The sequence below is a fragment of the Plecotus auritus genome (genome assembly GCF_963455305.1).
Source record: "Plecotus auritus genome assembly, chromosome: 3".
Lineage (NCBI taxonomy): Eukaryota > Metazoa > Chordata > Mammalia > Chiroptera > Vespertilionidae > Plecotus > Plecotus auritus.
Genome location: NC_137772.1, coordinates 104,431,760 through 104,575,938, shown reverse-complemented (window position 1 = coordinate 104,575,938; position 144,179 = coordinate 104,431,760).

The following is a 144,179-nucleotide window of genomic DNA, read 5'->3' as shown; positions in this document are numbered from 1 at the left end:
TTTTGTGCACCGGGCCACTAGTAATAAATAATATTTGACTACTAAGTTATTTACTGTGTGCAACTCACTGTGCTTATTAGCTTCACTTTTCTGGATGAACCCGACTCGAAAAAGTTAAATAAGTTGTTCATAATAACATAAGATTCAGAATGATATAGCGGAAAGTGTATGGGCTTTGGTGTAAAAAATAGTCCACAAAATGAATTTCACTTCAGAAACATATAAGGTTAGTAAGTAATTTAGAGATTTAAATTACTCACTAACCTTATATAAATCTCTAAATTACTTACTAACCTTAATTTACAGTTTCCTCATCTGTAAAGGAGAAATTGCAATGTCTACCTCCAAAGCTGTTATCAGGACTAATGGAAATAATGTAGAAAATATTATGGGAACAAAGAAGGCAACATACATGAGCCTATAATAGTTAAAGTATTGCAACTTTGGGTGGTATAAAACTCAATTTATTTTCTTGCTCTAAATTACTAAGTACCTATGATGTGGTTTTAATAAGATCAGGGTCTGATTCTATTTCTTAAAAGTAATTGAAGGCAGCATAGATCTCTCTTTTTTTTTTATTTTCCACCCAGATTGTGCTTATTCTAAAGAGCTACTTAGAATATATTAGAGCAAAGTGACCAATTTAAATAATTTACAGTCTGCTTAAGTTACTTTCTTACACCCAGAATGGAAAGTGATACATATTCTTTCCCTGGATAATCTGAGGCTAAGGGTATTTGGTTTGAATAATTTAAGAAGAAAAAAAAAACAGTCTCCATAAATTTTCAATGGAGAAGTGTATTTAATAGTATCTATTATTAATTTCTACTTGCAACTGGAGTCAAGTCCACTGCACAGGTTTTTTGTATATGTTGGCCTGAACTACTAAGTTAACAACACAAAGCAATTACATTGAGTTACATTAAATTATCATATTGTAGACATGTTTCACCATTAACTGGCCCCTCCTCCTGCATCTCATCACTCTTAAGAAAAGAAAATTTTAAAAATAGAGTAGCTTACTTTCAACAGTATGAATATTCCTTAAAAAATTATAATTGAATCAGGAAGTCACGGTTCCATTCCTGGTCAGGGCACATGCCTGGCTTGCAGGCTCAATCCCTGGTAGGGTGAGTGCAGTAGGCAGCTGATCAACGATTCTCTCTCATCATTGATGTTTCTATCTCTTTCTCCCTCTCCCTTACTCTCTGAAATCAATTAAAAATATATAATTGGAATTACCATACTCAGAAATTCCACTTCAGGGTATTTATATGAAAAAATCCAAAACACTAATGCAAAAACACATATGTACCCCTACCTTCATAGCAGTAGTACTAGAATTAGCCAAGATGGGGAAGCTTCCTAAATATTAATTGATATATAATCAAATGGATAAAAATGATAAGATACACACACACACACACACACACACACACACACACACACACGCAGACACCAAAATATTACTCTGCAATAAAAAGGAACAAAACAGAACCATACCCATGGATAAAAAGAATCAGCTGATGGTTGCCAAAGGGGTGGATGGCAGGGGATGTGTGAAATAAAAATAAATTAATTAAAAACAAAACAACTCACAATGGTTTATTTTTATTTTATAATATTTCTTAATTTATCTTTATTATTTAAATATTACAGATGTCTCCTTCCGCCCCCCCCCCCCTTGACTTTGTCCATTCAGCTCCAACCCTCTTCCCAGGTCTTCCCAACACTATTGTCTGTCCAGAGACCATGCAAATATGCATACCAGTTCATGGGTTAATCTCTTTCAACCCCTACCATGTCCCTCTGAAATATGTCATGTCCCTGGATCATTTTTGTTCATCAGTTTATTTTGTTCATTAGATTCCACATATAAGTGATACCATACCATACTTGTCTTTTTCTGACTGGCTTATTTTACTTAGCATAATACTCTCCAGGGCACTCCATGCTGCCTCAAAAGGTAAGAAATCCCTTTTTAAATAGCTGCATAGTATTCCACTGTGTAAGTGTACCACAGTTTTTTAATCCATTAATGGACTAATGGACACTTGGACTGTTCCCAGATCTTAGCTATTGTAAATAACAGTTATGAGCATAGGGGCGCATATATTCTTACTGATTGGTGTTTCTGGCTTTTTAGGATACATTTCTAGCAGTGGGATCACTGGGTCAAATGGCAGCTACATTTTTAATTTTTTGAGGAAACTCCACATTATTTCCATAATAGCTATACCAGTCTGCATTCTCATCAGCAGTGCAGTAGGGATCCTTTTTCTCTACATGCTCACCAGCACTTGTTTATTGATTTGTTAATGGTAGCAATTCTGGCAGGTGTGAAGTGGTACCTCATTGTCATTTTAGTTTAAATCTCTCTGATAATTAGTGAGGTTGAACATTTTTTCATGTCTCTTGGCAATCTGTATGTCTTCTTTGGAAAAGTGTATATTTAGGTCCCTTGCCCATTTTTAAATTTATTTTCTTGCCATCCATTTGCTGAGTTGTATGAGTACTTTATATCCTATCTAATAAAGAGGAAATATGCTAATTGACTGTCACACCCTCACAAAGATGGTGGTGCCCACAGCCAATAAGGAGGGAATATGCTAATTGACTGCCATGCCCTCAAAGATGGTGGGGCCCACAGCCAAAAGATGGCAGCACCCAGTCCCCTCAAGCCCTGCTGGGGTGGCAGGTGCACGGCACAGCCAGGCCTGACCCCAGGCAGGTCTGGCCGCTCTGTGCACCTGCCTTCGGAGTCCCCCAGTCCCCTCAGCCCCCCAGCCACCCAGAGCCAGCCAGAGGCACAGGCAAGCCTCGCATGTCAGCTGCCCAGCTGTTCAGGGCTGGCCTGAGGCTCAGGTAACCAGGGCCAACTGAGGCTTGAGCTGCTGGCAGTGGTAGCAGCAGAGGTGTGATGGGAGTATCACCTTCCCCTGATCGCCAGGTCACCTCCTGACCCTGAGGGCTCCTGGACTGTGAGAGGAGGCAGGCTGGGCTGAGGGACGCCCCCCTCCAGTGCATGAATTTTTATGCAGCAGGCCTCTAGTATTTTACAAAGGAAATTAACACCTTATCAGGTGTATCTTTGGCAAATATGTTGTCCCATGCAGTGGGTGTCCATTTAATGTTGATGCTGATTTCCTTTGCTGTGCAGCAGCTTTTATTATGATGTAGTCCCATTTTTTAAATTTTTTCCTTTGTTTCTCTTCCCCTAGGTGTTGTAGCAGTGAAAATTCTGCTCTGTGAGTGTCTGATAATTTGCAGTCTAAGTTTTCCTCTAGGATTTTTATGGTTTCATCACTTACGTTTAAGTTTTTTACCTATTCTGATTTTATTCTTGTGTATGGTGTAAATTGGTGGTGTGATTTCAGTTTTTTGCATGTACCTGTCCAATTATCCCAGCATCATTTATTGAAGAGACTCTCTTGACTCCATTTATGCTGTTTCTTCCTTTGTCAAATATTAATTGAGCATAAAGTATAGGTCAATTTCTAGTTCTTTGTTATGTTCCATTGATCTATATGCCTGTTCTTGTGCGAGTACCAGTCAGTTTTCATTATAGTGGTTTTATAGTACAGTTTAATATCCAATATTGTGATCCCTCCAATTTTGTTCTTGGTTCTCAAGATTCCTGCAGCTATTCACAGTTTTTTGTTTGTTTGTTTGTTTTTTGTTTTTGGTTTCATATAAATTTTTTTAAGTATTTGTTCCAGATCTGTGAAGTATGCCATTGGTATTTTAATAGGGATTGCATTGAATCTATAGATTGCTTTGGGTAGTATAGACATTTTAATATTAATTTGACTAATCCATGAACACAGTATGTACTTCCACTTGTTTATATCCTCAAATATCTTTTTTCAACGTTCTATAGTTTTCTGAGTACAGATATTTTTACCTCCTTAGGTAAGATTATTCCTAAGTATCTTAATTTTTGTTGCAGTGGTAAATGGGATTTTTGTTTGTTTCTCTTTCTGGGAGTTCATTATTGGTGTATAAAAATTCCATCAATTTCTGGGTGCCAATTTTCTACTTGATAACCTTGCTGGATTCATTTATTAAATCTAGTACTTTTGGTGGAGTTTTTAGGATTTTCTACCTACGATATCATGTCATCTTCAAATAATAACAGTTTTACATCCTCCTTTCCAATTGAGATGCATTTTTTTTTCTTGTCTGATCACTGTGGCTAGGACTTCAGTATTATGTGCAGTAAAAGTGGTGAAAGTGGACAATCCTATTTTCTTCCTGTTCTTAAGAAAAATGGTTTTTGCCCATTGAGTATGATGTTGACTGTAGGTTTGTCATATATAGCATTTACTAGTTGTACCAGTTAACAATACGGATTTTTTTCAATAGATGGAGTTACACATATGTTGATATATATGTGATTTGGTATGTATGCTATTTTGTTGTATTAACAGCAAGCTTCAAAACTTCATATGTCAAATTTGCTGAAGGTGTTAACATCATAGATATTTTTACACTTAAAAATGTCAAATTTCATGCCAAAAAAAGAGCATTTTCGGGAAGTTTTAATTCATTACTTTATTTTCAAGAAAAGGTTATCATATATTTTGGGAAGCTTATGGTGAACATGCTCCATCTCAAGATATTTGTGAATGCTGGTTTAAACACTTTAAAAGTGATGATTTCGATGTGAAAGACAAAGAACGTCCAGGTCAACCGAAAAAGTTTGAAGACAAACAATTACAAGCATTACTGAATGAAGATGCGTGTCAAACTCAAAAGCAACGTGCAGAAAGATTAAACGTTGCTCAGCAAACAATTTCCAATCATTTACAAGGAATGGAAATATTTTAAAGGAAGGAAAATGGGTGCCACATCAACTGAAAAAAAGACAAATGGAAAACCAAAAAGTCATCAGTAAAATGTTGCTTCAATAGCACGAAAGAAAGTATTTTTTTTGCATCGAATTGTGACTGGCGATGAAATGTGGATTTCTTTTGAGAATCCCAAATGCACAAAATCATGGGTTGATGCAGGTCAACCATCAACATCCACTGCAAGGCCACATCGCTTCAGAAAGAAGACAATGTTCTGCGTTTGGTGGGATCAGCAAGGTGTGGTGTAATATGAGCTTCTAAGACCAGGTGAAACCGTTAATACTGATCACTACCAACAACAAGTAATCAATATGAACCACGCTTTGATCGTAAAACTACCAGAATGTGCCAGAAGACACGGCAAAGTAATTTTGCTTCATAACACACCATCACACACTTCAAAACCAGTTAAAGACATGCTAAAAGATCTTGCCTGGGAAGTATTAACCCACCTGCTGTATTCACCTGACCTTGCTCCTTCAGATTACCACTTGTTACAATTGATGGCACATGCACATTCTGAGAAGCACTTCAAAACATATGAAGAAGTGGAAAATTGGGTATCTGAATGGTTTGCCTCAAAACAAGAAAAGTTATATTGGGACAGTATCCACAAATTACCTGAAAGATGGGGGAAATGTGTAGCTAGCGATGGACATTACTTTGTGGTGTTTTTTTGTGTTTTTGTTTTTTTTAATTTCTTTACTAGAGGCCCAGTGCACGAAATTCATGCACAGGGGGAGAAGGGGTTCCCTCAGCCCAGCCTGCACCCTCTCCAATCCAGGACCCCTCGGGGGATGTCCAACTGCTGGTTTAGGCAGGGATAGTGCCTAAACTGGTAGTCGGACATCCCTCTCACAATCCTGGACTGCTGGCTCCTAATCGCTCACCTGCCTGCCTGCCTGATCGCCACTTACGGCCCCCACTGCCGGCCTGGTAGCCCCCAACAGTCCCCCTCTACCAGTCTGGTCACCCCTAACTGCCCCCCCTGCTTGCCTGGTCGCCCCCAACTGCCCTCCCTCACTGGTCTAGTCACCCCTCACTGCCCCCCCTACCAGCCTAATTGCCCCCAACTGCCCCCCCTGCCGGCCTGGTAGCCCCCAACAGTCCCCCTCTGCTGGCCTGGTCGCCCCCAACTGCACCCCCCCCGCCAGCCTGGTTGCCCCTAACTGCCACCCCCCCCCCGCTGGCCTGGTCACCTCTTACTGCCCCCCCTGCTGGCCTGGTTGTCCCCAACTGCCCCCTCTTCTGGCCTGGTTGCCCCTAACTGCCCCCCCTGCTGGCCTGGTCACCCCTCATGCCCCCCCCCCCATTGGCCTGGTCACCCCACATAGCCTGCTTGTACAGTCATTTGGTCTTCCTTCACTAACCCCCCTGCTGGCCTGGTCATACACAGCCATCTTGTGAGGGTGTGAGGGTTAATTTGTATATTACCTCTTTATTATATATAGATCATTGTTAGGGACCCAATCAGCACTCAAGCAGTTTCTGCTGTAGGCTCATTTCAAAAGCGTTGATGAAATGATAGATTTAAAAAAATGGAAACAGAGGACCTAATTCTGGCTATCGTCAGTACTGGGAAGCTTTTATCATTGCTTCTTGTATCCAGTTGACTATATAGTGAGCACCACTGTCCACCTTGTATCCCTGAGGCTCATAGTACCAAGTGGCTTGCTGTGAATGGCAGAATTCTAAGATGTCCCCCATGATTTCCTGCTCCCCAGAGTACACACTCTTTCTACTTTGTATTCAATTGAACACTAATCTAGGTACTGTTATGAAGGGATTTTGCAGATGTAATTAAGATTCCAAATTAGTGAACCTTAAAATAGGGTGATTATCCCACTTCCAGGTGGGAGCCTTTCATTACCAGTTTCACTCACACACACCCTCCCATTCCTCAAGTTCCCCTTTCCTCTAGCATGGCACCTGGCAACATTAAGATGGTGGCCCCTCCTACTCCATCAGTCTGGGTCCCTGAGTGAGTATGATGAGCAGACTTCACTGACCACCTACAATAGGCATGTACAGTGAAGGAAAACTAAGCCTTTATTTAAACTGGTGAAGATTTGGGGGTTGTTACAAGAGTATAACCTAGCCCAGTGGTTGGCAAACCACGGCTCGTGAGCCACATGCAGCTCTTTGGCCCCTTGAGTTTATAGCAAAGGCCAGCATAGGAGTACCCTAATTAAGTTAATAACAATGAACCTACCTATATAGTTTAAGTTTAAAAAATTTGGCTCTCAAAATAAATTTCAATCGTTGTACTGTTGATATTTGGCTCTGTTGACTAATGAGTTTGCTGACCACTGACCTAGCCCATTCTGATTGACATAATGATGATTGAGGACCATTCTCAGAAACCTTCTCAATATAACATTCAACTATACAAATCGATTGAACTGTTGATGTGAGAAGCAAGGAATTTGTCATTTTCTCTGTGTTTGAATTGAATTCTGCCTTCCAGAGTCTTCCCTCCTGTGTGCAGTCACAGTCTTTAGAGCTACAAGACAGTGTTTCAGAGATTGAAGTTAGCTACCCCAACACTTGAGCCTTTTGGTCTTTAGGTTAAAATCCCTATTTCTTCAGCTATTTTACTGGCAATTCAGGGAATAATTCAAAGTCCTTTGAAAAATATTCTGGTTTACTCTGTCCAGATATCTTTTAGTGTCTCTGGATAATCATTATCCAAGACAATTCTCAGGGTACCCTTAGATTTCTAGCAACTTTAGCATCCAGATCTTTAAGATCTCATAACCTGCTTTGGGTGTGTCATGCTTTAAAGTGAGAAGGGCAAGGGATAGTAAAAAAGTGTTTGAATATCCCAAGAGGGTCAAAGAATTGCTGGCATCAAAATGCTAAAGGAATGAGTTCTAAAGATAGGAAATTGTGTTTAGAGTGAGATATTTAAAATTTAGATTTTGAGGAGTTGCATCTAATGGTAATGACAAGTTCAAGGTTTGAACATTGGAGTGAGTAACTGAGAAAGTATGAAGCACAAGCTCATTGGAGGAGAGCAGGTTTGAGAATTTGTAATTCTCAAAGGAGTTATCAGAATAAGAGGTACGCCCTGGCTGCTGTGGCTTAGTTGGTTGAGAGTCATCCCGTCCACCCACCGAAATTTCATCGGTTCGATTCCATCAGGGCACATATTCAGGTGTCGATTTTGATCCCTGGTCGATTACCTCTCTCTTCCTGTCTCTCTAAAATCAATGAAAACATATTTAAAGAAAAGCATTAGAGGTAAACATTTATTTTTATCTGTGTTTCAGGTGATTTATTTTAACTTTTAGATTACCTTCATAAGTCATGCCATTGATTATTAAATTATCTCTAACGTTTTAGGACATTTATCCTAGTACTAGAGGCCCGGTGCACGAAATTCGTGCACGGGGGTTGGGGGTTGGGGGTGTCCCTCAGCCCAGCCTACACCCTCTCCAATCTGGGACCCCTCAAGGGATGTCCGACTGCCTGTTTAAGCCTGATCCCAGTGGGATCAGGCCTAAATGGGCAGTCAGACATCCCTCTCACAATCCAGAACTGCTGGCTCCCAACTGCTCGCCTGTCTGCCTTCCTGATTGCCCCTAACTGCTTCTGCCTGCCAGCCTGATCACCCCCTAACCACTCCCCTGCCAGCCTGATTGATGCCTAACTGCTCCCCTGCCAGCCTGTTTTCCCCTAACTGCCCTCCCCTGCAGGCCTGGTCATCCCTAACTGCCCTCCCCTGCAGGCCTTGTCCCCCCCAACTGCTCTCCCCGGCAGGCCTGGTCACCCCTAACTGCCCTCCCCTGCAGGCCTGGTCTCCCGAACTGCTCTCCCCTGCAGGCCTGGTCCCCCCCAACTGCCTTTCCCTGCAGGCCTGGTCACCCCCAACTTCGCTCCTCTGTCAGCTTTGTCACCCCTAACTGCCCTCCCTTGCAGGCTTGATCGCCCCCAACTACCCTCCCTTGGAGGCATGGTCCCTCCCAACTGCCCTTCCCTGCTGGCCTGATCGCCCACAACTGCCCTCCTTGCAGGCCTGGTTCCTCCCAACTGCCCTCCCTTGCTGGCCATCTTGTGGTGGCCATCTTGTGTCCACATGGGGGCAGGATCTTTGACCACATGGGGGCAGCCATCTTGTGTGTTGGAGTGATGGTCAATCTGCATATTACTCTTTTATTAGATAGGATAGAGGCCTGGTGCAGGGGTGGGGGCCAGTGGTTTGCCCTGAAGGGTGTCCAGATCAGGGTGGGGGTTCCCTTGGGATGTGGGGCAGCCTGGGCAAGGGGCCTGTGGTGGTTTGCAGGCTGGCCACGCCCCCTGGCGACCCAAACAGAGGCCCTGGTATCTGGGGTTTATTTATCTTCTACAATTGAAACTTTGTAGCCTGGAGCTGAGCCAAGCCTTCAGCTTGCTCCGTGGTGACAGCCATTTCTGTTGGGATTTATGTACCTTCTATAATTGAAACTTTGTAGCCTTAAGCAGAGGCCTGGGCCAGCCAGGGTGTGTGGAAAGCTTGGCTTCCTCCATTGTCGGGGGAAACCCTAGCCTCCTGCTCTTTCCAGGTCCGTGGCTGCTGCCATTTCTGTTTGGATTTATGTATCTTCTATCATTGAAACTTTGTAGCCTTGAATGGAGGCCTAGGCCGGCAAGGGCAGGCGGAAAGCTTGGCTTCCTCCATTGCCAGGGAAACCCAAGCCTCCTTCCTGCTCTCTGTGACCATAGCCATCTTGGTTGGTTTTATTTGCATATTCACTCCTGATTGGCTGGTGGCCATGGCTTGTGGGTGTAGCAGAGTGATGGTTAATTTGCATACTGTACTTTTATTAGATAGGTTGGATTATGGTGTTACATATGTGTCCTTATTCTCCCATTACGCCCCCACTCATGCCCTCATCCCCTCTATGGCTATGTTCATTGGTTAGGCTTATATGCATGCATACTAGTCCTTTGGTTGATCTCTCCCCCTTATCCCCACCCTCCCCTACCTTCCCTCTGAGGTTTGATGGGCTGATCAATGTTTCTCTGTCTCTGGATCTATTTTTGTTCATCAGTTTATGTTGTTCATTATATTCCATAAATGAGTGAGATCATGTGATATTTATCTTTCTCTGACTGGCTTATTTCACTTAGCATAATGCTCTCCAGTTCGATCCATGCTGTTTCAAATGGTAAGAACTCCTTTTTTACCACAGCATAGTATTCCATTGTGTAGATGTACCACAGCTTTCTAATCCACTCATCTGCTGATGGGCACTTGGGCTGTTTCCAAAGCTTAGCTATTGTAAATTGTGCTGCTATGAACATAGGGGTGCATATATCCTTTGTAATTGGTGTTTCTAGTTTCTTAGGATATATTCCTAGAAGTGGGATCACTGGGTAAAATGGGTGTTCCATTTATAGTTTTTTGAGGAATCTCCATACTGTTCTCCACAGTGGCTGCACCAGTCTGCATTTCCACCAGCAGTGCATGAGGGTTCCTTTTTCTCTGCATCATTGCCAGCACTTGTCCTTTGTTGATTCATTGATAATAGCCATTCTGACAGGTGTGAGAAGATACCTCATTGTCGTTTTGATTTGCATCTCTCAGATGATTAGTGACTGAGCATGTTTTCATATGCCTATTGGCCTTCCTTCTGTCTTCTTTCAAAAAGTATCTATTTAGGTTCATTGCCCATTTTTTGGTTGGGTTGTTTATCTTCCTTTTGTTAAGTTGTATGAGTTCCCTGTAAATGTTAGAAATTAAAGCCCTTATCAGTGATAACATTGGCAAATATGTTCTCCCATGCAGTGGGATTTCTTGTTGTTTTGTTGATGGTTTCTTTTGTCATTCAAAAGCTTTTTATTTTGATGTAGTCCCATTTGTTTATTTTCTCTTTAGTTTCCATTGCCCTAGGAGCAGTACCAGTGAAGAAATTACTTCAGCATATGTCTGAGATTTTGCTGCCTGTGGATTCCTCTAGTATTTTTATGGTTTCCCATCTTATGTTTAAGTCCTTTATCCATTTTGAGTTTATTTTGTGTATGGTGTAGGTTGGTGATCTAGTTTCATTTTTTTGCATGTATCTGTCCAATTTTCCCAACACCATTTATTGAAGAGACTGTCTTAACTCCATTGTATGTTCTTGCCTCCTTTGTCAAATATTAATTGGGCATAGTGGTTTGGGTCAATTTCTGGGTTCTCTATTCTATTCCATTGATCCATATGTCTGTTTTTGTGCCAGTACCAGGCAGTTTTGAGAACAGTGGCTTTGTAATACAGCTTGAAATCTGGTATTGATATCTCCCCTACTTTGTTCTTCGTACTCAGGATTGCTGCAGCTATTCAGGGTCTTTTTTTATTCCAGATGAATTTTTGGAGAGTTCGTTCTAGGTCTGTGAAATATGTCGTTGGTATTTTAATGGGGAGTGCATTGAATCTATAAATTGCTTTGGATAGTATAGACATTTTAATGATGTTGATTCTACCAATCCATGAACATGATATGTTCTTCCATCTGTTTATGTCTTCCTCTATCTCTGTTTTCAGTGTCCTGTAGTTTTCTTAGTACAGGTCTTTGACCTCCTTAGTTAAGTTTATTTTTAGGTATCTTGATTTTTTTGGTGCGATGGTAAATGGGATTGATTTATTAGTCTCTCTTTCTGTAACTTCACTATTGGTGTACAGCAATGTCATAGATTTCTTGGTGTTAATTTTGTATTCTGCTATATTGCCGAATTCATGTATTAAGTCTAATAATTTTTTATGGAGTCTTTAGGGTTTTCTATGTACAATATCATGTCATCTGTGAATAAGGACAGTTTTACTTCTTCTTTTCCAGTTTGGATGCCTTTTATTTCTTCTTCTTTTCTGATTGCAATGGCTAGTACATTCCGTTCTATGTCAAACAGGAATGGTGAGAGTGGGCATCCCTGACTTGTTCCTGTTCTTAGGGGAAATGGTTTTAGTTTTTGCCCATTGACTATGATGTTATCTGTGAGTTTGTCATATATGGCTTATTATGTTGAAGTATGATCCTTCTATTCCCACCTTGCTGAGAGTTTTTACCAAGAAAGGGTGCTGGTAGCAGTTCTTCCATTATAGACACAGCGGGTCCTCACAGCCAATTGGCCTGAAGGTCAATTCCTCCCAGTGTACCAACAGCAATCAAAGCTCAACTACAACAAAACTTTGCACTCAGCCCACAAAGGCGTGCACCAAGAGTGTCCACCTCAGTTGATAGGCAAAGCTGAACCACTGGGCCCTATAGGTCACCTATCACAGAAAACCACCCCATCAACACAGGGAAGCAGCCAAAATGTGGAGACAAAGAAACATGTCACAAATGAAAGAAATGGAGGAAAGCAAACTACTAGACATAGAGTTCAAAACCACATTTATAAGGTTACTCAAGAATCTTTGAAAAACCTCTGAGGAACTTAGTGAGATCTTTAAGGATCTTAATGAGAATGCCAAAAAAAAAAAATGGAAAAGGACCAGTCAGAAATTAAGCATACACTGTCTGAAATAAAGAATATACAGAAATTCAACAGTAGACCAAAGGACCTCAAGAATAAAACCAAAGATTTGAAATATGAGGAAACAAAAAACACCCAACCAGGAAAACAAAAAGAAAAAAAGAATCCAAAAATATGAAGATAGTGAAAGGAGACTCTGGGACAACTTTAAGGGAACCAATATCTGAATTATTGGGGTGCCAGAAGAAGAGAGAGAGCAAAGTATTGAAAACCTATTAGATGAAATAATGACAGAAAACATTCCCTACCTGGTGAAAGAAATAAACTTACAAGTCCAGGAAGTGCAGAGAACCCCAAAAAAGAGGAATCCAAAGAGGACCACACCAAGACACATCATAATTAAAATGCCAAGGGCAAAAGACAAAGAGAGAATCTTGAAAGCAGCAAGAGAAAAACAGTTAGTTACCTACAAGGGAGTACCCATACAACTGTCAGCTGATTTCCCAACAGAAACTTTTCAGGCCAGAAGGGAGTGGCAAGAAATATTCAAAGTGATGAACAGCAAGAACCTACAACCAAGATTACTCTACCCAGCAAAGCTATCATCTAGAATTGAAGGTCAGATAAAGAGCTTCACAGACAAGAAAAAGCTAAAGGAGTTCATCACCACCAAACCAGAATTATATGAAATGCTGAAATGTATTCTTTAAGAAGAGGAAGAAGAAGAAAAAGGTAAAGATAAAAATTATGAACAACAAAATGACAACAAATACATGCCTATCAACAAGTGAATCTAAAAATCAAGTGAATAAAAAACCTGATGAACAGAATAAACTGATGAGTATAATAGAATCAGGAGCATAGAAAGGGAATGGACTGACAATTCTCAGGGGGAAGGGGATGTGATGGGTGTGGGAAGAGATTGGACAAAAATCTTACACCTATAGATGAAGACAGTGGCTGGGGGTAAGAGCATGGGGTGGGGTGGGGAATCAGGTGGAGGGGAGCCATGGGAGGAAAAAGAGGAACATCTGTAATAATCTGAACAATAAAGATTTATTTTTTTAAAAAAAAAAAGAGAAAGGGTGCTGGATTTTGTCAAATGCTTTTGCTGCATCAATTGATATGACTATGTGATTTTTATTTCTCATTTTGTTTATGTGTTTTATCACTTTTATTGATTTGAAGATATTGTACCATCCTTGCATTCCTGAGATAAATCCTACTTGGTCATGGTGTATGATCTTTGTGATGTAGTGCTGGATCCTATTTGCTAGAATTCTGTTGAGGATTTGGCATCTATGTTCATGAGGGATATTGGTCTATAATTCTCTTTCATTGTGTTGTCTTTATCTGGTTTTGGTATTAGTATAATGCTGGCTTCATAGAATGAGCTTGCAAGTGTTCCATCCTCTTGAATTTTTTGGAATTGTTAAGGAGGAGGGGTTTTATTTCTTCCTTGAATGTTTGCTAAAACTCCCCTGTGAAGCCATCTGCTCCCGGGCTTTTGTTTTTTGGAAGCTTTTTGATGACTGCTTCAATTTCTTCCATAGTTATCAGCCTATTGAGATTTTTAGGTTCTTCCTGATTGAGTTTTGGAAGGTTGTATTTTTCTATGAATATGTCCAATTCCTCCAGGTTGTCTATTTTGTTGGAATAGAGTTGTTCATAGAATTTTTAAACAACCCTTTGTATTTCTGTGGAGTCTGTTGTTATTTCACCTCTTTCATTTCTGATTTTGTTTTTTTGGTTCCTCTCACTTTGCTTCTTGGTGAGCCTGGCTAGAGGTTCATGAATCTTGTTTATCCTTTCAAAGAGTCAGCTCTTGGTTTCATTGATCTTTTATATTGTTTTGTTTTGTTTTGTTTTGTTTTGTTTTGTTTTGGTCTCTATGGCACTTATTTCTGTTCTGATCTTTATTATCTCCTTCCTTCTGCTCACTCTTGGGCTTTTCTTGTTGCTCTCTTTCTAATTCTTTGAGTTATATTGTTAGATGATTTACATTTTTTCTTGTCTTTTGAAGTAGGCCAGTAGAGCTTTAAACTTCCTTCTCAGAACTACTTTAATTGTGTCTTATAGATTTTGGATTGTTGTGTTTTCCTTGTTATTTGTTTCCAGGAGGTTTGTAATTTCTTCTTTGATCTCTTTGGTAACCCTATCATTGTTTAATAGCATGCTATTCAGTTTTCAAGTGTTTGAATTTTTTAATGGTTTTTATTGTAGTTTATTTCTAACATTATGCCATTGTCGTCTGAGAAGATGCTTGATATGATTTCAATCTTCTTGAATTTGGAGAGACTTTGCTTGTGACCCAATATGTGTTCTATATTTGAAAATGTCCCATGTGCACTTGAGAAGTACATATATTCCGTGACTTTGGGGTGAAATGTTCTTAAGATATCAGTTAAGTCCATCTGATCTAGTGAGTCATTTGGGATTGTTGTTTCTTTGTTGATTTTTTGTAGAGAGGATTTATCCTGTGATGTCAATGGTATATTAAAGTCCCCTACTATGATTGTATTGTTGTGGATCTTTCGCTTTATATCTTCCAGGAGTTTTTATATGTATTTGGGTGCTCCTGGATTGGGTGCATATATGTTTATCAGGGTTATGTCCTCTTGTTATTTCAATCCCTTTAGAATTATGAAGTGGCCTTCCTTATCTCTTGTTATGCCTTTGCTTTGAAGTCTATTTTGTCAGATATAAGTATTGCTACCCCAGCTTTTTTTTCATTTCCATTTGCTGAAAGATATTTTTCCATCTCTTCACTTTCAGTCTGTGTGTAGCCGTGGGCAAACTACGGCCCGCGGGCCGGATCCAACCCATTCAGCTATTCTATCCGGCCCATGGAGCTGAAAGAGCGGAGGGTTCTCTTGCTCTCCCCTCCGCTCCTTTACTTTGAATTTATATTAGTTCACACAAACACTCCATCCATGCTTTTGTTCTGGCCCTCCGGTCCAGTTTAAGAACCCATTGTGGCCCTTGACTCAAAAAGTTTGCCCACCCCTGGTCTGTGTGAGTCCCTTGTTCTGAGGTGGGTCTCTTGTAGACAGCATATATATGGGTCATGTTTTTTTTAAATATATTTCTTTATTGATTTCAGAGAGTAAGGAAGAGGTAGAGAGAGATAGAAACATCAATGATAAGAGAGGATCATTGATTGGCTGCCTCCTGCATGCCCCCTATTTGGGATTGAGCTTGCAACCCAGGCATGTGCCCTTGGCCAGAATTGAACCTGGGACCCTTCAGTCTGCAGGCCGATGCTCCATCCACTGAGACAAACTGGCTAGGACATGGGTCGTGTTTTTTTTTTTTTTATCCATTTAGCCACTCGATGTCTTTTGATTGGAGCATTTAGTTCATTTATGTTTGAAGTTATTATTGACTAGAGGCCCGATGCACAAAGATTCTTGCAAGAATGGGCCTTCCTTCTTCTGGCTGCCAGAACCACCTTTGCTCTGGTTGGAGCCACCTTTGCGCTGAGGCCCGGAGCTGCCTTTCCACCTTCCCATGCTGTCCAGAGGCTCAGAGTGGCTGGGGCGGTGTGGAACACCCGCAGCTGCTTGGTGCCTGCGTATTCAAATTATCCCGCCATCTTTGTTGGGTTAATTTGCATAGTCGCTCCTCATTGGCTGGTGGGCATTGCGAAGGTATGGTCAATTTGCATCTTACTCTTTTATTAGTATAAATAGGTACTTCTTTGTAGCCATTTTTATATTTTGTGCCTGTGTTCCTTCTTTCCTTTTTATTTCTTCTTTTTATACCAGTCCCTTTAGCATTTCTTGCATTGCTGGCTTGGTAGTGATAAACTCACTTAGCCTTTTTTTTTCTGTGAAGCTCCTTATATCTCCTTCAATTTTGAATGATAGCCTTGCTGAATAGAGTATTCTTGGATTCAGTCCCTTGCTTTGAATCACTTTGTAAATTACTTTCCATTCTTTTCTGGCCTGGTGTGTTTCTGTTGAGAAATCATTTGATAATCTAATGGGAATCCTTCACATGTAACTTTCTGTCTCTCTCTTGCAGCCTTTAATATTCTCTCTTTGTCCTGAACATTTGCCATCATAATTATGATGTGTCTTGGTGTGGATCTTTTGGGGTTCATCTTATTTTGGACTCTCTGGGCTTGTATGACTTTTTTTCTTCCCCACATCAGGGAAGTTTTTGACATTATTTCTTTAACTAGGTTTTCTAACCCTTGTTTCTCTTCCTGTCATTCTGGCACCCCTATCATTCGTATGTTGCTTTATTTCATGTTGTCTCACAGCTCCCTTAGGCTCTCCTCCTGTCTTTTAATTTTTTTTCTCCAATTGCAGTTCAGTTTGTGTGTGTTTTGCTTCCCTGTCTTCTAATTCGCACCTCTGCTTCTCCTAGTCTATTGTTGAAACTTTCCATGGTGATTTTTATTGTAGCTATATCACTCTTTATTTCTTCTTGATTCTTACATAAGTTGTTGATTTTTTTCATCCATCTGGTTCATGAACTGTATGACCCTTATTTTGAATTCTTTTTCTGACATATTGCATGCCTCCAATTCACTTAGCTGCTTTTCTGGTGATTCCTCCTTTTCCTTTCTTTGGGGGTTTCTTTGTCTACCCATTTTTGTTCTCACCTAAGGATCTAGATGTCAAGTTGTGCAGGGTCTGCTCCTTGGGTGGCAGTGGCTCCTCGGGCAGCGGTTGCTCCTCAGGCAGTCATGGCAGTGGCTGCTCCTCAAATGGCAACGGCTCCTCTGGTGGGTGCTGTTCACAGCAGTGGTGGCTCCTGTGGCTGGTCGGGGGAGGCTGCTCATACAGCTGCTGCTCCTCGTACATGGGTGGGTTACTCACAAGGCTGCTGCTCCTTGGATGGGGGCAGGCTGCATGTAGCTGCTGCTCCTCAGATGGGGGCGGGCTGTGTGGGGCTCTGTTCCTCGGATGTGGGTAGGCTGCTTGTGTGGCTGCTGCTCCTCGGATGGAGGTGGGCTGCTCATGCAGCTGCTGCTCCACAGACAGGGATGGGCTGCTTACAGGGATACTGCTCCTTGGATGGGGGCAGGCTGCTCACACAGCTGCTGCTCCTGGGACAGGGGAAGGCTGCTTGCGAGCTGCTGCTACTCGGATGGGGGCAAGCTGCTCATGGGACTGCTGCTCCTTGGATGGGGGCAAGCTACTTATGTGGCTGCTGCTCCTCAGATGGGGGTGGGCTGCTCACATAGCTGCTGCTCTTCGGATGCGGGTGGGCCACTTGTGCAGCTGCTGCTCCTTGGACCAGAGAGAGGCAGGTTGCTCACGTGGCTACTGCTCTTCAAACATGAGCGAGCTGCAAGTGCAGCTGCTGCTCCTCAGACAGGGGCAGGCCATTCGCCTGGCTGCTCTTCGTTGGACGGGTGCGGGCTTCATGCGGCTGCTTCTCCTCAGACAGAGGAGGGCTGCGCAGGGCTGTTGCTCCTCAGACATGGGCAGTCTGCTCATTTGGCTGCTGCTCCTCAGACTGGGGAGGGCTGCTTGCACATCTGCTGCCCCTTGGACGGGGGCGAGCTGCTCATGTGGCTGCTGTTCCTTGGACAGGTGCAGGGTGCAGGCTGCATGCAGCTGCTGCTCCTTGGATGGGGGTGGGCTGCACGGTACTGCTGCTCCTCAGTCATGGGTGGGCTTCTCGTGAAGCTGCTGCTCCTCGGGCAGGGGTGTGCAGCTCCTTGTACTAGGGTGGGCACCTCATGCAGCTGCTTCTCCTCAGACCAGGGGCAGGCTGCTTGCACAGCTGCTACTCCTTGGATGGGGGTGGGCTGCTCCCAGGGCTGCTGCTCCTCAGACAGGAGTGGGCTGTTCACGTGTCTGCTGTTCACGTGGTCTCAGTGCCCTGGGCTAAAGTGTTAGGCCAGTCAGAGGAAAGCGTGCTTCAGAATTCACAGGAGCATATGCCCAGTGTGGCTGGAGTCTTGGTGACCATGGGACCACAGACGAGGTAGCAGGTCCTTATCAGGGGTGGCTGTAGAGTCCCAGTTGTTATCTGAGGGCACCCTGGGTGGAGGTGAGGCTGGGCTCCCAGTCACAGCAGCTCTCCCCTTCAAAAAGGCAAGGCCTCTGAGGAAAAGCCAGCTGCTCCAGGACTGTTTGAAATGGTACCAGAGGCTGCCTAGTAAGGTGAGCCCGGTTAGCCTGCCCCAAAAGGTCCTGCTGGACCCCACACAACCACACACTCCTCTTTTGCTCCCTCACTCATTCACACTCTTTCCCTCACTGTTACCTTCTTCCTGCCTCTGTAGTTGGGTCTGGAGTGTTATTGACCTGTTCATGGATGAAGTGTCCTCTCTGGTTGTCTGGTCATGTGGCTGCTCTCTAGCACATTGGCCAAACAGTATAAAATTCACCTTGGCAAGACACGACACAAAAGGAACAAAACACGAATGTACTCATGACACTGATAACCCCAGTATAAGTGACCACCAGAGAAAAGAGAATTAGGGGAGATAAAAGAGAGCACAAATGATATCAAAGAGGGGAAAAAATAGTATGAGAGAAAAGAAGAAGAAGAAAAAGGAAGAAAAAGGGGAAAAAAGAATATATATATTCTTTTGTAGTTGATTTCTAATTTAATATATATAAATAAAACACCAGAGAACAAACAGGTAAACCAAAACATACAAACACAAAATTCCCAGTAAAGAAGGTGATGGCAGAATCTTATACACAGAAAGTAAGGTTAAGAATTGGATAAATATGGGGAGGACCTCAGTTAAGTATAGAGGAAGTAGAAAGAAGATGAATGAATAAGAGGAAAGAGAAAGAGAAGAAAATAATAATAATAGTAAAATAATAATAATAATTTTTTTAAAAAATTAGGATAAAAAGAAAATAAATTGGAATGATGGGAAATGATGCAAAAAGAAATAGAAAATAAAGAAATAAATGAAAATAAAGAAAAAAGAGACAATAAAATAATAATAAAATAAAAATAAAAAAGTTAAGTGTTATTCCTTTGGCTGGTTTAAGATCCCACTCTTCTATACTGTCTATGGCTTCTCAGTTTCCTGTTGCTGGGACTGAAGGCCTCTCTTTAGACCAGTTCCTGTGGACTCTCAGGGACTATTTTTTTGTATCCTTTGTACCACTCAGGGTGTAGTCTGGGTGTGGCTGTATTGGTTGCCTGGAGACTGCAGGGAGGGGCTATCTCTTCAGGAGAAAATGGCTACCTAGGTCCCACGTGTCAGGTATGACTCAGCACCAGACTCGTGGCCACTTTTCCTCACCCCAGCCTCTCCCCAGACTCCACAAGTCCGCACCTTCTCCTGCACCTCATCGATGGGTGAGTGTTCATATCTGAAAGGTCCTATGAACTAGGTTCAGCAAAGAAAAGCAAAGGCCACAAAGAGGGGAAAGAGCTGCACCTCTGCGAGCCCCTCTCTTGCCAGCACTACACGGTCTGGGAAGCCCTCCAGACTGCCCCCTGTGAGCTCAGTCTTTCATGACTGTGGACCCAGATCTAGAATCCCCTGCCACCAGCAGTCCTGCGGACCTCCTTTCATACGCTATGCCTGTCCCAAGGGATGCAGCTCGGTGCTGTGCAGTTTCCCTGTGACCCTCTGGACTTGGAGTTCTTGCAATTCTCTCCATCCCAGATCCTTGATTTTACCTTTCTCCAGGTGTCCTCTGCCAATTGTCTCACCAGCTCTGTCTCCTTCACCAATTCAGAGTGGATGTTATTCGATTCAGCTGCTCATTCTATCTGCTCCGGGACAAGGCTTAAGACACATCCGTCTATTCCGCCACCATATTGTCCTCCTCATCATCAATCTTGTTATCCTTTCAAAGAATCAGTTCTTGCCTTTATTGATCTTTGATATATATATATATATATATATATATATATATATATATATATATATATTTGTCTCTATGTCATTTATTTCCACTCTGATATTTAGTATTGCCTTGCTTATACTTACTCTGGGCCTTTCTTATTGCTCTCTCTTTAATTCTTTAAGTTGTAGGGTTAGATAACTCACTACAAGGTTTTCTTGTTTTTTGAGGTTGGCCTGTAGTGCTATGAACTTTCCTCCTGTTAGCGAGTGGGAATTTCTGAGCATGCTTACTACTACCATTCCAGAGAGGCCATGGACTATGCCCCAGATGGAGTTGTCAGTGCTGACACCAGGCTAGGCTTTGAGATATGGTCTCACAGCCCCTTCCCGGCATGTAGGCCTTCTTTCATAGAACACTGTCAGCTTTCTGAAGAACAGGATGACCCTGTGAATAACATGGTCGTCAATGGCATGATCCTGACGTTGCTTAGGAAAAACTGTTTTGTCTTGGGTTACTTGTTCTGCAAAAACAGGATGTGGTTAATGTGCATAAAAGTGATCCTGCACAAAGGGTCAGGGCTGCTCTCTGGACTCCCTGTGTGGAGAAAGGCAGAGCAGTAGCCAGCCGGCTGGCCGGCCAGCTGGCCGGCTAATAAAGACTCCCTAAATTTTAATTTGGTCTGGGCTCCAGTGGTCATTCACTCGTGCTCACTCCACAACATTTGGAGGCCCCAGAGAGATAACCAGCCTTTGACTGGTCCTGTGATTAGAGCCCACCGGGGTCCCTGGACTCTCCGACCTAGGGGGAGATCTCTGAGAGACATTCCTCAGCCCCAGGACTGGTAGAAGTCGGAGACCCCGCCTACTAAATTTCCTGATTGACTCTGTTTGGAGCCACCTGGATCTGGTTCTTACCGGTAAGAAACTTATTTCTGGTTCTGGTTTTGTTCTGTGGGCACCCATCTGGGGTCTCTGGAAGGCTGGACGCAGCGCTACTTCCGAGACCAGATCCCGGCACGACGGTGCCCGGTGATCCTCAGTCGGTTGTCTTTGTCTTTTGTTATTCTGTGTTATTGTGGTCTAATTGTCTCTATCATTAGAATGGGTCAGTCTGCTTCATGTTCTTCTGTCTGTACTCCCCTGCAATGTTTTTTGAAAATTTTCAGAAATTCAAGCGGCGAGTGGATGATTACGGAGCCTCCGTTAACGCTTTTGATTTATAGAAATTTTGTGAACGTGATGGGAACAGGGAAGTGCTGGTGCAGGAGCGCCGCCGCGTAAGTCAAAAACTCAGACTGTCTGATGTATAAATGTAAGTGTGAGGGTCTGTGTGAAGTGAAAGATACTTTGTGCCATCTGGCTGTACACATGAGAGTATTTGTTATCTCTTTCTGTTGTTTAATTTGTTTAAAGACAGTGCACCTCCCTGCTTTAGAGGGAAGACAGTAGAGAACTTTTAATTGCTTTTCCTTGATTTGTAATTTGCTGTGTTAGTTTAAAATTTTGGAATTCTAGGGTTAATTTGTGAAGGTTGCCAATCCAGAGAAGTTTAAACAAAGGCTTGTGGGGTTAAGATTAGTCATAATTAACTGCTTTGTAGGCTGCCTTTTTCAGCCCTCCTAGCAAACAGAATCATGTGGTCCCGAGAACTGGGACCTGCCTGCCCTTCCTGATAGATTTACAGTGGGTCTCTCTCTGGGGGAGGAAAAGAGCCAAAAACTGCTCCAGAGCAGGTGTGAGAAAGGGTAGAGGCGGTGGAATTCACTCTCAGCCTGCTGAGATAGAGAAGCTCTAGGCTGGGGGACAGGAGGATGGTTGGAGATATCAGAAGTGGTGAAGGTTGAGATCCTCTGGGGCCTTGGAGTAAAGAAGGAAAATCTGGGAGGGAGAGCAGCTGTTCCTTAAGTGTAAAAAGCCTGGTTATACAGGATCTCAGACCGCTTGCCTTATTTCCCCTGCTAAGGACAGAGTAAATGGTTAATGCAGAAAAGGGGGGGGGGGGGGGGGGTGTGCCTCAGTGGGGAGAGCAGGGAGAGATAGGTTTTTGTTGATTTTACTGGGTACAACCCGCTCTGCTGGCGTCCTTGGTTTCTTACTTATCTGAACTATGCTGGCAGAACACAGTGGATCTTCCTCTGCCCGGTATTCTTCTCTTTAACCCTTCCAATACACATAAAGAAAATCTCATTGCCCGAGCCTGGCAGGGAGAGGTTACTGGTTACTTCTTGGGTGGTGGTGGAATATTCAGCAAAGGAACTTTAAGATATAATATCTTTAATGTTACAACTAGTTTAAGTTTTAAAAATCTCTGTCTCTCAAAAAGAAATATTTTTGAACTAAATTAGATCAATACAATATGTAGGTATATTCTCTTGAAAAAGTACATTTAAAGTGTGTCCATCAATGTTAATCTAAGAAATTCTGGCTGTTTATTTTTAGGAGTCATTAAAGGATTAAGGTTTCAAAGAATAAGGAATACTGAGTAGAAGGTCTGAGGCATGGTTATGCATTTTTAAAGGACATAGAAAGAAGGTTTAAAGGCTAATTTAGAAGTGTAAAATTGATAAGGGTTGTGTATGTAATAAGAAAGAGAAGAGAAATGTTGTAAAGAAATTGATTAAATAATACAGGCCAGTAAGCCAGGAAGAGTAAATAATTTCAAGGAAAATCCTATCTTAAATCAGGTCAGTATATTTTTCTTCTTATACAATTCCTCTGAAATTTGGCAATACTTAATAGATAAATTATGGCAATACATTTCTTTGCATAAATTCAATAAGACTGGTTTCCAATAGTAGTTTTATTAACCAGAAACTTTGACTGGAGTATCATGTTTTAAAGAGCCCTACCTGAACTCTGAAGACTTGAAGCCAATAAGAGTGCCACGGAGAAAGTCTGGTATCCTGCTTGGTAGCCCTGAAAATACCTGGTGCTGGAGCATCAGGCCCATGCCCTACCATCACTGGCGGTTGGTCAGAGTAGAAGGGGAGCAATAAGGGCGCCTCTGCGTCCCTGCAGGACCCCCACGCACTCTGAGCCGTGACTAGTAGGAGGGCTGAGATGGGCCTTGAAGCCTAGGGCATGGGCCCTGGTAGAGCCACTACAGGTGAAGATTCACCTAACTCAGCAGATACTACAGGCAGGCCTGATGGCAGCTGGATGGCTTGCCTTCCTGGCCCTACGGGGCACATTAAGATTCAATCATGAAATTCCGGCAAAGGTAGTCAGTTACTATTCTTGTTATGTTTATGCAAACAATCAGGCCAAATTAAATACCATAGATAAATTAGTCTTAATTTGGCTCTTTTGATAAACATGGGGTAATTTTGAGGTGAAAAATTCTATTTCAATAGAATTTATTAAAACTGAAAGTTTTCTTTCCCTTCCACCAGACCATTTGTTACAGTTTGTCTCTGCCAGGTCACAAGCCCACCTCCTTCTGTGCCCAGGCCTCATCGTCCCTCTGAAAGACAGCAAGGATCTCTTGGCTCTGAGAGAAACTTCTGACCCTCCTCAGCAGGAAGTAGCTAGAAGAGCCCACCGACGTCCATTTTCCCTAAAAGAATTCAGAGCCAGTATCCTTGAGGTAATATATTAGGCAGTTAGACAGATATGAACAGAGCAAGGACGATGGGCCAACTAGCACTACCAGATGTAATTAAATCTTTCCATCTCTACCTATGTGAGACAAGGGGTCTCCCCATAAGCAAGAGGGAACGAGGCTGCAGATGAAGCAGCCAGGGAGGCTGCCCTAAAACCAGTGGGGCCTCTACAGATTCTAATGACCTGACCTACCCACCTCACCAACTTACATGAAAACCCAATCTAGAAAAGCTGAAATCCATAACCAATCTTTACTCAAGTTCTTACAGGCTTTACAGTCCATCCAGAAAGCAGTCCAGAAGCATGTCTGATCCGGTCCATCCTTCCACCCTGGTGACTCTGTTTGGGTAAAGAAATTTGCCACGCAAGGACTGACTCCTACCTGGAAAGGACCACCTCCACAGCAGTCAAGGTCGACGGGATCCCAACGTGGCTTCATCACACCTGGCTTAAGACAGCCTGGCAAGATAGAGAGTCCAGGACTCTTCGGACCCTCTAAAGATTAGTCCTGGCCCTCATTCTTGGCCCTTATATTATATACAGGCCCACTGACTTTATTCAGCAGAGAATTAATTCTATCAAGCTTATAGTCCTCAAAGGTCGATATAACTCCCTTGCCAACAATAACCCAAAAGAGTCAATGATTTGACTCATGTACATAAAACCAGTGGGGAATGTTAGCGAGTGGGAATTTCTGAGCATGCTTACTACTACCATTCCAGAGAGGCCATGGACTATGCCCCAGATGGAGTTGTCAATGCTGACACTAGGCTAGGCCTTGAGATATGGTCTCACGGCCCCTTCCCGGCATGTAGGCCTTCTTTCATAGAACACTGTCAGTTTTCTGAAGAACAGGATGACCCTGTGAATAACATGGTCGTCAATGGCATGATCCTGACATTGCTTAGGAAAAACTGTTTTGTCTTGGGTTACTTGTTCTGCAAAAACAGGATGTGGTTAATGTGCATAAAAGTGGTCCTGCACAAAGGGCTGCTCTCTGGACTCCCTGTGTGGAGAAAGGCAGAGCAGTAGCCAGCCGGCTCCCTAAATTTTAATTTGGTCTGGGCTCCAGTGGTCATTCACTCGCGCTCGCTCCACAACACCTCCTAGGATTGATTTCACTGTGTCCCATAGATTTTGGAATTTTTTGGTGTGAATTTTCATTTTTTTCTATGATGTTTTATATTTCTTCTTTGATCTCTTTGGTAACCCATTCATGGTTTAATAGCATGCTATTTAGCCTCCATGTGTTTGATTGTTTTTGAGTGTTTTTATTGTAGTTGATTTCTAATTTAATGCCATTAGGATCTGAGAAGATGCTTGATATGATTTCGATCTTCTTGAATTTGTAGAGACTTAACCTGTGTCCTAAAATGTGGTCTATCTTTGAAAATGTCCCATTGGTACTTGAGAAGAATGTATATTCTGTAGCTTTGGGGTGAAATGTTATGAAGATGTCAAATAGATCGATCTGTTCTAGTGTGTGGTTTAAGACTGCTGTTTCCTTGTTGTTTTTTTGTCCAGAAGATTTATCCAGTGATGTCAGTGGGGTATTACAGTCCCCACTACTATAATTTTATTGTTGTCTATCTCTCCCTTGATATCCTCCTGAGTTGTTTTGTTTTGTTTCATATATTTGGATGCTCCTGTATTGGATGTATATATGTTTTCTAGAGTTATATCCTGTTGTTGTATCGATCCTTTGAGTATTATGAAGTAGCCTTCGTTATTGCTTGGTATTGCCTTCACTTAGAGCTCTATTTTGTCAGGTAGAAGTATTGCTGCCCCAGCTTTTTTTCATTTCTAATTGCCTGAAAAAAAAATTTGTTTCATCCTTTTGTTTTCAGTCTGTGTGAGTCCTTTGTTCTGAGGTGGGTCTCTTGTAGACAGTACATTTATGGGTCCTGTTTTCTTATCTATTCAGCTACCCTTTGTCTTTTGATTGGAACATTTAATCCATTTGCATTTAAGGTTACTATTGATAGGTACTTGTTTGCTGCCATTTTTATTCTTTATGCTTGTGTTCCTTCCTCTTTTTCTATTTCTTCTTTTTACAACACTCCATTTAGCATTGCTTGTATTGCTGGTTTGGTAGTAATAAACTCCTTTATCCTTTTCGTGTCTGTGAAGCTCCTGATTTCACCTTTAATTTTGAATGATAGACTTGCTAGATAGAGTATTCTTGGATTCAGTCCATTGCTTTTAATTACTTTGTATATTTCATGCCACCCCCTTCTTGCCTGATGTGTTTCTATTTAGAAATAAGTTGCTGGTCTAATGGGAGATTCCTTGTAGGTAAATTTCTCTCTCTCTTGCATTCTTTAAGATTTTTTTCTTTGACTTTATTGTTTGCCATTTTATTTATTATGTGTCTTGGTGTGGGTCTTTTGGGGTTTAATCCGGTTTTGGACTCTGTGTGCTTCCTGGACTTGTGTGACTTTTTCTGCCCCAAGTCAGGGTAGTTTTCTGTCATTTCTTCAAACAGGTTTTCTATTCCTTTCTCAGCTTCTTCTCCTTCTGGCACTTCTGTAATGCAGCTGTTGTTTCATTTCATGTTATCCCAAGTCTCCCTTAAACTCTCCCCCTGCTTTTCATTTTTTTTTTCTAATTGCTACCCTGATTGTGTGTTTTTATTCTACCTGTCTTCTAACTCACTAATTCTGTCCTTAGCTTCTCATAGTCTACTGTTGAAACATTCCAGGGTGTTCTTTATTACAGGTATGTCATTCTTCATCTCCTCTTTATTCTTATCCATGTTGGTGTATTTCTCATTCAGCTGCTTATAATTCTTATTCAGTTGCTTGCAATTCCTGCCAGATGTTTTAGCATCCTTATATCATTACTTAAAATTCTTTATCTGACAAATTATTTGCCTTCATTTCATTTAGTTTATTTTTTGGTGATCCCTCCTTTTCTTCCCTTTGGGGATTGTTTCTTTGTGTCCACATTTTTGCTGTCCATTTGTATTTGTTTCTACACATTAGATAAAACTACTATGCCACCCAGATTTTTTGGGTGGTTGTCTTATGTAGTAGGTGTTTTGTGGAACCCAGTGATGTTGTCTTTCAGATCTCCTGAGCTGGGTGTTCTAGGAAAGCCCCCTACTTGAGTTATTTGGGTTCTCCTGTTGTAGTTGGGTCTTGAATGTTATTGTCCCATTTGTGGATTGAGTCTCCTTCCAGGTTGTCTGCCTATGTGGGTAACCCCTGACCTTGTCATGTAAGCTGCTGTGGAAGTGAACAAACAGGACAAAATACAAGACAAAACATGACACAGGACAAACAAAACAAGAACTCTATAGCAACAAAAAACCCACCACCAGAGAAGTGAGAATCAGTAAAGAGAAAAGAGGAAGAATGAGAAAGAAAGAAAGAGAGAGAGAGAGAGAAAGAAAGAAAGAAAGAAAGAAAGAAAGAAAGAAAGATAGATAGATAGATAGATATAGGGAGAAAATGCAACAAAACAAATGAACAAATTTTAAAAAGCACTAACTAAAAACATTAAGAAAAGGGGTACAGAATATGTAGATGCAGAGCTTAAATAAAGAAAATAAGAATAAAGAATTAGAGGAATAGGGGAAAGAAAACAGTTTAGAATAAAGAAGGGAGAAACAACATTAAAAGACAAGAAAAATTTTTGAAAAGGAAAATAGAGGAGAAAGCAGATAGACTTAAATTAAGGAAAAGAAAAAGGATATAAGAAATCAGGAGAAAAAGAAAAAAGAAAGAAAAGAGAGAGTGAAGAAATGGGTAGTGAAAAAAAAGAAAAGAGAAAAAGAAAATTGAGAAGAAGGGAAGAGGATAATTAGATATATTAATGAAATAATAGAGAGTAGAATAATAACTAACCAATAAAGCAGGTAGACAAAGAACATAAATTTAAAATGGGAAAGAAGAAAGGAAAGATAAAATCTAAAAAGGATAAAAGAGAAGAAAAGTGGGAGCAAAAAAGAGGAGAGAGAAAAAAAAAGTGAAGTGGCATTTGTTTCAGCTGAGTTTAAGACCCCTTGGGAGCTCACTTAGGATCCCACTCTTCAGTTCTGTCTGCTAATTCTGAGCTTCCTGTTAGGTACTTAGGTGCTGGCCAGTGTCCAGCACTGTCTTTTGTCCTACTTGAAGCTCTAGATGGCCCACTGATCCACTGCTTGTGTCTGTCTCCACAGACCTGGGCTGCAAGCAGGAAGGGATCAATCTTCCTTCTAAAGGATGTTTGTTAGTTGCATGGGGCCCAGGGCTGGTTCAGCAAAGTTCCCTCCTTTCCTGGGCTTTACTTCTGCCTGCCTTTGCCTGTTGGCCAGCTGTCAATCTTAATCACTCAAAAGTCTGTTTCTGAGAGGGCTTTAGGTGGGATAAGTGCTGTTTCACTTTCAGAGAATATGGTGGGGCCTTTTCCTGTCCCAGAGCTACTCCTCTGCCAGTGACCCAAAATATACTCTGCCCTTAGCTGGACAGAGATTCTTGTATGGATACCATGGGGTCAAGCCGGGACCCTGGAGTTTTTATCAGTCTGCTTCCCAGAATAGTGGGGCAGATGGTCTCTCCTCCAATCCAGTCACTGAGGGCTCCTTGAGACTCTTCAGACCCCTAAGCTTGGCCTCTCCCTTTGTTTACTCTGTAAAACTCAAAATGCAGGGTGTGGCAGGCTGTATCACCTAGGGCAGGGGTTTTTTTTTCTTTGCCTGCCATCAGCTAGCTACTCTCAGGAAAAATGGTCATTTCCTTTTGGCAGCATATAAATGACCCAATGCAGGACTCCTGGCTATTGCTTTTCCAAGACTCTCTTCTGTGCTTCCCTCCCCAGTCTCTCCTCAGGCACCTCAAGTCCAAACCTCCCTCCCTGCACCAAATCCTAGGGTGAGTAGTTGTAGATGAAAACTCCCATAGTCCAGGTTTAGAGCAAAAAGAAAAAAAAAAAAAAAAGCAACAACGAAACAAGGACAGCTGCTGTGCCACCTTTCGTAGCTGGGGTCTCAGCTCTAGACTCCCCGACAGCCAGCAACCACACTGCCTTTCCCTTTCACAGTTGGATGTTACAGCCATGGGTTGTGTCTCTGGTGCTTGGGGCTTTGGAGACCAGCCTGGGCTCTGGGCCTCTATTTCCTGAGGGAACAGACTCTCCTGTAGCACAGCTCTCCCTCCCTTCTCTGGGCTTCCCCTGCAACCCTGGAAGCTGGGTCCACTCCTCTCATAACCTCGCCCTTCCTACTGGTTTCCAGATTTTTTCTGTGCTTCCTTGATATAAGTCACCTCCTCAGCTGGATCTCAGTTGGTCATTCTGGGTGATTGTTCTCCAGTTTAGTTGTACTATTTCCAGTCTGGCCCTGGTACAAGATGCATGACAAGTATGCTTATTAGGCTGCCGTTTTTCATCCTCTAGAGAATAATTTAAAATGCAAGAAAGCAGAGGTGATTCTGAAAGACAACAATATCAGTGAAAAGTACTTGCTAATCAGATTTTTATGTACAGTGTTAAAAGTAAAAATCTTGAATTGCCTCTAGGTCTCATAACTAACCATAGAAATCTAGACATGGCAGTGAATCATTATTTTTGGTCTCAGATAAAAATTATAATTCTCTAGGTTAAAGCATAAAGTTAGAAAGCAGAAAAATGTAGACATTGTTGGAAAATACTAGCAAATGCACTAAATAATTCTTAGTTTATATCAATTCCACATCCTCCATAACAAAGAAAATTACTAAACATACTCTTTGCTTTTGTTATACATAATTAATATGCAAATATTGCTTCCCTTGGGCCTTTGGGGAAGGCCATCAAAGAGGGCTGTTGCAAAACAGCAGTAAGAAAGTTAAGGAAAAGGACTTTAGGGCTTTGAGCATCCACATACATATAGGCACACACTGACATACAGGGATATCATTGTTCCTCTGAGCCTCCCAAGTCCATCCTACATGGCCCTATATTCATTTTAGAGCCATTTGGCTTTTTTTTTTTTCTGGAGTCTAAAGTGTTGCTTTTCCATCCATAATCATTAATTTAGCAATGAGACTTCAGCAGATTCTATGGCCCACTCAGCTTCTATTCTGGATGTATGTTGAATAGTATTTTAAGAAATGCTACAGTACATTGACCTATGAACCAGGACATCACCATTCGTTTCCTGGTCAGGGCATATGCCCAGGTTGTGGGCTCAATTCCCAGTGTGGGGTGTGTAGGAAGCAACCAAACGATGATTCTCTCTCATCATTCATGCTTCTCTCTCTCTCCCTTCCTCTCTGAAGTCAATATATGTATACAGTATTTTTTTCCATTTTCCATTTGAAAAACCTTATGTAGTACTCATCCCATTAGTTAAAGGGTCAAAAAGCTATGTTTGAATATGAACTACAAATTTTGTGTCTTAGAGCATTTCTGCACTTATAAACCCTCTGCCTTTCTCTTGCCTCCTCCCACATGTGAGATACATGCTACTACATTCTATGCATGGAGACTCTAGAAGACACTGAACACATGATCTCTGTTGTCTAGGAGTGTGAAACTGATTTTCTAGAGTAAAGGAGACATAATCATAAACACAATAAAAATAACATAACACTTTATTATTAAATGTCTTTTCATTGTAAGAACAGAAAAAACAACACTATGTCTTGTGCACACAGCATACCAGAGTGTCTTATGGATATAAAGAATAAATTGTTGAAGGTTGATTACATTTTAATCAGAAAACTAATTTGCTAGTTCTATAACCAGTGATTTTAGATTTCAAACAACAACAGCCCTAGCTGGTTTGGCTCAGTGGATAGAGCGTCAGCCTGTGGGGTCCCAGGTTTGATTTTGGTCAAGGGCACATGCCTGGGTTGTGGACTCAATCCCAAGAAGAGGTCATGCAGGAGGCAGCCAATCAATGATTCTCTCTCATCATTGATGTTTCTCTCTTTCTCTTCCTCTTCCTTCCTCTCTGAAATCAATAAAAATATATTTAAACATAAATAAATAAATAAATAAATAAATAAATAAATAAATAAATAAATAAAACAAAAACCTCATGCCTACATAGCTTGGCAGTGTGATATTTATTTGTGTGTGTGTGTGATCTACATTTCTCTTATTGCATATTGGATGATGAGTAAAACACTCATTAAATTGTATTTCATTTTCCCTTCCACCTTCATTGATAAAACAATGAAATCAAAGGTGGAATTACCAAGGTTCGAGAAAGGTCTATGGTGAGTGTAGGAAAATGTGGATAGCTAACAGCTATTTAATCAAAGTGTTACCAAGATCAATCTGTAGCTTTAAGAGAGATTTTCTTTCAAGTTTTTCTGTATTGAAATGCAGTACAAAACTCTGCATTAAACCTCAAATTCTTCAAACTCAATAAAAGAAAATATAAAAAGATATTTCCTTCAAATGCCTCCAGCTGGCCACCTGCCATAATCACACAGGCCTCCAAATGGTTTTCTTCTAACAATAAGAGTATCTATAAGGAGTATTAATGTGGAGTGATCTGAGAGCACAGGACCACAGTGACCCTCTCCTCAGCTGCGCTAAGTGCACCTTGGTGGGAATTCAGAAATCAGGCAAAGGCCCAGTGTAGGTGTGGGGCCAATATCATACTGCTATGGAAGGCTGCTCAAATCTGTCAGAGGGGTAGAGAACAGATGATTAGCTGCTGACCTCTGCCCTCAGAGGGCAACCACAGCACATAGAAGGCACTGTGATTATTGTAATAATTCCAAAAAGCACTCTGAGTCCTTGGACTTGACTATGCCATCCAAGTGACCATGTGCAGCGCCTGTGGAAGGTGAGCAATGGGTTCAGCCAAAGCTTCAGGAAAACAGGCCACAGGGGGTTCCCAATCAGTCAGACCGTGTGTCTAGACTCCTGCCTTGCTAAGGAAACTGCTCCGGAGCAGGCCAGCCCCCTTGCACTTTTTAGATTGATCAAACCCATGAGCAGTAGCTATGGATTAGTAGATACTTACCACTACAGGAGGCAACTTGGTAAGGTGGGGAGAACACAGATGCTGGAAAGAAAAGTTGTAGGGTTCTTTTTACAAATATTCATTGGACATTTTTCATGTGCCACCAAGAAGTTGGCTGCATCTCTGAAAATCAATTTTTCCATTAATTAATTCATCTAATAATTCATCCAGTTCAAACAGTTCACTAAGTTCAAAATTATTGATAACTAGAGGCCTGGTGCATGAAATTCGTGCATGGGGGGGGGTGTCCCCTCAGCCCAGCCTGCACCTTCTTCAATCCGGGACCCCTCAGGAGATGTCTGACTGCCGGTTTAGGCCCAATCCTCGCTCCTAACTGCTCACCTGCCTGCCTGCCTGATCACCCCTAACTGCCTTCCCTGCTGGCCTGGTTGCCCCCAATTGACCCCCCCCCACCAGCCTGGTTACCACTCAGTGCCCCACACTGCTGGCTTGGTCACCCCCAACTAGCCCCCTGCTGTCCTGGTCACACCATGCAGCCTGCTGTTCAGTCATTTGGTCGCCCCTCACTGCCCCCCTGCTGACCTGATCGCCCCACACAGCCCTCTGCTCAGTCATTTGTTTGGCCCTCACTAACCCCCCTGCCAGCCTAGTTGCCCCACGCAGCCCGCTGCTCAGTCATTTGGTCATCCCTCACTAACCCCCCTGCCGGCCTGGTTGCCCCACACAGCCCAGCCCGCTGCTCAGTCATTTGGTCGTCCCTCACTAACCCCCCTGCCGTCCTGGTCACCCCACATAGCCTGTTCAGTCATCCATTCAGTTGTTTAGGTTGTGACAGTCGCTTAGGCTTTTTAGATATAGATATAGATATAGATATAGATAGATAGATAGATAGATAGATAGATAGATAGATAGATAGATATAGATATAGATATAGATATAGATATAGATATAGATATAGATATAGATATAGATATAGATATAGATACAGATATAGATATAGATGATATAGATATAGATAATGCTTTGATTGGTTGAATGGATGACTGGACCACCAGACACTAAGCATATTAGGCTTTTATTATATAAGATTGTTTCCTAACAGCTCTTTTTTTAAAAATAAATCTTTATTGTTTTTTCCCCTATTGTTCTCTCCAACCCCTCTTCCTCCCCAAGCCCTAACCACCCTACTGTCTGTGTCCATGGGCTATGCACATATGCACATGACCTCCCCCCACCCCTTGCATTCCCTCTGAGGTTTGATAGACTGATCAATGTATCCATGTCTCTGGGTCTATTTTTGTTCATTAGATTCCACATATAAGTGAGATCATGTGATACTTATCTTTCTCTGACTGGCTTACTGCGCTTAGCATAAGGCTCTCTAGTTCCATCCATGCTGTTTTAAAATTTTCAAAAACTTGGTTAGCAGTGCAATTTACAATAGCTCAGATTTGGAAACAGCCTAAGTGCTCATCAGCAGATGAATGGATTAAAAAACTGTGGTACATCTATACAATGGAGTACTATGCAGCTATAAAAAGGGGGGGGAGAAAGTTGTAGGTGCTTAACAAAGATCTGCCTCTTACCCCTCACTTTCCTCCAGGGATGCTAAGTAAATCACCTCCTTGAGCCCCAGTTCCTTCACCTTTAAAGGCCGAATTACAACATATACCATACAGAATTGCCTTGTAGAGTGACCGAGATGTCTTTGAAAGAGCTTTGAAAACAGCCAAGTGTTATAAATATTGTTGAGTGACATTAAAGAATACAAAAGAAATTCCTCACAGAGATCCTGACATCAGGGCCTTATTTCTTTAGGGAGAATTGCCATTCATAAAGCAATTTGAAGAAAATGAGTAAGCAGGCAAAAAGTGCACAATTACATGGTAAGGACATGAATGCTTCCCAATTACCTAAGCACATATACACACTTAAAGTTCTCAAAAAGGATTCCTTTCTTTCACTCTCACAGCAGTAGAATATAGCAAGGTTAGACCCCAGTTGTATGGATTCAGCACATTTATTGTGCCATTCCCTGCTCGGTATGCTTTATGTGTTGTGAGGATCATGACATTCATAATACAAATAAACAATGAGGAAGGTATTAGTATCATTTTTATTTTAGAAACAGAGAAACTGAGGCACAGAGAAGCTAAGAAACATGCCCAAGGTCAGACAGAAGTTAGTGCTTAGAGGCAAGTTAAGAACCCCAAGAAACAGCACCCACCAAAAGGACATTGTAAGGTGACTCAGAAAGCAAATGAGCAAGGGAAGATTCAATAAAAAAAAAAAAAAGGATGAGGCTTTTGATGTCTAGTCCAATAATCAGAGATCAAATGTTGGAGTAAAAAGGCTTAATCAACAAATGACAAGTGTTGGCGATGATGCAGAGAAAAAAGAACCCTTGGACACTGCTGGTGGGAATGCAGACTGGTGCAGCCACTGTGGAGAAGAGTACGGAGTTTCCTCAAAAAATTAAAAATGGAACTCCCATTTGACCCAGTGATCCCACTTCTAGGAATATATCCCAAGAAACTGGAAACACCAATCAGAAAGGATATATGCACCCTTATGTTCATAGCAGCACAGTTTACCATAGCTAAGATTTGGGAATAGGCTAAATGCCCATCAGCAGATGAGTGGATTAAAAAAACTGTGGTACATCTACACAATGGAATACTACCCTGCTGTAAAAAAGGAAGGAACTCCTACCATCTGCAACAGCATGGATGGACCTGGAGAGCATTATGCTAAGCGAAAAAAGTCAGACAGAGAAAGATAAATATCACATGATCTCACTCATTTGTAGAATATAATGAACGACATAAACTGATGAACAAAAACAGATTCAGAGAGGCAGCAATCAGACCATCAAACCTCAGAGGGAATGTAGGGGAGGTTGGGGGTAAGGGGGAGAGATCAACCAAAGGACTTGTATGCATGCATATAAGCATAACCAATGTACACAGACACCAGAGGGTGAGGGCATGAGCGGGGGGGGGGGGGGGAGCAAAGGGAGAGATAAGGACACATATGTAATAGCTTATTCAATAAAGAAAATAAAAAAAATAAAAAATAAAAAAGGCTTAATCAATGACCTCTATTTCCACTTCAATTGTACGTTTTATTTTATTATTTTATTTTATTGTTTAAAGTATTACAAATCGTAGTACATACAGTATGTCTACTTTTTTTCCCCATTGAACTTCCCCCAACTTCCTCTACCCTCCAGCACATGCCCTCACCCCACCCATCCAGTGTCTTGTGTCCATTGGTTATGCTTATATGCATGCATACAAGTCCTTCGGTAGAATGTAGAAATTCCTCACAGAGATCCTGACATCAGGGCCTTATTTCTTTAGGGAGAATTGCCATTCATAAAGAAATTTGAAGAAAATCCTCCCCCAACACTTCCCAGCCTTCTTGCTGTAATTTGACAATCTGTTCAATGCTTCTCTGCCTCTGTATCTATATTTTGTTCATCGGATTATAATGTTCTTTATTATCCGTAAATAAGTGAGATCATGTGGTATTTTTCTTTCACTGACTGGCTTATTTCACTTAGAAAATATTACTGGCTTATTTCACTTAGCATAATGCTCCCCAGTTCCATCCATGCTGTTGCAAATGGTAAGAATTCCTTCTTTTTTATAGCAGCGTAGTTTCCATTGTGTAGATGTACCATAGATTTCTAATCCACTCATATGCTGATGGGCATTTAGGCTGTTTCCAAAGCTTAGCTATTGTAAATTGTGCTGCCATGAACATAGGGGTGCATATATCCTTTCTGATGGGTGTTTCTAGTTTCTTGGGGTATATTCCTAGAAGTGGGATTACTAGGTCAAATGGCAGTTCCATACTTAAATTTTTGAGGAAACGCCATACTGTTTTCCACAATGGCTGCACCAGTCTGCATTCCCACCAGCAGTGCACGAGGGTTCCTTTTTCTCTGCATCCTTTCCAGCACTTGTCATTTGTTGATTTGTTGAGGATAGCCATTCTGACAGTTGTGAGGTGGTACCTCATTGTTGTTTTGATTTGAATCTCTCAGATGATTAGTGACTTTGAGCATGTTTTTTATGTGTTCTTGGCTTTCTGAATGTCCTCTTTCAAAAAGTGTCTATTTAGGTCCTTTGCCCATTTTTTGATTGGGTTGTTTATCTTCCTTTTGTTAAACTCTATGAGTTCCCTGTAAATGTTGGAGATTAAACCCTTATCAGAGATAACATTGGCAAATATGTTCTCCCATGCAGTGGGCTTTCTTGTTGTTTTGTTGGTGGTTTCTTTTGCTGTGCAGAAGCTTTTTATTTTGATGTAGTCCCATTTATTTATTTTCTCCTTAGTCTCTCTTGCCCTAGGATCTGTGTCTGTAAAGATATTGCTATGACATATGTCTGCAATTTTGCTGCCTATGGAATCTTGTAGGATTTTTATGGTTTCCCATCTTACATTCAAGTCCTTTAGGCCATTTTGAGTTTGTTTTTGTGTATGGTGAAAGTTGGTGATCTAGTTTCATTTTTTTGCATGTATCTGACCAACTTTCCCAGCACCATTTATTGAAGAGACTGTCTTGACTCCATTGTGTGCTCTTGCCTCCTTTGTCAAATATTAATTGAGCATAATGGCTTGGGTCTATTTCTGGGGTCTCTGTTCTGTTCCATTAGTCTATATGTCTGTTCTTGTGCCAGTACCAGGCTGTTTTGAGAACAGTGTCTTTGTAATACAGCTTGAAATCTGGTATTGAGATCCCACCTACTTTGTTCTTCTTTCTCAGGACAGCTGTGCTTATTCAGGGTACTATTTTATTCCAGATGAATTTTTGGAGACTTTTTTATCTTTGAAATATGCCATTGATATTTTAATAGATATTGCATTCAATCTATAGGTTGCTTTAGGTAGTATGGACATTTTAATGATGTTGATTTTACCAATCCATGAACATGGTATGTTCTTCCATTTGATTATGTCTTCCTCTATCTCTTTTTTCAATGTTCTGTAGTTTTCTGAGCACAGGTCTTTTATGTCCTTGGTTAAGTTTATTCCTAGGTATCTTAATTTTTTTGGTGCAATGGTAAATGGGATTTTTTTAAATTTCTCTTTCTGTGAGTTCATTATTGGTATATAAAATGGCCATAGATTTATGGGTGTTAATTTTGTATCCGGCTACATTGCCAAATTCATTATTTAGGTCTAGTAGTTTTTTGATGGAGTCTTTGGGGTTTTCTATGTATAGTATCATGTCATCTGCAAATAGGACAGTTTTACTTCTTCTTTTCCAATTTGGATGCCTTTTATTTCTTATTCTTATCTCATTGCTTTGGCTAGTACTTCTAGTATTATGTTGAACAGGAGTGGTAAAAGTGGGCATCCTTGTCTTGTTCCTGTTCTCAGGGGAAATGGGTTTCATTTTTGCCCATAGAGTATGATGTTGGCTGTAGGTTTGTTATATAGGGCTTTTATTATGTTGAGGTATGATCCCTCTAATCCCACTTTGCTGAGAGTTTTTATTAAGAAAGGCTGTTGGATTTTGTCAAATGCTTTTTCTGCATCAATTGATATGATTTTGTGTTTCATGTTGCTTAGTTTGTTTATGTGATGTATCACATTTATTTTTTTAAATATATTTTATTGATTTTTTTACAGAGAGGAAGGGAGAGGGATAGAGAGTTATAAACATTGATGAGAGAGAAACATCTATCAGATGCCTCCTGCACACTCACTACTGGGGATGTGCCCGCAACCAAGGTACATGCCCTTCACCAGAATCGAACCTGGGACACTTGAGACCACAGGCTGGCGCTCTATCCACTGAGAAAAACCAGCCAGGGCACATGATGTATCACATTTATTGATTTGTGGATATTGAACCATCCTTGCATCCCTGGAATAAATCTCATTTAGTCATGGTGTATGATCTTTCTAATGTATTGCTGAATCCGATTTGCTAGAATTTTGTTGAGGATTTTAGCATCTATCTTCATCAAGGATATTGGCCTGTAGTTCTCTTTTTTTGTGGTGTCTTTATCTGGTTTTGGTATTAGGGTAATGCTGGCTTCATAGAGAGAGCTTGGAAGTGTGCCTTACTCTTGAATTTTTTGGAATAGTCTTAGGAGGATAAGTTTTAGTTCTTCCTTTAATGCTTGGTAGACTTCCTTGTAAAGCCATCCGAACCAGGGTTTTTGTTTGCTGGAAGATTTTTGATTGCTGTTTCAATTTCTTCGGTAGTTACTGGCCTATTCAGGTTTTTTATTCTTTTTGGTTGAGTTTTGGGAGCTTTTATTTTTCTAAGAATATGTCCATTTAGTCTAGGTTGTCCATTTTGTTGTAATAGAGTTGTTCATAGTATTTTTTCATAATCGTTTGAATTTCTGTGGGATCGGTTGTTATTTTACCTCTTTCATTTCTGATTTTGTTTATTTGTGTTTTCTCTCTTTGCTTCTTGGTGAGCCTGAGTAGAGGTTCATCAATCTTGTTTATCCTTTCAAAGAACCAGCTGTTGGTTTCATTGATATTTTGTATTTTTTTTTTGGGGGGGGTCTCTATAACATTTATTTCTGCGCTAACCTTTATTATTCCCTTCCTTCTGCTTACGCTGGACTTTACTTGTTGCTCTCTTTTTAACTCTTTGAGTTGTAATTTTAGATAATTTATTGCCATTGTTTTTTGTTTTTTGCAGTAGGCTTGTAGAGCTATGAACTTCCCTCTCAAGACTGCTTTCGCTGTGTCCCATAGATTTTGGATTGTTGTGTTTTCATTGTTGTTTGTTGGCAGGATGCTTTTTATTTCTTCTCTGATCTCTCTGGTAACCCAGTCGTTGTTTAATAGTGTGCTATTTAGCCTCCAAGTGTTTGATTTTTTTATTGTTTTATTGTAGTTGATTTCTAGATTTATGCCATTATGATCTGAGAAGATGCTCAATTTGATTTCCATCTTCTTGAATTTGAAGAGACTTTGCCTGTGACCTAATATATGGTCTATCTTTGAAAATGACCCATGTGCACTTGAGAAGAATGTATATTCTGTGGCTTTGTGGTGAAATGTTCTGAAGATGTCAATTAATTCCATCTGGTCTAGTGAGTCATTTAGGATTGATGTTTCTTTGCTGATTTTTTGTTTAGAGGATTTGTCCACAGGTGATAGTGGGGTATTAACATCCCCTACTATGACTTTATTGCTGTCAATCTCTCCCTTGATAGCCTCCAGAAGTTTTTTTATGAATTTGGGTGCTCCTGTATTGGGTGCATATATGTTTACCAGAGTTATTTCTTCTTGTTGGATTGCTCCATTTAGTATTATGAAGTGGCCTTCCTTATCTCTTGTTATGTCCTTCACTTTAGATGTAATTTGTTAGGTATAAGTATTGCTAGCCCAGCTTTTTTTTTTTTTTCATTTCCATTCACTTGAAAAACATTTTTCCATCCCTTCACCATCAGTCGGTGTGAGTCCTTTTTTCTGAGGTGGGTTTTCTGTAGACAGCAGATATATGGATCATATTTTCTTATCCAGTAAGCTACCCTATGTCTTTTGATTGGGGCATTTAATCCATTTACATTTAAAGTTATTATTGATAGGTACTTATTTGTCGCCATTTTTATTCTTTACCCCTGTGTTCCTTCTTCGCTTCCTATTTCTTTTTTTTTTTTTTTTTTTACAGCAGACCCTTTAGCATTTCTTGCATTGCTGGTTTGGTGGTAATAAACTCCCTTTGTCCTTCTTTGTCTGTGAAGCTCCTGATTTCACCCTCCATTTTGATTGATAGCCTTGCTGGGTACAGTATTTTTGGATTCAGACCCTTCTTTTGCATGACTTTGTATATTTCATTCCATTCCCCTATGGCCTGATGTGTTTCTGTTGAGAAATCAGTCGCTAGTCTGATGGGGGATCCTTTGTAGGTAACTTTCTGTCTCTCTCTGACCGCTTTTAATATTCTTACTTTGTCATTTGTGTATGCCAGTTTAATTATAATGGGCCATGGCGTCAGTCTTTTGGGGTTCATTTTGTTTGGGACTCTGTGAGCTTCTTGGATTGTGTGAGTTTTTTCTTCCATATATCAGGGAAGTTCTCTGTCATTATTTCTTCAAATAGGTTTTCTATTCCTTGCTCAGTTTCCTCTCCTTCTGGTACCCTTATTATGCAGATGTTGTTTCATTTCATGTTGTCTCAAAGTTCTCTTAGGCTCTCCTCTTGTTTTTTTAAGTTTTTTTCTAGATGCTGCTCTGCTTGGGCATTTTTTTCTACCTTGTCTTCTAGCGCACTGATGCAGTCCTCTGCTTCTTTAATTTTACTGTTGATGCTTTCTATTTAGTTCTTTATAGTAGTGATGTCATTTTTCATTTCTTCTTGGTTCTTCTTCATTTCCTCTTGGTTCTTACACATATTGTTGAATTTGTCTTCCATTTTTTTCAGTGACCTTGTGACCATTTCTATGAAATCTTTATCTGACATATTGCTTGCCTCCATATCGTTTACTTCCTTTTCTGGTGATGCCTCCTTTTCTTTCATATGCAGGCTGTTCCTTTGTCTCCCCATGATCTCTCTTCTCTGGGTATCTGGTTATTTAGCTCTCTCTCTCCTGAATTGATTTAAAGGCACAAAATACAACACAACAAGGCACAACACACAAGGCACTGAACACAAATGTATTCATGATACTAATAACCCCAAATAAGGTGACCACCAGAGAAAAGAGAATTAGGGGATAAGAAAAAAATAGGAGTGCAAAAATGATATTAAGAAAAGGAAAAAATGTAAGAGAGAAAAGAAAGATAATAAAAAAGAAGAGGAGAAAAACTATTATATGGGGAGAAAACTCCAATAGAACAACCAGTAATCCCCAAAAATGCAAACAACAAACACTCAGAGATGAATGCAAACTATAAACAACAACTAATAACAAGCGAGGAGAGGAAAAACAGAAGCAAAAAACAAAAACAAAACAAAAAAAGAGAAATAATCTCACAAACAAGCACCAAAAAAAAAAACAAACAATCTAATCAACAATCAAGCAAACAACAACAATAGGACAGAGAGAAAGCAAGGCAAAAAAAAAAAAAAAAAAAAAAAAACCTAGAATAAAAAAAACAATAACAACCACAAACAAACAAACAATCAAAAAAAGGGAAGAGAGAAAAAAATTGGATAGTGAAGAAAAAGAAGAGAGGTGTGTGTATAGCTTAGATAAGGGGATCAGAAATTAGATATATAAGTAGGGTGAATTTTTAATGGAGTAAAAAGAAGGAATAGGGAAAATCTAAAGCAGGAATAGGTTAAGAGAAACAGGACAACAAAAGGGCAAAAGTGAGGAAGAGAGTGTTGGCATAAAGGTAAAGTTGAGATAGAGTAAAATGATGCTAGAGGAAAAATGAAAATAGATTGTAGAATACTAATCCCAAAATAAAATAAAATAAAGAGAAAATAAAATGACACTTTTTTTTAAAAAAAAGTTAAAATAGTAGTAGTAATGATACTGATTAGAAATAAAAATATAATAATTAAAAAGGTAAAATCAAGTATGGAAAAAAAGAAAAAAATAGTTTCTTAAGTAAAAGATGAAAAAATAAAAATGTGCAGTAGTGAAGATCATTCACTTCCTCTACTGTTCTGTTTGGCATGCCTGTTTCCTGTCCGGTAGTCAGGACAGTATTGAAGTTCCCTGCATGCCACTGCTTCTCTGTTGTAAGCCACAGTCCTGATTTTTCAGCAGGCAGTATTTCTTTGTTTCTTATACTCCTTTATTTTTGTTTACACAAGAATCTATTTGTGATTCAACCCCTGGGTGGCAGTGTTTCTGGATTGACCTCAGGGGCTATAAGTCCTCTCTAGCCAGTATTTAGATTTTGTTTTCCCTGTCACACTTAATACTGGTTTGGGAGAATGGACTGCCCCAGATCTGGTTCTCTAATCACCACTCCCTGTTCTGATCCCCAGGTTCCACAAAAACAACTTTCCCCTGCAGTCTCTTAGAGTGTCCCCAATTGGGTGATCCTATGTACTGGGCTTAGTAACCAAAAGCAAGGATTTAAAGAGAAAAAAAAGAGCCAGAGTAAGTGCACAAACTCGTGACTTTTACCCTCTGGCACTGTGCGTAACTCTGTGAACATCTCTGTGCACGTCCTTTTTTCCCCTGGCACTAAGCAGTCAGCACACTGATAAAATTTAAGGCTACTTTTTTTGCGCCCAGTCCAGCCATGGGTTGATTTTTAGAGTTCCCTTCTGCTAGCAGCCCTGCGGATCCCCTTCCACATTCATAGATCACGCTAGCCCCAATGGCCTCGGATTTTGTGGGGCGCAGACTTCCCCTGAACCTCTAGATCCTTTTGTGTGCATTTCTCTCTCCAGCCTGGATTGCAGACATCACCTTTTCCTAGGCAAAATCTGACCTTTCCATGAGAAGGTGCAGAGCTCATCTGAGTCCGTGTATTCGTGCTGCTTGAGATCCAGTGTTCCTGGGTTCGCAGCTGTTTCCTGGGTGTTGTGGTTGTAGAGTCCTGGGATGTATAGGCTTCTGATAACAGCCACTCTCTCCTTCAAGATGGCATGGTCTCCACGGCAGAGCCAGTTGCTCTGGGAGAGATTTCAGCAGCAGTGGAGGCTGCCCGGTCAGGGGAACCTGGTCCAGCAGTCCCCAAAAATCCCTTAGAGTATAGCTGTTCCTCACCCACAAATATACACTCCCTGTATGTCCACACACTCTCCTTTGATTCTCTCACTCACACACTATCTTGCAGTCTGTCTTCCCATAGGCAGCCATCTTCCGCCCTCCCTAACCTATCCAATTGTACATTTTAAATAAAAGTGAATTCACTAGTACAGTTAAACTTTACAGAATATATTGACTTGGATAATTTAGGGCCTAAGCTTGGAAATCATAGAAAGATTTAAATTATGTTAGAAACTATGCCCTAACCGGTTTGGCTCAGTGGATAGAGCGTCGGCCTGCGGACTGAAGGGTCCCGGGTTCGATTCCGGTCAAGGGCATGTACCTTGGTTGCGGGCACATCCCCAGTAGGAGGTGTGCAGGAGGCAGCTGATCGATGTTTCTCTCTCATCGATGTTTCTAACTCTCTATCCCTCTCCCTTCCTCTCTGTAAAAAAGCAATAAAATATATTTAATAAATAAATAAATAAATAAATAAATTATGTTAGAAACTAACATTTAGATATGTAACTACTACCTGATCTTTCATACTCCTTCCCTTCTTTATTCTTTTGCCCTGGAATCTGCTTGTTTCAAGAATTTGTGTCCTATAACAAACTTTGTCATGAGCTAAAATCCCCATAGCCTTTCATCATTGATTGGCTTTCTCTCTGGCTTGTCTGTTCTTATCTTTTGGTCAAATCCCTAAACAGATGCATAGCTCAGCTCTGGTTTCACTTGGACTTAAAGACACTGTGTTTTTTACAGGAGAAGACTTTAGCTAATCCCAGAAAGGGCCTGATTACCACCATGGACTAGCTTTCATAGTACTTATGGCTGTCATATTATTTTGTCCCCCAAAGACAGAATATGAGGATCACCTATCCCTCAACCACAGAAGATAAATACCCTTTTCCAGCCTCACTTCTGTCAGAAATAAATCTCTCAGTCATATTCCCTTGAATATCCACCCCCAAATAGCCATTTCTGCCTGACACAGGAAATGTTTCTGCCTCATCACCAGGAAGAACCCCATATGTGATTTCGAAGGCAGTGTTTTCCAGAAAACAATCACAGGTTTGGTAACCCATCGGTAATGGTAGCTACTCACAGAGGTGCTAGAGAAATGATCCATGAGAAGAGTTCTGGAAAGTTCTGGTCTTAATAGATGGTTCCTAAATTAGGGGGACAGGTTGGTTTGAATTTTGACCCACCATTTAATGACTCTGAGACCTTGGGTATGTCACTTAATTTTTTCCATCCTCAGTTTCCTCAAGTAATTCAGTTCACAATTAATAAACATCCACTGAGTGTCAAGTTAATTCACCAAACATTCATGAGGTATCTATACAAGCAGGGCCTCTGCTTGCTCCTAGGAATACAAGAATGAATAAATTGGAGACCATCTCTGCTCCAATAGAAATTGTGGTTTAGACCTAGGCACATATAAAAAAGTGAGGAAAATTCCTGACCATAAGAATCCTTTGAGAATTCAGTGAAATAATGTAAATAAAGCATGTGGCACATAGTAGACTATCAATATACAGTATAATCACTGTGTCAAATATTTAGAAATTTTCATATGTAACAGTTAGATTGATTTCAATATGCTCAATAGAATCTTGCCTGAAAGCTTACCTTGCTGTCCTTAGAATTCTCTTATTTAAGGAGATAAGGACCCTCTCCAAAGAAAACCTGACATGAAAAAATACCGCTGAACTGAACATATTCAAGTTTGTAAATATATGGCACCTAATTTTTTCATTAGTCTCTCCATTGTAAATATGGAATACTTTTGAAATTTAACAAGTAGCTTGGGCTTCTCAGAGGGAAGAAACTAAAGAAGTTTAAAGTAATAATATTCCAGCAGCTAAACAAGGCTTTAATGACTACACAATGGCATTTTAAAAATAGCCCTGCAGGAGTCACTCAGTAATGGCTTAATTGGGTTAGACTCTCTCAGCTAAAGACCAAGCCTGCTCTAGCAAAAATGAAATAGGAAATTGAGGCAATTTTCCAGGTAATTTAGGGGAAAAGCATTTCATCTGCATTTTCGAGGTACAATGATTAACACATATCTCTGCCCTGAGAGTGGAGACCTGACCATTGTAAAACCAGTCAATCATCTAGGAAATGTGGAGTGGGGGCTGTGAATAAAGAGAGATAACTGAGAGGAAAACACAGTCTTGTTCAGCATGAGGTCTGGATGACTGCTCTACTCACTGCATCAATTTGTTCATCTTTCTGTTGCAAGTGACCACCTCAACATTCCAGTTTTGCTAATAGAATATCTTTAGTTATATTAATACTAGAGGCCCAGTGTATGAAAATTCATGCACTGAAGGAGGGGGGTCCCTCAGCCCAGCCTGCTCCCTCTCACAGTCCGGGAGCCTTCAGGGGCAGGAGGCAACCCAGCAATCAGGGGAATGCCACACCCCCATCACACCTCTGCTGCTGCCACTGCCGGCAGCACAAGCCTCAGCCAGCCCTGGTTACCTGAGCCTCAGGCGGCCCTGGGCAGCTGGGCAGCCGACATCTGAGGCTTGCCTGTGCCTCGGGCCAGCCCTGGGTGGCTGGGGGGCTGAGGGGACTGGGGGACTCCGTAGGAAGGCACACGGAGCAGCCGGACCTGCCTGGGGGCGGGCCTGGCCGTGCCATGCGTCTGCCACCCCGGCGGGGCTGAGGGGACCAGGCACCGCCATCTTGTGGCTGTGGGTCCTGCCATCTTTGTGAGGGTGTGATGGTCAATTAGCATATTCCCTCTTTATTAGATAGGATGGTATTTTCCCAGGAGTTATTCTCCTCACTTTAAATGAGGCAGAGTGGTAATTTCTGAACCTAGAGAACAGTGAACATGCAAAGTCAGAGAGTTGGGCAAAGAATTGCACAGCAATCATCATAACAACTCAATAGGAAAGCAGCATCCTCCCTGGACTGCCAAAAAAAATTACATCAAACAAATTTAAAGGCACCAAGACCTTGTTTTTATTTGATCTTCCCTGCAGTGTCTCTCTGGCAGGTTGTTTACTTAGCGCTCAATATGAGCAATTGTACCAATTCATTAAAAATAAATAAATAACCTTCCTCTTGGTGACTGCTTTATCATTCCAGAGTCCAACCTCCAACAATAATTTTGCCAAGATGAGCTCTGCCAGAAAAGGGAGCTATTGGGTGTTGGGCTACCAATTTGGCTCTGCCTCTTCTAGGCTATACACAGTTACTTCAGATAAATCACAGTGGATTGTCCTTTAACTAATGAGAAGCATATTTCACAGGGAAAATGCAACTTTAGAGACAAAAAGGATTTTAATAAATTACTCTACCACTTACTGTGTAATTTTTGGTAAATTAACCAACCTCTCTGAATTTGTTTTCTCATTGACACAATGGATATTTATGTGTACTACTTTGTTAACATAAGTAAAGCCCTATCACAGGGCTTGGATCAAACCAAGTACATAGTTAAGTGTACCTTCTCTCAAACCTAGTAAATATGCCTCTCTCTCTTCCTTTCCAGGTTTCAGTGTGTTGACCAGGCCCAATGCTCTCTAATGCAGAAGCAGAATAGGGCACAAGACATCCGTAACTCAGATTTCACTCTAATTATATGAAATTACTAAAGTTGATTCATCTTAGCAGTTGGTCTCTTGAGAGAAATGGAGTAGACTAAAGAATATGTACTGAAGCTTCAGATACTGTATTGGATATAGTTTCCTTTAGTACCCATTCACCTCCAGTATCAAAGCAGAAGTCAGAAACAGTGGCCACACCTTTTGGATGGAGGAGGTGATATACTGAATTGAGTAAAATCCATTCCTCTGGAAGACAATTTTACCATTCACAACACTTAGGGTTGTGGCATTTATCGGAATGGTTCTAATGGAAAAGTAATTCTGATCTTTATGTTGGCTGTGACTGCCATCCAACCCTTTTAAATATGTCCCTTAGTTCTATTGAGGTCAAATTTAGCACTTTGTCAAAAATATAAAAGTATTTGTATTGCCATGTATTAGTGGACAAGATATTTCTAATTCCTAAATTCCTCATCAGGTTGTGTTGTTGTTTGTTTGTCTGTTTATTTTGAGAGTTACCATCAAAAATAATAGCAATAACTTTTTTCAACCCACAGGATATTCCTCAATTCATTGAAACAATAAATCAAACAGGCTCCATATCCTTTACAGATGCCCAGAAAATAACAGGTACTAAAATAAACTACTTCGATTCTCTATTTGTCATATACGTAATACATACAAAGGCCCTCCTGCAATAATCTTCTTATGGATTTTTCTGTCTTTCTTTCCACACTTGGCCACCCTGGTCAACCACATCTCTTTCATGAACTATCTCCATAAATCAAAATTGCAAAGATAAAAAAGTTTCTGCTCAAAAACCATTATTAGTTTGGATGATTGTTGGTTTTGTGAGTGATGGGGACCACTTACAAAGGGAAATTCATCTACATGCCATATGTTTATAGGCACAAATCAGAGCACTTTCTACATTCTCCTAGCACCCTTGCCTCAATGTCTGGACTGTAGTGACTTCTACCCACTGGGAATGCTCTTCACTTATATTTCTGTGTTGAGGTTTCATATTTATCTGTATTGGATATAAAAATATTATTCAAAACAGCAAGAACACAATCACTATAGCTACTCCTGCTGTAAATGATGGTGTGGGGGAAATTTGGTGCACTGGCAATGTTCATATTGAAGGAAGACAGTCCTATCAAAGCATTTGAGATTACCTAGATTAAGGAAATACTATCATCCTAAGGCTTTGTGCTGCTGAATTATTCAATCCTTAAAAAGAAAACTCTGTTTATTAAAGTACTTTATGGTCTGTGTGCACATAAAGTCACTTGGAATTTGGTATAGGCTGTGCACAATAGCCAGTTGTGCTATATATTAGACTAAGAGACTTTTGTTGTCTTATTTTAAAAAATCTTTATTGTTGAAAGTATTACATGTCTCCTTTTTTACCTCATTGATATCTTCTAGCCCGCCTCCACCCCCATCCTAGCCCTTCACCACCCTATTGCCTGTGTCCATGGGTTATGAATATATGCGTACAAGTTCTTTGGTTGATCACCTCTCACCCACACACCCTACCCTACCTTCCCTTTGAGATTCCACAGTCTATTCTATGCTTCTATGTCTCTGGATCTATTTTCATTAGATTCCACATATGAGTGACATCATGTGATACTTGTCTTCTCTGACTGGCTTATTTCACTTAGCATAATATTCTCCAAGTTCCTCTATGTTGTCTCAAAGAGTAAGAAATTCTGCTTCTTACCATTACATAGTATTCCATTGTATAAATGTACCACCGCTTTTTAAGCCACTTATCTAACTATGGGCACTTGGGCTGTTTCCAGATCTTAGCTATTGTACTGTAAATTGCACTGCTATGAATATAGGTGTGCACACATTCATTCTGATTTGTGTTTTGGGTTTCTTAGGATATTTTCCTAGAAGTGGGATTACAGTGTCAAATGGCAGTCCCATACTTAATATTTTCAGGAAACTCCATACTGTTTTCCATAATGGCTTCACCAGTCTGCATTCCCACCAGCAATGTACTAAGGATTCCTTTTATCCATATCCTCATCAGCACTTGTCATTTGTTGATTTGTTGATGGTAGCCATTTCTGACAGGTGTGATGTAATAACTCATTGTTGTTCTAATTTTCATCTCTGATGATCAGTGACTGGGCATTTTTTCATATGTCTCTTGGCCATCTGTATGTGTGCTTTAGAGAAGTGTATATTTAGGTCCTTCGTTCATTTTTTTTATCGAATTGTTTGTCTTCCTTTTATTTAGTTGTATGAGTTTCTTGTATATTTTGAATATTAACCCTTTATCAGATGTCTCATTGGTAAATATGTTCTCCTGTAGAATGGGCTCCCTTTTCATTTTGTTATGTTTTCCTTTGTTGTGCAGAAACTTTTTATTTTGATGGAGTAATTTGTTTATTTTCTCCTTAGTCTCTTTTGCCCTAGGGAGATGTATCCATAAACATATTGCTAGGAGAGATGTCTGAGGTTTTGCTGTCTATGGTTTCTTCTAGGATTTTTATGGTTTCACAACTTACATTTAAGTCTTTTATTCATTTTTATTTTATTCTTGTGTATGATATAAGTTGGTGGTCTAGTTTCATTTTTTTGCATGTATCCATCCAATTTTCCCAGCACCATTTATTGAAGAGACTGTCTTGACTCCATTGTATGTTCTTGCCTCCTTTGTCAAATATTAATTGAGCATAATGGCTTGGGTCGATTTCTGGGGTCTCTATTCTGTTCCATTGATCTATATACCTATTCATATATCAGTACCAGGCTGTTTTGATTACAGTGGTTTTGTAGTATAACTTGATATTTGGCATTGTGATACCTGCAATGTTGTTTTGCTTTCTCAAGATTGGGGCTATCCAGAGTCATTTTTGGTTCTGTATACATTTTTTGAGTATTTGTTCTAGATCTGTAAAATATGGTTTTTAATAGGGATTGCATTGAATATGTAGATTGCCTTGGGTAATATGGACATTTTGTTTATGTTAATTCTACCAATCCATGAACACAGTATATCCGTCCACTTGTTTATATCTTCCTCTATCTCTTTTTTCAATGTCCTGTAGTTTTCTGAGTACAAGTCTTTTACCTCTTTGATTAAATTTATTCCTAAGTATCTTAATTTTTTTGTTGCAATGGTAAATTCCATTATTTAGTTTGTTTAGTTTCTTTCTCTGAGAATTCATTATTGGTGTATGAAATGCCATTGATTTTTGGATGTTGATTTGTATCCTGCTACATTGCCAAATTCATTTATTAAATCTTCTAGTTTTTTGGTGGGATCTTTGGTTTTTCTATGTAAAATATCATGTCATCTGCAAATAATGACAGTTTTAGTTCCTCCTTTCCAATTTGGATGCCTTTTATTTTTCCTTCTTGTCTGATTGCTGTGGCTAGGACTTCCAGTACTGTGTTGAATAAGAGTGGTGAAAGCGAACACCCTGTCTTGTTACTGTTCTTAGGAAAAATGGTTTTAGTGTTTGCTCATTGAGTATGATGTTGGCTGTAGATTTGTCATATAGGGCCTTTATCATGTTGAGGTATACTCCTTCTATTCCCACTTTACTGAAAGTTTTTAATCAGAAATGGGTGTTGAATTTAGTTGAATGCTTTTTCTGCATCGATTGATATGATCATGTGATTTTTGTCTTTCAATTTATTTATATGATGTATCAAATTTATTGATTTGCAAATATTATACCAGCCTTGCATCTCTGGAATAAATCTCACTAAGTTATGGGGTATGATCTTTTTAATATATTACTGAATCTGACTTTCTAATTTTTTTGTTGATGATTTTAGTATCTATGTTCATCAGGGATATTGGCCCATAATTTTCTTTCTTTGTAGTGTCTTTATCTGGCTTTGGAATTAGGATAATACTGGTTTCATAAAAAGGGGTTGGAAGTGTTCATTCCTCTTGGATTTTTGGGATAGTTTGAGGAGTATAAGTGATAATTCTTTGAATGTTTGGTAAAATTCTCCTGTGAAATCATCTGGACCAGGATTTTTGTTTCCTGGGATTTTATTTTGATTACTCCTTCTATATCATCGTTATTCACCTATTCAGGTTTTCTGATTCTTCCTTATTCAGTTTTGGGGGATTATATTTTTCTAGGAATTTGCCCATTTTCTCCACATTGTCCAGCTTGTAGCCATAGAGTTGTTTATAGTATTTTCTTATAACCTGTGGTATTTCTGTGATATCAGTTGTTACTTCACAGTTTTCATTTCTGATTTTATGTATTTCTGTCCTCTCTCTTTTTTTTTCTTGATAAGTCTGGCTAACAGTTCATCAATCTTGTTTATCTTTTCAAAGAACCAGCTCTCGGTTTCATTGATTTTTTTTATATTGGATTTTTAGTCTCTATGTTGTTTATTTCTGCTCTGATATGTATTATTTCCTTCTATCAACTTACTCTGGGCTTTTCTTGTTGTTCTCTTTCTAATTCTTTGTGTGTGGTGTTAAATAGTTTATTTTTACTTTTACTGATTTTGTGAGGTAGGCTTATAGTGCTACGAACTTCCCTCTCAGGACTCCTATAGCTGTGTCCCAGAGATTTGGGGTTTTTATGTGTTCATTTCTATTTGTTTCCAGGAAGTTTGTGATTTCTTTTTTATCTTATTAGTAATCCATTCATTACTTAATAACATGCATTTAGCCTCCATGTGTTTGAATATCTTTGAGTGTTTTTACTGCAGTTGATTTTTAATTTCATGCCTTTGTGAACTGAGAAGATGCCTAATATGGTTTCAGTCTTTGTGAACGTATAGAGACTTGTTTTGTGTCCTAACATGTGGTTTATCTTTGAGAATGACTCATGTGCACTTGAGAACAATGTATACATTATTATATAAATGTCAATTAAATATTTCTTATGCAGTGTGTCATTTAGAGTCATTGTATTCCTGTTAATTTTTTGTCTGAAAGATGTTTCCAATGAAGTCAGTGGTTGTTAACGTTCCCTACTATGACTGTATTGTTGTCAATCTCTCCCTTAAAGTTCTAGGATTTTTTTTAATATATACTTAAGTGCTCCTATATTGGGTGCTTGTAAGTTTACCATGGTTATATTTTCTTTTTGGATTGATCCCTTTAGTGTTATGTAGTGACCTTTATTGTCACTTATGTTGGCCTTCATTTTGATGTCTATTTTGTCAGATATGAGTATTGCTACCCCAGCTTATTTTTTGTTTCCGTTTGCATGGAAAATTTTTTGCCATCCCTTCACTCTCATTGTGTGTGAATCTTTTGTTCTGAGGTGGGTCTTTTGTATACAGCATATAGTTGGATCATGTTTTTGTATCCATTCAGCTATCCTCTGTCTTTTGATTGGAACATTTAATCCATTTATATTAAGGTTATTATTAATAGGTACTTATTTATTGTCATTTCAATTCTGTATGCCTATATTTCTCTCAATATATATTTCTTATTTTCATTACAGCAATCCCTTTAGTATTTCTTACAGTGCTGTTTTGTTGGTGATAAACTTTTTTAGCCTTTTTTTGTCTGGGAAGTTTTTTATTTAACCACCTATTTTGAATGATAACCTTACTGGATATAGTAATCTTGATTTCTGATCCTTGCTTTTCATTATCTTGAGTACATCATGTCATTTCTTTCTGGCCTGTAGAGTTTCTGATGAGAAATCAGCAGATAGCCTTATGGGAGCTCCTTTGTAGGTAACACTTTGCTTGCTGTCACTATGATTCTTTCTTTGTCTTTAATTATTGGTGTCTTAATTATGATGTGTCTGGCATGGGCCTGTTTGGTTCTGCTTGCTTGGGGTTCTCTGTGCTTCCTGGACTTGTGTGATTTTTTTTTCCTTCACTAGGTTAGGGAAGTTTTTTGCCATTATTTCTTCAAACATCTTCTCTATCCCTTGCTCACTTTCTTTTCTTTCTGGCACACCTATTATGTGAATATTGTTATATTTCATATTGTCCCTCAGCTCTCTTACACTGTCCTCCTGTTATTTAATTGTTTTTTATTCTTTTTTATTCTTTGATTGAGTGATTTTTTTCTATCCTATCTTCTAATTCACTGATCTGATCTTCAGCTTCTTCTAATCTGCTGTGTATTCCTTCCACTGTATTCTTTATTAGCTTTGTGTCATTCTTCATAGTTACTACATATTTTCTCATTCTGTTGAGCATCTTTGCCATCATTACTCTGAACTCTATATCTGATAAACTTCTTATTTCCATTTCATTTAGGTCTTCTTCTGGAGAATTATCTTGTTCTTTCATTGGTGGGTTATTTACTGTCTCCCAATTTTGGCTGCCTAATGTGTTTGTGACTATGTATTAGGTAGATCTGCTATTCCTCCCAATTCCTAGGGAAGGACATTGTCAAATGCTGTTTCTGATTAATTAGATCAGGCAAAGACTCAAAGCCTCCAGAGACCTGCCTTTGCTTGTAGAATGATTGGATTCAGTCTTGAGTAGCCTCAGGCAATTGTACACAGGTAGATTGAGATGTTTTCCAACAAGGTGGGGCATTTGCTTCTGCCTGGAGACTAATTGTTATTCTCAGTCTCATAATGAGCCTCAGAAACACCACAGGGTGAATCAAGGGGTTTTCCAAGAAGGTGGAGTGACTGTCTTCTCTGCAGACAAAAACCACCTTGATAACAAGGGTTGACCTGAGAAATATGTCCTCTGCAGCATGAAGGATGACTCAGCACAGAAAACCAGGGTGTCTGCCTTCTGAGCTCCAAAGCCAAAGCCCCCAAACCTGGCCTCTGCTCACACAGCTCTAGTTCACTCTGCCCTTCCTCTGCCAGAGCCCAAGATGAGTGGCTGCAAATGAAATTTTGTGCATTGGATCATTAAAAGAGTGCCTACATATCCAGCTGTCTCTCCTTGGCAGACAACAATCCTGCTGCTTTTCACAGCCAACTGTCATGTGGGTACCATTATCAGTTCTGGTGCTCTCTACTGGGGAGTTCAACTTGGGGTTTAGACCCTAAAGTTCTCTGTGGCTACACTCCACAGTTGATATATCCCTCCAGAACTTAAGCTGCTATCTGTGTAAGCCCGGTCAACTCTTTCCCACTTCTGCCCTTCCTACTAGTCTCTATGTGGTCTCCACTTTCTGTACTTGGTTATTAGCATTCTCTCCAGCTAGTCTTCATGTTATCATTCAGGATGTTTTGTTTTGTTTTGTTTTGGTATTTTAGTTGTAATTATAATTTTGTCCTGGGGTTGTGTCTATATAGCATCCACTTATTCTGCTGCCATTTTTAATTGTTTTGTTGTCTTTTGAGAGGCAACCAAGGTGCAGAGTAGAGAAGAGCTTCCTAAAATAACCAAGGTCTTAATAGGAAACATTCTCTGTGAGAAAGGCCTAGTCACAGAACATGACTGAAGTGCTTTTAGTTACAGGGCTATCTAGTGCTTACTGTTACATTACTTCCAATATTACATGTAAAGTCATTTTCTTCCACCTTCCCAGCCTTTTAGCAAAGTTTATTTAACCACCAGCCTTATGTGTGTGTAAAACTTCAGGGGAGAAGAGAAGGATAGAGGGTGACGAGTGCCCAGCAGCACAACATGGTGTGGAAAGAGATAGCCTTCTCTAAAGGTGGAGTGCTCACCAACATCAAGAATTCAGCAGCAGTAGGAAATCAGAGCCAGGGTGGCTGGAAAAAATCGAGACCACATGAACTCCTAGAGTTAATGGAAATTATTTGGTGCCCACCCCTGCTCCTCACATGTGTAATGGATATAAACCAGTTTGAGTTACATTTTAAAAGATACACTAAACCCAGAAATCTAAAGAACTTCGGTAATAAATAAGAAGGTAACATGAGAACAGAATATCCATTCATGAAAATCCAAGTGAAATGCCATATTACCAACAAAGAAATCAAAAATTAAGAGAAGGTGGAAGAAAGTAGGAAAATAGCACTGAAGGGACTGAAAGGCAGAACAAGACCAGGGGCAGGTGGTAGATACATAGTTTTCACCATCCCTTCCACTGCTGCATACTGCCAATCACTTCCCTCACAACCCTTTCCCTGGACTTCCTTCTCATTGCTTGTGTGTCCCCACATGTCAGAAAAATCTCCAAAAGTGGAAGTCCTTGTAGTAAAGCAGAAGGTAGTGGGAAAAAGAAAAAACTTTTTGTAGCAATTTTAAAAGCCTCATATTGAGGTTGTCCAAATGTATTCTCCCACTATTCTATTGTTTAAAATACTTCTCAAAAGGTCTACCCACTTTCATTAAATAAAAACTTTTTGAACTGTCAGACTTTATATGATATTCTACTTATGTTTCCCTTTATACAAGAGGACATTAAATATGTATTAGACACAGGTGACTCAAAAGTCTTAGCTGTGATTAGTCTGTGAAGAGTATAATTCAGTTTTTCTAATAAAATGAAATTTAACATATCTTTGGAGTTCTTGAAACTTAAAATATTGAAAATTTCTCTAAGTATTTCTCCAGTAATTTGTTATAGAATATGCATTCGGTCAGAAATTTTATTTGACCATGTTTTATATGTTAAAAACTTAAAACAATATCTGAGGGAGAATATATAAACCTATCTGAGGGAGAATATATAAACCTGACGTTAGAAGGGACAATAGAGATTGCCTAGTTCAAACCCTTTGTTTTACAGATGAGAAAATGAAATCTAGGTCAGGTACTAAGGATTAGATTTTATTATTTTTATTCTATAATAAACATTGGGTTATTTAAAATAAACTATGTTTCAAATAGAACCTATAAATTTAAGAACCAACTGAGTATATACATAGTGATTTATAGTGATGATAGTAATGATTATAATGATTTCATTACTAGCTCAATTCTTCATCTTTCCTTACATTCACACACTTTGCCATGTGACTTTTAAGGAAAAGAATGGAGTATATTTATCTGCTCCTTGGCTTTGAGTTTAGCCAAGTAACCATCTTTGTCCAATAGATTTAAGTGAAAGTTACAGTGTGTAAGACAGATCTTATCCTGTACCTTAAAAGGTCTGTGGGTGTGTTCTTGCTGACTTGGACCACACTCATCATTATAGAAGACATTTATTATCTAAAGCATTGGACCAAGTAGCATGAGGAACTATGTAGCAGAGCCATCCACCAGCCCACATATGTATAGTTAGAAGCAGAGTTGTTTAGCAACCTCAACCTGAAACAGAACCATCCAGCTATGCTCAGCCACTTCCTGCTGTCCTGCAGATGCTAAAGCAGTAAGAAATGACTGTTGTTTTGAGCCAATGGATTTTTGGATGCTTTGTTGTGAGAAATAGAGAACCATGCAATGATGAACGATTCATTACTTCTGAAGCAATTTTTAAAAAAACTGTTTTTAGCAGACTTTTAAAACCAAAATGGCTTATTTTCATGTTACTAAATATGTTCTGGGGTGAATTTTACCCCAGATTAGTTAAAGCAAGCCTTGTTGTGTCTTTTTCTTGTTCAAAGGAAATGCTTCAGAAACCCCAAATTTACTACAAAACAATTTAAGTTCTTAACTTTGCTATAATCCTTTGCAGAATAGCCTCTCACTGATGCTACATATTTCTGAGCTTCAGAGTTAGGAATATGGATTAAAATTTTGGGCCTTTCCACTTACTTGTTACTTGACCTTGACCAATTGCTTTACTTTAGCCCTTAAGACTCAGTCTATCTGTAAAATGGAGCCAATTATACCTACACTAGAGGCCCAGTGCACAAAATTCATGCACAAGGAGGGGGGGGTCCTTCAGCCCGACCTTCACCCTCTCCAATATGGGACCCATTGGGGGATGTCTGACTGCCAGCTTAGGCCCGTTCCTACAGGGATTGGGCTTAAACCAGCATTCAGACGTCCCTCACACAATCTGGGACTGTTGGCTCCTAACCATTTGCCTACCTACCTGCCTGATTGCCCCTAACCACTTCTGCCTGCCAGTCTGATCACCCCCTAACTGCTCCCCTGCTGGCCCGATTGCCCCCAAATACCCTCCCCTGCTGGCCCAATCACCCCCAACTGCCCTCCCCTGCTGGCCTGATCTTGCCCCCAACTGCCCTTCCCTGCCAGCCTGGTCGCCCCCAACTGCCCTCCCCTGCAGGCCTGGTCACCCCCAGCTGCCCTCCCCTGCAGGCCTGGTTGCCCCAACTGCCCTCCCCTGCCAGCCTCATCGCCCACAACTGCCCTCCCCTGCTGGCCTGTTCGCCCCCAACTGCCCTCCCCTGCTTGCCTGATCACCCAAAACTGCCTTCTCCTGCCAGCCATCTTGAGGTGGCCATCTTGTGATGACGTCACACAAGGGCGTGACACCACCTAAGCTTTTATTATATAGGATCATTGGGTTATTGTGAAAGTCAATGATGTGGAATATGGAAAGAACTTGCCATAGTGTTTGGCTTTTGCAGGCATGAGGAGAGAGAGTGAATATTTGCTCCTTTTTTTTCCCCCTTTGTTTTTAATTTCATCCATTATATATTATAGCCCAAATCCCCATTCTCCAGGTTGGAGAGTATTGAAGGTAAAATAGAAGTCTTCTGATGCTCATAAAGGAAAAGGCAGTGGTGAGTTTTGTTACAAATTGTCATCCAGAGCCCCATTTTTATTGTGGCCATACTGATGGTGACAAAAGCTAGAGCAGAATCCACGTTTTTTTCACTCTCTGCACTCTTTCAAACTAGAGCTGCCTCTTCTCCTGAGATAATTACTCCACTTTATTTTCTGCCTCAAAATGGATGTTTAAGGCAATCTTGAGGTCCTCATTCATCCACCTGTTTGGGAATGGGGGCTTTGAGTTTGTACTTCAGGCCCAGTAGGATCTCTGTGGGAATTAGTGTTAAGATTCAGAGTAGAGAATAAGAAGCTTATTTCAGCCTTGACTCAAACCCATAGTGTACAATCCACCTTCCTATTCCATTCAATAATTTCCATTGTGTGTATGCTCTATTGGTCAGTACCCAGAGTAGTACACAGAGTTGTTTCTCTCTTAATTCAGCTCATTCTTAAAAAGCTAGTTCTCATCTTGGTCTGTGATCCCCTATAGCAGCCGTGGGCAAACTACAGCCCGCGGGCCGGATCCGGCCCATTCGGCTGTTCTATCCGGCCCGCAGAGCCGAAAGAGCAGAGGGTTCTTTGCTCTCCCCTCCGCTCCTTTACTTTGAATTTATATTAGTTCACACAAACACTCCATCCATGCTTTTGTTCCGGCCCTCCAGTCCAGTTTAAGAACCCATTGTGGCCCTCGAGTCAAAAAGTGGGCAAACTCTCCTGCCTTCAAGTTTAATAAACCTACTCTATCTGTATAGAGCATATGGCTTTTGTATAATTAGCTACCTTTTATGTGTTTCCATATTATTGCCTCTTTCAGTTTATTCAGTCTTCATATTACTCAACTTTGGTTTACCTTCCTCAAGGCTAACATAATGTCCTGTCCAGGTGGATATTCAAAAAATATTTAACTTATACATAAATGATCTATTCTTGTGGATTCATGTTTTTGTCCTATCCAAGAGCAGGCTATACAGAGGAGCTTATAAGTGACCTTCAACTTTGGGGATTTAACATTTTGACCAATAACTATTGGTCAGCTCTTTTAACAAATTTTAGAATTAAATTGCTCACATACTGCACAACTTTCTGTGTTTGCAGTTGTCTTTCCTCCTTGACTGATTCTCTTCTATTTCCTCCTTCAAATCCTTCTTCCCCACCTCCCATCACCACCATATAGACAATATACCCTCAGAAACTGAGCCGATATAGTTCTCTGATCACACCTTTCTTTCTCTGTCTTCCCTAACCAGCCATGTCTTTCAGGCAATTTATCTTAATTTATAATTTCTTTGAGCCTACAGATTGACTCTCCATGTCCTATTTACTTTTTTTCTTTACTACACCTTCCTTAAGTAAAAAATAATTAAGCCGCTGATTTTCTGTTTGTTTACAAAACAACGGAGAAGAGGGAGAGTATCATGCTAAATAAAATAAGTCAGTCAGAAAAAGATAAGTATCACATGATCTCACTCATATGTGGAATTTAAGTTGCAAAATAAACTGATGAATGGAGTGGATCCAGAGACATGGAAGCATGGAACAGAGTGAAGAATCTCAGAGGGAAGGCAGGGGAGAGTGGGTGGGTGGGAGGTAATCAACCAAAGACCTTGTATTCATATATGCATAACCCATGGACACAAACAATAAGGTGCTGAAGATCTGGGGTGGAGGGCAGGGACGGGCTGGAGGGGGTCAATGGGGGAAGAAAAGAGGACATATTTAATACTTTCAACAAAAAGATTTTTTTAAATAATAATAAAAATAAATAAGATATTCAAATGCCAAAACAAAACAAAAAAAACACAACAAAAAAATAAACAAAACAATGAAGTTACTAACTTGTAAATTTTTATAAATACGGAAATAATATAATAACATCCACTGTAGACTGGTAGGCTCGTGAATGTAATGCTAGTGATCCGATTAGATTGCATAGGGTGAAAATAAAGTGGTTCTTTGAGAGGTGGGCATAAAATAACAAAACAAAATTAAACACAACCATGGAAACTGGAACATTAAACTTCAGCACTTGCCATATTAAGGATAATCAGGAATTTGAAATGCCCTCTCCCTGACTCTGTTAAGAGCTTCATATTGATACAAGCACCAAAAAAATAAAAATCTCTGTCAAATGTGCCTGACTTGAAGTGGTCAGGTGAACATGGCTGTGTAAATGGAGGACAGAGAGAATGACTGTGTCTCCAAAACCTACACCAAAGGCTGTGTTTCAAACACATAGGATGGAAAAAATATATTGCCATGGTAACAAATTATTTTTATATTCACATAAAGCAAAAATAGATCTCTCTCTCTCTCTCTCTCTCTCTCTCTCTCTCTCTCTCTCTTCCTCTCTGTGAAACACATATTTTAAAGTGCATGAAAGATTGAAGGTGATATGCAGAAACACTTGCATGGATATATTTTAATTTTTTTTTCATTTGGTTTATACTAATGTTGGTATAAATCTGAAAGGCAGAAATAAATTTGAACTGAAAGTATCTCAGTTCCAGAGAGAAGGAGCAGCATAGAAAAGATATGTATAATTCAGTCAGAAACTATATTTTGACTGTAATGTAATGATGACAGAATTGAACCTTTCAAAACAAAAAGTTTGTGACATCAGTCATCAAGAAAAATAACATTCAGACTTCTGATCAATATGGCAGTGTAGTTAAATGAAGTACTTGAATCCTCCAACAACCACATCAAAAATACAACTAAACTATAGAACAACCATCATTAAGAACCACCTAAAATCAAGATGAATGGAAGTCCTACAACTAAGAATATGAAGAAGTCACATAGAGACTGGCAGGAGGGTCAGAGATACAGAAAAGGCTGGTACCACACCAATGTGTGGCAGTTGAAAATTGGGAGGGATATCTCAGCTTGGTGGTTTCTCCTGAGGAGCGAGGGGCCGAACTCCACCCCAGGCAATACAGCGCATGATTCCAGTGCCAGGAAGACAAGTCCCCATAACCTCTGGAGATAAAAAACCAGTGGAGATTGTGGCTGAGTAAGACAGAGGCTTCTGGAGTTCCAGGAAGTTCCTCTTAAAGGGCCCACTCACAGACCTACTCAGACTCATTCCCACTGAGCTCCAGCATGGGGCAGTAGCTTGAAAGGAACCAAGAAAAGGAAAAGGAAGAAACCAGGACATACAGGGAGGAACTGAATTGCCTGGCATCAGGATGAAAGCTGAGGGGGAGGGGAGCTAGCTTTCTGCCAGACAAAAGTGCTGGCAGAGGTCATTGTTCCTTTTCTAAGATATCCTCCCCCCACAACAGAGATGATAGGCAGGCACCATATATGAGTCTCCATCAACTCAGCTCACTATTCACCCCACCTGGTGATGCCCTGAGATCCTGCCCCACTCACCTTGTGGACCCATAAAAGGCTTTTCCTTACAACTGGCTTCTCTTGCCTCATGCTTTGGATTTTCCTAAAATCTCTTAAACAAGCAGTATCTGGCCTCTGTGTACCCCCTACCTCTTGCTAAGTGGCAGCCTGCCTCAGTTCACAGCTTGGCCTCTACGGGGCACCTCTAAGCCCAGCACAATTAGCAACCATCTGCTGATCATTCTTTAGCTTATATTGGGTGGCCCTAGGCAGGGCACAGGTAGTGGCCTCCTGGGAGGCCCCAGAACCAATGTACCTTGTGGACAGCTTCAGATTACTGGACCACATCCATGTTCAAAACACCCAAGGGATGGACTCAATTAGCATCAAATCCCACTGAAGCAAGTCATGCTTCATAGGGTTGACTCCTCAAGCAGTTCCTCCTTTGTAGTTTCAGCTGGTCCTCACAGCCTGTTGACCTTGGGGTCAATCTGTCCCAGTAACATCAACAGCAAGAAGGGCTCAATTACAACAGGACAGTGCACACAGGTTGCATCTGGAGTGCCCATCTCAGGTGACTAGAGAGGCTGCACCACTGGGCCCTACAGGACACCTCCTACACAAGGCCATTCTACCAAATCCAGGAAACATAGACGTTCTACCTAATATAGGGGTGGGGAAACTTTTCTGCCAAGTGCCATTTGGATATTTATAATATCATTTGTGGGCCATACAAAATTATCAACTTAAAAATTAGCCTGCTTTATTTGGTCAAACATTTACCTCACCCCTAATGCCTTGGCAAGGCCAGACCAAGTGATTTTGTGGGCCTTATACAGCCTGTGGGCTGAACATTCCCCACCCCTGACCTAGTACATAGAAACAAACATAGGGAAGCAGCCAAAACATGAAGACAAAGAAACATGTCCCATATGACAGAATAGGAGAAATCTTCTGAATAAAACCTAGATGAAAAAAAGGGAAGAAAACTACCAGATACAGAGTTCAAAACAATGATTGTAAGAATGCTCAAGTAACTTAGTGAGAATTTTATCAGCATGAAAAAATACATAGAAATTATAAAAAGAACCAGTCAAAAATAAAGAATACAGTAAATAAAATGAACAATAATTTACAGGGCATCAACAGTAGATGATGCCAAGTGTAAGATAAGTGATGTAGGATATAAGGAAGCAAAAAATACCTAATCAGAACAGAAAAAAAATGAAGATAGTATAAGGAGTCTCTGTGACAACTTTAAGCATACCAACATTCACATCATGGTGGTGCAGGAAGAAAAAAGAGAGCAAGAAATGGAAAACCTATTTGAAAAAATACTGACAGAAAACTTCCCTAACTTGGTGAAGGAAATAGACATGAAATTCATGAAGCATAGAGAGTCCCAAACAAGATGAACCCAATATCCCACACCAAGACACATTATAATTAAAATGCCATGGGTTAAAGACAAAGAGAGAATCTTAAAAGCAGCAAGAGAAAAGTAGTTAGTTACCTATAAGAGAGCTCCCATAAGACTGTCAGTTGATTTCTCAACAGAAACTTTTCAGGCTAGAAGAGAGTGGCAAGAAATATGCAGTGATGAGTAGCAAGGACCTACAACCAAGATTACTCTACCCAGCAAAACTATAATTTAAATCAAAGGACATATAAAGAGCTTCCCAGGCAAGAAAAGGCTAAATAAGTTCATCACCACCAAACCAGTATTACATGAAATCTTAAGGAGTCTTCTTAAAAAGAAGAAAAAGGTTAAAAAATATGAGCAATAAAATGTCAGTAAGTACATATCCATTAACAATTGAATCTAAAAATCAAACTATATGAACAAGCAGAAGAGAAGTAGACTCATAGGTACAGAGGATATTTTCACGGTTTCCAGATGGGAGGGGGATTAGATAGATGGGTGGAAAAGGTAAAGGGATTAAGAAGTACAAATTGGTAGTTACAAAATAGTCATGGGGATGTAAATATAGCATAGGGAATATAGTCAATAATATTGTGATAACTATTGTATGGTAAGAAATGGGTATAAGACTTATCAGGATGATCACTTAGTAAGTTATGTAATGTCTAATCACTGGGGGATACACCTGAAACTAACATAATATTGTATGTCAACTGTAATTGAAAAATAAGGTATGATACAAAAATAAAAATAACATTTCTTTATATATGTTTTTCTATCTGAACATCCTGAAAATATTTTACTCCTCCTTTTGTTTAACAAATAAGAATTTTTCAATTTAACTTACATGAAAAGTAAATGATATTTTCATGAGTCCTTAGATTTTTTTTTGAAGTTCCAAGAGATGCTGCTCTAAATGGTAACTTCTACAGAATACTGGTGTGTGGACTGGGGAGAATGAGGAGGATACAATACAGTTTCTCCAGAAGAGTTCTTGAGAGTAGAGTCCTAAAAAGTGTCCCCCACCCCTACTGCCACTTGCCACCCAGGTAAGAGCTATATACTAGCTTACCTGAGCACCATTCACCTGTACTGAAAGTTAAAGAACAGAAGGTAGATATTTGTCTTGATTAATTTCTATCACCTGTTTCATTTCCCTTGGAAAATTATTTCAAGACTTAACAATAATCACTATTTCCTTAGAGAAATATAAGGACGATCCCTTGTAAGGTTCTTTCCCAAAGCAGGCAAAATATGTGTCAAACCATATGCAATTGCCATATAAGTAGATTTAAAAAATGGCCAAATATTAGCAATTTCATAGGGTTTAACATAGTACATATTTTATATTCTAACTAGAGGCCCAGTGCACAAAATTTGTGCACAGGAGGTGGTTCCCTCAGCCCGGCCTGCACCCTTCTTGCAATCCAGGACCCCTCCTTGGATGTCCAACTGCTGGTTTAGGTCCAATCCCACAAGAATCCCTGCAGGATCAGAACTAAATTGGCAGTCGGACATCCCTCTAGCAATCTGGGACCTCTGGCTTCTTGCCTGCCTGCCTGCCTCATTGCCCCTAACCACTCGCCTGCCTGCCTCATCGCCCCTTAACCACTCTGCCTGCCTGCCTAATCACCCTAACTATTCGCCTGCCTGCCTGATCACCCCTAACCAATCTGCCTGCCTGCCTGATCACCCCTAACCACTCACCTGCCTGCCTGATTGCCCCTAACCACTCTGCCTGCCTGCCTGATCACCCCTAACTGCCTCTGCCTCAGCCCCCGCCCCCGCAGCTTCATCCAGAAGGTTGTCCAGAAGGACGTCCAGAATGACGTCTGGTCTAATTAGCATGTTACGCTTTTATTATTATAGATTGTCATAAAACTTCTCTCCAAAGCACTGATATTATTGGTAATTCTCTTATAATTCATCATAACTTACTTTTTTTGCTTTAATTGATAAAAGATGAAAGACTTCCACATTTAGTGATAGTTTATATTTCTAAACATCCAACTCAATGTGCCCAAACCTGAACTCATCATCACCACCCATAACCTAACAAGCCCACTTCTCAGTTTCAGTAATTAGCTCTCACGCATTCCTAACCAGAAACATGAAGGGAATCCTCAGTAGTTCTCTCTTTTAGCTGGAAGCACTTACAGTAAATGAACTTCAATCAAGTACTATTTTCCTTTCTCAGTCTTAATGATACTTACCTGCTGATCACAGCTGTATCTCAGGATATTATGAAACCTGCATTTGTGCAGCCCACTCACCTGAGGCTCTGACAGAGATAGGGAAGAGTGTACAGGAGTTGTGTAGGAGAGTCCAGGGTTGGGGACTCTGGGGTTGAAGCTCAGAGAGAAGCCATTCAGGTTTACTGTGCTAAATTATTCCCTCACACTGTGGAGCAGATCTTTTTCCCATGGGTGTTTGCTATCTAGATGATTTTTCACTGGGGCGAAGGCAGTTTCCCAACCCTGATGGATGATCTCTAGCCCCACCCTGTGGTCCTTTCCAAAGGCATCCAGCCCAAGCAGAGAGAGCCACAATATGTGGATTGCTGATAGCAACAAATAGTACTCTGGGTCAATCACAAACAGTGTCTGACATTGTCCTGCAGTAGAGATTGGAAGTCATAGCATATATACTTAATACACAGACACAAACCAAAACAGGCAGTCAAAATGGGAAGATAACAAAACAACACCTAAATGAAATAACAAGAGAATTCTCCAGAAGAAGAATGAAATGAAATGGAGATAAGAAGTTTCTTAGACATAGTGTTCAGAATAATGATGGCAAAGATGCTCAACAGCATGAGAAGGAACACTTCCAAGCTCTTTATATGAGACCAGCATTATCCTAATTCTAAAACCAGATAAAGACACTACAAAGAAAGAAAATTATAGGTTACTATCCCTGATTAACATAGATGCTAAAATCATCAACAAAATATTGACAAATTTGATCCAGCAATATATAAAAATATCATACACCATGAACAGCAGGATTTATTCCAATGATGCAAGGCTGGTAAAATATTTGTAAATTGATAAATGTGTAAGTAACATAAACAAATTTAAAGACAAAAATACATGACCATATCAATAGATGCAGAAAAAGCATTTGACAAAATTCAACATCAATCTATAATAATAAAAGCGTAATATGCTAATTAGTCTGGACAGCCGAACGACCTTCCAGTCATCATTCCAGATGAAGCCATGGCAGCGGGGGCCAAGGCAGAGGTGGTTAAGGATGACCAAGCAGGCAAGAGGGGTTAGTGGTGACCAGGCAAGCAGGCAAGCAGTTAGGGACGATCAGGCAGGCAAAGGGATTAGGGACCATCAGGCATGAAGGCGAGTGGTTAGGGAAGATCAGGCAGGCAGGCAGGCAAGCAGTTAGGAGCCAGCAGTCCCAGATTGTGAGAGGAATATCCTGTTTGCGAGACGGTGCAGGCCGCGCTGAGGGACACCCCCCTCCATGCACAAATTTTGTGCACCAGGCCTCTAGTTTTTAATAAAAACTCTCAGCAAAGTGGGTATGGAGGGATATATCTGAATATAATAAAGGCCATATATGACAAACCTACAGCCAACATCATATTAATGGGCAAAAACTAATATCATTTCCCCTAAAAACAAAACAAGACAGGAATGTCTGCTTTCACCGGTCTTATTCATCATAGTACTGGAAGTCCTAGCCACAGTGATCAGACAAGAAAAAAAAGATAAAAGGCATCCAAATTAGAAAGGAGGAAGTAAAATTGTCATTATTTGCAGATGACATGATATTGTACATAGAAAAACCGAAAGACTCTACCAAAAAACTACTAGAGTTAATAAGGGAATTCAGAAATGTATCAGGATACAAAATTAACACAGAGAAGTTTATGGTAATTTGATACACCAATAATGAATTCTCAGAAAGAGAAACTGAACAAACAATCACATTTACCATTGCAACAACAACAACAAAAAACTAAGATACTTGGGAATAAACTTAACGAAGGAGTTAAAAGACTTGTACTCACAAAAGTACAAGACATTGAAAAAATAGATAGAGGAAGATATAAACAAGTGGAAGAGTATACCATGTTTTGGGTTTGGTAGAATTAACATCATTAAAATGTCCATACTACCCAAAGCAATCTACAGATTCAGTGCAATCCTATTAAAATGCCAAAAGCATATTTCACAGATCTACAACAAATATTCCAAAAAAGACCCCAAATAGCCAAAGCAATCTTGCAAAAGGAGGACAAAGTTGGAGGAATCAAAGTACCAGATATCAAGTTATACTAACAAAGCTATTATAACCAAAACAGCCTGGTAGTGGCAAATGAACATGCATATAGGTCAATGGAACAGAACAAAGACCCCAAAAATCAATCCTAGCTCAATTAATATTTGTCAAAGGAGTGATATTGGGAATATTGTACAGACATGGGCAAAAATATATATAAAAGAATAAACTCAAAATGGATAAAATACTAAAATGTACATAATGAAACCATAAAAATCCTAGAAGAAACCATAAGCAGCAAAATCTCCAACATCTCTTGTAGCAATGTGTTTGCGGGTACATCTCCTAGGGTGAGAGAAATTTAGGAGAAAATAAACAAATGGGACTACGTCAAAATAAAAAGCTTCTGCACAGCAAAATAAACCACCAACAAAATGAAAAGGGAGCCCACTGTATGGGGGAACATATTTGGCAATGACACATCTGATGAAGGGTTAATATCCAAAATATATAAGAAACTCATTAACTTAACAAAAGGAAGACAAATAATCCAATTTTAAAAATGGACAAATAACCTAAATAGACACTTCTCCAAAGTGGTCATACAGAAAGCCAAGAAACATATGAAAAAAACAAAATGCTCAAAGTCACTGATCATCAAAGAGATGCAAATTAAAATGACAATGAAGTATTACCTCACACCTGTCAGAATGACTACCATCAACAAATCAACAAATGAAAAGTGCTGGCAGAGATGTGGAGAAATGGTAACCCTAGTACACTGCTGGTAGGAATGCAGATTGGTGCAATCATTATGGAAAATAGCATGGAGTTTCCTCACAAAATTAAGTATGGAACTGCCATTTGACCCAGTGATCTCACTTCTAGAAATATATCCTAAGAAATCCAAAATACCAATCAGAAAAAATGTATGCATCCCTATGTTCATAGCAGCACATGGCTAAGATCTGGAAACAGCCCAAGTGGCCATCAGTAGATGAGTGGCTAATAAAGCTGTGGAACATTTATACAATGGAATGCTATATGGTTGTAAAAAGAAGGATCTCTTTCCCTTTGAGACAGCATGAAGGGACCTGGAGCGTATTATGCTAAGTGAAGTAAGTTGTTTTATTAGTTTGCTAGAGCTGCTGTAACAGAGTATCACAAACTGGGTGGCTTGTCATTCAGAGAAAGACAAGTATCACATGATCTCACTCATATGTGGAATCTAGTGAACCAAATAAACATGAACAAAATAGAATGGGAGACATAGAAGCATGGAACAGGCTGTGGAATCTCAGAGGGAAGGCAGAGGTGGGTGGGTGGGTGGGTGGGTAGAGATCAACCACAGAACTTGTATGCATATATGCATAACCTATGGATACAAACAATAGCTTGGTGAAAGCCTAGGGTGGGGGATGAGGATGGGCTAAGGTGACAAATGAGGGGACAAGGGAACATATGTAATACTTTCAACCTTAAAGAATTATTTTATTTTATTTTTATATTTGGGAAAGACTTTGCTCTAAAACATCTGCTTTGTTTTGTTTTTGTTCTTCTTTCTGTTTTCCTTTTTTCAGCTGTTAGCAAGGATCCCTTAAAGCCAAATACATGCAAACTGTCCCTGAAGATATCATATGTCTTCATCTATTTTTATGGTACCACCATGATCTTATCACTAATCAAGCTTTCCTGAGGTAGAGTAGAAGACATTATTGATTTGTTTTGGTTGTTGTTAATCCTCACCTGAGGATATTTTTCCATTGATTATTAGAGAGAGTGGAAGGGAGTAGAAGGGAGGGGGGGGAGAGAGAGGGAGAGAGACATGAATGTGAGAGAGATGCATTGATTGGTTGCTTCCCACACTCACCCTAACCGGAGCTGGACATCATGCCTGCAACTGAGGTATGGGCCCTTGACCAAAATCAAACCATCAACTCTTCAGTCCATAGCTGACGCTCTAGCCACTGAGCAAAACTGGCTACGGTGGCATTATTGATTGACATCCTATTGACCAACATCTGGGTTCACTTACGCTGGGCTGGACAGAATTTCATATCTTACAACTGCCCAGATCATGATCTTTTTGTTTCTCTACCTGTGGCTTTTCTCTGATTTATATGTGCTTGCTCATCCCAGGACCAAACTGGTCTCAGAATGCTAAGCATTTAATTCCCTAAGGGGCAACTTTCAAACAATGATAGAAATGGGTGAAAAGTACTCCAGCTTCCCAGTCTCTCAGAGAGACAATACCAAGGTGTGTTCTGCCTGGTTCTTCAGAGCTCCCCAATGGTATTGAACTTCAGTTGCCTACAGCAGTATCCCACTAAGTGATGCAGCTTTTATGGCTTTCCTCCCTTCTCAGTTTCTCCTTCCTTTTCAATTTTCCATTCATTTTCCTGTGGTTCTTTTGACCAATTCCCAAATAAATGACCCATACTCTAGTTGCTTTGGGAGAAACTATAATTAAGATGGGTAATAGTTTGGGAATGTAGTGTCCAGATAGTTCAGAATATCAACAAAACCAGGGAGTGCAATAATAAAGTTACAAAGTTTTAGAGCAAATAGGGCCCTAAATATCATGATGTCTTATAAATTCTGTCTCATTCTCTTTCCCTCTGAAGCCCTTCACTATCCTGGTTTATTTCTGTATAATTCTTTGTTCCCTTGTCACTTGGCTAAAGTGAAATAGTGTTGGATTTTTCCAAACTAACTATATAGGCAGGCAAAAGAAAAATGCAAACCAAACACAAGACATCATAAAAGCATAAAACTTGACAAAGTTGCTTTATTAGTTTGCTAGAGCTGCTGTACCAGAGTATCATAAACTGGGTGGCTTAACCAAAAGAAATTTATTGTCACAGTTCTGGAAGCTACCAGTCATACCGGTTAATAATGCGGATTTTGTAATCAAAGAAAACATAATAATTTCAAGAGAAACATCAAAAGTGCTTTATTCAAAGTAATGTCCATTGCTAACTACACATTTCCCCCATCTTTCAGGTAATTTGTGGATACCATCCCAATAAAACTTTTCTTGTTTTGAGGCAAACCATTCAGATACCCAATTTTCCACTTCTTCATATCTTTTGAAGTACTGCTCAGAAAGTGCATGTGCCATCGATTGGAACAAGTGGTAATCTGAAGGAGCAAGGTCTGGTGAATATGGTGGGTGGGTTAATACTTTCCAGGCAAGATCTTTTAACATGTCGTTAACTAGTTTTGAAGTGTGTGATGGTGTGTCATTATAAAGCAAAATTACTTTGCCACGTCTTCTGGCACATTCTGGTAGTTTTATGATCAAAGCGTGGTTCATATTGATTATTTGTTGTTGGTAGCGATCAGTATTAACAGTTTCACCTGGTTTTAGAAGCTCATATTACACCACACCTTGCTGATCCCACCAAACACAGAGCATTGTCTTCTTTTCAAAGCGATTTGGCCTTGCAGTGGATGTTGATGGTTGACCTGCATCAACCCATGATTTTGTGCATTTGGGATTCTCAAAAGAAATCCACTTTTCATCGCCAGTCACAATTCAATGCAAAAAATACTTTCTTTCGTGCCATTTTACTGATGACTTTTTGGTTTTCCATTTGTCTTTTTTTCAGTTGATGTGGCACCCATTTTCCTTCCTTTAAAATCTTTCCCATTGCTTGTAAATGATCGGAAACTGTTTGTTGAGCAACGTTTAATCTTTCTGCAAGTTGTTTTTGAGTTTGACACGCATCTTCATTCAGTAATGCTTGTAATTGTTGGTCTTCAAACTTTTTTGGTTGACCTGGACGTTCTTTGTCTTTCACATAGAAATCATCACTTTTAAAGTGTTTAAACCAGCATTCACAAGTATCTTGAGATGGAGCATGTTCACCACAAGCTTCCCAAAGTATACGATAACTTTCAGCAGCACTTTTCTTCAAAATAAAGTAACAAATTAAAACTTCCCACAAATGCTCTTTTTTGGGCACGAAATTCAACATTTTTAAGTGTAAAAATATCTGTTAACACCTTCAGAAAATTTGACATATGATGTTTTGAAGCTTGCTGTCAATACAACAAAATAGCATACATACCAAATCACATATATATCAACATATGTGTAACTCAATCTATTGAAACAAATCCACATTATTAACTGGTACACCTGGTAGAAGTCTTAGGTCAAGATGTCAGCAGGTTGGGTTCCTTCTGCAAGCTGTGAGGGAGATTGATTCCATGCCTCTCTCTTCATCTTATAGTAGACTAGTGGCCCAGTGCACAGATTTGTGTGCATTGAAAGGAAATTGGGAGCCCGTGCCTGTGTGTCTGGGAGTTTCCACATCCCTGTGAGCCACTGGGAAGTCATGTGGGGAGTCTGTCGTACTCCCCGCAGCTTCATGAAAAAATATTTCTAAATGTCCCTTCTGTGGCCAGGGTCGTACCTTGCTGGCTGTGAGGTCCCCAGTGGATGCCTTGGGCCATGCTGGACTCTTTCCACTGCTTGGAGCCAGATAAGAGACACTTCAAGGTGAACAATACAAAGTTTGGGACCTTGGGGGGTTGGGGAGAACTGTTACCCACACCCCCACCCTTCAGATCCATCTCTCTTTGACTTTTACCCCTATTGTCAGTCGCCAACTTGTAGCCACTGTTATATTTCTGCCTTCCTCTGTAGCTCCAGGGCAACCAGTAAGGGATGAGATTTGATTTTGATGCCTGAGACAGAGTTCCAGGAGCCCGGTGGCAATATCAGGCTCATCCTGGTTACTCAGAGTGTCCACGCTTCAACCATTCTCTGGAGATTGTAACAGCAGGCTTATAGGGTATGAGGGATGTAGTAGTGCGCTAAGTGAAAGGTGGCTGGGGAGGAGCCCAAGCCAGGGACTGGGCGCCACATTGCTCCCACTCACCCCAGCCTCGCTGCACCTGCCACCACTGCCACGGCTCCATAGAGCTGCTGTGGAGGCAGGAGAGGCTCCCTCCGCCACAGCTGCGCTCACCAGCCATGAGCCCGGCTTCTGGCTGAGCAGCGCTCCCACTGTGGGAGTGTACTGACCACCAGAGGGCAGCTCCTGCATTGAGCGTCTGCCCCCTGATGGTCAGTGTGTGTCATAGCAACTGGTTGACTGGTCATTTTGGTCGTTCAGTCATAACAGTCACTTAGGCTTTTATATATATATATATAGATGGCCATCTTCTATAGGTATCTCTTCACACTGTCTTTCCTTTATATGTGCCTCTCTCTGTGTCCAAAATTGTCTCTTTATAAGGACTCCAGTCATATTGGATCATGGCCCATTCTACTGACCTCATTTCAACTTGATTACTCTGTAATGACTCTATCTCCAAATAAGGTCACATTTTGGAGTCCTGGAAGTTGGGACTCTAACATATCTATTTTGAGGGGAAACAATTCAAACATACTCTTTACAATACATACTTCTTGTGAAACTAAAGTAGGATATTGCCTCTGCTTTTCATATACAAGCACAGAAAACTCGAGCTCATATTCTCATTTCAGCCCAGTCTAGCTGAATGCTGGAAACATTTCCAGCATGTCATAATTACAAGAGTTTCATCAAAAGGTTGATGAAACTTGGGGGCTCAACAAAGGCTGAGTCACATATGTAATCATCTGTTGGAATGGCTAAAAAGCACTTCCCCAAAACCTGAATAGGATGCTTGTTTGCTGCCAGACAGCTCAGGGCATCTCAATCTACGTGTTATTGCCTCCTGTTGGCCAAACACCTGGACAGCTGAAGGCAATTCCCCAATCTGACAATGCTTCTGTACCCTACCCTTGCCTTAGGACAAATTGTGTTAATAAAAAACAAGAGTCCTGGGACAAGGAGGAACTTTAGCTCCTTTAGCTGAAGGTCCTCTGACCCCCAATGCCTTTCAAAATTATCTTTCGTCTTTGGACTCTTATTTAATCTACACACAGCCTTTCTCCAGTTGCTGAACCCTTTGTAATTCTGGAACAAGAACCCCAGCATTAATGGCGACCTAAAATGGGGCTTCCTGAACTCTTGCAGCACAACACTAATGGAGCCTGAAATATGGACAATCTGGATAAAGAAGGATTCGCCTGAGTGGAAACAACACCAGTGATGGTGGTAAGATTAACTATGTGTAGAGCCCATGTCAGCTTCGGAAACTTGTGGATCTTCAAGTGCTTGGGTGATACTTTGTGTTTAAGTCAGATTATAACAGGGGAAAATTTGATTAATGGGCAAAATTATAAACAAATTGGAATATCAAAAGGTACTTTTTTAAATCAGGCTGAAAAAACAGTGCCATGGTCATCTTTAATGTGGTTTCTTATTCAAATTAAAATCCTAATTCGTATTTGGAATCTAGAATCTGTAATAAGAAATAAAACCCCCCTGCCGAATCTGCCTCTGGTGTGGAGAGATTCAAAGGTGGCTGGAGAGGGCAGAGCTATCAGCTCTCCCACAAAAAGACTACTTAAAGCTTTGTTTAAAAATTATAGAAGAACTCAATGGGAAATGCAAAATTTGGCTAAGGCAGGGGTGGGCAAACTTTTTGACTCGAGGGCCACAATGGGTTCTTAAACTGGACCGGAGGGCCGGAACAAAAGCATGGATGGAGTGTTTGTGTGAACTAATATAAATTCAAAGTAAAGGAGCAGAGGGGAGAGCAAGAGAACCCTCCACTGTTTTGGCTCCACGGGCCGGATAGAACAGCCGAATGGGCCGGATCCGGCCCGCGGGCCGTAGTTTGCCCATGGCTGGGCTAAGGGCACATTGGGTGCTAGTTATTACTTTGGAAAGCAAAATAGGAAAAAATTTAAAATCTATATTTATCTATTAAGCATGAAAAGATATGCAGCCAGGTCTGTTACTGACTCTTCCCCCAAAGCAAGCAGGATGTGGGGGAAGGGAGACATGTAGAGATCCAATATGGATGCCCCCTCTCCCAGGATGCTAATTTAAAGTCTAAAAGTTTAACAAAAGTTAGAAATGCATCAGGGATTTCTGTGCTCATAAAGAGAGAAGCTAGCTTAAAACAAATACGCACAACTGTCCAATTTTTGGACATTTAGATACGGTTTTAAGCTTGACTCTCTGTGTTGGCACAGAATAAAACCCCAGGACTGGTTTATTCCTCAGAAAGATGGAGGATTTGACCCAGGGAAAAGACACAGGCTAGGTTCTAGCAACAAGATTAGTATTTCCATAATAAAGAGTAGTTTTTAAAATGCTAATGAAGTGTGTTCAAAAGTTAAATGTAAGGCCTCCAAGAAAATCAGTAAATTGTCTCTGTTACAAAAATTTGCCAAAGTAAATGCTTTAAAATAATTAGAATTGGATTTGAATCTCAAAAATTGTTGAAAAATATATCATTAGAAATCTAAGTAGCCCAGGTAAAAGCTAGCTGCTCTTTCTAATGGGGGAAGGGGACAACTTCTAAGGAAGAATGTGGTAATTTACATTTGAATAGGCCAAACCTGTTTTGTAAACCAGAAACGTGGTTTTGGCAGCTTAAAATTTTGGAAGTTTGCTTAATTATATAAATAATAAAATTTATTAAATATCTAAATATTTTGAAATGACATAATACTGAAATATTAATCCGAGTATGCCTTGTAAAAAAAAAACTAGAGGATAGAATTGAATCTATTAATTATGTCTTGTATTTTTTTTAATATATTTTATTGATATTTTACAGAGAGGAAGGGAGAGGGATAGAGAGCTAGAAACATCGATGAGAGAGAAACATCGATCAGCTGCCTCCTGCATACGCCCCACCGGGGATGTGCCCGCAACCAAGGTACATGCCCTTGACCAGAATCAAACCCAGGACCCTTCAGTCCGCAGGGCGACGCTCTATCCACTGAGCCAAACCGGTTTCGGCATGTCTTGTATTTTGAAACTTATTCTTAAAAATATAAAAGTGTTACCAATCAAGAAATGCTAAATATTTGACTTGCCAACTCTAAAAGTTCAAGATTCAAATTAAATTGGGAGAAAATGTAATTGTGGTAATTAAATGCCTAAAGTATAGAAATTTATTTTTGAAAAAATGATTTTTGTGTTTTCCTTGAAATAATTAGGAATTCAAAATATGTTGTTTATTGGTCTAATGAAATAAAGAGAATTAATTCTGTGATCCCAACTGAAAATTTTAATACTAAAACCAGTTTAAATTTAATTGATATCTTAAGACAATTATAAAAAGTATATAACCTTTAAATCATACATATATATATTTGATGGTCTTTCCAAGTTAAAATTTCAAGGCTATAGCTGAAGGATAATTTTGAGACATTTTCACGGGCCCTGAAATATTTTCAAAGGTTTGCTCTCTTCTTAAAGGAAATTTAGCCAATCTAGTATACTTGAGATCATGTGGAAAGCTTTATCAAATAAAAATTAATCAATATATTTTTACTTCTATACATATATTTTAAATGTTATAAAGGTTTTGGTCTCTAAGGAGGGCAAGATAAAGTAACAAAGTATTTCTTAGAATCCAACAGCAGAATTTTAAGACAGAATTTTAATAACAAAAGCCTCTAACTGCCTGCATTTTTAAATAGGCTGGAATTGGGGCAGCATTTGTGCCTTGTGAAACAAATGTAAAAGTTTATTAAATTTACTTGCTTTGCTTTTTTAATAAAAATGCCTACTTTAATTACTTAATAAATTAGCTTTTTAAAATTATAATCAAGGTCTCATATAAATTAAGTTATATAAGAAGCCAATATTTTTGTTAGCAATTTTAATAAGTCTTCTAAGAAAGTTACTGAGACCTCCCATGATCCCTCTGTATATGCAAATAAGCCAAAGGGGATACTCTTTAAAAATATAATTCTAAATTTAACAAAAAGGAGAAATTTGAAATCTCTTCCACTAATATTTACAGGGTAAACTGAAGATCGTTGTTAAAGTATTAAATCTGACAGTATATAGCAGTCAACCTTATTGTAATGAGAGTGCTTGTAATATAGCTATTCAGACACATGACTCAGTATTCAAACAGCAACCCTGTAGATTGCTTGTTGTAAAAAAGAAAGACAAATATTTTTAAATGAAACTCTCTGTAACCTGAAAATTATTTTGGAGGGAAATAAAGAGAGGTTTCCTTCAAACATCTTAAGAACTGTAAAGAAAAGTCTCTATGTATTTGGCCTTAAAAATAAAAGTAAATAATTTGTGGTTTTGCCTCCCTGACAAAGTTTATGTAAAGTTACTCAAAGACTAATTGCAAAAATTTAATTGTCATTTATTGTCCATAACCTAGGACAAGTGAAGTTAAAAAATAAACCTTATTTCAGACTAACTTAAATTAGCTAATTGAAATAAGAGAATATTCATGAAAACTTAATTGTACTGGGAAGGAAACTGTTCCTGAAGTATTAACTAAAATTTTTAGTGATGGTTCATCTTACGGTAAAAACTTGCTTAACATACAATGAATCCAAAGCAGTCATATTTAAAATTAAAAGTTATCAAGACTGCATTGTAAAATTTCTAAAAGCCTCCTAATATTTAAATCAAAAAAGGGGGGATAGTGGAAAATATCCTGTAAGAAAATAACATCAAGACTTAATTGCTTTAAATTTTTACTTTGAAAATTATTTTTCATTTGTAATGCTAATAGCAAGACACCCATGAAAACATACATGGTGTCAAAATAAGCCAAAGGAAAATTTGGGCAAAAGTGAAAAAGGATCCCAAGTCTAATTTATAGAAGAGATTCCTTTATTAACCTTTGTTTGAGAATATGTTTGTATATTTCCAGAAAAGTCCTCCAAGCCCCTGTGGATTCCTGCAACAACAGATCCCAGAGAGGAATTGACAGGACTGCTCCAGCCACAGAAATAGCAGTGGCCCCCAAGAACAGAGGAGAAACAGTCCAGAAATGAAGATAGTGAAGAAGCCTTGCGATACTAGCAGTCAGCAGCTGTGCATTGCTGCAGGTTGCCTAGGACCAAACCAGAGAGTGTCGGACCTGCATTGCCATTGTTTGTCCACCATCCAGAACTGAAATATCATTGCTGACATGTACACATAAGGAACTGTTGGACATTGAAATTGGGACTCAAAGAACTGTTGGCCCAGAAAGAAACTTACAGCAGGCTGATTCCTTTAATGCCTGACAGCAATTTAAAGGGACTTGATAGAACTCTGTCCTTTCCATTGAATTTAAAAATCTTAAAACATACATTCTTGTTAAATTTTAAAAATCAAAAAGGGTGAGATGTCGGAAGCCAATTCCACCATGTCATAATTACAAGGCTTTCATCAAAAGGTTGATAACTTGGGGACTCAAGGGCTGAGTCACATATGTAATCACCTATTAGAATGGCTAAAAGGCACTTCCCCAAAACCTGAATAGGATGCTTGTTTGCTGCCAGACAGCTCAGGGCATCTCAATCTACATGTTATTTCCAACTGTTGGCCAAACACCTGGACAGCTGAAGGCAATTCCCCAATCTGACAATGCTTCTGTATCCTACCCTTTGAAGTGTATTATCTCCACCTTGCCTTAGGACAAATTGTGTTAATAAAAAGCAAGAGTCCTGGGACAAGGAGGAACTTTAGCTCCTTTAGCTGAAGGTCGGCTGACCCCCAATGCCTTTCAAAATTATCTTTCATCTTTGGACTCTTATTTAAACTACACACAGCCTTTCTCCAGATTGCTGAACCCTTTGTAATGCTGGAACAAGAACGCCGGAAGCTGAATCCTGCAGCTGGGGCAAAGATCAACAGTTTGTTACTGTATGCAGGTAATAAACTTTAGTCTTTTTAAAGAACATTAAACATTTCTTAGAAAATGTGCAAATTCTTATGCCTTGAAAATTATTTTTGTGTCATTATAATATAATTCTAATTAATGCATACTCTTACATACAATATCCTCCCTTGACAAACATGTTCACATACCACTGTATACAATTGCAGAATTATTAAATATAAATCTTTATATGTATAGTTTGATTTTCACATGAGTAAATGTTTTCTTTTGAGGTTCTCAGAATTAAAACTATTGGATTTGAAGTATGTCATTCAGATAGCAATTGCCAGATTTCAAAAAAAAAGGTCTACCATTGGAGAAACCAAGATGGCGGCATAGGTAAACACCTAAACTGCTGCCTCACACAACAATTTCAAAACTACAACTAAAAGTCACAACGGACATCATCCAGAACCACAGGAAGGCTGGCTGAGTGGAAATTCTACAACTAGAAGGAAAGAGAAAAGCACACTGAGACTCAGAGGAGCTGCAGGAGGCAGAGGTACCAAGGAGCACGCATGGAGAGGACTGGCAACTGAGTACATGGCTGGCTTTCTCAAGTGGGAGGCAGACAAAAGCTCCCGACTGCGCTGAACTCCAGTTCCGGGCGAGACTCTGGGGACCCAGACTCAGGTAAAACTGGACTGTCAGGAAAGAGAAAAGCACACTGAGACTCAGAGGAACTGCAGAAGGCAGAGGTATCAAGGTGTGCGTGCAGAGAGGGCGGGCAACTGAGTATGCAGCTGGCTTTCTCAAACGGGAGGGAGACAAAAGCTCCCGACTGCACTGAACTCTAGTTCTGGGTGAGACTCTGGGGATCCAGACTCATTCGGGGAGAAACTGGACTGTCTGGCAGTGGGCAGAACTCGAGGGCAGCTTTCTCTCAGAGGTGCTTGCAGCGATTACCATGGGACACTGAGACACAGGGGCCTATTAGAGCAGGGCTGACAGGAAACCAATGCTATTTGCTCCGCCCTGAGACTCTGCCCCATCCAAGCTGAGCACAGAGGCTTTTTCAAGCCTTGTCTCATAAGGGTGTCTCCAGCACAGAAGTTCTCCCAGTGTAGACACAGCTGATCCTCACAGCCAGTTGGCCTGGAGGTCAATTCCTCCCAGTGATACCAACAACAATCAAGGCTTAACTAAAACAAGACTGTACACACAGCCCACAAAAGGGTGCACCAAGATTGTCCACCTCAGGTAACTGGGGAGGCTGAGCTACTGGGCCCTATAGGACACCTAGCACACAAAGCCACTCTATCAACTCAGGGAATCAGCAAAAATGTGGAGACAAAGAAATAGATCACAAATGAAAGAAATGGAGGAAAGCAAACGACTGGATATAGAGTTCAAAACCACGGTTATAAGGTTTTTCAAGAATTTTCTGAAAAAGGCCGATAAATTTAGCGAGACCTTCAAGGATATGAAAAAGGACCAACTAGAAATTAAACATACACTGACTGAAATAAAAAATATTAAACAGAGATCTAAAAGCAGACTGGAGGATCACAAAATCAAGTCAAAGATTTGAAACACAATGTAGCAAAAAACACTCAACTGGAAAAGCAAAAAGAAAAAAGAATCCAAAAATATGAAGATAGTGTAATGAGCCTCTGGCACAATGTCAAGCATACCAACATCAGAATTATGGGGGTGCCAGAAGAAGAGCGAGAGCAAGATACTGAAAACCTGTTTGAAAAAATAATGACCGAAAACTTCCCCCACCTGGTGAATGAAATAGCCCTACAAGTCCAGGAAGAGCAGAGAACCCCAAACAAAAGGAATCCAAAGAGGACCACACCAAGATACATCATAATTAAAATGCCAAGAGCAAAAGACAAAGAGAGAATATTAAAAGCAGCAAGAGAAAAACAGTTAGTTACCTACAAGGGAGCACCCATAAGACTGTCAGCTGATTTCTTAACAGAAACTATGCAGGCCAGACGGGAGTGGCAAGAAATATTCAAAGTGATGAATAACAAGAACCTACAACCAAGATTACTCTACCCAGCAAAGCTATCATTCAGAATTGAAGGGCAGATAAAGAGCTTCACAGATAAGAAAAAGCTGAAGGAGTTCATCACCACCAAACCAGTATTATATGAAATGCTGAAAGGTATTCTTTAAGAAGAGGAAGAAGAAGTAAAAGGTAAAGATAAAAATTATGAACAACAAATACATATCTATCAACATGTGAATCTAAAAATCAAGTGAATAAAAAAATCTGATGAAAAGAATAAACTGGTGAATATAATAGAATCAGGGGCATAGAAAGAGAGTGGACTGACAATTCTTGGGTGGAAAGAGGTGTGGGGGTGTGAGAAGGGACTGGACAAAAATTGTATACCTGTGGATGAGAACAGTAGGGGGGGTAAAGGCAGAGGGTGGGGTGGGAACTGGGTGGAGGGGAGCTATGGGGGAAAAAAGAGGAACAATTGTAATAATCTGAACAATAAAGATTTATTAAATTAAAAAAAAAAAGATGTACCAACTTGTTCTTCTAGGATCAATGCACAAGTGAATTGTTTTTCCACATCCTCCCCAGCACTTGTTTGTTGATGTATTGATGATAGCCATTCTGACAGGTCTGAGGTGATATCTCATTGTGGATTTAATTTGCATTTCCATGATGATTAGTGACTGAGAATTTTTTCATGTGTCTCTTGGCCATTTATATGTAGTATTTGGAGAAATGTCTACTCAAGTCTGCCCATTTTTAATTGGATTGTTTTCTTTTTGTTGACTTGTATGAGTACTTTATATATTTTGGATATTAACCCCTTATCAGATATATCATTGGCAAATATATTCCCCATGCAGTGGGTTCCCTTTTCAATTTCTTAGTGCTTTTTTTTTCTGTGCAGAGCCTTTTTATTTTTATGTAGTCCAATTTGCTTATATTCTCCTTAATTTCTTTTGCCCTAGGAGATGTATCCATAAACATATTTCTATGTAAGATGCCTGAGATTTTACTGCCTATGTTCTCCTCTAAGATATTTATGGTATCTTGCATTTACATTTAAATTCTTCAGTTTATTCTTGTGTATGGCATAAGTTGGTTGTCTAGTTTCATCTTTTTGCATGTGTATGTCCAGTTTTCCCAGCACCATTTGTTGAAGAGGCTGTCTTTACTCCATTGTATGTTCTTGCCTCCTTTGTCAAATATAAATTGACCATAATGATGTGGGTCAATTTCTGTGGTCTCTGTTCTAATTCATTGGTCTATGTGCCTGTACTTGTGCCAGTACCAGGCTGTTTTGGTTATACTGGCTTTGTAGTATAGTTTGATATTTGGTATTGTGATCCCTTCTACTTCATTCTTCTTTCTCAAGATAGCTGCAACTATTTGGGGTCTTTCATGGTTCCATATTAATTTTTAAAGTATTTGTTCTAGCTCTTTGAAGTATGCAATTGGTATTTTAATAAGGATTCCTTTGAATCTGTAGATTGCTTTAGGTAGTATAGACATTTTAATAATGTTAATTCTTCCAATCCCTGAATATGGCATATGCTTCCATTTCTTTGTATCTTCCTCTATGTCTTTTTTCAATATCCTATAGTTTTCCAAGTATAGGTCTTTACCTCCTTTGTTAAGTTTATTCCTAGGTATCTTAATTTTTTGTTGCAATGATAAATGGGATTGTCAATTTATTTTCTCTTTCTGGAGTTCATTATTGGTATATAATAATTCCATCAATATTTTGGATGTCGATTTTGTATCCTGCTACCTTTCCAAATTCTATTAAGTCTAGTAGTTTATGGATGGAGTTTCTAGAGTTTTCTATGTACAATATCATGTCATCTGTGAATAATGACCATTTTACTTCTTCCTCTTCAATTTGGATGCCTTTTACTTCTTCTTCTTGTCTGATTGCTGTGGCTAGGACTTTCAGTACTCTCTCTCTCTCTCTCTCTCTCTCTCTCTCTCTCTCTCTCTCTGCTGGTCTGCTCACCCCCAACTGGCCCCCCTGCTGGTCTACTCACCCCAACTGCACCCCCCCTGCCAGCCTGATCAACCCCAATGGCCCACCCCACCCCCACTGGCCTGATCACCCACAACTGCCCTCCCCTCTTGGCCTCTAACCACCTCTATCTCGGCCCCGCCACCATGGCTTTGTCCAGAAGAACATCCAGAAGGTCTCCTGGAAGGTCTCCCAGTCTAATTAGCATATTACCCTTTTATTATTATAGATAGAGGCCTGGTACACAGGTGAGAGCTTGCTGGTTTGCCCTGAATGGTGTCCCAGATCAGGGAGGAGGTTCTCTTGGGGCATGGGGTGGTCTGGGCGGGGAGCCTGTGGTGGTTTACAGGCTGGCCACGACCCCATGGGGTGAGGGTCCCCTCTGGGGGGGGGCGTAGCAAGCCTGGGTGAGGGGCTGAGGGCTGTTTTCAAGCTGGCCATACCCCCTTCAGGGTGGGGATTCCCGCTGGGGTGCCTGGCCAGCCTGGGTGAGGGGCTGATGGTTATTTGCAGGCTGTCCATGCCCTCCAGTGGGGACCTTCACCCCATGGGGGCATGGCCAGCCTGGGTGAGGGGCTGAGGGCCGTTTTCAGACTGGCCACACCCCCTTTAGGGTGGGGGTCCCCACTGGGGTGCCTGGCCAGTCTGGGTGAGGGGCTGATGGCTGTTTGCAGGCTGGCAAAGCCCCCCAGTGGGGACTCTAACTCCATGGGGGTGTGGCCAGCCTGGGTAAGGGACTGAGGGCCATTTTCATGCTGTCCACACCCTCTGGTGACCCAGGCTCCCAGCCTCTTCTTGAGAAGAGGCCAGGGCGGGCTGGAAGCCTGGGTCGCCCCCAGCGACCCAGGCCCCCAGCCACTCCTTCAGTGGCGGCCAGGGCAGGCAGGAAGCTTGGCTTCCTCTGTTGCCAGGGACAACCCACGCCTCCTGCCCACTCCAGCTCTGTGGCCACCATCATCTTTGTTTGTTGGGTTAATTTGCATACTCGCTCCTGATTGGCTGGTGGGTGTAGCAGAGAGATGCTCAATTTGCATATTTCTCTTTTATTAGTGTAGATACATATGGCTAATATGCTAAGTGTCTGACCATCCAACTGTTTGTTGACTTGCACTGACCACCAGGGGACAGGCACTTAATGCAGGAGTTGCCATGATATGCACTGGCCATTTACAGAGAAATGGCACAGCTGACCTGGTGCCCACAAAGCAACACTTGGCTTCCCCCAAGTGGGATATTTGCCCCGCCAACAGCCCAGAGCGACAGCCCACCAAATCTCAGCTAACACTGCTGAGACCCCATGGCACAAAATGAAGCCCATAGCCCAGCCCAGCCTGAAAACTGTGGCTGTGGGTGCTGGGTAATGACATCACATAGCAACACCCAGGTTCCTCTCCCTAGCGACTAGCCTCCTTGAAGTTTCTTCAGCCAAGGAACATGACTTGCTTTATAGCCAGGTGGAAACATTTTACACTTTAACCAAATGTCTGTGAAGCATTTTCCCATGCCTCATCTTATTTGATCCTCACAGAAGTCCTGGAGTAGGTAGATAGGAGACTCGATGGAATCCTATTTTCTTTTCATTAGCTGGAAAACAGAGATTTAGAAAGCTTAGAACTTGTCCCAATTGAAAAGAAGTGAGAAATGGTGGAACTTGAAAATGACTTCAGGTTTTCTCACTGCGCAGAATATAGTCAAACACTGCTGCAGTTAAATATTTTACCATTGTGTGATCTACAATAATAATCTGCTTCATGTTGATATTTACTGCTGTGTTGTTGACAATTACCTGAAAGAGAAGTTGGGGTGCTTCACTGGGCTGGAAAAAGTTTAGCTAAATCAGAAAACAGGTCTAACTAAGCAAGTTTATTCTATATATTTAAAAGGCTAAGTTGACTCATGCATGCATGACACATATAAAGCTCTCGCTGGTGCCAATCGAATGCATGTGTTTCAATCTATCATTGTTGATCGTGAATTTGGTTGATACTTCTATTAGAGAGAAGGGGAGAATAGCAATATTAAAATATTTTTTCTAATTAATTTCCTTTCAATGTGCTTGAATTTGTGCACTGGTCCACTAGTTGAATATGAGTGGTGAAGCGGACATCTATTTCTTGTTCCTGTTCTTAAGGGAAAAGCCTTTAGTTTTTGCCCATTGAGAATTATGTTGGCTGTAGGTTTTTCATAAATGGTCTTTATTATCTTGAGGTATGATCCCTCTATTCCACTTTATTGAAGATTTTTATTTTTTAAAAAGGGTGCTGGATTTTGTCAAATGCTTTTTCTGCACCTATTGATATGACCATGTGGTTTTTATCTTTCAATTTGTTTATGTGATGTATAACATTTATTCATTTATGAATATTGCACTGCTCTTGCATCCCTAGAACAAATCCCACTTGATCATGGTGTATGATCTTTTTAATATATTGCTGGATCTGATTTGCTAATATTTTGTTGAGGATTTTAGCATCAGGGATATTGGCCTGTAATTTTCTTTCTTAGTAGTGTCTTTATCTAGTTTTGGAATTAGGATAATTCTGGCTTTGTAAAAAGACCTTAAATGTTTGGTAAAATTCACCTGTAAATCCATCCCATCCAGGACTTTTTTTTGCTGAAGGTTTTTTCATTACTGCTTCTATAACATCAGTTGTTATTGGCCTCCTCAGGTTTTCTGATTCTTCCTGATTGAATTTTGGATGATTGTATGATTTTAGGAATTTGTCCATTTCACAGATGTTGTCCAGTTTTTGGCATATAGTTGTTCACAGTATTTTCTTACAACCCTTTGAATTTCTGTAGTGTCAGTTGTTACTTCACTGATTTCACTTCCAATTTTATTTATTTGGGTCCTCTTTGTTTCTTGATGAGTCAGCCTAGAGGCTCATCAATCTTGTGTATCTTTTCAAAGAACCAGCTCTTGTTTTTATTGATCTTTCATAATGTGGTGTTTTGTTTTTTGTTTTTTGTTTTTTGTCTCTATGTCATTTATTTCTGCTCTGAGTTTTATTCTTTCCTTTCTTCTACTTCTTATGGGCTATTCTTGCTGTTCTCTTTTTAATTCATTTAGTTGTAAGGTAGATAGTTTATTAGTCCTTTCTCTTGTTTCTTGAAGTAGGGCTATAATGCTATGAACTTCCCTCTCAGGACTGCTTTTGCCATGCCCCATAAGTTTTAGGTGGTTGTGTGTTCATTTTCCTTTGTTTCCAGGAAGTTTTTAATTTTTTGCTTGATCTCATTGGTAACCCATTTGTTGTCTAATAACATGCCATTTAGTCTCAATGTATTTGAGTGTTTTTCAGGTTTTTTTAATTGTAGTTGATTTATCAATCTTCTATTATATCAATCTTCTTGAATTTGTATAATCTTGTTTTGTGCCCTAACTTGTGGTCTATCTTTGAGAATGTTCCATGTGTGCTTGAGAAGAAAATACATTCTGTTGCTTTAGGATGAAATGTTCTATACATTTTGGTTAGATCTACCTGATCTAGTGTGTCATTTAAGGCTTCTATTTCCATGTTAATTTTTAGTCTGGAAGATCTATTCAGTGATGTAAGTAGGGTGTTAAAGTCCCCAACTATGACAATATTGCTGTCAATCTCTTTTGAAGTCCATGAAGTGTTTTTTAATGTAGTTGGGTGCTCCTATATTGGGTGCATATATGTTTAGAAGGGTTATATTTAATTGTTGTGTCATTCCCTTTAGTATTAAGATGTGGCCTTCTTTATCTATTAAAGAGGCCCAGTGCACAAAATTCGTGCACTGGGGGGTGTCCCTCAGCCCAGCCTGCACCATCTCCAGTCTGGGATCCCTCTCACAATCTGGGACTGCTGGCTCCTAACCACTTGCCTGCCTGCCTGATTGCCCCTAACCACTTCTGTCTGCCAGCCTGATCACCCCCTAACGGCTCCCCTGCTGGCCTGATTGATGCCTAACTGCTCCCCTGATAGCCTGATCGCCCACAACTGCTCTCCTCTGCTGGCCCAATCACCCCAAACTACCCTCCCCTGCCAGCCTGGTTACCCCCAACCACCCTCCCCTGCCAGCCTGGTCACCCCCAACTGCCCTCCCCTGCTGGCCTGATCTTGCCCCCAAGTGCCCTCCTCTGCTGGCCTGATGGTCCCCAACTGCCCTCCCCTGCCAGCCATCTTATGGTGGCCATCTTATGGTAGCCATCTTGTGGTGGCCATCTTGTGATGATGTGGGGGCAGCCCTCTTGTGATGACGTGAGGGCGTGAGGGCATGAGGGCCACCTAGGCTTTTATTAGTATAGATTATGGGCTTTGTTTTGAAGTCTATTTTGTCTGATATGAGTATTGCTACTCCAGCTTTATTTCCCTTCCATTTGCATGGAATATATTTTTTCATCCTTTCACTCTTAATCTGTGTATATCTTGTATCCTGAGGTGGGTCTCTTGTAGAGAGCATATATATCAATCATGTTTTCTTATCCATTCAGTCACCCTATGTCTTTTGACTGGAGCATTTAATCCATTTACATATTTATTTCTTGCCATTTTTTATTTTCTTTATGCCTATGATCCTCTCTCTCTCTCTCTCTCTCTCTCTCTCTCTCTCTCTCTCTCTCTCTCTCTCTCTTCTTAAAGCAGTCCTTTTAACATTTCTTACATTGCTGGTTTGGTAGTAAATTACCTCTTTAACTTTTTTTTTTTTTTTTGTCCTGGAAAGGTTTTTATTTCACTTTCAATTTTAAATGATAGCCTCACTGGGAAGACTGGGTGGGAGGAAAAATGGTGGCAGAATAGACAGATGTGTTCTGAGCCTTGTCCCGGAGTAGAAAGAAAAAACAGCTAAGGGTCGCACGAGGAGTGTTTGTTGGCAAATTAAGGGACAGCTAAACTCCAGAAGAAGGCGGGGGACTGCTAGACGGGGTTCCCCTGACCTGACAGCCCCCACTGCGGCTGGGTCCACTCCCGGAGCTGCGGGCTTGGACGCGGAATCTGCACCATCTTGAACGGGAAAGTGGAGCTTATCGAAAGCCTGAGAATCCACAACTACGGCACCCATGGAACAGCTGCGAGCCCCAGAACACCGGTCCCCAATTGGCACAAACACAGAGATTCAGAGGAGCTCTACACTCCACCACAGAAAGGTCAGATTTCACCTGGGATAAGGTGAGGTCTCTGGTCCCGGCGGGAGAGAGGAACATGCATTTTGCGGGAGCTGGAGGATCAGGGGAGTCTGTGCCTAGAAAAATCCCTGGCTGTTGGGGCTGGCGTGATCCGTGAATACTGAAGGGGGTCCTCAGAGCTGCTAACAGAAGGGATCTCTAAAAAGCAACGCATTTTGATCTGACGTGCAGGGACAGCCTAAGAATTTCAAAGGTGTGCCGGCTGCTTAGACTTATGCACAGACCTATTGTTCGCATACTTGGGCTTTTTCCTCATGAAAATCTTGCTTCTGATTACTAAGCCCAATACATAGGATCATCCAGTTGGGGACACCCTGGGAGACTGCAGAGGAAAGTTGTTTTTCTGGAACCTGGGGATCCGAGCGAGGAGTGACCATCAGAGAGCCAGCTCTGAGGCAGCCCACTCCCACAAACCGGTAGTGAGTGCCACAGGGAAAGAAGGCTCTTACACTGACTAGAGAGGCCATAGATAGACCCAGAAGTCAATCCAGAAACACTGCCACCCAGGGGCTGAATCACAAATTGACTCTTGTGTAATCAAAAATAAAGGAATACGAAAAATTAAGACACACCGCCTGATTAAAATCAGGACTGGCTTACAACAGTGAAGAGTAGTGGAACGCAGGGAACTGCAATACTGTCTGGACTGAGAAACAGGCATGCCAAACAGAACAACAGAGGAAGTGAATGACCTTCACTACTCCACATTGTATTTTTATTTTTTATTTTTTATTTTCATTTTTTGCATCTTTTACTCAAGAAACTAATTTTTTTTCTTTTTTCCTCACTTGATTTTACTTTTTTAATTATTACATTTTTATTTTCAATCCGTATTATTACTACTGCTATTTTATCTTTTTTTAAAAGTGTAATTTTATTTTCTCTTCATTTTACTTTGGGATTAGTGTTCTACATTCTATTTTCATATTTCCTTTAGCATCATTTTACTTTATCTCAACTCTACCTTTATGCCATCACACTCTTCCTAACCTTCCCCTTTTTGGTGTCCTGTTTATCTTACCCCTTTCCTGCTTTAGATTTCCCCTATTCTTTCTGTTTACTCCCTGTTAAAATTTCACCCTACTTACATATCTAATCTCCAATCCCTGGCTCCAAGTCCATACACACCTCTCTCTTCGCTGTCTTAACTATCCAAAAAATTGTTTTTCTCTCTGTCCTTTTGTTGTTGTTTGCTTGAATGTTGATTATATTGAATTTTTATGCTTTTTTTGTGAGATTGTTTTGCTTATTCTTCTTCTCTTTGTTTATTTTTTTGTTTGTTTTGTGCTTCTGTTTTCCCTTGCCTCACTCAATATTAGTTGGTGTTGTAGTTTGTATTAATCCCCAGGTACTTGTTGCTGGCATTTGCTGGGATTAGTGATTGTTCTATTGGAGTTTTATCCCCATATATATAGTTTGTTCCCCTTTCTCTCTCAGTCTCTTTCTTGTCTCTCTTACTTTTTTTTTCCTTTTCCAGTTTCATTTTGACACTCCTTTTCTTTCTTTCTTTCTTTTTCCTCTTCTTCTTTCTCTCCTATCCCCTAATTTGCCTTTCTCTGTTGGTCACCTTTATTGGAGGTTATTAATATCGTGAATACATTTCTGTTCAGTGCCTTGTGTGTTGTACCCGGTAGTGCTATATTTTGTGCCTTTAAATCAACACAGGAGAGAGAGAACTACATAACCAGACAGCCAAGAAGAGAGACCATGGGGAGACAAAAAAACAGCCAGCATATGAAAGAAAAGCAGGCATCACCAGAAAAGGAAGTAAACGAAATGGAGGCAAGAAACCTTCCAGAGAAAGAATTCAGAGAAATGGTCATAAGGTGGCTGAAAATAATGGAAGACAAATTCGACAATATGAGCAAGAACCAAGAGGAAATGAAGAACCAAGAAGAAATGAAAAATGACATCGTTGCTGTAAAGAACTCAATAGAAAACATAAAGAGTAGACTAGAAGAAGCAGAGGACCACATCAGTGAGCTAGAAAGACAAGATGGGAAAAAATACCCAAGTAGAGCAACTCCTAGAAAAAAAATTAAAAGGCAGGAGGAGAGCCTAAGGGAACTTTGGGACAACACGAAACAAAACAACATCCGCATAATATGGGTTCCAGAAGGAAAGGAAGCTGAGCAAGGAATAGAAAACCTGTTTGAAGAAATAATGACAGAAAACTTCCCTAATATAGGGAAGAAAAAACCCACACAAATCCAAGAAGCTCACAGAGTCCCAAGCAAAATGAACCACAAAAGACCGATGCCAAGGCATATCATAATAAAATTGGCAAACACCAACGACAAAGTAGGAATCTTAAAAGCAGCAAGAGAGAGACAGAAAGTTACATACAAAGGAACCCCCATCAGACTAGCAACTGATTTTTCAACAGAAAATCATCAGGCCAGAAGGGAATGGAATGAAATATACAAAGTCATGCAAAGGAAGGGTCTGAATCCAAGAACACTATACCCAGCAAGGCTATCAATCAAAATTGAAGTTGAAATCAGGAGCTTCACAGACAAAAAAGGACTAAGGGAATTTATTACCACCAAACCAGCAATGCAAGAAATGCTAAAGGGTCTGCTGTAAAAAAAAAAAAAAAAAAAAGAAAGAAAGAAAGAAATAGGAAGCGAAGAAGGTACACAGGGGTAAAGAATAAAAATGGCGACAAACAAGTAACTATCAATAATAACTTTAAATGTAAATGGATTAAATGCCCCAATCAAAAGACATAGGGTAACGGATTGGATAAGAAAACAAGACCCATATATCTGCTGTCTACAAGAAACCCACCTCAAAAAAAAAAAAAAAAGACGCACAAAGACTGAGGGTGAAGGGATGGAAAAAGGTTTTCCAGGCAAATGGAACTGAAAAAAAAACTGGGATAGCAATACTTATATCTGACAAATTAGATCTCAAAGTGAAGGACATAACAAGAGATAAGGAAGGCCACTTCATAATACTAAAGGGATCAATCCAACAAGAAGAAATAACTCTGGTAAACATATATGCACCCAACACAGGAGCACCCAAATACATAAAAAAAATTCCTGGTGGATATCAAGGGAGAGATTGACAGCAATACAATCATAGTAGGAAACTTTAATACCCCACTATCAACATTGGACAAATCCTCTAAACAAAAAATCAGCAAAGAAACATCAAACCTAAATGACTCACTAGATCAGATGGAATTAATTGAGATCTTCAGAACATTTCACCCCAAAGCCACAGAATATACATTCTTCTCAAGTGCACATGGGTCATTTTCAAAGATAGACGATATATTGGGACATAGGCAAAGTCACTTCAAATTCAAGAAGATAGAAATCATATCAAGCATCTTCTCAGACCACACTGGCATAAAACTGGAAATCAACTACAATAAAAACAACCCAAAGAAATCAAACACATGGAGACTAAACAGCATGCTATTAAACAATGATTGGGTTACCAGAGAGATCAAGGAAGAAATAAAAAACATCATGGCAACAAATGACAATGAAAACACAACAATCCAAAATCTATGGGACACAACGAAAGCAGTCTTGAGTGGGAAGTTCATAGCTCTACAAGCCTACTGCAAAAAACAAGAAACAATGGTAATAAATTACCTAACCCAACAACTCAAAGAGTTAGAAAAAGAGCAACAAGAAAAGCCCAGTGTAAGCAGAAGGAAGGAAATAATAAAGATCAGAGTGGAGATAAATGACCTAGAGACCAAAGAAACAATACAAAAGATCAACAAAACCAAGAGCTGGTTCTTTGAAAGGATAAACAAGATTGATGAACCTCTAGCAAGGCTCACCAAGAAGCAAAGAGAGAAGACCCAAATAAACAAAATCAGAAATGAAAGAGGTGAAATAACAACAGATCCCGCCGAAATACAAAGGATTGTTAAAAAATACTATGAACAACTCTATTCCAACAAACTAGACAACCTGAAGGAAATGGACATATTCCTAGGAAAATATAACCTTCCAAAACTCAATCAGGAAGAATCTAAACAGCTCAATATGCCAGTAACTATGGAAGAAATTGAAGCAGTCATCAAAAAGCTTCCGGCAAACAAAAGCTCAGGGCCAGACAGCTTCACAGGAGAGTTGTACCAAACATTCAAGGAAGAACTAAAACCTATCCTCCTCAGACTATTCCAAAAATTCAAGAGAAAGGAACACTTCCAAGCTCCTTCTATGAAGCCAGCATCACCCTAATACCAAAACCAGATAAAGACAACACAATGAAGGAGAATTACAGGCCAATATCCCTCATGAATGTAGATGCCAAAATCCTCAACAAAATTTCAGCAAATCGGATCCAGCACTACATCAGAAAGATCATACACCATGACCAAGTAGGGTTTATCCCAGGAATGCAAGGATGGTACAATATCAACAAATCAATAAATGTGATACATCACATAAACAAATTGAGAGATAAAAATCACAAAGTCATATCAATTGATGCAGAAAAAGCATTTGACAAAATCCAACACCCTTTCTTGATAAAAACTCTCAACAAGGTGGGAATAGAAGGATCATACCTCAACATAATAAAAGCTATATATGATAAACTCACAGATAACATCATAGTCAATGGGCAAAAATTAAAACCATTTCCCCTAAGAACAGGAACAAGACAGGGATGCCCACTCTCACCACTCCTGTTCAACATAGTACTGGAAGTATTAGCCATTGCAATTAGACAAGAAGAAGAAATAAAAGGCACCCAAATTGGAAAAGAAGAAGTAAAGCTGTCCTTATTTGTAGATGACATGATATTGTACATAAAAAAACTGAAAGACTCCATTAAAAAACTAACAGACTTAATAAATGAATTTGGCAATGTAGCAGGATACAAAATTAATGCCAAGAAATCTATGGCATTTCTATACACCAATAGTGAACTTACAGAAAGAGAGACTAAAAAAAGCAATCCCATTTACCATAGCACCAAAAAAATTAAGATACTTAGGAATAAACTTAACCAAGGAGGTAAAAGACCTATACGCGGAAAACTACAGGACATGAAAAAACAGATAGAGGAAGATGTAAACAGATGGAAGAACATACCATGTTCATGGATTGGTAGAATCAACATCATTAAAATGTCCATACTACCCAAAGCAATCTATAGATTCAATGCACTCCCCATTAAAATACCAACGGCATATTTCACAAACCTAGAAAGAACTCTCCAAAAATTCATCTGGAATGAAAAAAGACCCCGAATAGCCACAGCAATCCTGAGAAAGAAGAATGAAGTAGGAGGGATCTCAATACCAGATTTCAAGCTGTATTACAAAGCCACTGTCCTCAAAACAGCCTGGTACTGGCACAAGAACAGACATATAGATCAATGGAATAGAATAGAGAATCCAGATATCGACCCAAACCAATATGCACAATTAATATTTGACAAAGGAGGCATGAACATACAATGGAGTCAAGACAGTCTCTTCAATAAATGGTGTTGGGAAAATTGGACAGATACATGCAAAAAAATGAAACTAGATCACCAACTTACACCATACACAAAAATAAACTCAAAATGGATACAGGACTTAAATATAAGACAGGAAACCATAAAAATACTAGAGGAATCCTCAGGCAGCAAAATCTCAGACATATGCCGAAAGAACTTCTTCACTGATACTGCCCCTAGGGCAACAGAAGCCAAAGAGAAAATAAACAAATGGGACTACATCAAAATAAAAAGCTTTTTCACAGCAAAAGAGACCATCAACAAAACAACAAGAAATCCCACTGTAGGAGAGAACGTATTTGCAAATGTTATCACTGATAAAGTTTTAATCTCCAACATCTACAGGCAGCTTATACAACTTAATAAAAGGAAGATAAATGATCCAATAAAAAAAATGGGCAACGGACCTAAATAGAATATTTTTGAAAGAAGACAGAAGGAAGTCCAAGAGACACATGAAAACATGCTCAAAGTCACTAATTATCCGAGAGATGCAAATCAAAACGACAATGCGATACCATCTCACACCTGTCAGAATGGCTATCATCAACAAATCAACAAACAACAAGTGCTGGAGAGGATGCAGAGAAAAAGGAACCCTCGTGTACTGCTGGTGGGAATGCAGACTGGTGCAGCCACTGTAGAGAACAGTATGGAGTTTCCTCAAAAAACTGGAAATGGAACTCCCATTTGACCCAGTAATCCCACTCCTAGGAATATATACTAAGAAACTAGAAACACCAATCAGAAAGGATATATGCACCCCTATGTTCATAGCAGCACAATTTGCAATAGCTAAGATTTGGAAACAGCCTAGGTGCCCGTCAGCAGATGACTGGATCAGAAAACTATGGTACATCTACACAATGGAATACTATGCTGCCATAAAAAAGCAGGAATTATTACCATTTGTAGGCACCTGGATGGAATTAGAGAACATTATGCTGAGTGAAATAAGCCAGTCAATGAAAGAAAAATACCACATGATCTCACTCATTTGGGGATAATGAAAAACAGTATAAACTGATGAACAAAAAGATAGATACAGAGGCAGTAAAGCATCAAACAGACTGTCAAATTACAGCGGGAAGGTTAGGGAGAGGTGGGGGAAATAAGAGATCAAATGAAGGACTTGTATGCATGCATATAAGAGTAACCAACGGATGCAAAACATTGGGGAGTGAGGGCATGTATGGGAGTGGGGTTGGGGGGGGGGCAATGGTAAGATATGTACACATATAATACCTTAATAAAAAAATTAAAAAAAATAAAATAAAAAAGTTTTAAAATATCAAAAAAATAAAATAAATAAATAAATGATAGCCTCACTGAATACAGTAGTCTTGGATTTAGGCCCTTGCTTTTCATTACTTTGAGTACTTCATTCCACTCTGTTCTGGCCTGAAGTGTTTCTCTTGAGAAGTCAGTTGACATCCTAATGGGAACTCCTTTGTTTGTAATTCTCTCTCTCTCTCTCTCTCTCTCTCTCTCTCTCTCTCTCTCTCTCTCTCCCTCTCTCTCGCTGCCTTTAAGATTCTTTCTTTGTCTTTAACTTTTGCCATTTTAATTATGATGTGTCTAGGTGTGGGTCTCGTTGGGTTCATCTTGATTGGGACTCTATGAGCCTCCTGAACTTGTGTGACCTTTTCTTTCACCACTTTGGGGAAGTTTTCTGTCATTATTTCTTTAAACAAGTTGGTTCTCTGGTCTTTGCTAATCCTCTTCTCCTCTGCTATTCCTGTAATGCAAATGTGTTTTTTTTTTTTTCACTAGAAGCCCAGTGCATGAAATATGTGTATGGAGGGGGGTTCCCTCAGCCCAGCCTACACCCACTCCAGTCGGGAACCGCTCTCACAATCTGGGACTGCTGGCTCCTAACCACGCACCTGCCTGCCTGACTGATTGCCCCTAACCTCTCTACCTGCCTGCCTGGTCAACCCTAACTGCCTCTGCCTGCCTGCCTGACCAACCCTAACTGCCTCTGCCTGCCTGACCAACCCTAACTGCCTCTTCCTGCCTGCCTGATCACCCCTAACTGCCTCTGCCTGCCTGATCGCCCCTAATGGTCTCTGCCTGCCTGCCTGATCGCCCTTAACTGCCCTCCCCTGCAGGCCTGATCTCACCCCCAACTGCCTCTGCCTGCATGATCACCCCTAACTGCCCTCCCTTGCTGGCCTGATCTCACCCCTAGCTGCCCTCCCCTGCGAGCCTGGTTGCCCCCAACTGCCCTCCCCTGCTGGCCTGATCTAGCCCCCAATAGCCCTCCCCTGCCAGCCTGATTTCACCCCTAACTGCTCTCCCCTGCCAGCCTGATTGCCCCTAACTGCCCTCCCTGCTGGTCTGATCTTGCCCCCAACTGCCCTTCCCTGCCAGCCTGATCTCACTTCTAACTGCTCTCCCCTGCTGGCCTGATCACCCCTAACTGCCTCTGCCTGCCTGATTACCCCTAACTGCCCTCCCCTGCCGGCCTGATCTCGTCCCCAACTGCCCTCCTCTGCAGGCCAATTTGGTTCTGATTGGTCAGTTTCTATGCCAGTCACCATCTCTGGGCCTATCAACGAGGCCTGATCAGAAAGGCGGGGCTGATCAGCAGTCCCAGTGGAGGCCTGGAGAGAAATGGAGGCATGGCTGTTGGCCAGGTTTCGAGAGAAAGAGAGGCAAGTTCTGATCAACAGCTGCCACAGAGGCTACAGATCAGACCCTGCCTCTCTCTCTGAAGGCCTCTCTTTGGGCCTGATCTGCAGCCCCCTAGGCAGTCAGTGCTACGTCACCATGGCAACCCAGCACTGACTTATGGTCTGGTCAAGCCTTCGGTCATAACGGTTGTTATGACTCTGGCTCTTTATTATATAGATGTTGTCCCAGAGCTCCCTTAAGCTCTCTTCCTGCCTTTTAATTCTTTTTTTTTTTTTTTTCTATTTGCTTCTCCAATTGGGTATTTATTTCTACCTTGTCTTCCAAATCACCAATTTGGTCCTCTGCTTCATCCAGTCTACATTTAATCCATTCCAGTATTTTGTTCATGTCAGATATATCATTCTTCATTTCTATCTGGGTCTTGTAATGCCCTCTATTTCCATTTTCATGCTGTTGTAGTTTGCACTAAGTTCCTTAGCTTCTCTATAACCGTTGTTTGAACCTTATGTCTGAGAGGTTGTTTGCTTCCATCTCATTTTTCTAGAAATTCCTTCTTTTCTCTCAGTTGGAGTTTGTTTCTTTGTCTTCCCATTTTAGCTCTCTTTGTGTTTGCTTCTATGTATTGCATAGAACTACTATGCCTCCCAGTCTTTGTGGGATGGTCTTATGTAGAAAGTGTCTTGAGGAGTACAGTGATGTAGTCTTTTTGTTCACCTGAGCTGGATGCTCTAGGAATGCCCATGGTGTGTTTTGGTTGGGCTCTCCTGTTGTAATTGGGAATTGATTGTTGATGTCCCTTGTTTGAGAGGAATCTCCCCTCTGAATTGCTACCAGTGAGGTCCAACCCCAATGTCACTGTGCCAGCTGTACTGTGGTCAGGGACTCCTTAGCACAGAGGCTGGGTCTGCCTTGAGTCTCACACTTTGACTGACCCTGTTCTGAGCTGTACTTCCTTCCCCCACAGAGCTGGTACCACAGGTGTCACCTGAAGGTGCTTGGGGTCCCACTGGCTTTTGCCTAGCTAAGCAGTCTGGAATGGTGTCTGCTGTGGGGACCCAAAGTGCTGCTTCTTACTAATTAGATCAGGCAAAATTCAAATCTCCTCTGCCTACAGACTGATTGGATTAATTCTGTAGTATCCTAAAGCAATTGTCCACAGGTGGGGTGAGAGATTTTCCAACAGGGTTGGACAGTTTTTTCTGCCTGGAGGCTATTTTTTATTCTCAGTCTCTTAATGGGCCTTAGAAACTCCATAGGTTGGGGTAAGGGATTTTCCTATAGGGTGGATCAACTGTCTTTCTCCCAGGCAAAAATGGCAGGATAGCAAATGTCTGCTTGAGAAAGATGATCTCTGCAGCGTGATGGAATGACTCAGCACAGGAAACCGGGGTGTCTGCCTTCTGAGCTCTAACCCTAGATACCCAACTCTGGCTTATGTTTACACAGCTCCAGTCCACTCTGCCAGAGCCCAAGGTGAGTGGCTGCACTCAAAATGCTGTGTGTTGGCCTGTTAAGCAGGTGCCTGCCTTTCTAGTTGTCTCTCCCTGGCAAACAGTAACCCTGCTGTTTTTCACAGCCAGATGTTATGTGGGTACCTTTCTCAGTTCTGGTGCTTTCTGATGGGGGGCCCAACTTGGGAATTAGACCCCAGAATTCTCAGTGGCAACACCCCGCAGTTGAGATATCTATCCAGAACTTCAGCTACTATCTGTGAGAGCCTGGTCATCCCTTCCTCACCCCTACACTTCCTACCAGTCTCTATGCGGTCTCTGCTTTCCATCATTGGTTATCAGGGTTCTCTCCAGCTAGTTCTCAATTTATTTTTCAGGGTGGTTCTTCTGTATTTTCCAATTTGATCATGGTAGCATGTCTGTGAGCTTCTACTTACTCTGCTTCTATTTTTAATATCTATTAGACTGTTTTGATAACTATAATTTTATAGTAAGTCTTAAAATCTGATAGCTTAAAACCTCCAAGTTTATACATTCTTTTTCAATAATGCTTTGATTCTTCCAGGTCATTTGTATTTTCATGTAAATTTTAGAACCAGTTTTTTAATTTCTTCAAAAAGCCTTATTAGTATTTTTGATTGGGTCTGCATGAATGGATCAATCAGTTTGGAAAGAGTTGATGTCTTTTTTAAAAATATATTTTATTATTGATTTCAGAGAAGGGAGAGGGAGAGAGAGATAGAAACATCAATGATGAGATAGAGTCATTGATCAACTGCCTCCTGCATGCCCCAAACTAGGGATGGAGCCTGAAACCCTGGCATGAGCCCTGACTAGGAATCGAACTGTAACCACCTGGTTCATAGGTCGATGCTCAACCACTCTACCATGCCAGCTGGGCAAGAGTTGATGTCTTAATAATACTGAGTCTTCAAATCCACAAATATTTACATTAATTTCATTCTTCTTCAATCATTCTTAGCAAGTTGTGTGGTTTTCAGTGTAAAAATATTGTAGTTGTTAAGTTTATAGATTTCCCCCCTACAATCCTAAATTTCTTAATGCTACCATATATGATGCTTTAAATTTCATTTCCAATTTTTTGTGAATAGTTTATGGAAATATAGTTGATTTTTCATATGGTGGATTTTGTATACTATGATATTGCTGGATTCACTTACTACTAGTTTTGATATTTATTTTGCAGGTTCCTTAGAACTTCCTAGGAATATGACTATAAGATCTGTAAATAAAGGTAGTGTATGTGTAACATAGATATAACATATGTTATATATAATACATTCTTTACTTCATTAACAATGTCCTCCAGGGCAATTTTGAGCAGAAATGTTGAGAAAAGAACTGTTCTTTTGTTTCTGATTTTAGGGTAAAATTGTTAAATATGTCACCATTATATATAATACTAGAGGCCTGGTGCATGAAATTCATGCACGGGGGCGGGGGGGGGGGGTTCCTCAGCCCAGCCTGCACCCTCTCCAATCCAGGACCCCTCAGAGGATGTCCAACTGCCTCTTGCAATCCAGGACTGCTGGCTCCTAACCGCTCACCTACCTGCCTGCCTGATTGCATATAACCCCTCTGCCTACCTGCCTGGTCACCCCTAACCACATCTGCCTGCCTGCTGATCACCCTAACTGCTCTCCTACCAGCCTGATTGCTTCTAACTGATCCCCTGCTGGCCTGATCGCCCCTAACCGCCTCTGCCTTGCCCCACATCCGGGACCCAGGATTCCCTCCTTTGGCCAGCCGCAGCCGCAGCAGACCATGGGCAGGTAGCTTCACCTGGGATGCAGCCACAAACGCAGGCACCCAGGACCGTGGGGGGGGGGGTGGTGGCTTGTCCCTCTCCTGGGCTGCAGCCACAGCTGCTGGCACCTGAGACCACAGGGCGGGTCACTTGTTTCTCTCCTGGGTTGCAGGTGCAGCTGCTGGCACCCAGGACCATGGGGACCATGGAGCATGCAGATTGTCCCTCTCCCAGGCAACAGGCACAGGTGCAGCTGCTGGCACCCAGGACCACGGGGCAGGTGGTTTGTCCCTCTTCCAGGCCGCAGCCCCAGCTGCTGGTGCCCGGGAATGTGGGGTGGGCGGCTTGTCCATCTCCCAGGCTGCAGGCAATGGCACAGACACTGGTGCCCGGGACTGCGTGGCGGGTGGCTTGTCCCTCTCCTGGGCTGCAGGCGCAGGCTCAGCCGTTGGCATCTGGGATCACGGGGCGTGTGGCTTGTCCCTCTCCTGGGCCCTGCAGCCTGGTTGGTCCCCATTCCTCTCTCATGAGCTCATTTGTGCCTGGCTGGTCCTGATTCCTCTCTCCCCATTGTTGAGTGTCTGAGCCATTACAGCGTTATGGCATGAGGGTGTGATGACCATTTGCATATTAGCTCTTTATTATATAGGATTAGCTACAGGATATTTGTTGATATACTTTATGAGAATAAGGACCTTTCCTTCTATTCTTATTTATCTGATTTTTTTTTTCTTGTATCATGAATGGGTGTTGAAAGTTTTCATGTTTTTTGTCCCCATATGTTTTAAGACAATCATATAAACTTCTCCTTTAAGTGTTGTGCAGTGAAATACATTGGCTCTTGAATGATAAACCAACTTTTCATTCCTAAAATAAACTCCACATAGTACATGTATTTTTTAAAATATTTTATACATTATTGTTATTATTAGATAGTTTAAACATTGTATAAATTTTAATATTTAAAATCCCTTAAGTATAATTTCATTTATTAAATATGTTTTAATTGTAATTAAATATTTAAGGGGCTATTATATTGCTTATTTTATCTATTTTTATTTAAAAATATACATATTTATACTTTTTTGGATCTGATTATATAGTATATTGTTAATAATTTTGCATATATGTTCATGAGACATATTGGTCTATAATTTTCTTTTTTTGAAATGTTTCTGGTGTTCTCATAAGACAAATTATTTTCTTTTTCTTTTTGTGCTCATTCTGTGTGAGTTGATAAATTATGTACTTCCAGGAACTTTTCAGTTTTATCTAAATTGTTTAAATCATTGCCATAAAGTAGTTCAAAATATTTTCTTGTTATCATTTCAATATCTGTAGAATCTTTGGTGAGGTCTACTTTTTCATTCTGGATATTGGTACTCTGTGTCTTCCCTCTCTCCCCTCAACCTCTTGATTAATATTTTTGGTGGTTAAGATTGTTGTTAATGTTTGTGAAAAACCAAACTTTAGTTTTGTGTATTTTCACTATTATCTGTTTGTTTTCTAACTTTAGATGTATTAAATTTGGACCATTTCAATGATCTCCAGTTAGATGTCTAATTGTAGCCCTACTTCCACTTGTGACTCCCCTTTCCATAATCAATACATAAATCATGACAACTTTCATAATGCAAAAGTCCTATCATTTCCATTCTAATTCACTTTCCTTCTTTACCATAATCTTCTTCTCCCTCCAGCTTTCTAAACTCTCCTTAGTCAAAATGACTTCCTTGCTGTTCCTCAAATACTTCAAGCATACTCCCACCTCAGGGCTGGTGTTTACTGTTGCCTCAAGTATTTATTAAAAAATAACCTCCTCTGACAAATTAGGAAGAGAGGGGTACTTCCTTAATCAGAAAAGAGGTACCTAGTCAAAATCTTCATCAAACATCATACATAATGGTGAAATATTAAACACTTTTCTTTCCAAATTGGGTTTGAGAGAAAAATATCTGCTAATACTACTTTAATTGAATATTTTATTAGAAATCTTAATAAGGTAAGAAAAGTAATAAAATTTATTAAGATTAAAAGGGAAAAATAAAACTGTTATTGGTCACAAATCATATGACTGTGCACATAAAAAAATTCCAAAAAATTTACAGATAACCCATTAAAATTTAAAAAAATAAATGTACCAAGATATCAAGACACATTATGTGCATTTCTATAAATCATTATAATACATTTGAATATTAATATAATAGCAAAAACTGCTACAGGGCAAAAATATAATTACCGTAAGATCTCTACACAGAACATTTTAAAACACTGAGACAAATTAAAGACTATCTAAATAGAGGTATTTACTATGCTCTTTATTGAAAGTGTCAGTAGGGTAGACATGTGCCCAATTAACCAATATATCCAGTGCAATACTAATGAAAATACCGGTAGAATTTTGGAGTGAAAATTATAAGAGTATACTAAAATTTAAATGGAAATGTAAAGGATAGCCATGATAATAATGAAAAAGATTAATGTTGAAGCACTTCCATTACCAGATATAGATATCAAGGTTTATTATAAAGCTATGATTATTTAGAGAGCCTAGTAATCATGCAAGGATAAATAAACAAATGGAAGAATAAGCCACAAAAGAACATTCAGAAATGGACCCACATATTCAGACATTTGATTTATTGCAAGGATGACTCTGAAAAGAATGGTCATTCTAATAAATGGTGCTGGGCCAATTAGATATCCATATAGAAAAATATATATTAACTCCTACTTAAACCATTTCCAAAAGTCCATTTTTGGTAAATTTAAGTCTAATTGTGAATGACAAAACAACAAATTTATGTAAGACTAAATAAGAGAATATCCTGATAAGAATAGACTCTGTGAAGATTTCTCAAACAGACAAAATCAGAAACCATCAAGGAAAAAAAGTCCCTTTAAATAAAGAATTAAAGTAAGAATGCCTTTCATTAAAAGACTATCAAAAACTGAAGAAATATTCATATCCACAATATGAAAAGAACTGCTAATAATCAATAAAAATGGGCAAAGTACTTGAACAATCATTTCACAAAAGAAGATATACAATAAACTAATAAATAACTAAAAATTTTCTTGGAGCTCGGCAACATGGTGGTTGAAAGGATGGGAGTGAGGGAGAGTGTGAGGGAGTAAGGGAGTGAGAGAGCAATGTGAAGAGGTGCATGGTGTGTGAGTGAGGACAGTTAGAGCTCACAGAAGTCTGGGGCTGGTGGAACAGGCTCTACTAGATAAAGATCCTCTACTACCACCCCAGGCACTCCCAGGTTAGGAGGTGGGGCTTTGGCATGGAACCACACCATCTTTAAGGGGGAGCAGTGGTGACTAGGAACTCAGCCTCACCATCACCCAGACTGGCCTTGGACGCCACCCTGCATCCACAGAGCCGCACACCAGTAGGATCTCCCAAGAGATCCCAGCCTTGGGCTCTGGGACCCCTGAAGTGATTTGCAGAACCGCATGACACTGCTCTGGGATGATTCAGTGAGTCACATGCCAGTGGGACCTCGTAGGCGACCTTCACCACAGGAGCTGGGACCCTGAGCACATCCACACCTTGCATCATGAGGTCAGGACTGAGCTGCATAGTCAGACAACCTGTGAGGAGACTCTATCCATGAACAGGACAATAACATCCAAGACCCAACTACATCAGAAGAACCCAAATAACTCAAGTAGGGGGCTTTCCTAGAACACCGAGATCAGGAGATCTGAGAGACTGCATACTGGATCCAACAAACACCTTCTACATAGGACCAGCCCCAAAAAATCTGGATGGCATAGCAGTTTGATCTAAGACATAGAAACAAATACAAGGGGACAGCAAAAATGTGGAGACAAAGAAACAATCCCCAAAGGAAAGAAAATAAGAAATTGCCAAAAAAGAATCTAAATGAAATCAAGGCAAGTAATTTGTCAGATAAAAAATTCAAGGTAATGGTTATAAGGATGCTCAAAGATCTGACTGGAATTACAAGCAACTCAATGAAAATTATAAAGAGCTGAGTGAGAACTACACCAACATGGATAAGAAACAAAAGTAAATAAACAATGACATAGTTGCATTAAAAAAACACCCTGGAAGGTTTCAACAGTAGACTATAAGTAGCTGAGGACAGAATTAGTGAGTTAGAAGACAAAGTAGAAAAAAAGCACCCAAAGAGTAGCAATTAGAAAAAAATAATTGAAAAGCAAGAGGACAGTTTAAGGAAGCTTTGGGCAACAAGAAATGAAGCAACATTTCTGAGCAAGGAATAGAAAACCTATTTGAAGAAATAACATAAAACTTCCCTGACTTGGAGAGAAACCAAGATGGCGGCATAGGTAAGCACCTAAACTGCTGCCTCGCACAACAATTTCAAAACTACAACTAAAAGACAGAACGTTTGTCACCCAGAACCACGGGAAAGCTGGCTGAGTGGAAGTTCTACAACTAGAAGGAAAGAGCAAACAGCATTGAGGGGTGCACAAGCGCTGAAAAGCTGAGGTACGGAGACGCGCGAATTGGGCTGGCGACGGGTGCCTGAAAGCGCTGCTGTTTTCAACCCGAAGGGAGATAAGCTCCCGATTACTCTGAACTCGTTTCTGGGGAGACGCGGGGGACCCAAACTCCTACAGGGAGAAGCTGGACTGTCTGCCGTGGGGTCGGAAAGTGAGGGAGGCTTGCTTGCAGGGCTGCGCGCAGGAACAATTGTTTATTGTGCTGGGGCGCGGGACGCGGGGACAGGGTCAGAGCCGCAGAGCCGGCTTACTGGCAGCCATCGCTGTTTGCCACGCCCTAGCCTAGTCACGCCCTGAGACCCCGCCCTGCACAATCTACGAACCCACCCAAGCTCCAAGCAGCAGCTTTAGCATATGAATGGCCTGCCCTATCGCAGCTTAACCTAGCAAACTTGCAGCCCGGGTCAGACAGCTCCAAAACCTCCAAACTCCAAGCAAAGAGGAGAAAACTGTAGTTCTTGCTGTAGCTCCTGCTGGGTGGCCTCAGACAGTAGCTGACCTGCACCCCATTGGAGATTCAGAAGCCAGTGTACCTAGTGGTCAGTGTGAGACACCAGATTTCAACTCCTCACATCCATAAGTGATACATTCAAAAGGCAGACTCAGTGAGCACCAAAGCCCCACTGAAACAAGCCCTGCACCATAAGCGTGTCTCCAGCGCAGCAGTTCTTCCATTATAGACACAGTGGGTCCTCACAGCCAATTGGCCTGGAGGTCAATTCCTCCCAGTGTACCAACAGCAATCAAGGCTTAACTACACCAAGACTTTGCACTCAGCCCATAAAGAGGTGTACCAAAGGCGTCCACCTCAGGTGATTGGGGAGGCTGAGCTACTGGCCCCTATAGGTCACCTACCACACAAAGCCACTCCATCAACATAAGGAAGCAGCAAAATGCGGAGACAAAGAAACATGTCACGAATGAGAGAAATGGAGGAAAGCAAACTAATGGATGACATAGTGTTCAGAACCACATTTATAAGGTTACTCAAGAATCTTCTAAAAACCGCCGAGAAACTTGATGAGACCTTCAAGGACCTTAATGAGAATGCCAAAAAAATGGAAAAGGACCAGTCAGAAATTAAGCATACACTGTCTGAAATAAAGAATATACCGAAACTCAACTGTAGATCAACGTACCCCAAGAATCAAACCAAAGATCTGAAATATGAGGAAACAAAAAACACCCAACCAGAAAAACAAAAAGAAAAAATCCAAAAATATGAAGATAGTGTAAGGAGCCTCTGGGACAACTTTAAGCGTACCAACATCCGAATTTTTGGGGTGCCAGAAGAAGAGAAAGAGCAAAATATTGAAAACCTATTAGAAGAAATAATGACAGAAAACTTTCCCTACCTGGTGAAAGAAATAGACTTACAAGTTCAGGAAGCGCACAGAACCCCATACAAGAGGAATCCAAAGAGGACCACACCAAGACACATCATAATTAAAATGCCAAGAGCAAAAGACAAAGAGAGAATCTTGAAAGCAGCAAGAGAAAAACGGTTAGTTACCTACAAGGGAGCACCCATACGACTGTCAGCTGATTTCTCGGCAGAAACTATGCAGGCCAGAAGGGAGTGGCAAGAAATATTCAAAGTGATGAACAGCAAGAACCTACAACCAAGATTACTCTACCCAGCAAAGCTATCATTCAGGGTTGAAGGTCAGATAAAGAGCTTCACAGACAAGAAAAAGCTAAAGGAGTTCATCACCACCAAACCAGGATTACATGAAATGCTGAAGGGTGTTCTTTAAGAAGAGGAAGAAGAAGAAAAAGGTAAAGATAAAAATTATGAACAACAAAATGACATCAAATACATACCTACCAACAAGTGAATCTAAAAATCAAGTGAATAAAAAATCTGAAGAACAGAATGGACTGGTGAATATAATAGAATCAGGGACATAGAAAGGGAGTGGACTGACAATTCTCAGGGGGTGTGAGGGGTGCGGGAAGAGACTGGACAAAAAGCTTACACCTATGGATGAAGACAGTGGAGGGGGATAAGGGCATGGGGTGGGGTGGGGAATCAGGTGGAGGGGACCTAGGGGGAAAAAAAGAGGAACACCTGTAATAATCTGAACAATAAAGATTTATTTAAAAAAAAAAAAAAAAAAACTTCCCTGACTTGGGGAAGAAAAAAGTCACACAAGTCCAGGAAGCACAGAGAGTCCCAAACAAGATGAACCCAAAAGACCCACATCAAGACACATCTATAATAACAAAAGGGTAATATACTAATTAGATTGGATGTCTTCCAGACGTCATTCCAGATGTCCTTCTTGATGAAGCCGGGGTTGGAGGGAAGCAGCCTGGGTCCTGGGTGCCTGTGGGTGGCCAGAGGAGGGAAGCAGCCCGGGTCCCAGGTGCCTGCTGGCAGCTGGAGGAGGGAAGCCTGGGTCCCGGGTGCTGGAGGGAAACCGGTGCCAGCAGTCAGTGCCAGCAGCCAGGGGAAGGAAGGCCTATTCTTGCACAAATTTTCATGCATTGGGCCTCTAGTCATAAATAAATGGCAAACCATAAAGACAAGGAAGGAATCTTAAAGGCTGCAAGAGAGAGACAGAAAGTTACCTACAATGGATTTCCCACTAGGTATCAGCTGATTTTACAACAGAAACACATCAAGCCAGGTGGGAGTGTCATGAAATATACAAAGTAGTGAAAAGCAAGGGACCGAATCCAAGACTACTCTATCCAGCAAGGCTATCATTAAAAAATTGAAGCTGAAATCAGGAGTTTCACAGACAAAGGAATAAAAAGGCTAAAGGAGTTTACCACCAAACCAGCTATGGGGTGCATAGGTCATTTCTGCTAGGAACTGGACCTTCATGGATATCAGGTATAAGATGGAGAAGACAGGAGAAATTGTGGGTGTATACAAGAGTCTTTATTGTAGACCATGTAGCCATTGCTACTAAGGAGCCATCAGACAAAGCAATTCAGCAAAGTAGCCTTACAAATTAGCCACACATTAGCTAATCCAGTAGCAACCACAGGAGCCATTGCAAACAGTGTACTGACCAAGCAGCCACTCACTGGCTGGTCAGTAACACATCTTTATACCAACTCAGAAAAAAGAGGCTTCTTGCCATATAGTGACATCAGTATTTGGGTTATAGAAAGGTACGCCTGCCCAGTGCATACAGTATAATTGCTGTGTCCTTGCTTTTGCACCTGCATATGGCAAATTGGCCTTGAACACTCTGGTTAGGATTCCCACACTCAGATTGACCCTGAACATTCAGAGTACTTGGGACAGGGCCTCTACACTCCAACCCTTAACTTGGATGGTTTTTATGGGGTACCCTGGCCCATATGCCAGCACCTTGAGCATAGTCTACAACAGCAATATAAACTACAACATGTTATGACCAGTATTCCAGCCCCAATAGCAACACTCACAAATACCTAGTGCCATGCTCCTGACAGTCTACCCCACCAAGCTTGGAGAGGGTCACAGAACAGGGCTTGTATGGCCTGTATTTCCCTGTCTATCTCTTGTAGGACACTAGTTACATTGCTAGGGCTGGATTAAGGGATATGACTGTAACTTATAGTTGTACCCACTTCCCAAGGGGATAGGAGGGCTATCCATGGACTTTCTCTAGTAACAGTCCATGGCAAAGTCTATACACCCTGTTTCCTTTCTGCCAAGGGAGAAGGCTTTGGGTCACAACAGTTCATTTGTTGCTTTTACCTGCACATGTAGTGTCTGAGGATATCTCCATATAGTCTAGCTTAATCTTTAGGCTAGGTAGGTCCACCCTTAGGTGGAGCTCACATTTCCTGTCCCCCCATGGGATAATGGCCTACTAGTCACTGTTACTTATGCCATCATGGTAACTATGTAGTTAAGCCTATAAAGACAGTCCAATTGTCTGTTCTAATGGCCAAAGGGCTACTTTGCCCAGTATCTGAATTGAATTATGTAGCTCATCAGTATCCAAATGGACAGTTACAGCTGTCCATGTAGCAAGGTTCCCCCCTACTAGATTCATCCATATACCACATGGTCTCTGGGAGGGGTGGTATATCCTCTTGGAATGGATTAGGGAGTATCTCTTTTATAGGAGTTTTATTCCTTGACAGGGTCTCATAAGTCACAGGACCCAACAGGGTTTTCAATTCCTGTGATAGAGGGCTGGTACTCACTGCTTCTCTCTGTTCCAAATAGTCCCCTACTTTGCTAAAGTTGGGCATTGTGCCACTCCTGACATAGGCATGGTTCTACAGGCCTGCAAGGAAGCACACATGACTGCCACCTGTCTCTCAACAAGAGAGTATTGGCTCCCAATTTTCTTCTATAACTGGTACCAAAACCTGATGGTTACCCTTCTCCACCTACTTGGGTGACTGCCCTTTTGGCAGCTAGGTACCCTCTACTTCTGGGGTGAAACCTCATGTCGTCCCTTCTAGGACAGCTGACACATGGCCATAATAACAGCATGAAGTGGGGAATGGACCCAATACCCCAAAAGACCAACATAGGTCTGTAGACCAACATAGGTCTACAACAACTGCTGGAAGCTGCATTCAAATCTGCAAGAGTTAGAGGTTAGCACAACATCATTAACACAATGGAACATTAGCACCATGGCCACCCCAGACAGCTAAATCCAATGCCATAAAACCATGATAAACGATAGGGCCATGCAAACATCCCTGAGGGAGGGTGACCAAAGTCCACTGTTGACCCTCCCATACAAAAGCAAACTGTCCTTGACTCCCTGGAGCCCTGTCCATGGAGAAGAAGGTACCATCCAACTCCATCACATAGGGCATTGCTCCAATGCCAGTGCAAAGCAATCTATGCAATCCTCTATAGCTGGCACCATGAAGTGTAGTGGGGGAGTCACTCAACTCAATTCTCTGCTGACTAGGTCAGTCTCTAGGTGTCTTCAGGCTAGCTCATTGGCTATACCAGAGAACTTTCGAGGCTGTGCGCGGCAGCAGATGGTCTTAATCTTCTCCAGCTACAATCCCATCTGTCCAATCTCCCTAAGATACACTCTGATACGAGAAAGAGTTGCCTACCTCACATGGACAGCTAAACCCCATACTTATCTACATGAGCAACTGGGTCTGCACATCTATCTGGGCCACTACAGAGCAAACTGTAGTCCACATCAGCAAGTTCAACATGTGGCCTCCAGGATCCCCTAACTGGGTGTCTCGGCCAGTTCCTCAGTCTAGGAGATCAGTCCTGGAAGTGCTCCAGCCAGGGGAAGTGCCTTCCCTCTGCACTTTCTGGGATCGTTGCTTCACTTGTAAGTGCATCCAGGAGGCCAGCAGCATGTCACTGGGCTGCTGAACTACTTTCTCCCTTTTTTATATATTTTTTTTGGGGGGGTGTCTCTAGAAGCTTTATTGTTTATTTTTAAATCTTTATTGTTGAGATCATTACAGATGTCCCTCTTTTTTCTCCCATTGCCTCCCTCCACCTGGTTCCCACCTCACCCCAGGCCTTTGCCATCCTATTTTATGTGTCCACAGGTAATGCATGTATGCTTGTAAGACCTTTGTTTAATCTCTTCCCGTCCCCTCCCCCCGCATGCCCCGTCTCTCAGAATCATCAGTCGGTTCCATTTTCATGCCTCTGATTCTATTTTATTAACCAGTTTATTTCATTCATTAGATTTCTTATTTGTTTATTTTGAATTTTAGATTCAATTGCTGATAGGGATGTATTTGTTGCCATTTTGTTGTTCATATTTGTTTTATCTTTTTCTTCTTCTTCCTCTTCTTAAAAAATACCCTTAAACATTTCATATAATACTGGTTTGATGGTGATGAACTCCTTTAGCTTTTTCTTGTCTGTGAAGCACTTTATCTGACATTCAATTCTAAATGATAGCTTTGCTAGGTAGAGTAATCTTGGTTGTAGGTCCTTGCTATTCATCACTTTGAATGTTTCTTGCCACTCCCTTCTGGCCTGAAAAGTTTCTGTTGAGAAATCAGCTGACAGTCGTATGGGCACTCCCTTGTAGGTAACTAACTGCTTTTGTCTTGCTGCTTTTAAGATTCTCTCTTTGTCTTTAACACTTGGCCTTTTAATTATGATATGTATTGGTGTGGTCCTCTTTGTGCTCCTCTTGTTTGGGGTTCTCTGTGATTCTTGGACTTGTAAGTCTATTTCTTTTACCAAGTAGGGAAAGTTTTCTGTAATTTCTTCAAATAGGTTTTCAATATCTTGCTCTCTCTCTCTCTTCTTCTGGCACCCCCATAATTCAGATGTTTGTACTCTTGAAGTTGTCCCAGAGGATCCTTACAGTTTCTTCATATTTTTTTATTCTTTTTTCTTTTTGCTTTTCTGATTGGGTATTTTTTTTTTTTGCTTCCTCATATTCCAAATCATTGATTTGATTAGAATTCTCTACTGTACTGTTGAATCCCTGTAAATTATTCTTTATTTTAGTTACTATATGCTTACTTTCTGACTAGTCCTTTTTCATCTCTTTGACATTCTCATTAAGATCTTTGAAAGTCTCAGGAAGATCCTTGAGTAACCTTATAACCATGGTTTGAACTCTGTATCCAGTAGTTGGCTTGCTTCCATCTTTAATTTGTGACATGTTTCTTTGTCTTCACATTTTGGCTGCTTACCTCTGTTTGTTTTTATGTATTAGGTATTGTGTTATGTCTCCTGGAATTGGTAAAATGGCCTTGTGTAGTAGGGGTCCTGTAGGGCCGAGTGGCTCAGCCTCCCCAGTTATCTGAACTGGGCACTCTTAGTGTGCTCCTGTGTGAGCTGTGTCTATAGTCTTGTAGTTGAGCCTTGATTGCTGTTGGAATCACTGGGAGGAGTTGACCTTCAGACAATTGGCTGTGAGGACCTGCTGCAACTAAAGTGGGAGTGCTGCTGTGCAGGAGGTGAGGTCCAGCTGTGAATCAAGGTAGGTTGGTGCTAGTCCCAGATCTTCAGCCTTTTATTGCTAGGTTTGGGGCATGCTGTCACCAGCTGAAGCTTGTTTGAGAGATTTTAGCAAAGTCTGAAGCCTGAGGCCATACATATGGAAAAGCTGCTGCAAACAGCTTGGGTGGGGCTGCAAATTGGATGGGCTGGTATCTCAGGGAGTCCCCTGCATGGAACAAACATTGTGCTCCAGTCTGATTGAGATCTAGATATGGCTGCCAGTCAGCCCTGTGACAGCGGAGGTCCCCGCACAGAAACAATGACCCTTCTGAGCACTCCCTTCTGGGAGAAAGCTGCTCCCAGGTTCCTACCCTATGCCAGACAATCAGGTTCCTCCCCATATGTGTCTGGGTACCTCAGCACTGGAGCTCAGAAGAAGCGGGACCAGGTAACTTTGTGTGTAGGCCCTTTAAGAGGAACACCTGGGATTCCAGCAGCCTCCTTGTCACAGCCACAATCCCCACAGGTTTTTATGTCCCAAAGTTATGGGGACTTCTCTTCCCAGGCCTAGAGCCCTGGGCTGGGGGTCTGGTGTGGGACTGGGACCCCTTGCTCCTCATGGATTGCCGCAATATTTTGCGGCAGGGGTTCAGGCTCTGAAGAAGGGGTTGATGCACAAATAAAAACACTAGACAAGAAATATGAATTTAGAAGGCATGGGGAGCCAGGTGGAGACCTCTTTCTTGGAGAGGCAGCCTGAAACCTGGCCTTGTCTGCTTTTTATTCAATTTTAGATACACATCTTGCCCTCAGTAAAGCATGGCAAACAGGTAACAGACAGACTGTCTCTAAGGTCAATAAAGATCAGTAAAGATCAGTAAGGTTCAGTTAACATTTACTTTGAGGCTATTAGGTCAGGAAATTGCTTTGAGCCACCACTATCTCAACAGAACAATGGTGCATGGTATTAGCCCTGCCAACACCCAAGGCCCATCGGCCTTCTGTGTTCCTTGGTGCACTCTCATGATAGTATTGGCAGTGGGTGGCTTCCCACAATGGATGACCTCCACAGAGACGATCTCCCTCCCTATTTAAAAAACAGCACACTTGGGTGTTGAAACAGCCTGTTCTGCACCTCCACTTTGCCTACCAGTCTCAATATGCTTTCTTCTTTACTTTTCTAGTTGTAGGACTTCCATACAGTCAGCTTTCAGGTGGTTCTGAATGATGGCTGTTCTGTATTTTAGTTGTAATTTTGATGTCTAGGTTAATTTAAATATCAAGAATATTTATCCTAATAGAGATTATTTATAACAAAATGGCAATGATGGACAAGCTTTAATATCATTTAGCTGTCTCTAAAGACAACAGTTGAAAGTGTCAACTATTTAATATTATTTTTTGCAACATAATTTTCAAAATGAAATTTTTGATCATTGATCCAATTTAAATCTTGTTAAAAGGCAAGAAAACATGTAATCAGAAATAATTCTTCTTCCATGCCTTATATTTAAGTAAAGGGTGAAGGGGTCCATAAAAGGGGACATATGTAATACTTTCAACAATAAAGAATTATAACTAAAAATAAAGTCAAGGCCTTTCACAAGTCTTTGAAAAGCATTTAGGAATCAGAGCATCATTATTAAAATTTTTTTTTCTTTTCTTAATGTCACTTTCTCACTGACAGTTCCTTTATAAAAAGTCTTCAATGTGTTTGGAATAAGAATTTAGAATATAAAATTTTATTCTTTTTCTAAGGATATGCTGAAAGTTAGAAAGGTTAAAATAATCAAATATTAAACTACTCAAAGAACTCTCAAAATATTTCCATTAAAATGATTAATGTTTGCACTGCATTTATCTGAAGAATAAAAATAACACACCAATATTAAATTGACCAGTTCAGTATCTGTTTTCATAAGAAGGATGAGTGTTTTCCTTAAAAGAGAAAGACACACTGAGGTTCAGTGTTTGGAAACTACTCCATATCATCCCAGAACCATAGAACCAGGCCTTTTGTGGCTTTGGACCCTGAACTTTTAGGAAATTCTAACTTGAATGCCAGAGGAGCTCTGGTTATCTGTGATTTTCGGATGGTACAGAGTGCTCCATGATCTAGAAAGCTGTTGTTACTTGAATCCTAGTTCTTATAGAGATTATTAGCTCCACAAAATTAGCTGGGAAAAATCTTATTGTTCCAGAGAGGAGGGAAATAGCCAGGTATTGCTGAACTCTCTGTTTCTGGAGAGTATTAATTATATATATTTATGGAAAGAGTGATAGAGAGAGATAGATAGAGATAGAGGTAGAGATAGAGATAGAGATAGGGATGGAGATGGAGATGGAGATGGAGATGGAGATGGAGATGGAGATGGAGGTGGAGGTGGAGGTGGAGGTGGAGGTGAAGGTGGAGGTGGAGGTGGAGGTGGAGGTGGAGGTGGAGGTGGAGGTGGAGGTGGAGGTGGAGATGTGAGAGAGAGAGAGAGAGAGAGAGAGAGAGAGAGAGAGAGAGAGAGAGAGAGGGAGTTGGCTCATGTGATTATGGAGACTGGGAAGTCCCAAGATCTGTAGTCAGCCAGCTGGAGACTCTGGAGAGCCAATGATATAGTTCCCAACCAAGTCCAATTAAGTGGTATAAGTTATAGTTCAAGACCTAAGAAGAGCCTATGTTTCAGTTCAAGTTCAAAGGCAAGAAAACACTGATGTCCCAGCTCAATCAGGCAGGAAGAGTTCTCTTACTTGGGGATGGTCAGCCTTTTTATTCTATTCAATCCTTCCACTGGTTGGATGAGGTCCACCTGTATTATGGAGGACAATCAGCTTTATTCAATCTGACTGAAATACTAATCTCATCTAGAAACACCCTCTCAGATACATCCAGAATAATGTTTGATCAAATATCTTGGCATTCCATGGCCCTGTCAAGTTGAAAAAACACACAAAAAACAAATTATCACAATCTGATTCTACTGATAGCTTTTTCTCATGTTGCCTAAAAGACATTGAAATTATCTGTAATATCCATTCTTCAGGCAGGATTTAAAAGCATCAAAAGCATGGTTTTCTATAAAGCATTAATATTTTAGACCTAGAAGAAATCTTAGAAAATTTTAGTTCAACTCTTTTCACAGAGATAACTGTCTTGGGGTTTCTGAGATAATGAGAGGCCCAGCTAGTCCCTGTCCCCCTGTTTTCAGGCTAGGGTTTCCCCCACAGTTCATAGCACTTCTCCTAAAGTCAAAGAAGGTGTCATTTAGGGAGAGTTCTGTTATCTCCTTCACCTGCTCCTGTTCTTTCTCCTCCTCTTCCTACTCTCTATCATCTTCCTATAATTCTTTTTTCTTCTCCTACTTATCTTGCTTCTTTTCCTCTCCTTCCTGTTTCTCTTCTCTTCCTTTCTTTACCTCTTCCTCCTCCTCTTCTTTCTCTTTCTCCTCTTCCTGTTCTATTGTCTTCTTTTTTTCACGTGTGGAAAACTTAGGATTGGATACAAAAGAAAGCAGACTTCCTTACCTTAGGTTTATCCATCTTCAGCCTGAAGGCAAAGGTTATACTGGTCATCTCCCTATGATGGCTTATCTTTTAAGCCAAGGCCTTACAGATATGACCAATGTATGTGTGTTCCTGAGGACTTGAGACTACATCTGTAGTGACCTTTGGCATCTCACAAGAAAGATTGTTTGGGGCATTTACTCAGTAAAATTAACATTTGATGAGCACATACTATATGTTGGGTGTTATATTAAATACTTTAGCTCAGTTAGCCAGAAGAGAGAGGTCTGGGAAATTCCATCATAAAACTGCAGTAAACTTTTAGTCACCCCTTCAGCAAGAAAATAAGAATTATGAACCAGGAACCAAGTGAGAGGTAAATGAATGGCTGCAAAATAGTGTGACAAATGCAATGATCGGGGGAAGTCTAAGCTCTTATGAGGGCTTCTGGGAGGGACTTCTATTCTGACCCAGGACGGCTTTCTGGACGAAGTAATTTCTGCATTGAATTTTGAAGTGGATAAGAGTTAGTGAGTTATAATGGGGTGGCATTTTGGGTGAAGTCTTAAGGAACAGCCAGTGCAATGGCCTGAAGATAAGAGGACATATTCAGGACTAAGAAGTGAATCAATGTGGCTAGAATGGAAGGGACTCATTCATCTCTAGAGGTGAGGCTGCAGAGTGATACAGGAACCAGATATGAAGGACTATATGAATCCAAGAAAGGAGTTGAAAGCTCATTCAAAGGATAATGTGGAAACATATACTATTTATCAGGGGTTTGAAAAGATCAGATATGAATTTTAGAAAAGATCCTTTCGGTTGCAGTGCAGTGAGTGACTAAGTGGTCCAGGCCAAAACTAGGTGCAAAGATATGAGTTAGGGAACTGAGATTTTTATAATAGCTAGGGCAAGACATATCTGTGGCCTGGGGGTGAAGGTAAGGGGAAGGTTGGGAGTGGTAATTGGCTTGGTAATTGAATGAATGTGTGGGCGGATGAGGGAGAGAAATTATAGGTGAGTTTGGAAGTATGGAGAAAGAAAATGAGGTGAGTTTAATTTTGGTCCTTTTGAGTTTGAAACGCTTGTGATCACCCAACTGAGGCTGTCCAGCAAAAAGCAGGCAAGCAAAGTTGTCTGTTTATGTACAAGAACTTAATAACTAGTTATTTTTTAAGATAATCTCTGGATAAGGAGATAAAATTCTCTCAACAAAGACATGTGTTATGTATGCTGTTTGAGCTGGGACATCAGTGTTTTCTAGCTTTGGGAGTGTCTCAGCACACAAAGCAGTCCCCACAGGCCTTAAACTGAACCCAGAGCACTGAGCATGGTGCTGAGGGAGAACCATGAAACATCCAGAGGAGCAAAAGAGGAAGCCAGAGTACTTTAAATCTCTTCTTTATTATTAATCTACATGAAATTATCCAGAAAGCACCAAGCTACCCATGTAGTAAATGAACAAATTTTGTGACCATCTCAAAGGACACTGCGGTTAAGAACATGGGCTTTTGAACAAATAATTCTGGTTTATAATTTCAGTTATGCCACTTGCTTTGTGACCTTAGGGAGCTCAATCTCTCTAAGCCTCAATTTCTTATCTGCAAATGAGCTAACACTATGTGGTTAGGTATAAAAATATCTACCTCATCATATTGTTGTAAGAATCAAATGAAATAATATCTGTAAAGGTTTGGCAAATTTTTGTTTCTGGCAAATAGTAAGTCTAGTAATTACTGCAGCTGCAATAGTTGTTATTATGAGACATCCTCTTCAAATATCCTCTTCCCCCCCCCACCATCCCACCCACCCCTATTTACTATGGCAACTAGGGTAAAAAACAGCAACGAAGTGCATAGCCACACTCATGCACACAGATGTGCACAGACCATGTATCTACATATTTATTTGTAATAACAGAGAACTTCATTATTTCTTGCTTTAAAACCATAGCCATGCTGTTCTATGGAAATATAGAAGAGAAATGAATCCTGTTGCTAAGTGATATGCTCATGTAATTACTGCAAAACAGATGGCTGATCTATAGTAGACAGGTAATTGCCTTAGAAATGGATTTGAAGATTCGAAATGATGATAGAGTATATTGTTCATATGATAGCGGTTCATTAAGGCAGTTCATGGCTCATTATAATTTTAAAAATCACATTGAAAACAGCATGTTATTTCCACTTTTAAGCTAACAGGAAGCCCCTGCTTGCTCTAGTATTGTGCCAAGCTTTGGAAAAAAACACAAAACCACTTATTGTGCTTTATTTTTCTTCTAAGGAAGGAGTTCGGCATTTGAAAAGTCCAATTATCCATCAACACTATTGAAAACCAACTATTATTCTTTCATATACCTCTCTTCTTTCCTACTCAGTACCTTCTTTTTCCACTTTACCCCCATATACTCCAAAGTACCACAAAAATTTAGAAATGAGCACATTTTACACACTTGCTGATGACAACATAAATTGGAACACCTTTGTAGAGAAATTCACTGAGATGTAATACGGCTCCAGCAGCACAGGCATCTGAGAAATGTTGGATTCTATAATTCTCTGTGACTTTTTAACTCTTCTAGGCCTCAGGCTTGGCTGACTACCCAGAAAACCAAAATGCTGCCCAAAGATAAAGTCCATGCCCCTGGAAGGAAGTTAATGAATGTATAGAGTGTGATAACTACCTGATGTTATCACACTGTTAACTTATGAATGCATTGTTCTTTCTGGTTCTCTATGTGACTACCCACCATGTGGTTTTAATAGTAACCCTCTATAAAAATATGCCTTCCTCTGGGAGGGGTGTGGATTCTTCATGGCTGGCCACCACTGGAAGCAGAGGCTTTGCCCGTATATGTAATTTTCTCCTATTAAAGCTCTTTTGCATTTATGTCAGTTATTCAGTATCAATCCTGAATTTATACTTTTGAGGCTTTCTCCCAACAATTGGTGCTGTGAGCAGAATTTCAAAGAACCCACTAAACCTAGGGGAAAAATTGGGTCAAAACAGGAGAAAATCCCAGGTTGGCCAAGTACTCATGCTTTGGGCCAACTGACAGTCTTGGGGACTAGCGTGTGCGTATGAGGATGTCTTGAAAATGTCCACCAGATAGCAGAGTTATGGGAGAGGCTGAAGAGAGATAAAGAAAGGAAAGATGGTAAGGTTATGTATGGTGGCCACTGTAACCTGGTTTTTCCTTGTGCTGGAGGTTTTCTTGGGAAGAGGCATTAGCACTGGCCGCTAGGAATCATTGTTTGGAGGAGGACCTTCAATTAGAAAGGGAAATCTGCCTGGCATAGGAGGCTACTACTGAAGGGCTCTCACAACATTTGTGTGAGAGTGATGAGAAGGTAAAAACCTTAGCCTGCAGGGTAGTGAAACTGAAAGAAAAGCAAGTACAGCACTTCCAGGTTTGGGCGGTCATGGTCAAGGCAAATTGGGACCACAAGACTTGAGACCCCATGAAGGATTCATCCCTCTCCAGGGGTCCTCAAACTGCGGCCCGCGGGCCACATGCGGCCCGCCGAGGACATTTATCCAGCCCGCCGGGTGCCGCTGCCTGTCCTGCTTAGCAGCCGACTCGTCCTGGGCCCGCAGTGCGCATAGGAATTTGTTCATAGTTGTTTTTTTTAAACTATAGTCCGGCCTTCCAACGGTCTGAGGGACAGTGAACTGGCCTCCTGTTTAAAAGGTTTGAGGACCCCTACATCCCTCCCATGAGAGGAGGAAGAGGGGACATGATAGATACTGGACTTACAAGTATGACTGGTAATGATCACAGAGATTAAAACAGAACAGCCACGGCTGCAGTGAGTGAACCTGGCACCAGAAAGGAGTCAGTTCACTTCCATGAGGGAATATACAGGTATAGGCAGAGAGGGAAGGAGTCTGTAGCAGGCTGGATGCTGTACTTGTGTGATTCAGGTGCTGAAGGCCTCCTCCTAACAGGGGAAGAAATATTTAAATTAGTATTGGTTACCACATGACCAACTCTGAGACACCACCTCTATGGAGCTTTGAACAAAGAACAGGTGGTATTCATGCTGGCATGGATACAGAGGGGCATGCCAGGGAGCGTGGATGAATGTGGGCAATCTGCCCTCCTCCCCACCCTGATGGCAGACCATAGAAGAGCTACAGGAATTGATCAGAGAGTTAGGAATGAAAAATGCTAATTATGCGCAGCATTCCTGGTGGCCTGATAATAAGCTATTTTCCTCTTCCATGAAAGATATTATACAACAGTTGTCCCCTGACTGTATACTACAGGACCCCTGGTGTTGATCCTGAACCCTATTGTTAGACTGCTGGTGGATCAAGTAGGCCAAGCTATTACAGACTTAGGAGAAACTGAGAGAACCAGAAGAAGATGTGGGAAGTGTGGAGAAAAGGGCCCAATCAGGGTCTCCCACTGACAATTGTGTTTGATTTAATGAAATAAGGCATGCCATTAGAGAGAACTGACAAACAGCTAAATGCTGTTTTGGTACAATTATGGCAGAAATTAAAGCCTGAAAAGCAGTTTCAGAAGTTGCCACCTAAGAAAGGTCCTCACATGAACCATCTCCTCTATCTGCTGCCCTTTAATGTGAGGAGTCTGAGCAGCTGGACTAGGGAAATGGTGGATATCCCTCCTAAGAATGGTGCAGAGAGGTTGGAGGCCCCATGTAGAGTTAACCATCCATTGGACATTACAAAATACACAGCGGGTCTTGGCTCTTGTAGATACTGGAGCAGAATGCACACTGATCTATGATAATATTCATAAGTGTACCAGCTATGTTACTGCTATAGATGGCTATGGGGGTAGTTTCATGAAGGTGAAGCAAGTCTCACTCTTCATGTAGATTGGTTGATTGCCCTTGATGTCCTATCAAGTATTCATTTTGCCCCTACTTCAGTATATATTGGGCATTGATGTCTTAGCTCAATTAGGCCAAATATTCACAATAGGAGAGTTCCATTTGTGAATATGAGTAATCAAGCCCATGCTCTAGGGAAAAGTGAAATGAACACCTGTGAAGCTCCCTGTACCTAGGTGGGTAATATCCCTGAGACAATTGTTTTCCTGGGGGGGGGGGGGCATGCAGAGATGACCTATATGATTAAAAAGCTATATAGAGTGGGCAGAATCCATCCCACCCATAGTCCTTTGAACAGCCCTGTGTGGTCATTCTGTAAACCAGACAGATCTTGGCAGATGACTGTGGACTACCGGCGGCTCAATAAAGTAGCACCCCCCAATCTATGCTGCAGTTCCTAATACTGCCCAATTATTGAATGAAGTCAGTGAGTCTCTAGGGACATATCACTTTTTATTAGATCGTGATAATGCCTTCTTCAGTATTTCCATAGACCCTCAAAGCAAAGACCAACTTGTCTTCTGCTGGAATGAAGAGTACTGGATGGTATAGATGCTACCTGCATAGCCCCACCACCTGTCATGGTTTAGTAGTGAAAAAGATATCTACACAGAAAGATGTGTGTCAGGGGGTGGCATTACATCATTGTATTGATAACACTATGTTAACTGGTAATGTGCTTGCTATTTTACCATTAGGTGTTGGAGAGCACCTAGAAGGGCACCTTAGTCTGCAGCATGTAGAAAGCATCATGAAAGCCTCACTAGTGACACTAAGGGCACAATACCCCATTGCTGGAGAATCAGGAATTGGCCAAACCCTGATCCGAGGTGGCCCAGTCCACTACCCTGCACAAGTGGTATGCCTACCTGCAGCAATGATGTGCTCTATCCACTTAGTGCTGAGCTGCATGCCATCCTGGGCCCAGTCACATATATTATTAGTGAAATGCCTGCTGACACTGACATGGGTTTGTGGACACACTCACCATTACAGTCTTATATTAAAGGTCAGCTACCAATCCTTGTGACTGCTTGGTGCACTGATGGGTCTGCTAAGAGCAACCCACCCCACTGAACTGCAGTGGCCATACTGCTTAGTACAGACACTATATGGCAGGATGGAGGAAGCCAGCAAAGCAGTCCATTGGCAGAGCTGGGAGTGGCTTGGATGGCACTAATGCATGACCGAGCCCTATCACTCTGGTGACTAACAGTTGAGTTGTCTACAAAGGCCTCACTTGGTGGATAGGACAATGGAAAGAGGACAACTGAGAAGTTCATCACTGTCAGTTATGGAGAGCTGAAATGTGGGATGAGATTTGGGAACAGACAAGAGGCTTGGAGGTCACAGTGTACCATGAACTGGTCCATAGCATTCTGTCCCCGCCAGGGAATCAGGAGGTGGATCAGCTGGTCCAGATCTGATACATAGAGGAAAGCAGTGAATCTCAAGAAGTGGCCTGCTGGCTACATAGAGAAACTACTCACAAGGGATACATACTCTTTGGGAAATTGAGAAACAGATGGGCATGGACCTCACCAATACCCATGTTGAGGAAGCCTGGCTGGAATGTACCTTTTTCTCTCCATGGTGAGAGATAATTGCCATGCCATCTTGGATAGATAGCAAGGGCAGGAGCTCCAGCCATGAGATGGCAGATAGAGTACACCCTTGCCACTGTCTCAAAACTGCCTATACACATTGATGTGCATTGATACAGCCACTAGCCTGTAGCAAGCATATCCTAGTAAGAAAACAACCCAGAAGGCTACCATATAGGGACTAGGCAAATTGTGTGCTATGTAGAGATGGTCCAGAGACATCAACAGTGAACAAGGGACCCATTTAATTGGTCACCAGATACAGAAATGAGCCACTGAGAACAATATAATGTTGCACATCTATCTTCCCTATAATCCTAAAGCTGCCGGATTGATTGAGAGGATGAATGGACTGTTGAAACAGGCTCTGTGGAGAAAAACCCACTCTTTAAAGATGTGGACAATAGGTTGCCAGAAGCTCTGATGCTCCGATGGAACTTAACAGCTATGCCAGACAAGCTCATCCTAGTGCACATTATCTCTCTCTCTCTTTTTAAATATATTTTTATTGATTTCACAGAAGAAGGGAGAGGGAGAGAGAGTTAGAAACATCAATGATGAGAGAAAATCACTGATCGGCTGCCTCCTGCACGCCCCCTACTGGGGATGGAGCCCGCAACCCGGGCATGTGCCCTTGACCGGAATCGAACCTGGGACCCTTCAGTCTGCAGGCTGACACGCTATCTGCTGACCCAAACCAGCTGGGGCTAGTGCACATTATTTCTTAACCAGCAGACCATTGACAGCAATGTGGATTCAGCTGGAGAGCTCAACTGCTGAATGGACTCCGCAACAGGGACCACGTAATGCCATATTGTTGATTGGTTCCACATGGCCTACGGCCAGGGACCAGTCATCTATGAGTATATTAGATATGGCAGATTTACCCCCAGATGGATTGGGCTCATTGGAGCCTAAAGGGAGGGACAAAATCTTAACTTGCAGATAACTCCTTGGTTATTTCCAACACTCCCTTGTTGGCTGGTGGTGCAGAACCCATCAGATCAATGACTAAGAAAAAAGCATTATCATTCTTCCCCTTACATTAATGCCACCAACTGCTTCATGCCTGGCTGGTAACTTGGTGTAATATTGAGAACCAAGGCAGAAGCCACTCCTAGTCATGGTTTACGATTGCTGGTGCCTGTAAGTTCTTTGCCTTTTTGGCCATTTCATGAAAGGTAACCTATTTGCCACCTCGGCTCACACATTGGCCTAATTCCAAAATGAGAGTGACTGCTGGGTCTGTAGAGAAATGTCCTCTTCTGCAGCCAAAGGACTCCAATGGAAGACCCATCCCACTAACCTTACTGCCTGATGTGTGCTTGCTGGCTGGAGACCTGCAGTGATCACTATGGATTTCCCTTTGTCCTGTAATGTAACCACTGCTTTTTTTCCCTCTCTCTTTCATGAAATAAGATTCTTAGTACTATTATCTATCCCGTCATGTGGGAAGAGGTTAATTGTCCCCATCCAGTCCTGTACCCTAGAATTTGGGATGACAGGGTGGTGATCCTCAGTTACTGTAGTTCTTCCCCATCGTACCTCCTACTGCATTGCTACTTATAATGGAAGTCACTTTAAGGGTACTTCAGCCCCTGTTGATTGATTAAAATAACCTTAAATGCCACTCAGTGGCTCCAGCACCAAACACCTAATAGAACTGGAGCCTATCCAGTGCCTGCAGGGTAGCTGTGGACATGTGGCACTTATGACTGACCCTACCTACCATACAATTGAACAGGTATATGTATTCTAGGACAGCCCCCATACTGTCTGGTTATATCTGGAAGACTCTGAACACCCAACCCCCGCAATCCCCCAGCTAATTGCCTGCCATCCCTATGCTCAAGGGGAGATACAAGCATGTGGGATGGTAGATGTATCCTTTATCATTTTTCTCACCACCTGTAGTCACTTCAGTCTACAATGGCAGATCATTGTATTAGTTAACTGCCCAAGCTCTTAATAATTCTAAGTATGCTATAGATTTTTTTTTAGATCAAGAAACTATTCAAGTGACAAAAGCAGTGTTGCAGAACCACATGGCTTTAGATATACTTACTGTTGCCCAGGGAGGAACTTACATACTTATACATACTGATTGTTGAGTATACATTCCTGATAATCATCATAACATATCCCTTGCCCTGACCCAAATGACTAACCAAATCTCAACTATTCAGCAGTTAAGAATTGATCCTCTTTTTTCCCCTTCTTTTAATTTATCTTTATTGCAGGTATTACAGATGTCCCCTTTGTTTTTGTTTGTTTATTTATTTGTTTGTTTGTTTGTCTGTTTGTTTTTCATTGACCCCCTCTACCACACTTGGTTTCATTCTATATCACGACCTTGGAAGGGGGCTCTGATAGGCATTATTGTTGTTTATTTGTTAATTATTCTGGGCATCTGTGGCGTATAAGGTTGCTGTGCCATCCAACTCCAAACCATTATGGGCATGAGGGAATTTGTGGAAGATTGGCATGTGAAATGTAGGGATCCAAATTACATCTGGGGTGGAGAGTAGGGAAACTCACTTAGAAATGCAATATGGTTCTAGCAGCAAAAACACCTGGGAAATGTCAAACTCTTAACTCTTTGTAGCCTCAGTCTTGACTGACTACACAGAAAACCAGAATGCTGCCCAAAGGTAAATGTCATGCCCCCAGGAAGGAGGTTAATAGAGTGTGGTAACTCCCAGAAGTTTATCTGCTAATTTAGGAATGGTGGTCTATGTGACTACCTGCCATATGGTTTTACTATTAACCCCCTATAAGAAGAGACCCTGTCCTGGGAGGGGTGTGGATTCTTCCTGGCTGGCCACCACTGGGAGCAACTGCTTTGCTCTTGTATGTAGTTTTCTCCTATTAAAGCTCTTATGAATTTGAATAAGGCTCCATGTCAGTTCTTCAGAATCAATCCTGAATTAAGGCTTTCCCCCAATATCTTTTAAGAAAGCAATATACCTCTGTAAGTCAAGCACAAACTAGTATTTCATTTGATCCAGCATTCTCCCTTCCTTAAAAATTTATCTAAAGAAAATAATTCAGTGGAAGAAAAAAAAACCTGTTTGTATGAAGATATTTATTATAGCATCTACAATAATAAAAAAAACTGAAAATAAATTGTCTAATATTAAATGGTAATAATGACAATCCTGTATTAATTCCACATACTATTATATAGCTATTCATAATATTTGCAAATTCTCCTCAGAAATCTGAACAAAATTAATAATCTTTTAGATGAAATAGTTTACAAGAATTTACTTGTTCGAGGTTCACAGCTATATGAAGATTAAACATTTTATATAAAAATAACAAAGAAAAAGAAAACAAAAATTAAAATAATATATTAGGAGAGTGAAATATTTTTCAAATATTTAAAAATTTATTTAATATTATTTTATAATATTTAAAAATTAACAACACAAAGAATTGTTCTATATGTGGTTAAAATACAAGATAGCATCTTGCAAGTACAGCAAATAAAAAAAGCTTTTCTACCTTTAGAATTCAAGAAATCTTAAGAGAAGTAAATAGTTCTGTTTCTTGGTGTTTTATCTCACTTGTTTTTTATTATGAGAGGCATTTACAAGTATATTGAGTTTCTATTGCTTATGAATTCAACTGCTGCTGCTTTTCTACAACCAGCCTTAATCCTTTGTTTGGCTGTCATAGTAGCTACCACAGGAATTATGATGCTGCCAACAGAGAATTCAAGAGCTAAAATGAAGAGGTTTTTAAAATGCCAGTACACATTTCCCCCTTCTTTAGAGATTGAAAAAAATTATATATAAATATATATAAACTAGAGGCCTGGTGCACAAAATTCGTGCACTGTGGGGGGTTCCTCAGCCCAGCCTGCACCCTCTCCAATCTGGAACCCCTTGAGGGATGTCCGACTGCCCTATCAGGATCAGGCCTAAATGGGCAGTCGGACATCCCTCTCACTATCCAGGACTGCTGGCTCCCAACTGCTCACCTGCCTGCCTTCCTGATTGCCCCTAACCACTTCTGCCTGCCAGCACGATCACCCCTAACCACTCCCCTGCCAGCCTGATTGATGCCTAACTGCTCCCCTGCCAGCCTGATTGACCCTAACTGCCCTCCCCTGAAGGCCTGGTCACCCCTAACTGCCCTCCCCTGCAGGCCTGGTTCCCCCCAACTGCCCTCCCCTGCAGGCCTGGTCACCCCCACCTGCTCTCCCCTGCAGGCCTGGGTCCCCCGCAACTGCCCTTCCTTGCAGGCCCGGTCACCCCCAACTTCTCTCCTCTGCCAGCCTGGTCACCCCTAACCGCCCTCCCCTGCAGGCTTGATCACCCCCAACTGCCCTCCCTTGCAGGCTTGGTCCCCCCCAACTGTTCTCCCCTCCTGGCCTGATCGCCCACAACTGCCCTCGCTTGCAGGCCTGGTCCCTCCCAACTGCCCTCCCTTGCTGGCCATCTTGTGGTGGCCATCTTGTGTCCACATGGGGGCAGCCATCTTTGACCACATGGGGGCAGCCATCTTGTGTGTTGGAGTGATGGTCAATCTGCATATTACTCTTTTGTTAGATAGGATATCCATATATAAATTGATAATACTTATAAATTAATATTATAAATATAAAATTTTATATTATATATAAAATCCATTAAACTCTAACCTTGTTCAAGGCAGGGACAATAAAGTTTATTTAATCTGAAAATGTGGTCCCTGTACTATATTAATTATTTTAAAATAAAATAAACTTATTTACCAGTGTATTTGCTAGCAATGAAGAGAAAAATGCTAGCTTTCCTGGGGGGAGATTTCCAGTTTACTCATGCCCATGCCAGGATTTTAGTTTTCCTTTCAACTTTCTAGACTCCAATTTTTAATCACTTGGGATAGTTTCCCAGTGTCAAGTAGGGGAGATGGAAGTTTTTATTGTCTACTTTCACTAATATTATATTATTATTATTTTAGTATGATTAAATTTAAAATGACTCACATTACTGATGTCAATTGATTTTAATACTGTGAGAGAATAACTATATCTCTACATGATAAAGTTTTATTTCAGGTTTGAAGTTGTAAGGAATATGTTTTCTAGAGATGCCTGGGTTGCATAATGGGAAAGAGTGCCTGCGTGACTTTCTGGAACTCCTTACCATCCACCTGCTACAAATTCAAAGGTATAATTTAGACTCAGAATCTAAAGAACATTATTAGAAAGCCTTATTAGAGATAGAAAGAAAAAATGAAATAACCCAACAAGCAATGATCTTCCTGCTTGTATATTATTCTACTCAACCTCACTCTAGACAAAAATTACTGATGACAAAAACAGATCTCTCAAAAAGATCTGCATCAAAGTCAGACTTTGCCTAGAGGGGAAGCATTCTTCATTGATCGCCATCGGAGTTTTGACTAGATAGTGCAAAATATTGCCTTAGTTCCCATGGAGGTTTGGCTAATAAACCAATAATGATTTCATGAAGACCACTCAAAGGGAGCAACCACATACATGTGTATATGTGTATATATGTATATGTGTGTGTTCATATATGTATATGTACTAAGTAGGTGCATATGCATGTAACTGTTTTTAATTCCATTTGCCAAATGAATGTTTTTATTATATTACCTCCCTCACTGCAAAGGCTACTGACAAACTTTAACACCAAAATCAATGTTATTTTTATATTTTTTCTTTTTATAACTCCCCTACTATGACTGTATTATTGTCAACCTCTCCCTTAAACTCCTCTAGAAGTTTTTTTATATACTTAGGTCCTCCTACATTGGTTGCATACATGTTTACCAGGGTTATATTGAACAATAGCAGTCCCTCCTTTGGAAAAACTGCTGTTTGAACTACTCTGTTATTCTTTGACAGGTCTGTTATTCCGTGGGTCAACTCTGTTATTTTTAGACTGTAAAATAACTTTGTTTTTTGCTTGAATAGAAAAGATAAACTTAACTGTCTGACCTTGCAAGCTAGCCATCTAAAGGGGCTGATACACTATATTGATTCACATATTCTGCCAAGTGTTTGTTCATCCAAGGTTATAGTATTTGATTAGATATGATGTGTACTCAAAGTTACAAGTTGTCTGTATAGATATCACAGGTGTCTGATTAGATATAACATGTATTCAAGGCTACAAGCTGTCTTACACAAAGAACTAGAATGATATAAAAAGGAAATACTCCCTCTTGTGTTTGTTCAGAATTATCAAAGGTAATCTGCTCTGAACCTGCACGCAATAAAGATGGCTCCTAACTAATTGGCTCATTAGGCATCTTGTCCAGCTCCCTGATTTGTGATACAACAATATATCCTTTTGTTGGATCAATCCCTTTAGTATTATGTAGTGACCTTTGTTGTCTCTTGTGATGGCCTTCATTTTAAAGTCTATTTTGTCGGATATGAATATTGTTACCCCAGTGTTTTGTTTTTGTTTTTTTTCATTTATGCTTTTCACAGCCAGATGTTATGTGGGTACCCTTCCCAGTTCTGGTGCTCTCTGCTGGGTGACCCAGCTTGAGGATTATACTCCAGAGTTCTCAGTGGCAACCCCCTGCACTCAAGATATCTCTCCAGAACTTCAGCTGCTGTTTGTGGGAACTCAGCAAGTCTTTTCACAACTCTGCCCCTCTATGTGGTCTCCACTTTTCATCATTGGTCAGTAATCAGGGTTCTTTTCAGCCAGTATTCAGTTGATTATTCAGGAAGATTTTCTGTATTTTAATTATAATTCCAGTTTGGTCTTGGGAGCATTTCGTCCAGCATCCACTTACTACTCTGCCATTTTAAATCTTATTTTGATATTTTTTCAAAAGTAAAAATGTAATTTCTAAATTAATTAGGGAACATTAAAGACATTAATCTATTAGAGTTCCAAAATTATGGCAGAATACATGGCTGCTACACTGACACTCTCCCAGGACTTAACTGGAATTACAACTAAAAAAGAAAAACCATTCTGAAAAATGAACTGAAGACTAGCTGGAGAGAACCCTGATAACTTAGGACTGAAAGTAGAGATTTCATAGACACTGGTAGGAAGTGCAGAGGCACAGGGGAGCTGGCCGGGCTTCTATAGGCAGCACTGAAGTTCAGAAAGGATATCTCATCTTTGGAGGGTTCCCACTGAGAATTATGTGGTTTAAATCCCAGGCCAGAGCACCAGAACTGAGAAAAATGCACACATATCATCTGCTTGTGAAAAACAGTGTAATATCTGTCCATCAGGGTGAGACAGCTGGAAATCAAGCACACTTTTAAAAGGCCAATGCACAAACTTTCTTGTGTAGCCACTCACCTTAGGCTCCAGCAGAGGGAGGACAGAGTGACTAGAGCTATAGGAGGAAAATCCAGGGTTGGAGTCTCTTGGGTTAGAGCTCAGAAGGCAGCTACCCTGGGTTCCTGTGTCAAGTCATTCCTTCATAATGCAGAGGACATCTTTCTCTAGCAGACCTTTACTATCCAGGAAGCTTTTGCCTATTGGGGGTTGGGGGGCGGGGGGCGGGGAGCAATTGCCCTCCTGGTGGTAAGCCTGTTGCCCCACCCTATGGAGTCTACACCTTGCTATGGTTGATAGCCTGAGACTAATTAAGACTGAGAATAACAATGATAGTGCAGGTGGAGGTGAATCTCTGGCAGCTTTAAGTCTTTGCCTGATCTTCTAGGCCCAGTGCTAAGAAAAACAGACCTTGGTGCATATATTGGTCCTTTCCAAAGGAACCCAGCACCAGCAGAGGGACACACAAGCTGTGGATTGCTGATAGCTCCAAACAGTACTCTGGACCAGTCACAATGAGCATCTGACACTGTCCTGCACCAGAGACTGAGAGTTGGAGCAGATCTACCTAATACAAAGGCACAAACCCAAAAAGGCAGTCAGAATGAGGAGACTAAAAAAAATAAACCCCAAATGAAAGAACAAGAGAATTATCCAGAAGAAGAGCTAAATGAAAGAAGAGAAGAAATTTATCAGACATAAAGTTGAGAATAATGGTTAAAAGGATGTTAAACAGCATAAGAAAAGATATAGTAACTCTGAAAAAAGACCAGTTGGAAATGGAGAATGACATAGTACTAATAAAGAACACATTGGAAGGAATACATGCAGGTTAAGGGAAGCTGAGGATCAAATCAGTGAATTAGAAGACAGGGTAGAAAAAAAATCACTCAATCAGAGAAGCAAAATGAAAAATCAAATTAAACACAGGAGGGTAGCTTAAAGGGAGCTAAGGTTCAATATGAACCAAATCAGTATACACTATATTGGTGTACCAAAAGATGAGGAAAGTGAGCAAACAGGATAGAGAACCTGTTTGAAGAAATAATGGCAGAAAACTTCCCTAACCTAGTGAAGGAAAAAGTGACACAAGTTCAGGAGGCACAGAGAGTCCCAAGTAAAAAGAACCCAAAGAAACCCACACCCAGACATCATGATTAAAATGCCAATAATTACAGACAAAGAAAGAATCTTAAATGCAGTGAGAGGAAAGCAATTTGTTAGCTACAAAGGAACTCCCATATGGCTATCAGCTTATTCTTCATCAGAAACTCTACAGGCCAGAAGTGAATGGCATGAAATATTAAAGGTAATGAAAAGCAAAGATCTTAAACCAAGATCACTATATCCAGCAACACTAACATTCAAAATGGAGGGTGAAATAAAGAGAATACCAGACAAGAAAAAGTCTAAAGAATTTTATCACCACCAAACCAGAATTTTTAAAAATGCTAAAGCAACTATTGTAATGAGAAGAAGAAATAGAGAGAGAGAATCGTAGGTATAATGAATCAAAATGACAGTAAATAAGTAACTGTTGTTAATAATTTAAAATGTAAGTGGATTAAATGTTCCACTAAAAAGCCATGGTGTAGCTGAATAATTACAAAAACATTACCCAAATATATACTGTCTACCAGAGACCCACCTCAGAATTCACACAGAAAAAGAATGATTGGATGGGGGAAAAATGTGCATGCAAATGGAAAAAAAACTTAGGGTTGCAACAGTCATATTTGACAAAATGGACTTCAAAATAAAGGCCATCACAAGAGTCAACAAAGGTCACTACATAATACTAAAAGGATCAATTCAACAAGAGGATATAACTCTGGTAAACATATATGCACCCAGTATAGGAGCACCTAATATATAAAGAAATTTCTAGAGGACTTTAATGGAGAAATTGATAGCAATACAGTAATGGTAGGGAACTTTAACACCCCGCTGACTTCACTGAATAGATTTTCCAGACAGAAAATCAACAAAGAAACAGTGACCCTAAATGACACACTGGATCATATGGATTTATTTGACATTTACAGAACATTTCACCCCAAAACTGTACAATGTACATTCTTCTCAAGTGCACAGGCATCATTCTAAAAGATATATCACATGTAAGGACACAAAACAAGTCACTACAAGTTCAAGATCCTAGATATGATTGAAATCACATCAAGCATCTTCTCAGATCACAGTGACATGAAATTAGAAATCAACTACTGAAAAACTGTCAAAAACATTGAAACACATGGAGGTTAAATTGCATGTTATTAAAAAATGAATGCACTACCGATGAGATCAAGAAAAATATCAAAAACTTCCTGGAAACAAATGAAAATGAACACACATCAAACCAAAATTAATGGGACAAAGCAAAAGCAGACCCGAGAGGGAAGTTCATAGCACTACAAGCCTACCTAAAAAGACAAAACAAAACAACAACAACAAAAAGAAAGAAAAATTATTAATAAACAATTTCTACCAACAACTTAGGCAATTACAAAGAGAACAACAAGAAAAGCCCAGAGTAAGTAAAAGGAAGGAAATAATAAAGATCAGAGCAAAAATAAATGACATAGAGACTGAAAAACCAATACAAAAGATCAATGAAACCAAGGGTGTGTCCTTTGAAAAGATTAACAAGACTGATGAATCTTTGGCAGGAGTCATGAAGAAAAAAAAGAGAGGTCCAAAACAAATAAAATAAGAAATGAAAGCCATAAAGTAACAACTGACAACACAGATATACAAAGGATTGTAAGAAAATACTGTGAACAACTATATGCCAACAAGTTGATCAGTGTGGATGAAATGGACAGATTCCTAGAACAATGCAACCTTTCAAAGCTGAATCAGGAAGAATCATAAAAATTGGGAAGGCCAATAACAACTGATTAAATAGAACCAGTAATCAAAAAAATTTTTTTTCAGCAAAAAAAAAAAAGGCCTGGTATGGACAGCATCACAGAGGGGTTTTACCAAACATTCAAAGAAGAACTAAAAGCAATCTTCATCAAACTATTTAAAAAAAAAATTCAAGAGGAATGAACACTTCCAACCTCTTTTCAGGAGGCCAGCATTATCCTAATTCCAAAACCAGATAAAGGCACTATAAAGAAAGAGAATTACAGGCCAATATCCCTGATGAACATAGATGATAAAATCCTCAACAAAGTATTAGCAAATCGCACCCAGCAACACATTAAAAAGACCATACAGCCGAAACCGGTTTGGCTCAGTGGATAGAGCGTCGGCCTGTGGACTGAAAGGTCCCAGGTTCGATTTCGGTCAAGGGCATGTACCTTGGTTGCGGGCACATCCCCAGTGGGAGGTGTGCAGGAGGCAGCTGATCGATGTTTCTCTCTCATCGATGTTTCTAGCTCTCTATCCCTCTCCCTTCATCTCTGTGAAATATCAATAAAATATATTAAAAAAAAAAAGAGAGACCATACACCATTATCAAGTGAGATTTATTCCAGGGACACAAGGCTGGTGCAATATTTGCAAATCAAAAAACGTGATACATTACATAAACCAATTGCAACACAAAAAATCACATGATCATATCAATAGATGCAGAAAAAGCATTCTACAAAATCCAGCACCCTTTTTTGATAAAACCTCTCAGCAAAGTGGAAATAGAGTGAGTATACCTCAACATAATGATAACCCTACAACCAACCTCATAGTCAATGGGCAAAAACTAAAACCATTTCCTTTAAGAACAGGAATAAGAAGACAGAGATGTACGCTTTCACCACTCTTATTCAACACTAGAGGCCCAGTGCATGGTGCGGGGGGTCCCCTCAGCCCAGCCTGCACCCTCTCCAATCCAGGACATCCCTTTCACAATCCGGGACCACTGGCTCCTAACTACTCACCTGCCTGCCTGCCTGATCATCCCTAACTGCCCCCCCCCCAGCCAGCCTGATCACCCCTAACCACCTCTGCCTGCTGCCCTGATTGCCCCAAACTGCTCCCCCACTGGCCTGGTTGTCCCTTACTGCCCCCCCTGCTGGCCTGGTCACCCCTAACTGCCCACCCTGCCAGCCTGGTTGCCCCCAACTGCCCCCTTCTGGCCTGCCTGGTCACCCCTAACTGCCCCCCTGCTGGCCTGGTCACTCCTTACTGCCCCCCTGCCTGCCTGGTCACCCCTAACTGCCCACCCTGCCATCCTGGTTGCCCCCAACTGCCCCCTCTGCCTGCCTGGTCATCCCTAACTGCCCCCCTGCTGGCCTGGTCACTCCTTACTGCCCCCCTGCCTGCCTGGTCACCCCTAATTGTCCACCCTGCCATCCTGGTTGCCCCCAACTGCCCCCCTCTGCCTGCCTGGTCACCCCTAACTGCCCACCCTGCCATCCTGGTTGCCCCCAACTGCCCCCTTCTGCCTGCCTGGTCACCCCTAACTGCCCCCCTGCTGGCCTGGTCTCCCCCAAATGCTCTCCTGCCAGCCTGGTCACCCCAACTGCCCCCCCACCAGCCTGGTCACCCCCAACTGCCCCCTGCTGGCCTGATCACTCCACACAGCCTGCTGTTCAGTCGTTACTGTTACTGTAACAGCATCCTGGACAATTTGCATATCCCTCTATTATTAGTTTAGATAGTATTGGAAGTCTTAGCCACCCTGATCAGACAAGCAGAAAACATAAATGGCTTCCAAATTGAAAAGAAGAATGTAAAACTGTCATTATTTGCAGATGACATGATATTGTACATAGAAAATCCTAAATACTCCATCAGGAACTACTAGACTTGATAAATGAATTTTCCAATGTTGCAGGATACAAAATCAACATCTAGAAATTGATGACATTTTTATACACCAATGATATATTCTCAGAGAAACTAAACAAACAACCACATATACCATTGCAACAACAAAAAATTAATATACTTAGGAATTAACTTAACCAAGGAAGTAAAAGACTTGTACTCAGGAAACTAAAAGCATTGAAAAAAGAGATAGAAGAAGATATAAAAAAAATAGAAGAATATATTATGTTTATGGATTGGCAGAATCAACATCATTAAAATGTCCATACAACCTAAAGCAATCTATAGATTCAATGCAATCCCTAATAAAATATGAATAGCATATTTCACAGATCTAGAATAAATATTCCAAAAAATCAAATAGAACCAAATAGCTGCAACCATATTGAGAAAGAAGAACAAAGTTGGAGGGATCTCAAGACTAGATACCAAGTTATGTTAGAACTTCACTGTATTCAAAACAGCCTGGTATTGGAACAAGAACAATCATATAAATTAATGGCACAGAGACCCCAGAAATTGACCCAAGTCATTACACTCAATTAATATTTGACAAAAGAGGCAATAGCATATAGTCTTTTTTTTTTTTAAGTGTTGGGAAAATTGTACAGATACAGGCAAAAAAAAAAAAGACTCGACCACCAACTTACACCATAAACAATAAACTCAAAATGGATAAAAAATTTAAATAGAAGATGTGACACCATAAAAATCCTAGAAGAAACCATGGGTTGCAAAATCTCAGACATTTCTTGTAGAAATGTGTTTGTAATACCCATCCTAGCTCTGCAGGATGGGTATTACAGTTGAGATCCAAATTCAGAGAGATCTAGAAGCTTGTGAGTTTCAGAGATCTAGAAGCTTGTGAGTTTCAGACATTTCTTGTAGAAATGTGTCATCTCCTAGGACACGGGAAACTAAAGAGAAAATAAGCAAATGGGACTATATCAAAATAAAAAGCTTCTGCACAGTGAAATAAACCATCAACAAAATGAAAAGGGAGCCCACTGTATGGGAGAACATATTTGGCAATGACACATCTGATAAAGGGTTAATATCCAAAATATATAAGGAACTCATACAACTTTAACAAAAGAAGACAAACAAGCCAATTAAAAAAATGGGCAAAGAACCTAAATAGACATTTCTCCAAAGTGGACATACTGATGGCCAAGAGACATATGAAAAAACTAGAGGCCCAGTGCACAAAATTGTGTGCGGGTATGGTCCCTAGGCCTGGCCTGCGATCAGGGCCATCTTCCCCAGCTGCCCACAGCCAGTCTCACCCCCCCCTCACTGCCACCCACCCCCAGTTTCATTGGGTGATCAGTGCCTGATGGCTGGAGAAAGGGACCAAGAGGTTGGCTATTCCTGCCTGCTCACTGGCCCTGCCCCTGCAACGGATTGCCATCAGGTAATTGGAGCCTGCCGGCTGGGGAAAGAGACCAAAAGGTGGTCAGTGCGCCTAATAGTGACTGGTCCAGCAGTTGTTCTGGTCATTCTGCTGTTAGGGTCAATTTGCATATTACCCTTTTATTATATAGGATAGAGATCTGGTGCACAGGTGGGGGCCGGCTGGCCTGCCCTGAAGGGGGCCCCGGATCAGTGTGGGGGTCCCCGCTGTGGGGCAGGACTGGCCTGGGCGAGGGGCCTGGGGTGGTTTGCAGGCCCGCCACACCCCCAGCTTTGTCAGGAAGGACGTCCAGAAGATGTCTGGTATAATTAGCATATTATACTTTTATTAGTATAGACTAGAGGCCTGGTGCATGAAATTCATGCACAGGGGGGTCCCTCAGCCCGGGCTGCACCCTCTCCAACCCGGGACCCCTCGGGAATGTCCAACTGCCAGTTTAGGATCGGGCCTAAACCAGCAGTCAGACATACCTCTCGCAATCCGGGACTACTGGATCCTAACTGCTCACCTGCCTGCCTGCCTGATCACCCCTAACCACTCTCCCCTGCCAGCCCGATCACCCCTAACCACTCTCCCCTGCCGACCTGATTGCCCCTAATGACCTCTGCCTCAGCACCTGCCACTGTGGCTTTGTCCAGAAGGTCGTCCGGAAGGATGTCTGGAAGATATCCAGTCTAATTAGCATATTATCCTTTTATTAGTATAGATGCTCAAAGTCACTGATCATCAGAGAGATGCAAATTAAAATGTTAATGAGGTACCACCTCATACCTGCAAGAATGGCTACCATCAACAAATGACAAGTGTTGGCCAGGATATAGAGAAAAGGAAACCCTAGTACACTGCTGGTGGTAATGCAGATTGGTGTAGCCGTTATGGCAAACAGTATGGAGTTTCCTCACAAAATTAAGTATGGAACTGCCATTTGACTCAATAATCACACTTCTGGGAATATACCCTAAGAAACCTGAAACACCAATCAGAAAGAATGTATGCACCCCTATATTCATAGCAGGACAACTTACAATAACTAAGATCTAGAAACAGCCCAAGTGCCCATCAGTAGATGAGTGGAACAAAAACCTGTGGTACATGTACACCATAGAATTCTATGTAGCAGTAAAAGGGAAAGATCTCTTCCCCTCTGAGATAGCATGAATGTTACCTGGAGAGTATTATGCTAAGTGAAATAAGCCAGTCAGAAAAAGATAAGTATCACATGAGATCACTCATATGTGTGAACAAAATAATGATCAAACTAAGCTATTGAGCAAAATAGATCCAGAGGCATAGAAGAATGGAATACACTGTCAAATCTCAGGGAAATTGGGGGTTTGGTGCGTGGGAGGGAAGAGATCAACCAAGTAATTTGTATTCATATGTGTAACTTATGGACACAGACAATAGTATGGTTAAGGCCTGGGGTGGAGGGTAGGGGTGAGCTAGAAGGGGTAATGTGGCTAAAAATTGGACATACCAGTATGTAATACTTTTAGCAATAAAGATTATATGTGGAAAAAATACATTAATCTGTTGAATTTCAATGTTTTAAAAATTTAAAACTCTGAAAAGAAGGAGAAGATCCTAGACATAAGCTCCTATTTTCATGTTCTCATCACATGAAAGAATCTGCAAGGCACACAGGGTCCAAATTTTCTCTGTAAAGTCCTTGTGTGATAGGCCAAGGCTGTGTATGTTAACCCTCACTTTTCAGAGAACACTGCTGTATTCCTGCATACATAGTCTCTGAGAAAAGCAGGAGAGCTCAGGCTTCTTGGTGGCTGGCCCTCTTTATTATAAACAGAGTAGATTTTTAAATGAACCAGAAGCTTTATTTCCAGAAAGATAATCACAGACATGGAAAGGAAGTTTAGCCTGAAGTGCAGGAAACACCCTGTAGTTCTAATTTTAGGATTGAGTCTCTGCAGTATCCTTTGAATATTGCAGAACACTCTGCTGTTTTCAGCACTTCTTCAGGATCTATCTATACTATATATATAAAAACCTAATATGCAAAGTGTCCCCTCGGGAGTTCAAGCGACCAGGAGTTTGATCGCTCGTTATGACGTGCGCTGACCACCAGGGGGCAGCGTGGAATGAAGGGAGGCCCTGACCAGAAGCTGGAAGACCCAATCAGCCCTGATCACTGGCCAGGCCTAGGGACCTTACCCATGCACAAATTTCATGCAACAGGCCTCTAGTTTGAACATATTGGGATCAAAGAGCCCTCCTTGGAGTTAATCAAATGCTGCCAATAGTCCCATTTTGGATCCTTAGTTGTGTTTTGTGTGCCATATGAGGCCCTTTCTATAATCTTCACATTCCAGGCTAGGCACAGCCCGGTGGCCACCACACACACACTATTTATTTTCTGTCTCATACCATCTTGCTTCATTTAAGTTGAACTTTTCATGGTGTTTAAATTTTTCATTAGTAGATGGCAGGCTTCCTGGGATTAGAACCTTACCCCAGTGGTTGGCAAACTGCGGCTTGCGAGCCACATGCAGCTCGCGAGGCATGTTTTGCCGCTCTGTTGACTAATGAGTTTGCCGACCACTGGGATAGGGGCTTAATCGCAAGGAACAACAGCCTGTAATTATTGGAATCAAGCGTCTAGGTCAGTGGTCGGCAAACTCATAAGTCAACAGAGCGGCAAACCGCGGCTCACAAGCCTCATATGGCTCGCAAGCCACAGTTTGCCGACCAATGCCTTACCCAATAACACTGTGTATAAAGGTGTCTGGGTAATATTATCATTACTCCACTAGCCCTATTCAGAGCATACAGATAATCCACCTCCATTTTGCTAGAAAAAAACATTGTTTTTGGGTCATCTGGTAGCATTGGGGTCAGAAATGGATCTGAAAGGGCTCTGATTATAAGAAGCTCATAATAACTATCAACTCCATTTTTTGAGTGCCCATTGCCTATAAAACATTTACACATGTCATTGCTACTACCCACCTAGCTCTGCAGGATGGGTATTACAGTTGAGATCCAAATTCAGAGAGATCTAGAAGCTTGTGAGTTTCAGAGCTGGTATTTAAAGTTGGGTCCCCTGGCTTTGCTCATTTTATTGCATTAACATGCTGCAGACATATTAGTTTTGTGTGAATACATTTCATTAACAATATTTATTTGGAACTAAGAATTCCAAGTGGTTTCAGACTGAAGCAAGTGGAGTATTGTTATTAATGAACCCAAATACTTACATTTATTTGGCACATGGCCTCTGGTGGCTGTGTGATTTAGGGCTATTACTTCTCTGGGGTTAGGTTTCTTGAGATATAAAATGAGGATAATAATAATATACTCCTCATAGGGTTGTTTTGAGGATTAAATGAGAAAATGCTTGCAAAGTGCTGTTGGGTACTCCATACAAGGTAACCATTGTTATTACTGAAACTAGGGGTCCAGTGCATGAATTCGTGCACCTTGAAAGGAACTGTGGGCCGTGAGGCTGCAGTGAGCACAGGGGTGGGTCTTAGGCCATCCTCTGTGCCCCCGCTGCAGCCCCTGGTCCCCTCCCTGCTGGCAGCCCCACTCCTGCCGCTCCCATGCACTGATGGCATGGAGCAATTGGGGCTGGCGCAATAGCAGGTGTGAGTGGCGTCAGCAGGTGCAAGGGGCAGCTGCCGCTCTGATCACCCCTCAGGAGAAGGGGGAGGTGGAGAAGCTCTCAGGAGCAATTAGGGCTGCAACCGCTGCTTGCACCTGCTGATAGCACTGAGCTATCAGAACCAGCGTTGGGTGCCAGCAGTGGGTGCGAGCGGCGGCTCTAGCACTGGCTGTGGATGCGAGTGGGACTGGCACCAGCAGTGGGTGCGATAGGTGGCTCTGGTGCCAGCAGCGGTGCGAGCAGCAGCTGACAGCCCTGATCAATCCTCAGGATAAGAAGAAGGTAGAGAAGCCCTGAAGGGCAATTGGGGCTGGCAACTGCTGCTCGCACCCACTGACAGTGCTGAGCGATCAGGGCCAGCACGAGGTGCCGGCAGTGGGTGCGAGCAGCGGCTCCGGTGCCAGCAGCAGGTGTGAGTGTGGCTGGCATCAGCAGCAAGTGTGAGTGCCAGGAGGGAGCAAAGAATTTTCAGTAATCACCAGAGGCTCGCCCCGATGACAGTGACTGGCACCCCGCCTTGGTCTGGCATATCCACTCACCTGCTCCACCATCCCGCCACGGCCAATGCCTGCCATATTTAGTGCTCTGCTGCCTGCTTCCAATGCCAGTCATGTTCCGTGCATGCCTCCTGGTGGTCAGTGCACATCATAGCGACCGGTTGTTCAGTTGTTCCACCGTTCAGTCTATTTGCATATTAGGGTTTTATATATAAAGACTAGAGGCCCTGTGCACAAAATTTGTGCACTGTTGGGGTGTCCCTAAACCCAGCCTACACCCTCTCCAATCTGGGATCCCTCGGAGGATGTCAGGCTTCTGGTTTAGGCCCGATCCCACGGTAGTCGGATATCCCTCTCACAATCTGGGACTGCTGGCTCCCAACCGCTTGTCTGCCTGCTTGCCTGATTGCCCCTAACCACTTCTGCCTGCTAGCCTGATAACCCCCTAACCATTCCCTGCCAGCCTGATCGATGCCTAACTGCTCCCCTGCCAGCCCGATCATCCCCAACTGCCCTCCCCTGCTGGCCTGGTCCCCCCCAACTGCCCTCCCTCCCCTGCAGGCCTGGTCACCCCCAACTGACCACCCCTGCTGGCCTGGTCACCCCTAAATGCCCTCCCCTGCTGGCTTGATCACCCACAACTGCCCTCCCTTGCCGGCCATCTTGTGGTGGTCATCTTGTGACCACATGGGAGCGGCCATCTTGTATGAAGGCGTGATGGTCAATTTGTATATTACCTCTTTATTATATAAGATTGTACGTAAAGGTTTCTGTCTTCCCTACCCTGAATATGGGAAATAATATATATATATGGCAAATTTTTGGAGTAAATTAACTTGCTTGCTGGAAATCTCAAGTAATAGTACCAATTACATAAATAAGGCTGATGTACTAAATTTGCCAGTGGTCGAGAGTCTTATAACAAAACATGTGCCATATAATAAGAGCAGAGGCTGTCATGGCTCATTACTTCGTACTCTAACTCCAAGTTGACTCAGCCAAAGGCAGGCAGTAATAACAACCAAGTTTATATGCTTGAGAATTCATGTGGTCATATTTCCAGATTCTCAAAAATAAAGTCAGGAAAAAAGCACAATCAGAAAGTTCTTATGAGGCAATCATGAAATGCTGACAGCTCTGACTTATTGATTTGCTTTTAGTTAACCTCTGTAATTCAGAGTGATCTGCCCAGCCAAAAAAACAGAGGAGAATACCTTTTGTATTTTGGTCATTTTGGGACAAAACTTGTCAGTTCTTATTTATTCTAGAGAAGGTAATTGATTTGGGATGGTGGTAAGTGTTCAGAGAGTATTTATCTTAGTCCACCCACAGGTCACACAATCAATATCTTTTATCAGAAATTCTGAAAAGCATTTGCAGAAGTAGTCACATTACCCTATTCAATTATCTCTTTTTATTTCTAATAGTAGAAATAAATTAGGAGGCATATATTTGACTACTATTCTGAGCCTGCAAATACAATGTGGGTTGTTGTTGTTGTTAAATGTACTAATTGTGGTTGTCATAGAAACCCTTAAGGTTCTTAGACCAACTTGCCCGATCTATTTTTCCTCTGTAAGCAATTATTTATTTGGATTACATTGAAGTTTCTCCTCTAGAAAGCTATTATACGTATGCTCACAAGACACTTGCTCTGAGTTAAGATGCTTGATACATCTGTTACACCAATTATATCTGTACTGTGGTATGAGAATCAATTTGCTTCAAATGTAAACTGATCACCTACAGACATTAATAAAACCAGTTGTCTGTTTCTTTGCCAGAAATATTGATGTGAAACAGATGATTTTGAAAAAAAAATCAACTTGCTTTAAAATGTTTGTATTATTTTATTGCTATGTGAATGCTTTTAAAATACTATTTGCTGAAATGTTTTCAAAAGTGGAACAATTATATTAAAGAGTGTTATCTTCTTATTATTAATCCCATGGGCATCTTTCTTGAGAAATGGAATTTGTGTAGGGTATGTATGTAGAGGAAAAAATCTCTAGGGTCGCATTGTTTGGGGTAAAATATTAGGTCCACCTGGTATCAACTGTGGGTACTTTACCTGGGTTTCAGTTTCTTTGTGTATCAAATGAAAGTCAGGACATCATTGGGTTGTTGCCAAATTGAAGTATAGTTATATATGTATGTCCTAGTCCAGTAATAGGCAGGTAGTAACTGCATAAGAAATCTCAATTCTGAGAAGTCAGATGGAGGGAGAACTAAGATGGTGGTGTAGGTAAACAACTGCACTAGCTGCCTCCCACAACCATGTCAAAATTATAACTGAAATACAGAACAACCATCATCCAGGACCACAGAAAGCTGGCTGAATGGAAGTTCTACAACTAGAGAAGTAAAGAGGAAAGTACACTAAGACTAGTAGGAGGACTGTAGGCATGGAATGGGCTGGTCAGGCACCCACATGTGGCATACTTTTAATCAGGAGGGATATTTCCAAGGCCTCCCGTGAGAAGCAGGGGTTCCCAGTCACACACCAGACCCCCAGCTCAGAGTTCCAGAACTGGAAAGAGAAGTCCCCAGAACTTCAGGCTTTAAAAACCAGTGGGGATTGTGTCTGAGTGACACGGAGGCTGCTGGAGTCCCAAGGGTTGCCTGCCCACAGAATTAGAGGGTCTTGCTTCCTCTGAGCTCCAGCACCAGATAGCAGCTTTGGGGGAATCCAGGTATATACAGGGTGGAACTTGACTGTCTGGCATCAGGGCAGGAACTCCGGGATGGCTTTCTCCCAGACAGGAGTCATTGTTCCTGTGCTGGGACCTCCCCCATTGCAAAATTGACTGACAGGTGCCATATCTGAGTTTCCATCAGCACAGCCCACACTGTTTTCTCTGCCCTGGAGGTTCCCTGAGACCCCACCCTGTCCAATTTACAGCCCCACCCAAGCTGTTTGCAGCACCTTTTTCATATGAATGGCCTGTTCTGGCTCAGACTTCAGACTTAGCTAAAATCTCTCAAAAAAAGCTGAAGCTGGTGTCAGAGTGCCCCTAACCTATCAATAAAAAGCCCAAGACCTGGCACCAGCAACAGCCTTCTTTGCTTCACAGCTGGGCCTTGCCTGGGCACTTCCAAAGCCGATACAAATAGGAGGAATCTGCAGATCTGACTACAGCTTCTGCTGGGTGTCCCCAGGCAGTGGTTGACTCTGCACCTATTAGAGACCCATGAGCCAGTGCACCTGGTGGACAGCTTCAAACCATACCAGATTACAACTATATACATCCGCAAGCAACACATTCAAGCAGCAGACTGAGTAAATACCAAATCCCCACAGAAGCAAGCCCTGCTTCAGAGGGGTGTATTCTGAACAGCAGCTCTTCTGTTGTAGACACAGCTAGTCCTCACAGCCAATTGGCCTGGAGGTCAATTCTTCCCAGTGATGCCAACAGCAATCAATGCTCATCTACAACAAGACTATGCACACCTAGAGTAACTGGGGAGGCTGAGCCACTCGGCCCTACAGGACCCCTACTACACAAGGCCATTTCACCAATTCCAGGAGACATAACACAATACCTAATACATAGAAACAAACAGAAGTAAGCAGCCAAAATGTGAAGACAAAGAAACATGTCACAAATTAAAGAAATGGAAGCAAGCAAACTACTGGATACAGAGTTCAAACCATGGTTATAAGGTTACTCAAGGATCTTCCTGAGACTTTCAAAGATCTTAATGAGAATGTCAAAGAAATGAAAAAGGACCAGTCAGAAAGTAAGCATATACTAACTAAAATAAAGAAAAATTTACAGGGATTCAACAGTAGAGTAGAGGATTCTGAGAATCAAATCAATGATTTGGAATATGAGGAAGCAAAAACACCCAATCAGAAAAGCAAAAAGGAAAAAAATAAAGAATATGAAGAAAGTGTAAGGATCCTCTGGGACAACTTCAAGGGTATCAACATTCATATTCTGACGGTGCCAGGAGAAGAGAGAGAGCAAGCTATTGAAAATCTATTTGAAGAAACAGTGATAGGAAACTTCCCCTACCTAGTGAAAGAAATAGATTTACAAGTCGAGGAAGCACAGAGAGTCCCAAACAAGAGGAACCCAAAGAGGCCCACACCAAGACACATCATAATTAAAATTCCATGGGTTAAAGACAAAGAGAGAATCTTAAAAGCAGCAAGAGAAAAGTAGTTAGTTACCTATAAGAGAGTTCCCATAAGACTGTCAGTTGATTTCTCAACAGAAACTTTTCAGGCTAGAAGAGAGTGGCAAGAAATATGCAAAGTGATGAGTAGCAAGGACCTACAACCAAGATTACTCTACTCAGCAAAGCTATCATTTAGAATTGAAGGTAAAATAAAGAACATCACAGATAAGAAAATGCTAAAGGAGAGATCCTGACCACCGTATCCAGGTACAGAACCAGGCAGAAATCAAATGAGTATTGCCAACTTGGCAGGGAAAGATGCATGCTTGAAGCATAGACTGCTGCTACCTGAATACTACCTGGGAGCACAAATGAGATAAGGATGCCTTTGGTGAAGAGTTTGAAAACTTGATCTTCACAGGAGTTTCCTGGATCATTTAAAATTTTCAAGAGTCTGAGGAAGATCAAAACTGTCTCTGGACAGTTCATAAATACACATTTAAAGCAATGGGTGTGTGATAAATATTTAAATATGAAAAAAAATGCTAAAGGAGTTCATCAGCACCAAAGAAGTGCTACATGAAATGTTGAAGGATATTCTTTAAGAAGAGCAGGAAGAAGAAGAAGGAGTAGGAGGAGAGAAGAAGAAGGAGTAGGAGGAGGCAGAGGAGGAGGAGGAAGAGGAGGGATAAAAATATGAAGAATAAAATGGCAATAAATACATATCTATCAACAATAGAATCTAAAAATCAAAATAACAAGAAATCTAATGAACAAAATAAACTGGTGAATTAAACAGAATCAGAGGCACGTAAGCATGGAAGGCTGATTAATCTCAGAGGGAAGGGGAGAGAGGGGGTGGGAAGAGATTAACCAAAGATCTTAACTAAGGACACAGACAGTAGGGTGGTAAAGGCCTGGGATGGGGCAGGAACCCAATATAGGGAGGCAATGGGGAAAAGTGGAGGCCACCTGTTATACTCTCAACAATAAACATTAAATTTTTTAAATTAATCCAAAAAACAATTCATTTTATTCTTATTAAACTAGAGGCCTAGTACACAAAATTTTTGCATAGGGGGTGGTCTCTCAGCCTGGCCTGCACCCTCTCCCAATCCAGGACCTTTCGGGGATGTCTAACTGCTGGTTTAGGCTCAATCCCACAGCGATCCCTACAGATCGGGCCTAAACCGGCAGTCGGACATCTCTCTCGCAATCTGGGACTGTTGGCTCCTAACCACATGCCTGCCTGCCTGATCACCCTTAACCACTTGCCTGCCTGCCTGATTGCCCCTAACCAGCTCTGCCTGCCTGATCACCCCTAACCACTTGCCTGCCTGCCTGATTGCCTTGGTCTCTGGTCATTCTGGTCGTTCCACTGTTTCGGTCACTGAGCTTTTATTCTATAGGATAGGATTCAAATGAATTAAATCATTAAGAATTTTTCATTTAAAAATTTTACATAACAATTAAGTATCTTCTTTACTAAGAAAAGTATTTCCAGCTATGTATTTATTCTTATTTTTTAAAATATGTTTTTATTTATTTCAGAGAGAGAAAAATAGAAACATCCATGAGAGAGCAACATCAATTGGTTGCCTTTTACATGCCCCCTCCTGGGGACTGAGTTGGCAACCCAGGCATGTACCATGACTAGGAATTGAACCAGGGACTTCCTGGTGCATGGGAGGACTCTCAACCAACGGAGCTACACTGGCTGGTCTAAGCTTAATTTTGACATGTTCTGCATTCACAATTAACTTTTCATGTATTTTATTGGTCTTGGGGAGATTTAATTTTTGATATGTAATAAGTTCAGGCAGTGAAATACATCCTAGGATTTATCATTTATCAAAAATAAGTGGCAAATGTAGCAATCTGAGGATTTCTAATGAAGATATTAGAACTAAGGAATAATAAAGATATTAGAACTAAGTAGACCACAGAGTATCCACTTCTAAATAATTTTTATTTTTATGGTGCTAAAGCATTTAGGGATAGTGCCCACTTTCCAAAGTCTTCACCTTATAAATGATTAGGATTAAAATGCAATACATAGTTAGTTATTAAGGGCTTAGCACTATGTTAGTACTTTGAAAAACAGAAAATAATAGAGATTACAAGTGAACTAAAGAGTTTCCCTTTCAAAAAGTGAAAATATGAGCAATGGAATGGAAATCAACTCTAAAAAAGACTGCAGGATTATTGCTGACTATATAATTTAAGACACAGAAAGTGATGATCAGGATATATAGTGTCTCTATGAATCTAAGAAATCCAGGTTTAGTCAGATGTAGAATATGAGCATCCCCTAATAGTCCAGTTCCAATGTATGCTAGGTTTGGACCCACTACTAGTAAAACCAACACTTTTACCTTGAAGGTTAGTAAAGACATAAATTGGGGATTTCCTTATAAATTAGTTTCTCTAACTTTTAATCTCTCTTAATCTAGTGACCATGAGCCAAATAAATAATAACCACACATTATAGATGGTTTCAAATATAGATTTATGGATAGAATTTTAAGGTCCCGAGGAAGTATAAACAAGACTGAGTCATAAATCAAACCCTATATTTTGAGGATGTGATCCAATGTACCACTTATACAAACATTACCATTAATCAAATGATAGATTAGCTAACATTATATCCACAACATTATATGTGATAACAACACATAAGCCACAGTATCTTTTTAAAATTTTTTTTCTTTATTGATTAAGGTATTACATATGTGTCCTTACCCCCCACCATTGCCTCCCCCACCCTCAATCATGACCTCACGCCCCTGGTGTCTGTATCCACTGCTTAGGCTTATATACATGCATACAAGTCCTTTGGTTGATCTCTCCACCTAACCCCCACCCTCCCCTACCTTCCCTCTGAGGTTCGACAGTCTGATCGATGCTTCTCTGTCTCTGGATCTGTTTTTCTTCATCAGTTTATGTTGTTCATTATATTCCACAAATAAGTGAGATCGTGTGATATTTATCTTTCTCTGACAGGCTTATTTTGCTTAGCACAATGCTCTCCAGTTCCATCCATGCTGTTGCAAATGGTAAGAATTTCCTTCTTTTTTACCACAGCATAGTATTCAATTGTTCAGATGTACCACAGTTTTTTAATCCACTCATCTGCTGATGGGCACTTAGGCTGTTTCCAAATCTTAGCTATGGTAAATTGTGCTGCTATGAACATAGGGGTGCATATATCCTTTCTGATTGGTGTTTCTAGTTTCTTGGGGTATATTCCTAGAAGTGGGATCATGGGGTCAAATGGGAGTTCCATTTTTAGTTTTTTGAAGAAACTCCATACTGTTCCCCACAGTGGCTGCACCAGTCTGCATTCCCACCAGCAGTGCATGAAGGTTCCTTTTTCTCCACATCCTCACCAGCATTTGTCATTTGTTGATTTGTTGATGATAGCCATTCTGACAGGTGTGAGATGGTACCTCATTGTCGTTTTAATTTGCATTTCTCAGATGATTAGTGACTTTGAGCATGTTTTCATAAGTCTCTTGGCCTTCCTTCTGTCTTCTTTCAAAAAGTATCTATTTAGGTCCGTTGCCCATTTTTTGATTGGATTGTTTATCTTCCTTTTGTTAAGTTGTATGAGTTCCCTGTAAATGTTGGAAATTAAACCCTTATCAGTGATAACATTGGAAAATATGTTCTCCCATGCAGTTGGCTTTCTTATTGCATTGTTGATGGTTTCTTTTGCTGTGCAAAAGCTTTTTATTTTTATGTAGTCCCATATGTTTATTTTCTCTTTAGTTTCCATTGCCCTATGAGCTGTATCGGGAGAGAAATTGTTTCAGCATATGTCTGAGATTTTGCTGCCTGTGGATTCCTCTAATATTGTTATGGTTTCCCATCTTATATGTAAGTCCTTTATCCATTATGAGTTTATTTTTGTGTATGGTGTAAGTTGGTGGTCTAATTTCATTTTTTTGCATGTATCTGTCTATTTTTCCCAACACCATTTATTGAAGAGACTGTCCTGACACCATTGTATGCTCCTGACTCCTTTGTCAAATATTAATTGAGCATAGTGGTTTGGGTCAATATCTGGATTCTCTATTCTATTCCATTGATCTATATGTCTGTTCTTGTTCCAGTACCAGGCTCTTTTGAGAACAGTGGCTTTGTAATACAGCTTGATATCTGGTACTGAGATTCCTCCTACTTTGTTCTTCTTTCTCAGGATTGCTGTGGCTATTCGGGGTCTTTTTCTATTCCAGATGAATTTTTGGAGAGTTTGTTCTAGGTCTGTGAAATATGCCATTGGTATTTTAATGGGAAGTGCATTGAATTTATAGATTGCTTTGGGTAGTATGGACATTTTAATGATGTTGATTCCAGCATTCCATGAACATGGTATGTTCTTCCATCTGTTTATGTCTTCTTCTATCTCTTTTTTCAGTGTCCTGTAGATTTCTGAACTACAACCTCCTTAGTTAAGATTATTACTAGGTATCTTAATTTTTTTGGTTCAATGGTAAATGGGATTTTTTTTTTAGTCTCTTTCTCTGTAACTTCACTATTAGTGTATAGAAAAGCCATAGATTTATCGGCATTAATTTTTTATCCTGCTACATTGCCAAATTCATTTATTAAGTCTAATAATTTTTTGATG